Here is a 144,179-nt window from a genome sequence, read left to right on the forward strand (position 1 = left end):
TTATGTTTAGAAACACTATGTGCTTAGAAATGCATCGTGGAAAGCAGAATGTCCTCTTTCCATATTTACTAAAACTTTCTTAGTGCCCATCAGTGGAGCAATAGATAAAGAAAATGTGCTATATATGCACTACAGACAATAGAATATTATTTAGCCATAAAAAATGAAATCCTCTCATTTGCAACAACATGGATGAAACTAGACGTCATTATGTTAAGAGAAATAAGCCAAGCACAGAATGACAAATATTGCATGTTCTCACTCACATGTGGGAGTTTAAAAAGTTGATGTCATGATGACAGCAAAATGATAGTTATCCAAGGCTAGAAAGGATGTGTGGAGGTGGGATGAAGACAGGTTGATTAATGGGTACATAGTTAGATAGAAGGTGTAAGTTCTAACGTTCGACAGAAGAGTAGGGTGACAATGGCTACCTATGTACATTTCAAAATAGCTGGAAGAGAGGACTTGAAATATTCCCAACATGTAGAAATGATCACTGCTGTAGGTGATGGATGCCCTAAATACACTGACTTGGTCATTATGCCTTCTATGAATGTAACAAAATATCACATATATCCCATAGATATGTACAAAAATATGTATTAATATAAAATTAACAAGAGTGGTTATCTCAGAAAAAAAGAAACATTTTTCCTCTAATAATCTTAAGCCTGTATTGATGTGACACTTTATACTTCATAATAATAGTGCCTATTATTTTTACCAAGACTGGAGAATACAATGGAAGCTATGATCTGCTGACTTTCTCTGGATTAAAAACTGAGATGTCATACATAAATTAACTGACCAATAAGAGCCAGATTATAAACAATATGGAAAGATGGCTTACTGTTAACTACTGAAGAATATCTACATCTTTTATAAATCAGGGGTTTTAGATAAGTCCTTTCATATTTTGTGCTTTGAGTTATAATTTTTCTTCTTCACTGTTCACGAGGGAAAAATCAGCTCCTATATTAATATCTGTACATTTAGAAATGGGACCTAAGAGAAAGATTAATATACTTATACAGTGTTGAATTTATAATTTGATTATCTGACATTATTATAATATCCATTACTACCTACAATAAAAATATAGGTTGAACCATATAAAATTGTCATTGTTGTGAGTCAAATAATGGTTGGCTATATTAGTAACTGTTATCCACTAATTCCAAAGGAAGACTGCAGGAAAACATAGATCAGCTATGTGGTTGGTAAGTGAAACTGTCATTTTGCAATCTATTTAACTTTAAAACTTATGCTGATTCATTGTTATGCAAATTGGCCACAAAAAAAAAGACCTTAATGTAGCTCAGTTTCTACTGGTTTCCTTGGTGGGACATCAGGAGAAAACGACCTTGCTTACTCAACATCGAATTAAAACGTTAACAAAATACTTTGCATACTAACTGTCAATAAACAGAGCAGCATATCTCGTTAATCAGTGCCTTGCGTGCTGTTTTTTCAGCAGATCCTCGAATTCATTATCGCCCTTGAAGGATCCGTACTTAGGGGTTCTGGAGTCTGGGACAGACCTTGAAGAAGAAAAGAGGCACAACAGGGAAAGAATACTCACCAAAATCCCTCTAGGATTTTCCCAGTGAACCTTGGGAGTTATTACCCAAGGTTTTCTGAACACTAACAGATAGTACAACCTTGATTTTCTATAAATCTCAATAATTCCCCAAGGTACAGTGCTGTTCTGGCCTCTGCATATTTTTTATTGTTCTTTTGAACTCAGTAGCTGTCATTCCAACTTTCTAAATAAAATATTCTTCTCAAAACCTTTAATGGGCTTTAAACTGTAATCCATGCATGATAATCTTCCTCATTTATAAAAATTTTCACTTAAATACATTACTTTTATGCTCTTTGTCATTTATACTTATTTTTCACAACCATAATAATTCACTCTGGGAATTTTTTATGGTCTGATAATGATGAATCAGAGTTGTTAGGGCAGCTAACACTCATATTCTTAACAACCGCTAAGGTGTGTCCTTATTAGACTCTAATGTTCACACCGTTGTGTTTTATTACCTAAGTAGTGAAGTAAAAAATCAGTGCATAATGCAATTGGACAGCTTCATAGGTCTTAGGCAGTGAAGCTCTGAAGATGAACATTTCTAAGCTTAGGAAATTTTTATTCTATTTTCAGAAAAAAGAAATGTTCTCATAGGGACAAATACCAACTTAGTGACTAAATGAGAAGAAAATGTTCTAAAAACAGAGATACAATGAATGCATTCCAGGGCTCCTTATCATATCCTAAGTCTGTGGCTTTTAGCTAGCATTGAAGATGAAATAAAGGTGACAACTGGTAAAAAGAGAGGATAATTTTGAAAAACGGAGATTTAAAATTGGCTATTGCTTTCCCCCAATACATTAAAAATATGAATACATATTGGCAGCTCACTAGGTTTACAGTGGGTCAGATCAGCACTGAGGTCTGAGATGTAAAGAGTTATTTCCCATCCACAGGAAGTTAAGAGCCAAGTGGTTAGATTTGCTGAAGCAACCACAGTAAAATAGAACCACCTCTATGGGCAATTGGCACATTCTGATAAGGTTGCAAAGAAAGGATTACTGTGCCAGGTAAAATAAACACTGTGGGAAAGTAATTTAAGCCAAAATTGGAGAGCTATGTAGGCCTTTCCAGCAACACGAAGCATAAGAGTGTTTTCTGCACAGAAAGAGAGACATGTGTGGATGCACAGTGCTGGGTGGAGTGTGGTGAGAAGGGCAGGTGGTAGAAGATGAGGGATTTGCATAGGTACTTTGCTAAATATTTTGCATTTAATATGCCCTTTAATTCTAACAGTGATTCTGTAAAATAGAATCACATTGCCTCTATTTGCAGCAAGGGAAACAGGCTTAAATTCTTCACATCATCCCTAATACTAGAATAGTAGATTGAGTTCAAATTCCCAGATGCCAGAGTTTTAGTCCTTAAACACTAACTTGAATCAAGAACGCTCTCCTGTGACAATTAAACAAACTTTTTTTTTTTTTTCCTTGTTACAGGGCTGCAAACCTGTAAGGTTTTCTTGCTGCAGGTCAGAAGCTCTGTAAAGAGCTGACTAGTAAACATTTTAGGACTTGAAGCTACATATGGTCTTTCCATTTGTAAATTCAAGTTGTAAATTATCCTCCTTTTCCTCCTTCTCCTCTTTTTTCTTCTTTTAGTCTATAAAAACCATTTTTAGTTCATCAGATATACAAATACAGGCCATAGGCTACTTTCGGCTTGGGGGTTTTAGTTTGCTAACCAGAAGAATATCCTGGAAGAGCTTTGAGTGAAGGAGAGAAAGGATACAAATTCTATAATACTTTTATATAATCCAATACTTTTATATAATAACCAATCATGCTTTAAATATGAAATTCTTAATAAAATATGTCTATGCCAATTACACATTTTTGAGACCAGTTGCTTTTAATTTCCAAACCTGGTTAGTTAGATTTATTTTTCCATATTTTTGAGTTTGACACATAACGACTGATTTTCTGGATCCATGTAATAAGAATTGAGATCTTTTCCACTTCCAGGATCTATTCTCTTCTGGGGAGGTGGAGTGAGAGTTGAAGCAATAAATAGAATAGAAAGGAGCTCTAATGTCATGGACTCCACATGCCAGAGCCACTTTGTTCAGTAGCCACTTGTGGATATTTATATTTATATCAGCAACCCAAAAATGCCAAGAGGCACAAACAGAAACGAGGAGGAAGGAGGGAGATATGAGACAGCATCATTACCTCCCCGCCGCCAGGTCTGAAGGTCTCTACCCAGCCTTTCTTATTCTCTTTAACTTTCACAGTTTTCTGAGGCTCATTTTAGTTTTAAGTTTGCCCAGTAATTTATATAGAAATTCATTGTGTGATGATGGAGAAGTAAATGATCCTCTGAAATGCATATTCTTTTTTATTTTTAATTATATTTACTTTATTTCTTTAAAATAGTTTTAATATATATATTCAGACTAATGTATAGATTCAGGGTACATGTGCAGGGTTGTTATATGGATATATTGCATAATGGTGAGGTTTGGGTTCTGTTTTACCCATCATCTGAAGAGTGAACATTTTTCCCAATAGGTAAATTTTCAGCCCACATTACCTTCACGTGTATGTCCATTTGTACCTGTTGTTTAACTGCCACTTATAGGTGAGAACATGCAGTATTTGATTTTCTGTTTCTGAGTTAATTCACTTAGAAAATTGGCCTTCAGCTCCATCCAGGTCGCAGCAAAGGACATGATCTCCTTCTTTTGTGTGGCTGCGGAGTATTCCATGATGTATGTATTTCACATTTGATTTATCCAGTTATCCATTGATGAACATGAATCCATGACTTCACTATTGTGAATAGTGCCACTACAAGCATATGAGTATAGGTCATATATGTCTTTATTATATAATGATTTATTTTCCTTTGAGTAGATATTCAGAAGTGGGATTGCTGGGTCAAATTATCTATCAATTTTTTAAAATTAATATTATCTTAAAGACATTGCCATTATGAAATTCTATATTAAATATGAGATATATCTAAGAATAAGATACAACTGAAATTAATTGAGTAATCTATTTTACCATGATTTTGTTTTATTTTAGGTGCTGCATGTTAGACAACCTTTTTGATGGTATAGTTCACAATAATTTTATAGGAAGTAAAGTATGGTTTTCCTTATATATACCGTAGCTCTTTATTCTTAAAATGATATCTTTAAAAAGTACTTGATATTCTGATCTATATAAACTATATATTTTTCTCATGGTTAAACTTCAACCATACTACCTGCAACCTTGAAAACTGACCTAAATGTATTTTGTAGCAAATACACTCAATAAATTTTTACTAAATGAATACGCGTTGTTTTATTTAATTGATTTTTCCAATTAGTAAGGCAAAGGTAAGTGCACCAACATTTACCTTTACTGAGCCCACTACCTGTGAGCTTATATAAGTTGTCTCACTTAACAGTTTTTGTAACTGAATTTCATAATGGAGATGAAGTATGAGGTCTTGCAGCCAAGTTGCTATGAAATCTACATCAGTATGGCACATCAGTCAATTTCATATATCCTTACAAATGACTTCTGATCCCCTTCTTTGTGTCTGTTTTTATCTGTTCCTTAAAAGTATCACTTGAAACAATTAGTCGTCTGATGTCCTTAGGTTTCCAAACATTCACATTAAGCTCTTGTAAACCTTTACAGAGTACAAAATCAATGTCGAGACTTTGTCGGGATTATTTTGTCTGCTTCTTTTAAGTGTGCTGTTGAATGTGCCTCAAATAATTTCAATGCATGTGTGACGAGAAAAGACTAAATCACAGACCGAGTCTAGAGAGCTGAGGTGATTATTAGTAAACCCTAAACAGGAAGCTGGGATAAAAGGCTAAGTAATTTGAAAAGCAGACAAGTATGAAGATCTAAGACAAACATTCTGAGAATGTAAACAACTTGTTCAGGAAAAGAAAAAGAAAAAGAAAATAAAGAAAATGTATATGCAAAAAAAAAAAAAAAAATTAAAAGCCCAGAAGTGTAGACAGATTAATTGGCTTCACAAAGAAAAAGAAATCACACAGCTGTCACATTCACTCAAGACATAAAAAATGATGTGTGGATCTATGATAGAAAAAAAAGCATAAAAGCAATGGAAAGTGTCTGTGTATGTCAGTACCATTCTTTCAAATTGCATGGCGTAGACATAATCATACCAATTTAAAACAAGTGCCAGTTACAGCTCTGGAAAGTGACTATTTGGAGATCTCCATCACCCTTAGGTGACATATTCACAGCTTCTAGATAGGACATTATGCTGAGGGACTTATCATAAATAAGAACAGCACTCTAACATGAGTCAGATAATTCAATAGTATATGCCTACACATAAGGAAGAAATCATTCCTATTCGAGCAAGTATACCAAGTAATGAAGGCAAAGAGAATGAAAGTTACAGAGCAGTCATCTTATGAAAGTGAAAATGCAAAGTGAAGCATGCTGTAACTTGTAAAAAACAATGAAATCACAGGAGCAAATCAGATTAGCAGCAACAAAAAATGGTTTAACCTGCCGAATCAAGTGCTTTGTTAAGCTGGAACACAAGCTTGAATAAGATAACCCCAGAACTACAAAATAACTTCTCTCTTTTCCTAATGCTAGCCTTGCTCTATCTTCAGCATATCAAGTTCCTTTCATCTTTTTTTTTTCCTAAGCCCTTAAATCTTATTAATTACTTTGTGATATTGGTAATGTTTTTCACATTTTGAGAATATTGTGAAACATTTAATTCAATGGAGTGTAGAAAGTTATCTAGTTCCACCCACATAGTCTATCCAGGTTTCTTCTACCCATGTGATTCTGAATTTCAAATCATTTTCTCCTCTTCCCATGCAAATCCTTATTCTACAAATTATGAAAAACTACCATGATTGTTAAAAATCTATTCATACACCTTCATCACTTGAAAATAGTACTTTCACTGTAGTCTCTGTAATCAGCAGTTGCTCATCAGGTATTTATGTGCTAGTCAGAATACTGACCTCTCCAAAGTGTCACATCTTAATAGTCACAACTTGTGAGCACATCATAGTACCTGGGGAAAAGAGGGACTTTGCATTTAGATTTAATGTTAGGGGTCTTAAAATAGAGATTACCTTACATTATCTCACTGGGCCCAATCTAACCACATGAGCTCTTAAAAGCAAACAAAACAAAACAAAACCCTTTTTCCAGCTGGAGTTAGAGAGATGCAGCAGAAAGGGAAGAAGCCAAGAGGTTTGAAGCATGTATTTATGTCACCTGCTGTTTCTAGAGGGAGCCACATGGAAAGCATAAGAAGAAATATGAGCAGTTTTAGGAGCAAAGGCTGATCCCCTGACAACCAGCATAAAAGTGGAGACCTCAGGTCTGTGAGGACCTCAATTCTACAACCACAGAGCCACAAATTGGGTCAGCATCCTGAATCAGCATAGTTTCATGTTCATCCCCAAAGCCTCCAGCAGCACAGCCCTGGCAAAACCTTGGTTTCAGGAATGTGAGAATCACCACAGACGATCCTGTTGTTCTACGCTGTAGCCAGAATTCTGAGTCAGAAAACTTTGACTCAGAATAATAAACGGTAGAGATTTTCAAACTCCATGTTGGTGGTAATTTGTTATGGAAGAAATGGAAACTGAATGTACCCTGTTTACCTATGAATATAGAATGGGAGTGGATATGCTCATACTATGCTGATATTTGTTTGTTTGTTTGGTTTCTGTTGTTTTGTTTTGAGACAGAGTCTCGCTCTCGCCCAGGCTGGAGTGCAGTGGTGCAATCTCGGCTCACTGCAAGCTCCGCCGCCCGGGTTCACGCCATTCTCCTGCCTCAGCCTCCCGAGTAGCTCAGACTGCAGGCGCCCGCCACCACGCCTGGCTAATTTTTTTGTATTTTTAGTAGAGACGAGGTTTCACCATGTTAGCCAGGATGGTCTCGATCTCCTGACCTCGTGATCCACCCGCCTCGGCCTCCCGAAGTGCCTGGATTACAGGCGTGAGCCACCGGACCTCACCCTATATTGGTGTTTTAAGATCATTCCAGGAAGATCCAGGAATGCCAAACTTACTTTTTGTCTTGCTGTCATTTTCTCACTTCTCTACAATTACTCTTTGTTAGGTATGAGAAATCTCCACACTGTTAATATGTATACTCTTTTTTAATTAAATTTTTAAAAGTGAGTTTTATCTTAAAGATATTTCTATCATGAAATTCTTTATTAAATATGAGACACATCTAAGAATAACAAGATACAACTGAAACAAATTGAGTAATCTGTTTCACTATTATTTTGGTATCCATTCCCCCTCTACACTATCATTCTGCTCATAGCATGAAAGCTCTCAAAGGCCACGTGCATGACATATATAATATACTGGCCTTTCAAGTTATTTTTCTCTTTATATCCAGCTACTGTCACATCAACTCCACTTTAGCCACTCACTGCATTGTCGTGCCTTGTATTCAGCTTTACAGACAACTGCTTTACTTTTGAATTACAAAATATAACAATCCCCTCTCTAGCCATATTTTCATATATTTCTCTTAGGAAAACAGTTCTTCATGGGTCTCTCATGTTTCTGCCTGTGTTGTGACAATTTATATTCCATTTTATCTTTTCAAGCATGTTTATGTAACAACCTTGAGGAATAGAGATATTGCCTCTCCTGGGACAGACGGCAGATATTTTGTACATTAGGATAATAAAAATGATGTCTTTTTCTAGCTTTCTTTGTAGCCTTCTTTTACATTTTTTAATATAGAGACTGAAGTCTTCATATTGAAGCCCAAATTTGGGCTTCCTAGCTGTAATACGGGTCAACTGTGGGCACAGCATTCCCCTGGGATGTTCCACATTCCCCAGCACACGTAGGGGGAAGGAGAAACATGAAGCTCCTGCTGTCTTCTGTGCAGTAAGTATTAATAATGAGTCTTTTGTTTTTATCTTTGACTTGGGACTTGTATCTTCTGCCTACAGCCATGAGATTGAACAGACTAAATTTTAGCTTGTAAACAGACCAAAATCTCAGACCCTTTACAGTTTTTGGCATCTTCTTGCTCTCTCACAATCTTTAAATACTTAAACTTTCTCCGTTTTCAATAATCTCCTCCTGCTTTTAATTATTTCCTTATCTAGATATGTAAGGATGAGGCTAACTTACAGCTGGCCTGAGGTAGCAGCATGCTTACCTCCAGGGACCCCTGAAAGTATTGCCTTTGGTCAAGATAAAGATGAAATGTGCAAGCTAGTGATTCATACTGTGCTATTTAATGTTCAAAACTTCTCTGGACACACTTTGTGCTAGTATGTCTACGCTGTTTAGAGAAAATGTATACACTGATGGTTTGGACTTCATTTAATTTGTTAGACTGCCTAATTTTATCTATGTGACCAGTGGGGAATTAAAGACCCCCCAGTAAACCTCTGCCTTAGTGTCCCTGAAACCAAGATACCTTATGTATTAGTCCCTTTTCACGCTGCTGATAAAGACACACCCAAAACTGGGTAATTTACAAAAGAAAGAGATTTAATTGGACTTACAATTCCATGTGGCTGGGGAAGTTTCACAATCATGGCAGAAGGCAAGGAGGAGAAAGTCCTGTCTTAGATGGATGGCAGCAGGCGAAGAGAGAATGAGCTTGTTCAGGGGTACTCGTCTTTTTAAAACCATAAGATCTTATGAGACTTATTCACTATCACAAGAACAGCACGGGAAAGATCTGCCACCCTAATTCAATCACGTCCCACCAGGTTCCTCCCATGGCATGTGGGAATTCAAGATGAGATTTGGGTGGGGACACAGCCAAACCATATCACCTTACATATGTCTTGGCATCTCATAATCTGAATACGTGTGTCCTGTATGTTTGAGAATATATGAGAGGTGGAGTCTTGAGTCTCTTAATGGTTGTCCATGCTTTATTTCTCTGCTGCACTGATCATGAACTTTTATTAAAGCCGACATGACTGTAGAGTCTCATGAGTCTTTTCAATTATTGAACTCTTGGATTATGAGGTCAATTATCTTAATCACTTTATTGCTAGAATCATCAATTTTATATTTTATTCATTTTTTGTTTCATCTCACCAACATGGCAAATCTTTAGTTATTATTTATTTATTTTTTGAGACAGAGTCTCACTCTGTCACCCAGGCAGAAGTGCAGTGGCATGATATTGGCTCATCGCAACCTCTGTCTCCAGGGCTCAAGCAATTCTCCCACCTCAGCCTCCCCAGTAGCTGGAACTAGAGGTGTGTGCCACCACACCCAGCTAATTTTTTTATATTTAGTAGAGACGGAGTTTTGCCATGTGGCCCAGACTGGTCTCAAACTCCTGACCTGAAGTGATCTGCCTGCCTCGGCCTCCCAAGGTGCTGGGATTACAGGTATGAGCCACCCTGCCCAGCCTGCAATCATAGGTCAACTCAGCTATACGCATTCGACCTGCCTACATGGAACATGGTGTCAACATGGATAAATGCCCTCTGTTATGGACTACAGAGTTTGCGTCCCCCCAAAACTCATATTTAGAAATCTCAATCCTCAATGAGATGGAATTAGCAGTTGCGGCCGGGTTTAGATGAGGTTATGAAGGTGGAACCCCCGTTAGTGTCTTTATAAGAAAGAGACTAGAGCTTTTTTTTCTCAGCCACATGTGATACAAGGAGAAGATGGCAGTATGCATAACAGAAAACTTGACCTTGCCAGCCACCAGAGCTGCTAGTGTCTTGATCTTGGACAAACATGTGCTTGGAAAAATGGAAGCTTGTTGTTTAAGCCACCCAGACTGTGGCATTTTTGTTATAATAGATGGAACTGGCTAAGGCTGCCTGCAATTTGGATTCAGTTCTTAATACTACCCTTGACATTTTTGAAGTGAATTTTTCTCCTTTTCTATCACTTAGTATTTAAGATTAATGAATAAAAGTATATTTAATCAATAAATTTTGAAACTCATACCCAAAAGCAACAACTCTCATATTGACAAAGATGTTTATTGCTCACTAAAGGCATATCAAATACTTTTCACATAAAATTTCCACTGAGTCTTATTATGATAGAACATTTATCAAGTCAGCTCCTCCTGTGATTATGTATATTTCACACAGTGATAGTTATTGGTGCATGATATATGCTTTTGTTAATCTGTTAATTCTTCAGATAGGGCCCATACCTTTTACCTTCACATGCTACATTTTAGCATTTAGATATATTACATTATAACTTCTTTCCCCAAACATTTTTGAAAGGAAGTAGTTCATATGTCATTAAATTCAATTAAACATATATTGTTTGATTATACATTTATGTACTAGGCGTAATACTACTGCTATATACAAATTTACACAACAGTAAATTATCACAATTCTTAGGTAGTAGTAGATAATTTTTTGTAGAATCTATTAATCTACAAGAGATTAATAGATTGTATAAAAATAGCAATAATATAATGGGAAATGTAGTGTGCCAATGGTATAAACATTTTTTAGGATAACAAGGGTAACATATATTTCTCCTGGGTTCTTGAAGGGCTGGAGAAGAGTCAGTGTGACTAGAGACTCTAATGTGATTAAAATGCTGCACAGCAATGACACTTGAGATGAACATTAGAGGTCAGTTTCTGGAAACAGGCAGTTTATGAAGAGCCCAGTAAGTTAAGAAAGTGCATTTCACCATATATAGATAAATATATAGGAATAAAGTGCATTTCACCATACATAGATAAATATATAGGAAGAAAGTGCCTTTCACCATACATAGATAAATATATAGGAAGAAAGTGCCTTTCGCCATAGATAGACAAATATATAGGAAGAAAGTGCCTTTCACCATACATAGATAAACATATAGGAAGAAAGTGCCTTTCACCATATATAGATAAATATATAGGAAGAAAGTGCCTTTCACCATACATAGATAAACATATGGGAAGAGCCAGAAGTCTGTCCAAAGACTACATTGCACAATGGTATGAATAGTAGCAAATGAACCTGAAACCTCATACTCCGATATAGGAGGGGTCAAATTATGATGGACCTAGGTAACTTCCTGAAGTTTAGACATTGGATTGTTTAAAATGGGGAAAATTATAGAGCATTTTAGTAGAGAAAAATGACATTCTCCCCAGAATTGTGAAAAACTGAAAGATGAATAGACTCTAGTATATACAAGTAATTAAAAGATAAATTTTGAAATAGTTAATGTGAAGTTTTTAAAAAGTTAACCATTTGTAAAAATGTGTATATTACATAGTTTGTTAGTTTACAACTTGAAATTTATTCTAGAGGCATTAAAAAGTTATATAAAATTTAAATTAGCTTCATAAATGCAAACTTTTATTCAAATAATCACTGTACAGAGTATGGAGTTCTATACATAAAATAAATTAAGAAACTAGTATAAGAGAATAAGTAGCACACAAAGGATGATATTTTCATATCAATTTAATTCTCATGTTAATAGCACTAAAATGGACAGGTAGAACATAAATTCAATAGTCTTTGTAAATAATTCAAAAACCAAATTATTGTTTACAAGATTATAACAAATTTTGCTGAAAATGGAAATGAGCCATATTGTTTATTGCATGTAAAGTCAGATTGACTTCCCTGGAAGGCAAGTCATAAAGACAGTATAAGAACCTCAAATAAGACTGTCTTAGTTTATTCTCCAATGTTTATTCTAAGAAAATAATGGGAAATGCATACAAAGATTTATGGACACATATATTCAATGTATGATTAAGTAAAATATAGAGTAATTAGAAAAAGACCTAAGTTGCTAGCAATAGAAAAATACCTAAAAGTTGTGGGACATGAAAAAATAGGAAGAAATTTAAAAATTCTATACTTAAAGAATCTTTAAACACACGTATATTTGGCTTTATAACATGCGCTAATAATATCACAATCTTAAGCAATATTACAGAAAACTAATTCATCATAGAATGCTCTCAAGTGCCTCTTTATTTTGCTTTTTTATTTGTAATAAACAAATATCACATTTTATGATGAGAAAAAAACAGGTAAAAATTAAAAAAAAATAAGACGCTGGCACCATATACTACAATGAGATTTAGTTGAATAAAGGACAATCTTATCTCCTAATTCTTGAAGAAAAAGAAAATAATTAGATAACAAGTCTTTTTGACTACTGGAAACATACTCCAAAAATCCAACATTAATTTTAGTCTCCTTGAATCGTCAAACTTCCCACTTTGTCTTGTATGCCATTTCTTTATTCCTCTTCTTAACTTTCAAGCCATTAACTACTTCTTTTTTCCTCTATTTGTTAATTTTCTCACTTTCTACTCTTTATTAACACTCCACAATGAAATATAGTCATATTCATCCCACACCTCCCCAAACCTGTTGTTTAACAGTGATTCCCTCCGCTAATGCTGTTCTTTCTCATCTTCTGTACATTAAAATTCTTTACAGGGTTTGTGCACATTGTCATTACTTACTCACTTTCCTCCTGAACTCATCACAGTGCAATCTGACTTTGGCCCAACCTCTAAAACAATTCCTCCATCACAAGAGTTATCACCTTTATGGTGCTAATAGAGATAGTTGGTTTTCAGGGAGCCATTGCTGACCGATGACTTATATATACAGGGATTTTATTAAATGTTAAAAATAGCTGAATTATTTATTGGATCCCTGAAATTAATCATGAAACCTTTACAGACTGGAATTTTAGATAAATAAATATTGAACTAAATAAGTTTACAGGATTAGAACATTTAAAGACTACTGCAAAAGTTATATATAGACACAATTTATTGATTTAAGGAACCAGCATGTTTTCTAAGTTTATTATAATTTATCTCACTCCTAAAAACAATCTTGTGAGTTAGAGTTGATTATTATTCCTCATTTTACCAATGAGGGGGCAGAGACAGAGAGGTTAGTTAATTTGCACATGGTCACCAGATAGTAAAAGCTGAGCCAACCCCAGTAGTCTGACACTACAGTCCACAGACATGACCACTATGCTTTGCTGCTTCTGTAGAAATGACAGTAGGATATGAAAAGAATGAGGTTGAACATCATCATTTATTTAATATTTGAAATGCAAATATTCTAAAACATGATGCTTAGCATTATTATTCCATAAATAATACATAAAGAACATTAAATTTGAAATCATTTTGGCTGTTGACACATTACATTTTAGAAGATATTACAAGGACAGAAAGAAAAACAAACACAACAAGATACCACGACATGTGGTAGAAAACTTACCATAAAAATTTAGGGTGAAGACATCATTGATTTGAAGCTTTTTATTGAAAAACTAATGTAAATTTACTTAGAACAAAGTGCTGATATTTAGAAGGAAAATGTTAAATGACTTCAAATATATGTTAATTTATATAAAAGAATAAGCCACCTTACATATGTTTTCTATTATTTTACCGTCTAGGTAGCAATAGCAATTTTTTGTTGCACTTATGAATATTTTGTTGTACTTATGAATTTTCCTGGGAGTTAAACTGCAATTGTTCAGTGTATGTAATAAATTACCATAAATGGCAGTATCCGAGCAAGGAAACTTTATGTTAATGATGGCTATATTTATTATCTTCACTAATGATCAACCAGAGGAAGTCAAGGACGCAGTAATGATAAGAGCAGTTAATGATACAACTGAAGGCAGAAAAGAACATGAAGCTCCATATCGGAGAAGTCTTTTTTTAGTAAGATTTATTACATCGTCACATAATTTTTCAAAGAAAGGTGGAAGTTCAAAATATGTCCTATTTATCATTGAATACTGATGTTTACTGGAAAGTACAATGAAAAAAGATAAAGAAAAGTAAGACTCATACTTCTTATCCTGATGCTTTTTAAGGTAAGCACATTTCCCGTGCAGTGGTAGCCTGAGGTTGTTAGTCTCTGCTGCCAGCGCCCTTTCTCTGCTGTCCCTCCATTCCCTTATTCATCCTCTTGTCAAAATCAGAAAGTGCCCTCCAGTACTCATGCCAAGATCAAGCATTCGAAAGTTACTTTTCTGAGGTCATATTCTTGTCAATGCATCCTTTCTGCTATACCTCCCAATAGTTTTTTATCCTTCCTGAATCTCTGTCTTCCTCCCTCTCCTTTCTTTTTTATTTTCTCTCTCTCCTCTCCTCCTCCTTCATAAACTCACACCTTTTCCTATATAGGCATTTATTTCCTGAATATGAGTTTTTTTATCATCAACTACATGCCTGATCATCTTCTAAGAAAAGTCCTAATCTATTTTTTTTCATGGAGAAAATTGTTATCTGTACTGTGGTATAAATTGTCCTAATGGAACACCAAGAGATTACCCCTGCTAGTGTATGCATTTTAACAGTTTGATCCCGTTAAACTGGTATATATACACTTTTTAACACTGTAATTTGAGAATGTGACAATATGGCCTCCCTATTTCCATCCACCTTCATCATCCAGAAACTCTACGTGCTCCAGGCAAGATCTCCACCTCTGCTCTCCATCCACAAACACTGAGAGACTTGTCACTGCTACCTGCTTTAGGACAATTATAATTCATCGATTTAATGCCTCTACTAAAAATACAAAAATTGGCCACATGTGGTAAGGCATGCCTGTAGTCTCAGCTACTCGGGAGGCTGAGGTGGGAGAATCACTTGAACTCGGGAGGTGGAGGTTGCAGTGAGCCAAGATCGCGCCACTGCACTCCAGCCTGGGCGACAAAGCAAGACTCCGTCTCAAAAACAAAACAAAACAAAAACAAAAACAAAAATACCTTAATGCCTTTTATCTCTGGTTACTTCAACACCATAATTACCATAAATAATTCATTTCTGTCCGAATATTTGTGTCCCGTTAAAAATCATATGTTGAAATCTCTTCACTAATGTAATGATATGAAAATCAGCCTTTGGGGGAGTGATTTGGTCATGAAGGCAGGGCCCTCATGAATGGAATTACTGCTCTCGTAAAAAGACTAAGCACTTTGCAGGGGCATGGATGAAGCCGGAAATCATCATTCTCAGCAAACTAACACAGGAACAGAAAACCAAACACCGCATATTCTCACTGATAAATGGGAGCTGAACAATGAGAACATACGGGCACAGAGAGGGGGAACATCACACACCGGGGGCTGTCGGGGGGCGGGGGACTAGGGGAGGGATAGCATTAGGAGAAATACTTAATCTAGATGACTGGTTGATGGGTGCAGCCAACCACCAGGGCACACGTATACCTATGTAACAAACCTGCACGTTCTGCACATGTATCCCAGAATTTAAATATAATAAAAAAGAATATGCATATGTCAAGAAATGAAATAAAAACAATAAGTTTTGTGCAGCATTTGTACTGTCCTGGTAAGAACAAAACACATATGCATGTATGAGCTACTAAATACAAGTTCTGTATTTCCAGTAATTCTTTATCTGAGTTAAATGCTCCTATATTTGCAAAAAAAAAAAAAAAAGACAAAGGACAGATACCGATATCAATATAGATACATATATATATAGATATATAGATTAGAGAGAGAGAGAGAGAGAGAAAGAGCCCACTCTTATTAGACTTTGCAGTTGTGCTATATAAAGTAGACACTGAATTAGTGGGTTAGTGAGTAATTAACGAATACTGAATTAGTGAATACGGAGCCATTGCTCCTAGAATAACTATGGTAGGAAGTTTCCTCTAGACTTTTGTCACAATATTTTTCTCATCGAATTAGTACATAACCTTGTTTTATGTGGTTTCTGTTTAAAGATAATTTATATAACACATAATGTTGATCCATGAACATCAAACTCATGGCCCAAAGCACTGTAACTCATGCTTGAATGAAGCTTGTCTAACATGCATGTCTTCTATAAGGCACACCACAGGCTTCTCACACCTGGGAACACTAGTCAACACATGACCACTGCATTTAGGGTCGTTTTACACACAAAGTCACCAAAAGAAAGCACAAAAATGTTCAAAATATGATGCTAAGTAGACTACAAACAGGACACTTCTTTACTGCATGAGAACTGGAACAAGAAGGTAGTTCTCTATGGGAGGCCAAGGCGGGCAGATCATTTGAGGTCAAGAGTTCGAGACCAGCCTGGGCAACATGGTGAATCCACGTCTCTACTAAAAATACAAAAAGTAGCTGGGCGTGATGGTAGGCGCCTGTAATCCCAGCTACTTGGGAGGCTAAGGCAGGAGAATCGCTTGGGAGGAACCTGGGTGGCAGAGGTTGCAGTGAGCGGAGATTGCACTCCAGCTTGGGAGACAGAGTGAGACTCCGTCTCAAAAAAAAAAAAAAAAAAAAAAGGCAGCTCAGCATGGAATGCGTGCACTGGGAGGTGTAAATTCCTTGCTGTTCTGTACGCATGCCCAAATGAACACAGAAGCATAGCTAGTATTGATTTGAGGGGTTACAAATAAATTTTAATAGGTAGGCAGATTCACGAATATAAAATCTGGGAACAGTGAGGATTGACTATCTTATTCCTTTTTGTATCTTGCATTTTCATGTACTTACTGTGCTATTCAATGAGTAGGAATTCTTAATATAATTCAATTCAGCATTGGTTTTCATCATGGTTAGCGCATTTGTCTGCAGTTTTAGAAATCTTTGCCAAGATCAAATTATTTTAAAGAATTGACTATGTTTTTTCCTATATTTTTGTTTTATATTTTAAATTAGATTGACAGTCCATATGGATTTATCGTGTTTACAGTGTGGTATGGGTCTGATGTTTTTTTATTATTTTATCGTATTGAAAACATTTATATATGATATTTTATTGAAAAGACTACATTTTGCCCACTTTTTGATGAGCCCCTGTCTCTATTAAGTTAGACAACTGAATGTGGTTCTATTTTTGGATTCTGTTTGTTGCATCGGTCTATCTGTCAATATTTACTATGAGTCTTGCTACCTGGTAGTATGGGTAATCCAGGGTTTTTCCTCTTTCAAGATTGCTGTGACTATAATTGTTTCTTTTTATTTCCATATGAACTTTGGAATCAGCTGTCAATTTCTTTGGGGTTGTATGGAAACTATTAATCTACTAAAAGGGAATGGACATAGTTACATTATTGCATCTTCTAGTACATGCATATAGAACGTCTCTATTCATGTAGTTCTCTTTACTTTCTTTCATGCAATAATATGTTGTTATTCTTCAGTGTAGACTTCTTGAACATCTTTCGTTAAATTTATTTCTATTATTTGATGTTTGTTAATACTATTATAAATTTGAATTTTTAATGTAATTTTTGATTAATTCATTGCTAGCAATAAACATCGATCCTTTCTCCAGCTGCATCCTATCTTGTAACATTTGGTGTTTTTATTACGTTCAGTTATACATCTTTTTCTTTCCTAGCTTTTACAGTAGCCTCCTAATCTGCTTCTACTCTTCTCCTCCTTTGGTATTTTCATCCACTCAGAAAGGGAATTAATCATATTACTCCTCATTTCAAACCGCGGGACAGTTCCTTAGTTCACTCAGTGCAAATTCCTATCCTTACACTGGCCTATAAGATTTATTATGATCTATCTACACTCTAGCTACTTCCCTTACCTCCTCCATTTCTCTCTTGTTACTACATTTGGTGATGATGGCAGCTTTATTCTTCCTTAAAATAGTATTCAGCCCTGTGCTTAGAAATTTTGCTCCAATTTTTTAAATTGTTCCTCCTTTCTAGAAGGCAATTCCCCTGGTTTAATCACGTTCTCTTTGTTTTAATATACGTGTTCAAATCTCACCTCAATGACATCTATTTTGAGTATCATACTTAATACTAAAAATTTTCCATATTCTTAACTCTGGTACTTCAGATCCCTCATGTCTTTTCTACATTTTCTTTTTTTCTTGTTTTTTAATATTCCCCTAATGTACATATCATTCTAATATTGTATTCAGTTTATTATTTTGTGTATTGTTTTTTGACCAATTCTTCCAGTTAGAATATAATACCAAAAAGGTAAGGTTTTAGCCTGCGTTTGTCTCTAATACCATCCAAGCAGTTAAAACAGGGCTATATTTATCATATATATGTATATATTTTAATTTAATAAGCGAATGAATAAATGAATGACAGTCTTTGATTCCTGGATAGTGGGAAATAAGTCAATAAACTGATTATGAAAGAAAGTAAACCAAGCCACCGAGAAGGTAAGAAGAGAAATATATTTATCTTAAAAATTATGTCAAAATCTTATGTGTTTCAAATGAGATATTAGAAAATATAATTACAAGCTATAAATATATAACTTGTTTTTTTCTCTCTTACATATATTGCTACTTCCTTTGTTCCCACTCCTCCAAATATGTCAAATATTCAGGAACTCTTATAGTTCCTCACGGAGTGTATGTTTCATTCTTAGATTGGCATTTGCTATGAATGCAGAAAGGCTAACTAGACCTCAAACTCAAGTCTTCAATATTGACATTATGGTGCTAGATAAACTCATTTTTAATGTTAAACTTTAAATGATTTTCTAAGATAATAAACAAGAAACTTCTAGAATTGAGGACAGAGTTTGAGAATGAAGAACACATAATTGAAGAACTAAGAAATGCATTATAATCAGAAAGAATAAATAAGGCAGATGAAAATCACATGACCAAAAATCGAATATCTTGAAAGAAGTGAATGCAGGAGAAAATGACAAATACCACAACTGTTAGCTAACCTTATATATACAATATCTTAAATTTTGAAAATAAACATTTTATGGTTCATTTCTGAATAAAATTAAAGGTAAAAGAAATTCAAATATGTAATTCACATAAAAATTCCTAGAATGTAGAAATAACTGAATTTGAGATAATATGTGCACTTCCTATTCCATGAAAATTTGACATAAAACAGCAGATACATTGAAATATACTTAAAGTTATTTGCCCGCATAGATTTAAAAAGCAAAATAAAACAAATCTTCAGGAATTCAAACAGCAAAAGCAAGTCATCCACAAAAGAGAGAAATTCATCTACCCTCAAGTTATTTGCAGGAATTAGACTAGCCACAGTAATCCCAATGCAAGTTGAGAGAGGAGAGTGATGCTAAAGTTTAAGGGAGAGAATATGACCCAATAATGTTAAAGGCAGCCAGTTTTCCCCTTGAATGTAAAAGCAAGCAGTTGTTACTGCCACTTGCCTGAATACTTTGAAATATAGTAAAATGATCTTTTAAAAAAATGCTTTACTGACAATAAGTTGTACTCGTCAACAAATAAAAATAAATAATCGAATACAAAGAAGTGGTATAGATATAATGAGCACCGAATCTATTCTTAGGGAAATAAGAATAAAGAATTAAGGGAATTATTGTGACAGATTAGAAATATTCTAAAGCTTGATGAGGTATGAATAATGCTAACTCAAGTAGCAGATGAGTAGATGGGGAATGTTGAGTAGGAGTGCCTATTCATCATCACATATGGCTAGAGATCTACTTGTAGTACTTTTCAAATTGATGCAGGCATTTATAATATCCATAGTACTCTAACTTCCTAATATTTTTGCTTGCTCTTTCCTTTAATCAGAAGAAAAATTTACAAACAAAAATTTCTTGTATCATAAAACAGTTATCTGGAAGTTCAGAAACTCCTTTAGGTTTTAAGAAATATTTTAATTTATTTTAAATACAAATACAAATTGAATATCATGCTTTAAACTTTATATAAAAACATATATATGTTTTGTATATATAAATATAATAGTTTAATTTTGATATTATAATTTGATCATTTAATCTTGTATAAGATTAAGATATATTTTAAAAGTATACATTTATTATTATTAAAAAATTGATTTTGAAGTTTTGATTTATTTACTTTTAGCTTTTTATTTTTTATTGCTTGAGTTTTATGTAATGTACTATATTTCTAGAAACAATGCATTCTCTTTTTAAAAATCTGATGCTATATCCATAATTATATCTATGTTTGGGTATTAAGATTATGTACTCTAATTTGTGGTGATTTAATTTTATAGTAGCACCAGGAAGCAGGAACTGGGATAAGAGCAAACGGGAAATATCTCTTAGAAATTGCAAAGCTGCAAAAAAATGAGTTACTTAGGAGTTAGAGTAAAGTGACACATCAAAAAATAATGTCTAAAAGCCATTGTATATTAAACCAAGGCACACATGTATTTCCCTTTCATTTAATCAGTGTAATCAATGTTGTATTTCTTATATTATGCTCATACATTTCACAATATATTCTAGTACAAAAGGTAATCATAAGTGGCTATATTTTTATAGGTATTAAAATAATTTTCCTTTGTAAAAAGGTGGCTATATTTCTACATGACTCTGGATACTGATTTTCACTTTGTATCAGGCAACACTGATAAATGTTGTTTGAGAAGCTTGCCAGTGGGAGGTACATCAAGTGAAACCTATCAATGACAAAGTACCAGCAGCATCAGCAAAGATTAATGCTGAAGCTGTGGAATAAAGGAGAGATGAAGCCAAAACCCTGGAGACGCAGTGGGCAGGAAGCAGCATGTTGGACAGTAAAGTGAACAAAATAGCAGAGCAGGAAGAATAAATGCCTAAGTGTCAGGAAATAGCTACAAAGCAAGATCAGTCATCAAAGTTAAAGTGAAAGCAAACATTCTGATTTAAAGTATATCTCTATATTTCTAGGCAGGTAGAACAAAACTGAGTTGTAGAGAAAAAAAGTATAATTTTAGTATTTGAATGAGTCAATTAGTTTTCTATTAGTGCTGTAATAATAAAGCATCACAAAGTTGCTGGCCTCAAAAAACAAATATCTCTGATCTTGCCATTTTGGAGTCAAAAGTCTGAACTAGGTCTCCTAGGGTAAAAAGAAAGGAGACAGCCGAACTATGTTTATTCCTTGAGGCTCTAGAAGAGAATCTGTTTTTCTTGCCTTTTCTAGCTCTTAGAGGCTACCTGCATTCTTTGGCTGATGCCCTCTGATTACAACTTCAAAGTCAGAAGTTTAGTGTCTTCAAACTTCTGTCTGTCTCTGACTTTTTTTCCTGCCTATTTCTTTCACTTTAAATGTCCTTTGAGATTACACTTGGACTCACCCAGATAATCCAGAAAAATTTCCTTGTTTTAAGGTCAGTGGATTTGCATTCTAATTCCATCGGCAACCATAATTCTTCTTTACCATGTAACATAGCATATTTGCAGGTTCTAGGGATTAGAACACAGGCATCTTTAGGGGGTCATTATTCTGCCTACAACAGTGGGTTTGAGACTGAAAATTACAATTGCTGTCCATACTTAGTTAATCTTAAATTTTATGGTTATGAATTGTACAGGAATTTCTGATGATTCTCTCCCCAGTTCTACTAATTAAACTTTTGCATCTAAATTTTATAACAATATGAGACTAATAATGCCCATTTATTATTTAATAAATATAAGTATATATTCAATTTGTATGTATATGTGTATATATGTGAGTGGGTATATATGTGTGGGTATGTGTATATACACATATAAATATATATATATATATACATATATATAGGCTTTCAGAGGAACCAATTATGTCAGAAAAAAACCCAGATGTTGTCATTGTGTACATGAAAAAATATAGTATTCATACATGTCTAAATAATATCCTGACATTATAAACATTTTGAGTGTTGAGAGCTAATATGAGGTTGAACCAAGGTTATAGCAGTTCATGTGGATAGAAGAGATCAGATTCTTTATATAGTTATAGCCAACAGAATTTTATGGAAGTAACGTGTGTAGATCAGGAAATAAAAGTGTAAATCAATAATAACTCTAAGGATTTTAGTCTGAGGAAATGGAAAGATGTGCTGTGGAAGGTTCCACTGAGTTTTGAACACTTTGAGTTTTTAATGTCCATTACCCTTTTAAGGAGAGAGGATAATGTGCAGTTGGGTATGCAAGTCTGGAGTTTAAAAGGTAGAGTGGATATTTACAGGTATGAATCATGCACATGTCAGTGTGAAGCCATGAGGCTGAAGGAGAACATCAAATAGCTGGATAAAGACACCAATGAGAAAAAGATCAAGGATTGAATTCTGGCACAGGCTGGCAATAAAAAGATCATGTAGAAAGTGATACATCAGCAAATGGGATTAAAAACAAACAAACAAGAGGCACCGGAGTCGGGAGAGAACTTAGAACTCTAGACATCAGGAGAAGAAAGTATGCCAATGAAGACGGAGACATCAGTAATGATAAATTCTGCTGATAGGCCCAGTGAAATAGGGCCTGATCAATGAATGTTGAATTTACCATTGATCATTTAATCATCAATGAAATTGGCTCTGGGGCCTTGTGAAAATGCTTCTTTTATTGAACAGGACCCAATAGTAAGCTGCTTTAAGAAGTCATTTTCCCTGCTACTGTCCCAATCTTTTGTAGTTTAAACAGGTGAGGCCACTGGAGGCTATAATTAGTTACCATATTCCCCTTTGATATTAGTCAGATAGGGCATTTAGTAATAACTTAATTCATTTTAATTGGATTAACAAGTACTCAGTGTGAAAAGAAGAGGATCTGATGACTGATTAGTGACCAGCAGCCTCTAGCATCCTTATCCTGAATCATCCAATCCCTATGTAGCAGGTGTGAGGCTGGCACGTAGGTTTGGTCTCTGACATCCTTTCTAGGATTGACTCACTCTGCATCCTAGGCCTACCAACAAGATTCTCATTGCTGACCTACCATCCCATACTTTTCTGCTGAATATGCAATACGCAATAAGCTATTCATCTGGCATTTTAATACTACTTGACCTGGATTTTTTCACCATTTTGTTAGCCTCTATGTAGGGTACTTGATGTCAGGTAAACCTCATGTTCAGTTGACTGACCTAAATGAAGGTTGTTGTATCTTTTTAAAACTGTACCTGGATGATGATCCAGAGCCAGCCAACTCATGATACAGCCCTTCTAAATCAGAAAGTGTTATCTCCTGCAAGTTCCTAAGTATATGCCCCTACGCTTCCCATTTTCTCTAATTGGTTAATTTCTAGAGCCACAAAACACTTGAATGGATCATTTTAAAAATGTCCATGTATATAAATATAGCCATATTTATAAAATACATATTTTTTAAATTCTTCACAAATATTTGCTTATTTGTCTCCTTGTAAGACACTGGAAAGAAGAAAATAATGTTTCCCAATTTCCTGCTTGTCTTCTGTAATAGGAGAAACTGTGAGTGTATTACCCAGATTTGTTTTTTCTCACTTCAACTCACTGGTGTAGCCAGCAAGATATTTCACCACGCTGACTTCCTTTGCTTTCAAATAACTGTTTGATTGTGGGTAACAGCAACCAGAGATAAACTGATTCTGAAAAAAAACTAGCTGATATGTGAGCAGCACTAAAATGAATAAGGAAGACCACCTGAGACGACTGCCTCACTTGCAAAGACGTGACTGAGCCCCAGAGTGGTGTTTTTCTGTTAAGATTCTGATCATTCTATACTAAAATGTGACAGGAGGAAGTGTAGATTGTATTTTGCAGTGTTGTCACTTTAGGGAGTGTAGGCTACCTACAAAGCTCTGGGAAGTTTGATACTAGACAGATGCTTAAGGACTGCGTGCAGTCTACAGGATGAAGCATAAAATCTGCTAACAGGCTGCTTCCTTCTTGGCATTTATAGTATTGGTTGATGACTCCTGCCTTTAAAATAAATTATAGATGCATGAATATGTGTATCAGCAACATCTTACGTCGAATTCTTCTCTTCCTGTCGATTTACAATACAATGCTGGCACCTAGCAAAAATTAGGAAACAATGAGTAAATGACAAACGACTAGATTTATGAAATCCGCAACATAATATAGATCTACTTTTTAATAATATTCTCAATTTTAGTTGATATTTATAAATGGTGATTTGAATATAAAAGTCAAAACTTTAATACATATAAATAATAATTAAGAATAGTGACAATTATATTTTTATCAGTAATTTAAGTAATTCACAAGCTTTATACTGATAACGCAACTAGGAGTCTAATTGCATTTCCAAATAGTAATTCTTGAATGTTCATGTGTAGTAATGACATGTCAGTCTGTGTAATGTTTATCCACTGCCTTATAATAAGAGCCCTCCCCCCAACAAATCAGCTCTGTTAATGGAAAAAGAAACAAGCCACATAACAATACGAAAATAATTATTGGTTTACATCTCCTCTGTATTCACTTGGTTCCAGGCTTTACCCTCAGGTATTTGTCAAACACAAGGATGCACTTAGTGTATCTTCAGACTATGGGAAATAAATGAGACTACCTTGATTGATTAGCCAATTAACATTAAATACTAATACTTATTCATTTGCATAGAAACAGTCTGTTAATAGTCCACTTGGAATTAAGTACCTATAAATGAAGCAAAAAAAAAAGTGTCAAAAAGAAAATATATATTTTCAGAGGTAACCATGTTCCACAGGATAAAGTTGATAGTAGCGAACATGGCAAAAAGAGCCCTATATTTAGAAGTAGCTTGGCCTCCACTGGGAGTAGCAATTTAAACTCTCCTTGAACTGCAACTGCAGCTCCCTCATCAGTAAAACATGTTTTTGTTTTTTGTTTTTTGTTTTTTTCTTTTTCACTAAAACGACAAGATCTTACACTTGCATTTAGATTACTTGAGAATGGTAAGTAGTGGTAGCTTTGGTAGAATGATCTGATTCTCCCATGTACTCCCATTTCATCAGTTTCATTATCCGTTTCTGTCATCATTGTGTTCTTTTACTTATTCTGCAATACAAAATGCAACATAGGGCTGGGCATGGTGACTCATGCCTGTAATCACAGCACTTTGAAAGGCCGAGGTGGGTGAATCACCTGAGGTTATGAGTTTGAGATCAGCCTGGCCAACATAGTGAAACCCTGTCTCTACTAAAAATACAAAAAATAGCCGGACATGGTGGCGGGTGCCTGTAATTCCAGCTACTTGGGAGGCTGAGGCAGGAGAATCGCTTGAACCAGGGAGGCGAAGGTTGCAGTGAGCCAAGATCGCACCACTGTACTCCAGCCTGGGCAACAAGAGTGAAACTCCATCTCAATAAAAAAAAAATAAATAAATAAAATTTAAAAAAAAAGAAGCAGCAGCAGCTTACCCTCTAGAATTTTCATTGACTTATTTATTCAACGTACTACTTGATTGGCTTGAGAAGTTACTTAACTAATTCTTAATTTCTGCATATGAAAAATGTACGAGTTTACAACCTCTTTCCCAGAGGACTTACGGAATAATGAAGTTTAATCATTCATGTTAAGCAGTATGAAGTCAGCACTCTTTAAACAGAACTGTATTCTATATTCTTATTTTAAAAACTTGATTCCTATTTTTTATCTTACTCGTATCTTTTTTTTTTTTTTTTTGGTGGCTGCACATGAAAGGCTATGAACTTAGCACTCTGCTGGGTGTGGGAGATAAAACAGAGAGAAAAAAACCTGACTCCTACCTTCCAAGCACTCACATGTAAGCAATATACCATTATACCATTAAATAAAATACTTCTATAACTATTTTAAAATTTTAATATAGAGAGAAAAATTGAAAGCATAGTAAAATGAACATCTGCTTATCCACTACCTTGATTCTATAATTGCGAACACTTTACTAATTTTGCTTCCTATTTTATATGTATATGAATATTTGTTCACCACTAAACTATATAATTTTAAAAGATTACAAATATTTTATCATCTTTTAACAATAACAAACCTAATAAAATTGTATTGCACTGGGGACTTTTGCTAAACACGTAGATTTTAGCTGCTCGTCACACATACACAAAGTAGCTTTTTGAGATGATAGATATGATAATCTGCTTCACTATAGTAATGATTTTATTATCTATATGTATGTCATAAAACCATGTTGCAAGCCTCAAATATACACAACACAATTTATTTTAAAACATGAGAAACATGATACAACTATATTTGAGATCATCATATTTCTGAAATACAAACGAATTGCCTAAGACAAAGTGATAAAAAATGTAGTTAACAGTTCATGACTCCCTGTAAGCATCTTAAAACAGCAAAATTAAGAATAAAACATTACCGATCTAACAGACACTATAGCTTTCATTACTTTTAAATAAGTACTTTTTAGAATACTAAAATGTTTCATAGGTATTTATTTAAAAAAATAAAACGTATAAAAATAAGTTTTGCCACTTATTCTGGAAATATTTGGGATTTCTTGATATCTTGAGAATGTGTTCATAATATTGTCTACATTTTTTTGGATGAGGTTACTATATGAAAAGGTATTTACCTAATTAATCATTGTTTACATATGAGATTCTTATTTACTTTTTTATTTTTTAATCAGAAAGCAATTGACACATAATGCATTTTCCAAATAATTAGGTATAAATTTTATTTTATTACATGCATGTTTAGAGAATCTTTGAAGCAGCAAATCTATTGATGTAGCATCTAGAAATTGAGCTCATAGTAACAACATAAATGAGTGCAAAGATCAACAAAAAAGAATCAACAGTGCTTTATGTTCTAGATACTATTCATTCAATTAGATTCTTGTTCTTCTGGGGTACCCCAAAGGCCTGGGAGAGTGAGAAACTCGTGCTTCAACTAATCAGTTTTTGGAAGTAAGTTCAAAATTGTTACTCTGTTTGGACCCTAATTATGGCTATATTAAGTATTACTTTGAGAATTTTGTTGTTACTTTATCATTCCTTCAGTTTTTAATCCTTAAAATGGGAATCATTATATTGTATACCTCCGAAGTGTATGCTGATTGAATGCATTTAAGGCAGTTAGAGTGGTACTTGGGAGATAATAAGTGATCAAAATTGTCATTTATCACTATCATTATTTGTGTCCCTGTCTACCGTATTTTATTAATTATATAAATAACATTGCTATATTGTCTGTCAACCCACTTAAATAAATATACGAGCAAGAGGATTATTGTAGTCTTTGTTCACTGCTTTATTGCCTGTGTATCACATCCTGATTCTGGATCTGTCTTGCTGTCTATAGCCCCAAGTCCCACTCTCATCATTCACAGAATGAGAGTGAAACAGAAGCCATCAGTTGGATCCTGGGATGGGGAACATCAGTTTACACCACATTCAAAATTACAGGATTTATCTAATTCATCACTGTGTGATTTATAAAAATATACATTTTGCATATGTTTTTACATAAAACATACCACAGAGTAACAGCTAGGATTTCCACATCTGCCACTTCTCTAATACTTGCTATTCACGTTCCATGAAGATCTATATACTACTAAAAAATAATGTGTATACACAGATAACGAATAGGCACCAGAAAAAAACATTTGGAACTGCAAATAGTGTCCTGTTTTATTTTTTATTTTATTTTTTCTTTTTTGAGACAGAGTCTCGCTCTCTCGCCAGGTTGGAGTGCAGTGGCGTTATCTCGGCTCACTGCAACCACCACCTCCCAGGTTTAAGCGATTCTCCTGCCTCAGCCTCCTGAGTAGCTGAGATTATAGGCATGCGCCATCATGCCTGGCTAATTTTTATATTTTTAGTAGAAACGGGGTTTCACCATGTTGGTCAGGCTGGTCTCGAACTTCTGACCTCATGATCTGCCTGCCTCGGCCTCCCAAAGTGTTGGGATTACAGGGGTGAGCCACCATGCCTGGCCACCGCAAATAGTGTCTTAATCTCTTTCTAAAAATAACTACTCTACCACCATTGGAGGGTGGGAGAGGAATAGGGAACTTCTTAAGAACATGCAAAATTAAGGAGATAATCACCACTATGGATTTCGCCCCTGCATTTCCTTACGCATGTAGATTTGTTTTATCTCCATTTGCGCCATGCAATAACTGGCCAAAAATGACCCCTGATTATCAAGTTCTCTGTTCCTGTCTTGCTCCTCCTTATAAATGATAACCCATGCTAGTGTGGCAGCCATAGAAGTACCCCACTCAGATCTCTCTCCATGAGCACCTTGGCAAAGAGCACAGTTAGATGAGAGCCTCCATTCACTGGGCCTTGGCACTTGCTGTGGTATTTACTCCAAAGCCACATTCTACCTGGGCCTCTCCCGGCTATTGGCTAGGCATGGCAGTCCTATTAACTGAGACCATTTCTTCTTGATGAGGAACTCCTCTAAGGTGAACTTTGCTCGAGATCCTCATCAGTCTGGCTGAGTTTATCAGACAAAACTTCATGTTCTCTCCCTCCTTGTACACTTCTCAGGCCTGCATTGCAGAATGAAAACTCTTCCTCTCACTTCTGCTGTGGCCCACCTTTCTAACATCGCAAGTGTTTCCCCAATACATCTTTTATATGTCTAATTTTATTTTATTTCTTTTTATTCTTTAATTTTTTCTAATTTTTAATTTTTTGAGATGGAGTCTCACTCTTGTTGCCCAGGCTGGAGAGGAATGGTGCAATCTCAGCTCACTGCAACCTCTGCCTCCTGGGTTCAAGCAATTCTCCTGCCTCAGCCTCCTGAGTAGCTGGGATTACAGACACCCACCACCAAGCCTGGCTAATTTTTGTATTTTTAGTAGAGACGCGGTTTCAACATGTTGGCCAGGCTAGTTTCAAACTCCTGACCTCAGGTGATCCACCCCCCTTGACCTCCCAAGGTGTTGGGATTGCAGGTGTGAGCCACCGTTCCCAGTCCATGTCTAATTTTAATGACCTGAATTCACACAAATGATGAATCAGTATACAAAATAGAGATAAAAACAGAGTAGTGTATCATCTTGGCTAATTCACATGCCTGTATAATAATGAGAGACAATGGCCAAAAGACACATCTACCATGCAGTGCTACCATGCAATGCAAAAACACCCCAGGATATTTCATCAGATGTTTAAATGGGAAGGTCCATCCCATTGCTGCCTGGCAGGTGACTGTGAAAAGAAATATCAAACCGGTTCAATTCACACAACATTCAGTTCACCTGTCAGTGAAGACAACTGGAAAATACCAGTCACAGTTCAAGGTTAGCAAACCACATAGAATGTTGTGTTCTTCTTCCCGACTCATCATCGGAAGTGTAGAGAGGCTGAGTAATCATTCATCAAATTTCTGTAGGAGTAATTTTGGCACCCAAATTTGAGTATGGATTATGTGACCTTTACTGTGACTTCCAAATCTTGGAACATCTTTCATTGACTCTATTTTTAAATTGTAAGGTACTGTAATATTTGCTTCACAATATATCACGGGACTTTAAAAAATGTTTGCGTTAAGTTTACGTAATGTAATTTCGTTTCCATTCAAGTGAAGAAAACAGTCTTATTGAGGAAGTGTGTGTGTGTGAGGCTTTGTACTTTACAGGTCTGATTGATTTTGAACCTTACAACAATCTAACAGAATAGGTCAAATTATCTTGAAGAGTAATCCTATAAATTTTAATAACTAATAGTTCCATGTAGAAAAGAGAGTAATATCCAGAGTAAGAGATAATATATAATATCTTACTTTTAATTTCTTAAATGACAGAAATCTCAATACATAAATTTTATTTTAATATATTTACTAAAGTTAAGAATTTAGACAAAATTCTAAGCATTAGAAGCCTATCTGCTTGTCTTCTCATAAAACATTTGAGCTTCTTTAGTCTGTTAGTTATTAAATTGGGGTAAATAATTCTTTTAATGGTTATGTAGTAACATTTAAACCATTCTCCCTAACTAATAAATGTCAACTAAATACGTTTCTACAAACATATTTAGCTAATGTTGAAAAAATATATATATACATATTTTATACATATATATGCATATTTTTTTTTTTAGACAGAGTCTCGCTCTGTCAACCAGGCTCTGGAGTGCAGTGGAGAGCCGATCTCAGCTCACGGCAACCTTCGATTCCCAGGCTCAAGCAATTCTCCTGCCTCAGCTTCCCGAGTAGCTGGGATTACAGGTGTGTGCCACCACACCCGGCTAATTTTTGTATTTTTAGTAGAGATAGGGTTTCACCATGTTGGCCAGGCTGGTCTCGTACTCCTGACCTCAGGTAATCTGCCCGCCTCGGCCTCCCAAAGTGCTGGGATTATAGACGTGAGCCACCGCGCCTGGCTGCCTTGAAACTATATTAATTCAAAAATTCATACATTACAAAACAAATAATTTAAAATAAGGCAAAAATGATACTCTGATTCTGAAGCTACCTGAAAAATACAGATTACAGGGTTTGGAAGCGTATAAATTTGCCATGGGACAGCAAGCATTGAGGAAACAGTGCTTATTTTGGAATGTATTTAAATTGGGCAGCATAAATCTGACTATAAACTTCTCTTTGTGTGCAAAGCAAAATGCAAACATTTGTAAAATCTCAGTTGCCAGAGGGTGAAAATAAATATAGGTTACTTATTAAAACATTTTAAAGTTATAGAACAGTATAATATAATGAAGTATGTTTTTAACAGAATTGATAAATAGTAAATGTAAAAATCAGTACATTCTATTTTAGGGATTTAAAATAAATGTATTTTCCACACTATTGGAAATTACAAGACAAGGAAGACAACAGGATAGAATTTGCAGGCTAACAAACATAATATGTCAGGGCATAGAGGAACGGGCATTGGCTTTGTACTCTTGGATTTGAAGCTTACCCACTCACTTTTCAACCTTTATGACCTCCTTGTGCTGCAGACTAATTGGGAGTCTAAACACATGTGACAGGCTTCAGGTAACAGGACAATCAAAGCAATGAGAGGGATTTAAAAAATAACTCGGTGTTATAAAAATACGTATTCCTAATGGGACATCAAATGTAATTAGTGCTTCTTACACTTATTTTATGGGTTAGTTATTTTATTTTGTTTTTAAATTTTTTTAGGGATGAGGTCTAGGCTGATCTCAAACTCCTGGCTTAAAGTAACCCTCCCGCCTCAGCCTCTCAAATAGTTGGGATTACAGACAGGAGACACCACGACTGGCTTCTTTTTAATATTTTGATTCCACGTGGTATGTGGAAGTTTACACAATAAAAAAATTCTTCCATTGCTTAGAGATTCTAAACATCTTATTTTTTGTGATCTTCAGTGATCTAATTTTTAAAATTGAGAAAATAACATCTTCCTTGCCTGTTTGAAATAATAACTAGGTAACCTATTTGATTTGCGGTATTTGGCCTATAGAATATACATAACAATTTATACTTTCCCAAATCTCTTGGACTACAAAAAATTATGTAGAATATTTAATGAGAGTTGATAGACATTGACTATTCAATAAATCAAAGGTCTGGTTCAAATCATAGTTTCAGATAGTGTTGTTTTAGAGTTTAATAACAACATCCATCCTTCTCTCTGAAGTTCAGAATTCATTGAGCAACAGCTGGCAATTAGCCTTATGGTTATTAATTTTTAATTTATGACTACAAAAATCTGTTTGCAGGACATGGTTTAGCGGCATAGCAACTTTGGGTACTGCAGTATACTGCCACAAAATTGAAATGACCTGCCAAACTGCGCTTATCCTTTTGGAGGACTAGGACCTTCTTCTGGGAGCTCATCAGTGGGAAAGTAGAGAAAATTTTCCCCGTGCACATAGATCAGATGAGACAGGGAGGGGGAGAGAGACAGACAGACAGACAGAGATAGAGAGAGAAAGAGAGAGGGAGACAGAAAGAGTTACTAAATCAGAAGAAGCTCTTTATGTGAAAAGAAATCATCATCAGTACTGTTGGATTTCACAATGGTTTTAAAAATATGCTTGTTTTGGGAAGCAAATATTGCATAATTGTATGAATGCTTGCTTGGAGAATTAGCAATATGATATGACTTCTAATAATTTCCTTATGTAATTTTTTTGCCAATGGTTGGCATTATTATGTTATTTTTATGCCAATTTCAGTCACTATAATTCAACTCAATATAATGTGAACTGGAAAGTAAGGGATAATACTCAAAAGTAATAATCCTTTCCCCTTGAGTGAATCATAGTACTTTGTGACATTTGGATTGTGTACAGAATTCATCAGCTTTAATCTCTTCAAATTTATTCTAGAAAATTGTTCAAGAATTTTAATCTCAAAGACAGGACTTCGAGATTTTCTTCTTTAGAAGAGGAAATGCGCTTTATTATAAACGACTTATTGCAGCTTATAACTGTAGCAAGATATCTTGTTTGAATTTAATTTAAAGTCAAATAATGTCTTGGCATTATTTTTACACTGAAGAGTATCATTTATTGCTTGTTAAACCTGAAAGGAGGATTCAAAATTCTCTGAAATCCAACCAGTCTTTTTGTCTTACAAATGACTAAACAATTGAGAAATGTTGACTTGCAAATGATCAAATAACTGCAGCTGTATGGCAAGAGATCTGATTTCTGACTCAGGGCAGTGCAATTTCTCCCGTTGTCTTCCTTTCTCCTCCCTTCCTGTTATACAGAGACAGTTATGTGTATGTGCAACGCTGTGCTGCAATGCTTGGCTCATTTTCGTACATCAGATTTGCATGGAATAGAAGGACACAGTTCCTTTTCACTGCATTCAACCTTCAAAAGGAAAATGAAAATGCTAGATAATAAACAGAATTTTCTGGTAGCATAGACTTAACGGGAGCTATCAAATAAACCTATGGTGGAAATTATTCTCTTTTCTTATCATTAGCTTCTGCCTTCAACTTAGCACACTCCCTGTCATTAAAGTGGTCAGCCTGGAACACAGTAGTGAGCTTCTGGTAAAATAATTAAAGGAGTTATTTCACTCTTTGTGTGTAAGTCCCAGCTCACTACAAGTTAAGCTTCACGTCTATATGGTCTAATTGACCTTGTACATGAACTTATTTGTGGTTTGGGAGCAAATGCTCATGTGACGGCAATATATTATTTAGAGAATAATATTTACTGAGACTTTAATTTCTTTATTTAAAAGAGGAGGGGAAACATAATTTTGGGGACTTTAATTTCTCTATACATCAAGGAATTAAAGATGCATTGATGTTCATTTGCTAAGATTTATAGTGCAGTAGATTATGGCCATTTGAGAGGAACCATATCATTTCGGCTATGCTCTCACAAATTGCACATTCAATAAAAACAATTGATGAAGTAACTCAGCTCCATTTGATTAGAAAAAGGACAAAAACGATGTGGCTATTTATTTTCCTGGTGAACTGTTTGAAGAATAATTTTAAATAAACTGAAGTTTTGTCTAGATAGAAATCAGGAGCTTCATAGGCCAAGATCAGTATGATATTAAGAAAGATAGTAAGAGTGGGGCACAGTGGCTCATATGACATTAAGAAAGAATATTAAGGGTGGGGGGCAGTGGCTCACACCTGTAATCCCAACACTTTGGGAGGCCGAGGTGGGTGGATAACTTGAGGTCAGAAGTTCGAGGCCAGCCTGGCCACCATGGCGAAATCCCGTCTTTACCCCAAATATTACAATTTTTACAATTGTAAATTGTAATTAAATTTGTAATTTAATATTACAAATATTAGCCTGGTGTGGTGGGGTGTGCCTGTAGTCCCAGCACTCGAGAGGCTGACGCAGGAGAATCACTGGAACCCAGGAGGCAGAGACTGCAGTGAGCTGAGATCATGCCACTGCACTACAGCCTGGGCGACAGAGAGAGACTCCATCTCGGAAGGCAGGCAGGCAGGAAAGGAGGGAGGGAGGGAGGAAATACACCTCTTACATTTCTCCTTAGAGACATGAATATCTCTACTCTGTTAAAAAATGGCTTTTATACTCACTGAATTAAGAGAAAAAAAAATCAAAACAAAAATAAGCAAATTTATCAAATTGCCCTCCACTTTGTACACCCCTAAATGTCACTCTCAAGTAGGAAGACTTTTTGTACAACTTGGTGATAGTCAAGACATTAAGAAGGCCGCCTGTGTTAAGAAGGAAACCTTTGCACGAGTGGTACATATATTTAGAAAAACAATCTTTTGAGACTCTCTCTTTCATGAATGGAGTATAAGAGTACGTTTGATAATTTGCTTAGTTGTTGAGTGATGCACATTTCGAGTTTTTTGTTTTAAATAAATCCAGGAGTTAAAGCTAGGATAAAAGTCTAGCCAATTAATCTAGTGAAGAACAAAGAGTCTCTTATTTCCCCAGGTAGTCTGGCTCTGATCACCAGAAATAAACTTCTGTACTGAAATTGAGGAGCAATAAACCAACAAGTAAGGGGAGATTACTTTACATAGCCATCTCCTGAATGTAGATACTCTACTAGAAATTTCTGTGGATTAGTGGGTGACTGATATAAGACACATAATGTGTGTTGATGCATCAATCCCAAACACTGAACCTTTCTCACCTTTTGAAACTCAGCTCATAATTTCAATTAAGAACACTTAAGATTTGTGACACATAATTTGGTAAAGCAGTTCTCCAGTTGGTGGCACTCATAGATCTCTAGGCAATCACTGGAGAGTCTTTTGGGGGCAAACTGATCCGTCAAAATAAAATGTAAATTTTTTTTTTTCTGTGCATTTTCCTAGGAAAAAAATTAAGGCTGCATTAGAGCATCAACATAGTTTGTGATTCCCCACCTTGAAACAAGAACATTTATCTACAAACAACAAACATAAACAGAATCCCCTGTCAAATAGAATCCGCAAATGTGTTTGGTGAGTACCTCTTGAATCACTCCCAGGCTGTTAATGTTTAATGCTTGTGGTCTTCAGGCCTTCCATTCGACAAATGATCCCTCAATAAGCCAAATGCTTTCAAGGTAATGTACACTTTGGGGAGCATAGTGAGGAATTAGAATCACAATTGTCAATCAATCCACAGATTAGTAATAGTGGTAGTAGTTGCAGCAGTTTGTGTACTTGATAACTTAAAAAACTTTAATATGTAAAATCCCAAGGTCACTTAAATATACTTAAGGCATATATTGAAATAATATACACTCAGAGGTTATATCATTAAACCACATAATAGCTGCAACTAGTAGTGTGACCTCTGAAACTTGGCTTCTTCATCTTTAAGATAGAGAAAATAACACATTTCCAAAGGATTCACGGTAACTAAATTAGGAAATCAAGATAATTTGTCTGTAATGTTTTCAGCACAAAGTTTTAACAGAAATAAAACATTATAATGTTAATCTTAATATTTTGGAATATAATTTGTTCTATTATTGAAAGTAATCATCCTATTATGCACAGTTTTTGAATGATTCAATTTCAATAAATGGATAGGCTGAGTTTATAATATTTCCATATTAAGATTGCACCCGAAATGTATTATGAAATTTGAAATCTGAATTTCTAAGAGAGAAATTACATCAAGTCTTACTATAAATTACTTGGTTTAAGGGAAGCCCCAGTTATTTTTCTCTTTGATAATGTTCTTCATTGGTTGACAATAAAAGTGAGTATAGCTACAGAGATCCAAGAAGGTGAGGAAGCTATGAGAATGGTCTGCATTTACTTGAAAATAAGAAACAAAGATAATTAGAATGATTTAGAATTCTATTAATACTTTTGTTACTAGTAAAAGGTCAAGTATTTGTAGTAAGCTTCTCATACATAAATTTCAATGCAAACACATCACAAGACATACATTATGAGAGAGCTATTATTTTGTGACAAAAGATACGGTTCTCTTCTTCTCTAAGAACATAATCACTAATATCGCATGTATTTAAAAAGTAAAGTATTTTCTGACTCTTAATTATCTTAGTCAAAAAACTGAATCTTCTTCAGCATAAAGACATACACATGTGGACATCCAGACACACCTTTCTTGCACTGTAATTTTCACTAAAGATGCTTCATAAAACATATATGTTTTCAAGAATATACTTCAATAATGTGCCATATAGAAAAGCAAGATTAGAGAAAATTTTATTCATGAGAGCTTGTAAAACGAATGGTGTAATTTGAACTCATGGAAATAGACAGTGGAATGACAGTTATCAGGTATTGAGAGAAAGAGGATGGGGAGATATTGCTCAAGGGATACAAAATTTCCATTTCATAAGAGGGATAAATTTAAGAGCTCTACTGTACAACAGTGTATCTAGTTAAAAACAATGTGTTGCATTGCCAAAAATTGCTTAAAAATTAGATTTTAATGGGATGGCTGGGTCAAATGGTATTTCTAGTTCTAGATCCCTGAGGAATCGCCACACTGACTTCCACAATGGTTGAACTAGTTTACAGTCCTACCAACAGTGTAAAAGTGTTCCTATTTCTCCTCATAGGTGGGAATTGAACAATGAGAACTCATGGACACAGGAAGGGGAACATCACACTCCAGGGACTGTTGTGGGTGGGGGGAGGGGGGAGGGACAGCATTAGGAGATATACCTAATGCTAAATGACAAGTTAATGGGTGCAGGAAATCAACATGGCACATGGATACATATGTAACAAACCTGCACATTGCGCACATGTACCCTAAAACCTAAAGTATAATAATAATAAAAAATTAGATTTTAAGTATTATCACCACAAAAATAAGTATATGAGGTAATGCATCTGTTAGCTCAATTTAGTCATTCCACATTGTAAACATATTTCAAAACCTCATGTTGAGCACAATCAACGTATATATATGGGGGGAACCCACCCCCAATATTTCACCGTAGGTTCTATTTTCCCTAAGTGTCAGCTGGCTGAGAAATAGAAAGAGTACAAAGAGGAATTTTACAGCTGGGCCTCTGGGGGTGACATCACCTATCGGTAGGACTGTGACGACCACCTGAGCCGCAAAACCAGCAGGTTTTTATTAAAGACTTCAAAAGGGGAGGGGTTGTACGAACAGGGAGTAAGTCACAAAGATCACATGCTTTAAAGCGCAAAAAGGAGAACAAAGATCACATGCTTCTGAGGGCAATAAAGATCACAAGGCAAAGGGTGAAATCAAAAACTCCTGAAAAGGGTCTATGTTCAGCTGTGCACATATTGTCTTGATAAACATTTTAAACAACAGAAAACAGGGTTCGAGAGCAGAGAACTGGTCTGACCTCCAATTTACCAGGGTGGAGTTTCTTCCCCACCCTAATAAGCCTGAGGGTACTGCAGGAGACCAGGGCATATTTCAGTCCTTATCTCAACTGCATAAGACAGACACTCGCATAGCGGCCGTTTATAAACCTCAAACCTCGCCCCAGGAATGCATTCCTTTCCCAGGGTCTTAATTATTAATATTCCTTGCTAGGAAAAGAATTCAGCGATATCTTCCCTACTTGCACATCCATTTATAGGCTCTCTGCAAGAAGAAAAATATGGCTCTATTCTGCCCGACCCCACAGGCAGTCAGACCCTATGGTTGTCTTCCCTTGTTCCCTGAAAATCGCTGTTATTCTGCTATTTTTCAAGGTGCACTGACTTTATATTGTTCAAACACACGTTTTACAATCAATTTGTACAATAGTGGTCCTGAGGTGATGTACATTCTCAGCTTATGAAGATAACAGGATTAAGAGATTAAAGTAAAGACAGGCATAAGAAATTATAAGAGTATGATTTGGGAACTGACAAATGTCCATGAAATCTTCACAATTTATGTTCAGAGATTGCAGTAAAGACAGGCATAAGAAATTATAAAAGTATTAATTTTGGGGACTGATAAATGTCCATGAAATCTTCACAATTTATGTTCCTCTGCTGCGGCTCCAGCCGGTCCCTCCATTCAGGGTCCCTGACTTCCCGCAACATATATGATTTTTATTTGTCAATTAAAAATATTTTTAAAAAAAGAGAGAGGAGGCTGGGCACAGTGGCTCATGCCTGTCATCCCAGCACTTTGGGAGGCTGAGGTGGGTTGATCACCTGAGATCAGAAGTTCAAGACCAGCCTGGCCAACATGGTGAAACCTAGTCTCTACTAAAAATACAAAAAAAAAAAAAATTTGCTGGGTGTGGTGGCAGGTGCCTGTAATCCCAACTACTCAGTTGAGGCAGGAGAATCACTTGAACCTGGGAGGCAAAGGTTGCAGTGAGCCTAGATCATGCCACTGCACTCCAGCCTGGGTGACAGAGCAAGACTCTGTCTCAAAATAAAATTAAATTAAATTTAAAAAAAATCAAGTTACCTTCGCCATTGAAAATTTATCAGAGCTTCCAGAAACAACAGAATGTGAGGGAAAAGGGACATTGGACATAAGTGCAGCAAAACTTCTATAATCTGTGGATCTCCAGAACAACTCCAATAAAAGAATCCTAGTTTCCACCCTCAGAAACAGTAAAGGAAATATAGTAGTTTAGGTGGAATATATCTGAAAGAGATTTCCTACACATTTATAAGTTTCTATGTAAACTGCAACATTAGCTAGTAATAACAATGAGGTAACCTATAGAATTTATTAAAATTGTATCCAACATAAACTTGATAGAAGCAAATACACTAGGTTGATTCTGAGAAGGCTGAGAGGGTGTGTACTGGAAGTGTGTACAGTAGCAAAAAATGTGGAGCAAACAGTGTAGACACACACACACACACACACAGAGATGCCTCTCAACTTTCGATGGATTTATATGCTGATAAACCTACCCTCATAAGTTGAAAATATCCTAAGTTCAAAATGGGTTTAATAAACCTAACCTACTTAAAATAGCTTAGTGTAGCCTATCTTAAACATGCCTAGAACACTGACATTAGCCCATAGTTGGGCAAAAGCCTACTCTGTAATAACGTATTAAAAATCTCATGTAGTTTATTGACTACCGTACTGACAGTAAAAAAAAGAGTGGTTTAATGGGTATTTGAAGTACAGTTTGTACTGAATGTGAATCGCTTTTGTACTATCAAAAAGTTGAAAAATGAAACTGAATTATCCTAAGTTGAGACTGTGTGTATACGTGTGTAAATACACACACATTTTGCTTAACAGAAATACACTGTATGTGTGTGTGAAGGGGAGATTTAAATATGTTGAGTTATTTTAGTTCATCATGATCCAAAATGAGAATGAAATGGATAAATGAATACCCTGCACCTCAGAAGATTTCATTTTCTTTCCTTTCTGTCTCTGATAACGTGAGCGTTGCATGCTGTCTATATTTATTGTGCAAAATACAGGTACAATGTATCATCTAAACTCAAATCGACTATATCACTTGGGGGCTACTAAGGAAATAATAACTGATTCTGATGAAAAACTTGGTTGTACAGTATTTGGAATTATTGCTAGCTGATGTATTTTATGCTGTGCATTTTAGGTGATATAATAATCTTCCAAGAGTAATTTTGTCTAAAAGATATTTTAGTTTTATATATTAACTTTAAAAATACTAATAACACCACCCACTCCACATTAAGAGTCAAACACATCAGTAAAATAAAATGGTAAGGCCAGGTGCGGTGGCTCATGCTTGCCTGTAATCCCAGCAATCTGGGAGGCCGAGTTGGGTAGATCACCTGAGGTCAGGAGTTCGAGAGCAGCCTGACCAACATGTTGAAACCCCGTATCTACTAAAAATGCAATAAATTAGCTGGGTGTGGTGGCAGATGCCTGTAATCCCAGCTACTCAGGAGGCTGGGTCAGGAGAATCTCTCGAACCCGGGAGGCAGAGGTTGCAGTGAGCCGAGGTCATGCCATTGCACTCCGGCCTGGGTGACAAGAGGGAGACTCCATCTCAAAAAAAAAAAAAAACAAAAAAACAAAAAAACCAACAAAAAAAACCAACAAAAAACAAAAACAAAAACAAAAGTTAAGAAGAAAGTTTTAAAGGTTTTAAAGGCACACATGGATGTCAGGGACAGAAACAAGACAGAAAAAAAAGAGGTATTTGTCCCATGTTAAAGAGCAGAGGTCTACAGGTCACAAATCCAGATGTTTCCTCAAGTAGTGTCAAGGTTTCCAAATTCAATCTCCATTTAGGATAAGAGAGAGAAGCCAGAAAAAAACAGAAATAATAGGTAAAAAAGCTGCAGAATCATTTCATGAGTGGGGAACCTTTAGTCCTACTTAATTCTCCGTACAGAAGGTAGATACTTTATTTCTTGACTACTTGGCTTGTTGTGTAAGTTGCAAAGATAAAGAAAAATAAGGCCGGACTTGGTGGCTCATGCCTGTAATCCTAGCACTTTGGGAGGCTGAGCCGGGTGGATCACTTGAGGTTGGGAGTTTGAGACCAGCCTGGCCAACATGGTGAAAACCCGTCTCTACTAAAAAAAAGACCAAAAATTAGCCAGGCATGGTGGTGCACGCCTTTAATCTCAGCTACTCGGGAGGCTGAGGCAAGAGAATCGCTTGAACCTGGGAGGGGGAGGTTGCAGTGAGCCGAGATTGTGTCATTGCTCTCCAGCCTAGGTGGTAAGAGCTAGACTCCATCTCAGAAAAAAAAAGAAAAATAGAAAATAATAAAGGGAAAAATGTTTTCCTCATATTCTGACTACCCAGAACTTGTGAAAGGTCATATCCCCAAAATATAACAACCCTAACTAAAGAAAGTTTTCCTGATCTTAAACAAATAACAAAAGGAATTTAAGCAGCCAGGGGCTACTGATTAAAGCAATTTATAAGTATGTTAATTGGGAAATACTTGATTTAGACTGATTTATAATAATTTGAAATGACTTATTCTATCACTCGTATTGGTTCCTTGGACTTTGAAATACATAATTCTATTTAAATGGAAACCTTAGTTCATTAGCATGCACAAGCAGTAATAGTGGAAAACTGGGCCCCTTGACTGAGCAGAAAAAGAGTCCAACTGAATATTTTTTTAAAGTACATCCTCCATTTGTTAAGTATACAAAAGGACCCAACTTAAATGGCAAATTGCTTAGTTGTCAGATAACTCTAATGACTTACTTATTTTTATATCTTCTTTCCAAAACTAAACAAGCTTACATCTAAAATAGAGTGCTGAAGTTGTACTTTGAATGTTTATAGTAATTGATAAGAAAAGCAAAATTCGTAAAACAATCACTTACACAATGCTTTAAAAAAATTAACATGATCTAGGTTGTAAAGGGTTGTTTAGCAAAGGAAATGCTTATGACCCAGCAGTTACACTTGTTCTATGTTCTCAAAATATATGGGCACAAATAGTTAACTAACATTCCTAAAGCATTCTTGCATAATATTGAGACAATTGGCCACGGTGCTAATATAATCAAGAGATTTTTTTTTAGAGTAATCTTTAACTATAGAATATGTAAAGTGAGAATACACTATAATACTTTAAAACGTAGGTTCATGTAATGTAAAAAAAGAAAAGTGAGGACATACTCAATCTGAATCTTATCTTAAAATAATAAAATGATTCAAATGAGTTTAAAGACATAAAACAATAATGTCAAATTTTAATAAAATATATTTGTGATGAACTTCTAAAGAATTTGAGTATTAAAGAAATAAAACTTTAAACAACGTAGATAAATATCTTGGTGGAAAGGTATAAAAATTCACATATAGTATTTTAGTTTTCTTATGAGTGTTACTTTTAATTTATGTCTACGTGTTAGTTTTAAGATGACATTTCACTACATAAAAGCAATTGCAAATGACAACATTGCATTTTTTCAAGTAAAAAGATAAGTAGTTTTAAATTCAAATATTCTTCAAATAGTAAACTAATTCAACCATTATTTTCATGCAACAAAACAGCTTAATGGAACTAATTTTTAAAATGCCCTAAATAGTAATATCTACTTTTCAAGGAAATTAAATTAGTCTTATTTTATAAAACAAGTAAGAATTATTTTAGATTTTAATATTTAGCTAATTTTCTTAATTGCTATAAGCTTACTTTAGCTATCTGCACTCATTCTTACTTCAGACAGCCTTAAAGAGCAAAAGTCAAATTTTCAGAGTATATATTTCCAAGCTGTTCTCAATAGAGGGCCATCTTTCCTCAGATTATGTATAGCCTTCTGAGTTTTCACATTCAATCCTTAAATAGATATGAGGCATCTTTTTGTCTTTTACTTTAGTTTAGAAGGATGAGTTAAAACTTTCTAATTTTGATCATGTTGGGCAGGTCTTGACCTTCTGCTTGTCCAAGAGGTTGATTTTTATTGAAAGAAAATAAGAAATATAAGGCACTTTTTAACAGGACGTACTGTTTCTCCCTCTTGTCTTTAATTAAATAAAAAGTCTAGTAGATACTGATTCTGTGGTTTCCAACCTTAAACAACTGCACTCAGAACGGCCAAAGACAGCCATTGTTGCAGTTTCTACTAATATACTTGAATAGCTTCACAAAAGCAATTAGAGATATGCTGAGCAGTTTGCAGTTCACTTTATGTCTGTATTCTGTGATGTTTGGAAGCTAATAAGCAAGAAAAATAGTATCAGCTCTTTGTTTTGCTACTACTCTCACTAAGCTCATTTGTCAGACAAGATCTGAGAACATGTCACAATATGTCTTATTAGTAAAACAAACTGAAAACCTGCCTGGCTTCGGTCATGCTGCAATACAAATGATACCACTTATGACAACAAATATGAGGAAATAAATTACTTTTCGGTTAAGGACCATAGCAGAGAGAATAGTGACCCCATGTTAGCATGATAAAACTTCTACCACTGGAACTGAAATAGATTGTCAGGCTCAATGTACATTCAACTGATTATTTCAATGAAACTCTTTGCCAAAGGACATTTTAGTGCTTGAATCTTATTTTGTAAAACTATATTAAATATGGAGGTTTAATATTTTATTAGCCATCATTAAAAAGAACACATCTGAAAAGGAAGAGGAATTTGAAGTTATTTAGTATTTTAAAATAAGATTGAATAAATACATGCATATACTTTTTTTTTTTTTTTTGGAGACCGCGTCTCGCTCTCTTGCCTAGGCTGGAGTGCAGTGGCACAATCTCAGCTCCCTGCAGCCTCCACCTCCTGGGTTCAAGCAGTTCTCATGCCTCAGACTCCCAAGTAAGTGGGACTACAGACGTGTGCCACCATATCCAGCTAATTTTTTTTTTTTTTTTTTTGTATTTTTTGTAGTAGAATCGAGGTTTCACCATGTTGGCCAGGCTGATCTTGAACTCCTGCTCTTAGGTGATCGGCCTGCCTCGGCCTCCCAAAGTGCTGGAATTACAGGTGTAAGCCACTGCGCCCGGCCCATACATATAAATTATTCATGTAATCTCAATGTAAACATTCATATTTTCTCTGGAATTAAGAGAAATTATAAATTGGTCTATACATTGATGAATGAAAAAGATCTACCAGTCTATTGTAGCTTGTTACAGTAGCCTGAATGAATGAAAACCATTTCTCCCATTGGGAAATATATACTTGATGCTGTTGATAAATCCTATCTCCCTAAGTTTCTAACCACTTCACCAGTGTGTTTAGAAAAAGAGGATTAAAATACAATCTTTAATACCAAATGACATATCTTACCTAATTTGTGATTCAGTAACAAATTTACTCTAAATTAAATTTTTTTACAGGATTTAAAAATACTAAATAAGTTTGTGGAAATAGAGAATCATGTTAAATTTAGTTCTCATATATTGATGCATAAAAAATTAATATATAAATACACATATAGTTTGATACCATATATGCATTTAAAACTATTAGGCAATACCACATAAATTTAACATTTACATAGTATAAATATAGCTAATATTCATCAGACAATATGTGTCTTGTGTGTTTCTTTCGGGTTAAACATATATTAAGCCATTTAACTTAAGAGGTAGTCTTTATCTTCATTTTCAGATGGTACAATTGTGAATGTAGAAGTAATTTTCCCTAAATTGCATAGGTCTGGCTCTTGGGTTGATGTTCTTTATGTCTCATGTGTTTCTTTGGGGTTAAATAGCCATTTAACATGAGGTAGTCTTTAGCTTCATTTTCAGATGGTAAAATTTCCTCCAAATTACACAGAGTATGGTTCTTGGGTTGACGTTCTTTAGGCTGAAATATCCAGTCTTAATCATGAATACAGTGGGGACCAGGACAGAAGATATTCTGTATCAAAAACAAACAGTCATTGTGGGTCGGTGAAGGGTAGAAGGTTGTGTGATTTTGGGAGAGTGATTCGCCCATGGATAGATAAAGTTTAAAATTGTGTAAAAAATCGTCTGAATAATCCCTTTTTCCACCATAATAGAGCAAGCTTCAACTGGCAAATGTACACATATTTTTATAAATATACACAAACTTCTAGCACAGCATTTTGGCTAATCTAGATAGAATAACACCATAAATCTTTACAATAGATTCCAGAAAGCTTTTGTGTTATTCTCTGTTACATGATGTTATTGATGGTAGAAGCTTTAAAAAGGAAAGGTTTCTTTAAAGACACAGTTTACTACAGTGTTTCTCAAATATATATCTGAGAAATTCAGGGAACAAAAAGAGGTTGGATGTAAGGTAGGAAGGAGGAAAAATAATTTTGTCTGCTGAGCTCAAGAACTGGCTTAGATGAAAAACAGATCCACTTTTTATATATAAAAATATATTTTTATAGATATAGACAGTACAAGTGCCGTTTTGCTACCTGGATACATTGTGTAGTGTTGAAGCCTGAACTTTTAGTGTAACTATCACCTGAATAGTGTATATTGTGCTCACTAAGTAATTTCTCATCCCTGACCCCCATCCCACCATCTCACTCATCCGAGTCTCTGATGTCTGTGTTTCCACGCTCTAAGTCTGTGTGTGCACATTATATAGCTCCCAACTATACTTAAGATCATGCAGTATTTGACTTTCCATTTCTGAGTTATTTCACTAAGATAATGGCCTCTACTCCCATCCATGTTGCTGCAAAAGACAAGATTTCATTCTTTTTATGGCTGAGAAGCATTCCATTGCACATAAACAACAATGGGTACAGATCCACTTTTACATGGTGTGTTAGATTCCTAGGACTGCCATGAATAGAACCATACATCGGGTGTTTTAGGATAAACTAAATTGAATCTCTCACAGTTTTGAAGGCTAGGAGGCTGAAATGAAGATGCTGGCAGGGATCATTCCTTCGGAAGGCTGTGAAAGAGAACGTGTTCGTGTCTTCTCTTCGCTCCTGGCTGCTGGTTTCCCAACAATGTCGGGGTCCCTGCAGATGCATGGCTCAATCCCTCCATCCTCACATAGTGGGGTCAAGTCATTAATTAGACCCAGATACTCTCCCTATTTTAAAGTCAGTCAATTTTGGACTTCGTGTCTCCCAAATCCCTTCACATCAGTGGATAGATTCGTGTTAGACAGCGTGGCCGCTGGGAAGTGTGTGCACACAAGGCGCCATAAACCTGCAGTGTTCTTTTCGTTTTCTGGACCAGTAGTAACAAAGTGCCACAAATGTACTGGCTTTGAACAACACAAATATATTGTCTCACAGTTTTGGAGGCTCGAAGTCCTAAATCAAGGTGTTGATTTTGGCTGTTGGGTGGGCCATGCTCTCTGGGAAACCTGTAGGGGAATCTCTTCCAGCTTTTGGTGTGATGCCAGCATTTTCCGGTATTCCTTTCCTTCATCTCCATATGGAATTATCCTGTGTCACTTTACATCATCTTCCCTCTGGGAATGTTTATCTCTATGTCCAGATTTCCCTTTTTTTGAGGACACCAGTCATATGGGATTAGGGTTCATCCTAATGACCTACTTTTAAATTGATTACCTCTCTAAAGATCCTATTTCCAAATAAGCCCATATTCTGAGTTACTGGAGGTTAGGATTTAAACATATCCTTTTCAAGTGGCAGTATTCAACCAACAACACTATTTTACGTGTTGGACTTCTGACTGTATTTATTTGATTTGAAACAAGAAATTCATGACTACAAACAACTTTATGGACAAAATTTTAGAAGCTTTTGTTAGCCAAGAGATAGTAAGTTTAATAAAATTCCTGTGCCTTAGAAGTAAATTTGGAATATACATTAAAGTAGAAAATGCACTTATCCTTGTAATCAACAATTCTACTTCTATATATTTACTCAAGAAAACCCCCACAACACTCTTACATCTGTTCATAAGCAAATATTCACAACAGTATCAATTATCACATTTTTATAAAATAGGAATCAAGTCAAAAAACGTTAACAAGAATATCTACAGTGGTGTCATAGTTGTAAAAGGAAATTCTATAATTTCCTAAAATAAGGAAACAAAGGTATATGTATCAACTTGAAAAAAATCACAAACTATCTTGTGTAAATACACTTATGCCTGGTTAATAAATAGGGATACCTTCTTAGGAATGTTTTCTTGGGTGATTTCATCACTGTGTGTACATAATAGAGTGTACTTAGGCAAACCTAGGCTACAAACCTGCATAGCAAGATACTTTACTGAGTAATGTAGGCAAATGTAACATGATGGTATTTGTGTATCTACATATAAGTAACACCGAAAATGTAGAGTAAAAATGCAGCATAAAAGATTAAAAAAAGGATACACCTGCCTAGAGCACTCCTGAGTGGAGCTTGCAGGACTGGAAGTTGCTCTAGGTGACATAGTGTATAAGTCGTGAAGAATGTGAAGGTCTAGGACATCACTTTCCACATACTGTATAGGCTTTAGAAACAGTGTATACTAAGGTTACACCAAATTTATTTAAATGTTTTTCTTTCTTCAATAATACATTAACTTTAGCTTACTGTAACTTACTTTATAAACTTTTTAATTTTTTAAACTTTTGACTCTTTTGTAATAACACTTAAACACATTGTACAGCTACACAAAAATATTTTCTTTCTGAGCATGGTTATTCTACATGCTTTTTCCTCTTTTTAATTTTTTTATGTTTTTACTTTTTTAACATTTTTGCCTTTGAAAACTAGGACACAAATGTACTCATTGGCCTAGGCCTACACAGGGTCAGTATCATTGAGAGGTCCCTAAGGCATATGACTTTAAACGACCATCAATAATTAGTCATTGACTGAAACATTATGTGGCTCATGACTGGAAATGCATATTGCAGAGCCTCACAAATAGTAAAGCACTATGATACAATCCACATGATTAACTAAATGCTTAAATATGTTATCAACATTATAAAAGTTGCATGTGAAAACTAAGTACTCAGTTTAGAATGGTGATTACCTTCATAATATTACCTTTGGGATGGGAGGAAGGCCTGGTTTTAGAAGAAATAATTGGATTTCTTTCTATAATACTAATGTGAAAACTGAAGAAATACTGCAATTGTTATGATTTGATAAATTGTGATTTGGCATTTTGTTATGATTTCCCTTGATAAATCTAAGTACTGGTAATTATTACTTTTCTACATTTTGTTTTTTTAACTTATAAACATTTCATGAAAAAAAAATCTAAAATAACTGAAAGGAAGCACCATAGTTCTAAGATTGGGTACTCTAGATTCTAATTCTGAAATCAAATGTATTACTACAAGCAAGGGATTTAAACTCCCTTGGGTACTTTTTTATCTCAAACAATATTTACTTCCGAGAGAACATTATGAGGGACAAATGTAGGGGAAAGGGTTTTGAAATTCTGAAAGCCCTATTTAAAACTAAAGTATTATAAAGGCATTGAAACAATTGAGCCAGTTTTTGCTTGCTTGTTTGTGAGTTTGTTTTCTGTAAATTAAAATAGTGTAGATTGGTGATCTAAAATATGGAGAATTATGATGAGATTAAGGTAGTGTTTTGGAGAGATTTACTTTTCAATTGTTCTTATTTATTTATTTATTGCTAAAGTCAAGAGAAATTAAATACGAATTAGACAAAAAGCTATTTTTGCAAAACATCGAAGATATTTATAAATGATTTTACTTGTTTCAATATGTGATTAAATTAATAATATATTCCTCTAAAGATGACTGCTGTTCACACATTCTTACTAATCCACTGCAAATGTTTGGGTAGCTGTAACGGTGGACTGATTAATGGTAGAAGCCCGCCATCTGGTGGATACAATAAGAACTGTGACACATTCTTAAACTTAGAAAAACCAGAAAATTTGGATTTCCTGGTGCCTTTCTGGATTTCTGGGTGCATTTGCTTTCCACATACTTCTTTACATTTTATTGTTGAGTAATCCAAATTGCTGTTTAAATACATGCATATACCGATACACACTTTCACACACATGCACACTGAGCAGCCCTAATGGACTTTCAGACAACAGATAATATGAAGTGTTACGATAAGACTCATTGAGAATAATTTTTGCACAACACGGTGCTGTTTACCTTGAGATCTAATATCTTAACAAATCTGTTTATACTGCCTTTGAAATAAACAACTTTAATTCATAGTGATTTGCAAAAAAATAAAAAAAGTGTCATGTACATCTTATATTCCTTTTGGTGCACCCTTCCCCTCTTTTTACTCCTGAACAATTCAACTAAATGTGTCATTGAAATCTCCAGCTTCCAACCCCAGAAAACGTACACATACACAGCAATGAGAAAAATAAGATAGAATACACTCTGTTTTTCCCTCTAGGCGAAAGTGTTTCAATGGGGTTTCATTTCAACCCTTAGGGTTCCACATTCTCTAAGGGCTTCTTGAAGAAATTATGATTTTTTAAAATTCTCTTTGTTTTTACTTTGCTTGTTTCATGATGCTCAGGGTGATACACTGTTAGCTATTTTGTTACAGATCTCTGGGTGAGTACCCTGGCAGTGTGCATTCCAAACATGTTTGCTTGCTTAAATTCATTCTTAGTTTTTTTGGAAAGAAACAGAGTTGTCCATTGATTGGTGGTGAGTGGTGCTTTGTACAGAGGAAAGATTAAGAGGCAGATTAATAGGCTGACAACATTGGTCTCTTCCTGAATTATTCTCCCAAGCTCCCTTGACACACCTGTGGTTTACAAGACAAAGCCTTCTAGTGTAAAACAAAATAGCAAGGGAATTTACAAACCACAAAGGCCTTTTTCTGTGCTGTAATTCAGCTGCCCCTCCATGGCTGATTTGTTGTCACTGTGCAACTTGCAGACGTGGATCATACAGATCAGAGGTGAATCTCATTGCCCTTGTTTAACATTTTGTTGACGTCTCATTTACTTGTTATATTTCTGCTCATATTTTCATAGGAGCTGGGTTTTGCAAACTTGTGTTATTGTGGCAAGATGTGACACACAAGAGGAGGAATACAGGCCTCAGCCAATAGGCAATTCTAATGGGGTTATTGATGCAGAATTTAAACTCGTCTGCTGCATCTCCTTTCATGAGTGCGACGACGAAAGCCAGGTTTACAAACAGGGCCACTTACCTGTGGGGTTTATACGGGACAGAAACCCACGTTGCCCTGTCTCAATGTGAACCATCTGTGACAAAAGTGTACAAAGGCACCCAGGGATCCCGCAAAGCCAACAATTCACATGCACAACCCAGGGCTACTGAGGAATCAAGGCACTGATTATTTTGAGTGCCTGTTGGGATCTTAAAGATTTTTGTTGAGCCAAAAAAGTTACTTCCTATGAAAAAGGTTAGGGAACAAGTAATCTATTTATTAGCAGAACTTTTTGCCCAGCAGAGGAAACAGAACAAAACAAAACAAGACAAGACAAAACACAACTGGTAAAGAAATTCACATATAAATTAGACTGAATAAAATATTAGGACAAAATGCAGTGTGAGAACATGAAAAGATCCCACTCTCAAACAGTACTGAAAGGTGGCAACGTGCTAGCAGCCCTTGCTCGCTCTTGGTGGCTCCTCAGCCTCGACGTCTGTTCTGGCCGGGCTTGGTTTAATTGGCTTGTTAAAATACTGTTTATTTTATTAATATATATTGAATATATATTAATATTTTGCTCTTGTTACTTCACCAAATACTAAAAATAAAATATAATTGTTTAGGATAGTGAATGGCTGCGAAGCCCAAAGAGAAGACTACAGGCTTTCTCTAACACCTATCAGCTGGATGCAGCTTGGAATATCTCATGAGTCTATTTAGTATCTAGAGGCCTTTGGTTCATGAAGGAGACATGTCTAAGGCCCAAATCTGAGATTCAAGAACCAGTGCTTCCCTGAATCTTCTATGTAAAATACTGATCACCACAAAAGTAATAAAAGTCTCATAAAGGGACACTGGGTTCACCTGAAATGCAAGCTAATTATCTAAATTATTATATAATTTTCAACTCAGCAAATGAGAGCTGCATTGAGAAATACAATAATCAGGATCAGTATTAATACAACATTGTTAGCTATCATTCCCCTCCGTGTTTCCCCCTCCTATCTGGAAGGCAAACTAAAGTGAAGCCTATACATCAGCTATAGCACAGATGTAATCCTAATGCTCTCTGTGAAATTAAGGACATTTTAGGACCTTTCCTCTTTCCCCTCAATAGAGTTTAATAAATTTGTGAAAGTCTACAATAAAAATTTGGCGTGTTAATAATTTTTACTGATTTATTAAGTCATAATACTATTATGTAAAGTTGAAACTACCTTTTAAAACTTGAATATACACACACAATTTATTTGTGTTTGAATACATATGTGTTTATATTCCCTTTATAACTCACACACAATTTATTTGTGTTTGAATACATATGTGTTTATATTCCCTTTATAACTCACAAAACATTCTATCAATAAAATTTGATACTTGCTTTTGTATATTTTTGACTTCCTCTTGTGTTTAGAATAGTCCCTGGAATGTCAACAAGTATTAGTTTGAATCCCAGATTCCTCAATAACAGTTAGACAAGCCTAGGAGGTTTTAACAACCTCAAATTTCTTTGTCTGTCAAAAGTGGTTAATAATATCTATTTTGCAAGTTTGTTGTAAGTCTAAGTGAGATAATGCATAAGAAGGTCTAAGCCTAGACCTTCTATTTCTTAATATTTCTCTCCCTCCCTTGCCCCTCTCTTTTATACATATGAATGTATGTGTGTATACACACACACACACACATATATATAATATCTATTGATATATATATATATAGATAGACAAAATAAGAGAAAGGCAGGAGTGAAAGGAAAGTTCTAACATAATTTTGACCAGCATATCTAAAGGAAAGGAGAAAGAGATCAGAAGCAACACTTGAAAAGATATTGATGGATATTTTTTCCAATCTGATGACAAGAATCTCAGAGAATCCCACTTAGAAAAAGTACAGAGATAATTGAGGCACCTCATTGTGAAACTGTTAAAAACCAATGATAACCTTAAAAGCGTTAAAAAAAGACATATTAACTTCAAAGGCAGTCAAACAAGACTGATAGTAGAGTACTTAAAAGAAGACACAGTTACTAAAAGACAATGAAACAACTTCCTTAAAGTGCTAATAACAACAACAAACTTGCAACATTTTTTACCCACCGAAATTATTTTTCAAGTTAAAAAGTAAAATAAAGAGGCTTAGACTTCCATTCTTTTTCACCAAATAAAAAAAAACATAAAACAAACAGCCAAACAAGTAAGCCAAAGAGATTAAATAACAAAAACAAGCAAACAAAAAACAAATAATTTGAAAATTTTGAGAGAATATAAAGAAAAATATACAAAAATATATAAAAGTATAGATGCATCATAGCTCAAAAGAAAAATGTTACTATTTGCAGAGATATCATTATGTATGTACAGCATATTAAACCTCTAATTTTTAATAAATCATAAGCAATTTTTTCAAGTTCACTGGATAAAACGATTAAATAGTTGTTTCCTCTATTAGAGAAAATTAAAGCAATTTAAAATTATTTAAAATTTCATCAAAGCATCAAATCTCTAAGAAAACAAAAAATGCACAAGGGCTGTCTACTGACAATATAAACCTTTAAATATGAATTAAATTCATATAGGAATACATCATGGATTGCAAGATTCAAATGTTGTAAATTGGGATCGTTGTAAATGTATCAATTCTCTCCAAATTGATTTATCCCAAAATGCAATCCCACTTGAAATCCAAACCATTTTTTGGGGGAAAATGTAGAAGCTGGTTCTAAAATACTCATAATAATGCAAAAGCCAAGAAGAGCCAATGCAATCTTGATGAATAGGTATAAAGCAGGAGGGCCACTTCTGACTTGGTATCTTGTTCTTTTCCTGTTCTTTTTTCATTAAATAATAATTTTAATGCATTTGTTCCATTTTTTTCATCTAGTACTCTATGAAAGCCAGATGTCATATTTCAACAAACTCTTCTGTGCTCCAGATTTACTCTGCTTGATATACCCGGGTTAGTTTTCAATTGTGTCTGTTCTGCTCTTCCACTCTGTTTGTTTTTAGTTGTGGTTCCTATACTAGTAATCTTTGATTTTTATAAGAATTTGTTCTAGTTGGGTGGGTGCAATGTTCTATTAAGTTAAATTAAGGGCAACGACTATGAAGTTTTATCTTGCTCAGTTTGGTATACGTTGCTCAAGATTAAATGGCTAATGGATGTTTGATTCAAGATTTGAGCCCTAACCTTCTGACTCTAGAGCTTGTGCTTTTAAACACTCGGCCATAGAGAATTCCAAAGTCAGTACTATTTTCTACGGCCAGCACTGTGATTTCCAGCCTTCCGTTCACTTGCATGCTATACTTGTCAAATATGCCATCTTGTATTCAGAATATCTTTCTTGATCCTACCAAAAATTATCTCAGAACATAATTATGTATTTTTATTGCTAAGCTGTCAATAAACTACTTCACCCTCACATAAGACTATTGTCTAATTCTATCATTAAAGAATGTTAATTCTTAAAATTAGCCTTAAAAATGAAAACACATGGTGTCAATGAGATGCAATACAAAAATTCATCCAAGTTCATAGTCCTGATCTTGTGCTTATATGTCATATAGTCACAACATAACTATATAAACAAAAATAAGTCCAGGGAAAAATATTTATGTTAATAGGGATCCAGAGTGTCCATTTGTTAAAGTTAGAACTACAGCCAAACATCACAAAATGACAACTCAGCAAACTTTTAGTGGACATAAAATCCGAAATTGTAAAGAAATAACATTTCATTTTAACAAAGCATTTATATTTCTGATACCTCTATATGAAATATTCTAAATTGCCACACTCTGGACCTAATTATTTACTGTTCCACAGACAAATGACACTGGTTTGTTGTCACACTTTCCTCACATAAGGAAGTAGTTCACTATCTCACTGGAAAAGCAAAAATGTTTCTCAGAAATACAATTAATAACCTGTTATATAAAGAACAACATATTTCTGCTCGTAAATACAATTGTATTTGTCTTCATCTTCCTAAGTCAGAATTAAAATGAGTTAATAAAATAATTATCCAATTTACTCATTTTTTATCATTTATATGTGACATAACTTATTTATGATATTATTTTTCTTCTATTATACAACATAAAAATAAATTATTTTTCCCTTTTGGATTGTTGGATTAATTAAACATTTTGTTTTAGAAACTGTTCTATGTACTTAAAAATAAAATGAAGTGTTTTATGTGAAATTTGTTTAAATACTGAGCAAATTTGGTAAGATGGAATTATTGTCTTACATCCATTTAAGCAAATTTTCTACCTTCTTATTATATTTGACATCGTATTAAGTAGAGTCATCATGTTATGAATAATTTTCTATGACTGACAATAACAGATAACCTCAAACCATCTAGAAATGAAAAGAAATAGATTAATACTGCATCATTTGAAATATTTTAAAAGATAAAATGGAAGGATAAAATTCTACTGAAATATGAATTAGATTGAATATAATTTTGAGATCTATTTGAGCTTATTGGATTGAACGTTCATGGGAATTTATGGACAAATATATGACATAATTGTAAATGTTGAATTATATTTATCAGATTGATCCTAAGTAAAATGATGAATTTCAAATATAAAATTATAAGTTATAAAATGCATAATTATAAGTTTTGTTAACCACATTGGCTATAACACAATTATAAGACATACTAAGTTTTAAAGAAGCTATTAGGATTGAACTTCCTGAACAGTGGGTTTAGTATAAGGTCTGAGTACTTCCTCTGTCACATAGTAATTATGTAGATTTTGGAAAGTTCATAACTCACTGTACCTCAGAACCCCCACTTATAAGATGAAGACATCACTAAGGTCATTATGATGGTGAAATGTGATTATGCACACGATGAACTTAGTACTGCATGGTGAAGGGAAATGACTCCAATGCTAGCCATTAGTATTATTGCTGTTGTTATTTTCTAGAATGGCATTATTTGTTTCATGTATAACAATACACTAGAGGACATTAAACAGGTTGGAGTGATAGGATATTAATAAAAAGGGATGTAAAAAGCAAGAAAGAGGTAAAGGCTAGATATCAGTGAGTACGGAATTAGATATGGTCCCTGACAGACAAAGAGGGCTGGAAAAAACTCAGAGATGATTCTTTTGCTCTTTCATTTGTTCATTCATGCAGTTGTCAATCATCAATCAGTCAGTCAGTTTTTAACGAGTATCAACAGTGTGTCAGATTCCGATAGAGGCTGGAACACTCTGGAAGAATCTTTCTGCTAGAATCCAAACTCCAGGACACCAGGAGGCTTTTGTCTATTGTGTTCACTGCTATATCCCCAGTGCTGAGAATAGTGATTGGTATGTGGAAAAACTCAATAAATACTGGTGTAATGAATGTTGCTGAATGTATTTATTTCTTATTTAGAATCCATAAGTATATAGATACTTTGTACACTCAAACAAATAATTCTGGCTGTTTGAAAAATTATTGCTATCAAAAATTCTCTAAATAATTAATTGCAATTAAAATTTAATTTTACAGCCATTTGATATGATGTTCTTATGTACTCATTCTGATACCACATATATATCATCATGTATATCTAGTCCATTCCATCCAAACTCCTTTTAATATTGTGACTTTTATATTATGTATAATGTAAACTCTAAATAAACAATATTTTAGCATCAAATAATTGTATTCAATGTATTAAAATATGGAAATTAATGCAATTGTAATATGTGGTAATACTTAGTAAATCTAAAACTATTTCAAGTATTTGATAGCACTTACTCATTGAAAAATTCTTCTAAATGTTTTTAAGGCAGAAATATTTTCTATTTTTATTATTAATAGCAAGTCAGCCAAAATCTGGTTTCAAAAGAAATGGACTTTTGTAATTTAACACTTCTGTAACCATTACTTAATTTTTGACATATATCACACTGCATGTCCGAAATCTGACAGTCAAATCAGCGCTGTAAAGAGACACCTATTTTAAAATATACTCAGATGTGTTATGAATCCGTGCTTTATAACTGTTCAAACTTCAAATTCTTTTGCTATGTTTTGGATAAGATATCACTTATATTAATGTAAAACAAACTTCATTTGCTCCATTAGCATATATTAAATCATGAGGAATGTTGGTTGATTAATATACTAAACAGTTCACTTAAGATATAATGAAAGAAACTGTCAGCATTTGACCACTTAAAGGCACCAAGCTATGCCTCTGCACATATGGGCATCTGTCTGCATTCATAGATTTTTTTCCTTTAGCTAGAAATATTTTCTTCTATTATATATTTACTTAACTCTTCTGAGGAACAATCCAAGATAATTATTTAGATGTTAATTATTCCTTGTCTGACTTCCATATCTATCTTTTTTTACCTATAATTTTATGTAAAACTTCTCATTTAGTAAAGCTTACTTTTTAGCCCATGCATACAGCAAAGTGTATTTCTCACTCTTACTCAAGTACAGCTCGAGAAAACTGTAATATTCACTGCATTTCTACCACAGTTGTTATTTATGCTGCTACATAAAATGTTTTTCATAGAGATTCACTGCAAGCAGATTTTTCTCTTTCTCCTGCTTTTTGTTCCTTACCTTTTATGTTCTTCATCTGGGTAGATAACTGTAGTTAAAAAGATGGGCAGAGATATATTTTTCTGTGTGACTTACTATGCAGCTCCAGAGGGAGAGCAGGCATGACGTCCCAGTTCTCTACTTTTTCATACCCTCATCTATAATTTAGGGGATTGATGATGGAGAATGCACTTGACATCTTCTTTTTTTCCTGTTTTTATTTTATTAAAACTTAAGAATATAGTAGACTAAAAGTTATGTATATTTTTCTCAATCTGCCTCTTAGTTACATCAGCCTATTAGAGAGAAAAACATATATTGGGCAATCTTCATTTTTAATCATGTGAGTTTCAAATTTCTTGCATTTGCTTTAAAATTTACAAAATGAGCCACTGATAAATTGAAGATGCTAGCCAAAAATTAATTTCAAATAAAATGACAACATATAAATTATTACTATGCCAATAACTTTTACTTTAAAATATAAATTGCAGTTTTAATAATGATAGAATGTGTAATAAAATTAGTATGGCTAAGACTTGGCAATAATTAAAATTTAAGTTTTATTTCATAACTTACTGTGACTTTCAGTTAGTAATTTAACCTCACTGAGCTCTACTAAGCCTTGTGTAAAGTTGAAATCCACCTCATAGGGTTGCCATTTATTAATATATAATTAATTAATGTTACCTTTGCAATACTACTGAGTATTGATAGAAGTAGTATTGTAATAATAGTATATTTAAACATAATCTACTAATTAGTACATTATTATGAAATAGGTAGTTTTGCTTTTTTATTAATTACATTTGAAACTTGTATTTAGACTGTTTTTGGCACAATGTTTTTCTCAATAATTTGTAAAGTCACAATGGTAAAATGGCATATTAAATAATGATTTATATAACTGGAAAAAAATGTTATTTAATGCTTTTTCACGGAAGTTTAGATTTGCCTCCATTCCTTAAAACCTAGTATAGAAATTGCATTTAAATTTACCTTAGTATATTCTCCTATTTTGTGTGTGTGTGTGTGTCACAAAATATTCACTTGAAAGATTTAAAATATTCACTTCTGGTTACTATATAAATTCAATTTGCTATGAATTAATTCGCTCAAAATATTAAATGAATGGCTTAATGTTTATGGATGTATTAAGAACATGTATCAAGTTGCAATGGATACTTAAAAAGATATAGGAGAGCTAGGAAGGGAAGGGTGTGGTCCCTTTCAATGATATGGAAGCGGGGCAGGGAAGTGCTTGTAGAGAAAGGAGGGTCCCTGGCTAAAGCTCCACCCCCACAGACCTAACGTGAGGACAGACATTCCTGCCTTTGTGCCCAAATGTTGCATTTTCCAAGACCACCCTGACCCGCCAAGTCCCTATGCTGGGCCTATAAAAACCGAGACCCTAGAGGGCAGACACACAGGCAGCCATATGACAAGAGGAAGACATCGGCAGAAGAAGACGCAAGAAGCTGGAAGGCGAGAGGCCATTCAGGGAGCACACCGACAGACGCCGTCACACTGGCAGTCCACTGACTGACAGGCCACTGACTAGCAGGACGAGGCAGAGTTTGGCTGGGGTAGGCAAAGGAGATCCAAAGGCACCCTGTGGCCCAACTCCAGGCGAAAACCATCTCCCCTCTGGCTCCCCCATTGGCTGAGAGCTACTTCCACTCAATAAAACTTTGCACTCATTCTGCAAGACCACGTATGACCTGATTCTTTTGGTACAACAAGGCAAAAAACAAACAAACAAACAAAAAATACCCAGGATACAGAAATCTCTCTGTCCTTGTGCTAAGGAACGGGGTCTAATTGAGCTGGTTAACACAAGCTGCCTACAGACAGCTAAACTAAAAGAGCACCCTGTAACACACGCCCACTGGGACTTCAGCTGTAAACATTCACCCCTAGACACTGCCATGGGTTCCGAGCCCCACAGCCTGCCCGTCTGTATAATCCCCTAGAGGTTTGAGCAGGGGGACCCTGAAGCAGCCAGACACACCCTATCGCGTGCCCTGCGAGGGGGACAAGGGAAGCTTTCCCGTTTCGATAATAGCTGAAATTGCTATCTAATATTGAAGGCATTTTACACTCCTAGCATAGACATGTTCTAGGTCAGATAAGAAGACACTTAAACATTGATTTGGAAATTCGTAGAAATATAATAAAAAACTGTATTTCCAATAAGCAACTTTCAGTATATTTTATGTTTTCGTTATTGAAGCTCTTTTCTTTGACATTATGAACACAGTTTTTTATTCATTAAGTGAATAAAAGACTTGCTTTTCCGCTCTTAATATTGATAAACAATGGTATAGCACTTGTGAATTGAGACCAGTATGTACACAGTAAAGTTGCAACTTTCAGAAAGACCACTAGATGTCTCTACACGACACTTTTTAGAAAGAATGTACTTCAGAATTACTGTTGGATGAATAAATTGAAAGTGATAGTGGAAAAAATAAGTACAAACAAAATAAAATTGATTTTTTTCAGAAAATGCAATACATTTTATAATAGAATGCATTCATATGCATTTTTTAATCCAAAAGTATATTTATTATAGGAAGCATCTAAAGCCTCTGTCACTATTAATATTGTTCCTTAACAGCAATGACTGGAGGATATGCACTTCAAGAGAAGGAGTGCATAGCAGTATGGGTGTTTGTTGTAACAATCGAGAACGCCGCATGTAATCAGGGAGGTACAATTGAAGCCTAAATATAGAAGGGCAGCCTGATTTCAGGCTGGCATTGAGATCTCAGAGGAGGCTGTAAAGGGGTTTTGTAGGGCTTGACATGGAGGACACCTGGTATGATGCAGGTGGTGCCAATTTATAAGTGAATACAAGAACATACACACACACACACACACACACACACACACACACACACGCAGAAAACAAGACATGAAAGAAGAGAAACAAACCCAATAATTGGAGACAGATCTAAATAGAATCAGTAATGAAATACAGTCATTGCAAGGTGCCGGGTATGGGAGAAAGATCTCCAGCCACCCTCACATTTAAATCTCCAGTTGCCCAGATGGCAGATACCCTCAAAAACTGCAAACTACCTCAAGACCAGCACAGGGTGAGCTGATTAGTACAGTTCTTTGCATGGAAACAACACAGCTACTACCCTCAGATAGCTCCACCCATATACAATAGCAGTTGGTCTCGGAAGTGTGCACAAGGCTGAAGACATGAGAAAGGGCTTATAGGATATCTTAGAGTATAGAATAGAGGGAAGCTCCCTCACCCCATCCCATGTGTACCACTAGTAAAGTTAAGCTACATGGATAATCTGCCCTATTGGATTTCTCTGAATCTTCTGTGAGTCAGAGCTGGCACCTGATGGTTGCTTGTCCATTGTAAAAATAAGAAAAACGAGAAAGAATGGATCTACAGCTGTAAGCTGTGCCTGACAATCTCATCTGAAAGAACAAAAGTGTACTGGAAATGCTAACTATTGTTTAAAGCATATTATCATAGTATAAATGTGTTATATAATACATAAATTTATTTTAGGGCCATGTGATTTCCAAGAAGTTTGGTTAGCATTTTAATTATTATACAGGATGAATCCCAGGCTTTCCTAAACTTATGAAAGGCATGCGGTCACTTGTGTTTTAAACTGAAAACACTTTTCTATTAGATACCGCAGAATACAGACAGTTTTGAATGAGAAAGTCTACATAATATGTTTTTCAAAGTCTGAAGTCCGATTTTTCCAGTGCGTATGTAAAAATACATTTTACATTTGGATTTATAAAGCCTAAATTTATTTTTATATCAACTTATACATACTTAAAAATTTTACCAATATATAGAAGTCTTATTTGCTGAAGTAACCACTAAACATGAAACCTCATAGTAATAAAATTGAAGTTTTATTAGAAGAAGATTCTATAACGTATGATACTTTATTTTTTCCACATTAACTTGGAAAATAAATGGACCATAGATGTTATGAGCCATTTATGGAGATAATCTTTTCTTGTGTGAGTGAGATGAAAATATTCCTCAAGCCTCTTCCTTTTGGATTTTTCTGGATCTACTAATTCTCTTGTACACTGCTCGTTTTTTAACCAAAATGTTATTGTTTCTGTGTTTAAAATAGTAAGTACCGTTTTATTATGGTATCTGCAAATAATAAAAAGTGTATTATAAAGCTGTACTGGACTACTTATAAAGGTGATACAAGTTTCTGTTTATGGCCACAATCCCTATGCATCATTCCAAACACATAGCAAAGGTAAATGAATTGTAAAAGGAGAAAATTAAAAATATGAGAATTTCTTAAAAAGTGAAAGAAACAATGAGAGTCTTATGCTCATAGAAAAATGAAAAGCTGCAGTTTACAGCCTGTTAATACAGCATCTGTTTCCTACACAGGGGAAATAAATGTACCCTTGGAGTAGGGATTGAATCCACCCATCCATGAACTGCCTCTCTGACTACCTAGGATAGCTCCAATTTCTCAAGAAGAGAGAGCCCCAAGTTGAAAATGTTAAGACCTAACCCAAACTATGCATCTTGAAATCGTTATGGAAGAAGAAAAATCACCTCAGAAGAGATGTCTGAGCTTACAGAAGGATTGTTAAACAAAAACTGAGAAAGCAGCAGATAACTGCAAAGAAACAGTGCTTATAACTACAATACTACCAAGACTGTCTGATTAGGAGTTACTGACAACAATATAACCAAATGAGGGAAGAAACCAGGTAAGTCAGAAAAGGGTGATGTGAGCTAAGGCTCCCAAGTCTCTCTTAGCCTGGGGGGAGGGCCCAACGTGGGTTCAATTTTTACAAATTGGTAAGGTAAATATGCATGTAAAAATTGAAGAGTAGCCAACAGTGGGTAGAAATACATTACAGTGATTCAAAAGTTTGCAAGAAAAATAGAAGGAAGATCAAGAAAACAAATTCACGCCTTACAGTATAAGATATAACTCAAGAAAGAAAAAGTAAGTCCAGGAAAAACAGAAAAAATAGGATGCAAAAAGTAAGCTGGTAGAAAAATTAGTAACTAATAAATGTAAACATAAAATCACTAAGTAAATCAGATTGAATAAAAAACAAAATCCAGAGCTGGGCACAGTAGCATGCACCTGTAGTCCCAGCTACACAGAAGACTGAGGCGGGAGGATCACTTAAGCCCAGGAGATTGAAACTGTATTGTGCTATGATGGTACCTGTGAATGGCCACTGCACTCCAGTTTGGGCAACATGGCAAAACTCTGTTGAAAAAAAAAAGAAAGAAAAAGAAAAGAAGAAGCAGTAGCAGCCAAAATCCAATTTGTTCTGTTTACAAGAGACACACCTAAAACATAAAGAAACAAGGAAGAAAAACATTTTTAGAAAACAGATTTTATACATTTATATTAATATTAGAAATCATAAATTTTAAGAAACAAAAGCAGAATTTTGGGTAAAGAGGATAAGTGCATTTTAGTAAAGTTTTTTTTTTTTTTTTTTTTTTTTGAGACGGAGTCTCGCTCTGTCGCCCAGGCTGGAGTGCAGTGGCGCAATCTCGGCTCACTGCAAGCTCCGCCTCCCGGGTTCACGCCATTCTCCTGCCTCGGCCTCTCCGAGTAGCTGGGACTACAGGCGCCCGCCACCACGCCCGGCTAATTTTTTTTTTTTTTGTATTTTTAGTAGAGACGGGGTTTCACCGTGGTCTCGATCTCCTGACCTCGTGATCCGCCCGCCTTGGCCTCCCAAAGTGCTGGGATTACAAGCGTGAGCCACCGTGCCCGGCCAAAGTTTTAAATTCATAAAGAATATTTTTAAAATTTAGAACCTAAAATAGCTAAAGAAATTATTGAAAGTGTTGGAAAATTTCAGACTAGTGTAACTAAATCCACCAACACTATGAGATATTACAAGTGTTTTTCTTAATTTTGATATACAAAAATAATATTAGTATTTGAATTAACCTTGATTTATACCTGTGTAGACTTTTATATACATAATGTGAATCTGAACCTTCAAATCACATGTTCTCATATATGTAAAATATATTTACAAAGATGTATCATACAGCCTACAATTGCTAAACAGAATACTAATGCAAATGATCAATATGAACTAACACACAGTAAACCCCATGTACTTGATACATTTAAAACATTCTAAATCTATTATAAGTTGAACAGTTATGAAAATGTAAATTTTCATATTTTCATTCATTTATAAGTGAAACATAACAGAAAAGATTCTCTATATACAATGTGGAATGCAGATATGTTATAGCCTAAAATGTTTATAAAATATTTAAAGGCTAAAAGTTAAATTAGCTAAGCATGAATCTTAAAATTAATACACAATAACAAATCACAATGTAATAAAGAGGTTTAACATCGCCAAACCTTGGTACTCTGAAATTGTTGATTGAAAAAGATTTTAGATGAAAATACTAAAACTAAAATGGGAGTATCACAACATATGCCAAGTTTAAAAAGCTTGAAAAAACCACTGAATAACTTTGTTACTACATCAGGAAGTTGTGGTAAACACATAAATTAGAAAAATTAACCCATAACAACCGAGTGAGTGAGAGAAGAAGCCTGAATAAGTCCAGCACGAATAATTACAACTGAATCAATAGATTTTTAAAAATTCTGTAAAAAGCAGGCCCAGATGTTTATTCAGGTGAGTGCTACCAAAATCTTCCTGAAAATTGAAAGAGAAAAAATATGTTCGAATTCATTCTAATAGGATATTGATACATTGACATAAAAAACAAGCAAACAGACAAAAAAATACAGGCATTCTCATCTAAAACACCGATGTGAAAACCGTAATCACAACATTAGCAAAACAAATCTGGCACTATATAATTAAGAAAGTATATGTTATTGGCCGGGCGCGGTGGCTCACGCTTGTAATCCCAGCACTTTGGGAGGCCGAGGCGGGCGGATCACGAGGTCAGGAGATCGAGACCACGGTGAAACCCCGTCTCTACTAAAAATACAAAAAAAAAAAAAATAGCCGGGCGTGGTGGCGGGCGCCTGTAGTCCCAGCTACTTGGAGGCTGAGGCAGGAGAATGGCGTGAACCCGGGAGGCGGAGCTTGCAGTGAGCCGAGATTGCGCCACTGCACTCCAGCCTGGGTGACAGAGCGAGACTCCGTCTCAAAAAAAAAAAAAAAAAAAAAAAAGAAAGTATATGTTATCTAAGCTCTCTTTATCTTGCTAATGCAAAGTAGCTTCCTATTTGAAGAACTGCAAATATCATTTACCACATTAACATATTAAATTAACCAAGTTTGTAATCAATTCAACAGATTTAGTAAAGATCTAACTCTGGCCAAACTCTTAGCAAAAAAATAGAATAGAAATGTTTTCATTCTTCATAGAGAAATGCTAGAAGCATTCACTAAAAATAGGAAAAATAAAAGGATGCCCACCACCACTAACTGTATTCCACACTGCACTGAAGTTTCTGGTCAGTGCAATAATACAATAAAAGTAGTTTAAGAGATTTATTCATTGGGATGGAAAAACGAAAATTGTGTTTAGTTACAAATTGCAGCCCTTTTTCACCCAAAATGTAAAAAGAGTTTTAAAAATTACTGGATATGATTTCAATATACTGATATAAATTTCCATTCTATACAATAGGAAAAGACATTTAGAAAAACATTTGAACAGAGCCATAACAGCAACAGTGGGAAAAAGTGACAATAACAAATATAAGGTATCAAGAAATATTGTAGTGATCAGTTTGCCAGAACTTTTTAGAAAACAATAAGAACTTCTTATAATATATTAAATAAAACTTAATATTTAAGAAGGCTTACACAAATCTAAACAGAAATTCTATATCATAAATAAAATAAATCTTTCCTGATTTACCTACATATTTAATACAATTTTAGTAAAATTATGATGAATATTTTAAAGCTTATTTTAAAATTTATAGATAAACAAATAGTAAAGAATAGTCACAACATTTCTCAGGAATAAAAAAATAGTTAGAGGGTATTTCCCAAACACATTAAGGGTTTACGATAAATCTATAGTATTGTAAGCAAATTGACTGACCAAAATAACAGAGAACTACTGTCTATGAAGAGGTTATTCATAAAAACAGATACTTGAATTACTCAGAAAATAGTAAAAAGAATCTCAAACCCACTGTATTAGTCTGTTTTCACACTGCTATAAATAACTCTCTGAGAGTGGGTAATTTATAGAAAAAAAAAAAAAGAGGTTTAATCGACTGACAGTTCCACAGGCTTAACAGGAAACATGACTGGGAGGCCTTTGGAAACTTACCATAATGGCAGAAGGGAAGGGAAGTAAGCACCTTTCTATGGAGACAAGAAACAAAGAGCAAAGGGGAAAATGCCACACACTTTTAAACCATCAGATGGCAAGAGAACCCACTCACTATCACGAGAGAACAGCGTGGGGGAAGCCACCCCCATGATCCAATCACTGGGCCCCTCCTCCAGTTCGACACCAGATTTGGGCAGGAAGACAAATCCATACCATATCACCCACATTGATTTATGACTTCATGTCACCACCAGTTTACCACTAGTAAGAGTTATAATAAGTTGTTATTTTATTACAAAGATATATTCCTCTTTAAATACATAGAGAAAAATACGTACCTATGACTGCCTACATACATGTATAAATATGTATATGCATAAAATCTATTTGAGTTTTTTTGTTTAATATCAGGTATTATTTTCCTAGTTGGTTTTAAAAATTGCTTTATTTTTAATGTTAAATAATTACGCTTCATATTTACCTTTTTGAAAAGTATCTAGTTACATTTATGCCATATTTAAACATCAAATTTGGTAGATACCATTCATCAGTTTAGTTTGTTGAAGATTATGTTGATAAATATTTTAACAATTTTAGTTATGTAAGATTTATACATATCAAAGAATAATTGTAATATTGCAGTAACTTTAAACATATTAATAACAAAGTGCACACAGTTCATCCAGAAATTAATGTTCGTACCATAAGACTGCTGCCACGATCCTCGCTCCTGCGTTCCCCTTCCCAATTCCAATTCCTGCCTCCCAAACATTGACACATCCTACCTTGACTTCAGTTTTATAATACCTTCCACGTATGATGTCTTAACTAACATATGTATCCTAAATAATATGTTGTGTTGATTTCTTGCAGTAAAGTTTATTCATAATACATATGTAGTGTTTAGATAATTTTTTACTTGATTTTATTTTTTCTGAAATTCATTGATGATGCAGCATTAATAGTACACAGCATACTTTATTTTTAGTACTTCTGGTATCTTCTTGTGTGATGTACTCCAATTTTATTTTTTTTAATGTTTTGAGACAGGATCTGGCTCCATCACCCAGGCTGGAGTGCTATGGCGCTATTATTGCTTACTGCAACCTCTGCCTCCTGGGCTCAAGTCATCCTCCCACCTCAGCCTTCCAGGTAAATTGTGACTTTATGCTCGCACCACTAAGCCCAGGTAATTTTTGTATTTTTTTGTAGAGACAGGGTTTCACCATGTTACCCATGCTGGTGTCAAACTCCTGGGCTTAAGCAACCCACCTGCCTTGGCCTGCCAAAGTGCTAGGATTACATACTCCGATGTATTAATCTATTATTTTACTGCTTATATTTGGATAGTTAAGCGTTTTTCTCCTCATACTATTCTCAGTAACGCTACTATGAAAATTCTTATAGACTGTGTTATATATGCAATAGTATCTCTAACATATATACCAATTATATACCTTTTAACAAGACCTTAAGTTTATGTCCTCAAGGCCATTGTACACATTCATACATGTAGCACACAAGAAAACCGACTTTGTGCAAGACAACGTCTCTACGACAATTCAAAATACGTAGTTAACAGAAATTGAACAATTTCTGAGGAACAAGTATTCTCCAATTATAATGATTATTTTAACCTAGCACTATTAGAAAATTTGATTCTAGCCACTCAATGTTTTTAAAAATAGAATATTTGGAAAACAATAAATTTTCTCTAATAACAAATTTTTAAAAACTAAAGAATGATACTGAAATGTCTCGCTTCAAAAACTTGTAGAGGAAACTCAGTTGTCTTTTATTCTGAATCTATTATCTTGTATTATTATAAAAGAAAATAAGTAAAATTAAATAGTTTGATTTGAGAACATAGATAATAACAGAATGACCCCAAATTATTACTAGATAAGAAGTATCTAAGAGAAGTACAAGATTTAATGAAACAAGCCCACCAACAAGAGGTGAAAAACGAATGTACGTTTTTAAATAGACTGATTAATTGAAAAATATTTGGTAAGACTTAACAAGAAGAAAACCAAAATGGCTCCTGCCCTGGCTTCCAGGATCCACATTGTGCCTCCAGGCACATTGGAAGGAAATCCTAAAATCCCACTTCTTGAACTAAAGGATCTCTTCTTCCTCCGTATATTAACCCTCTTCTAAGAAATGTTCACAAACATAAATTGTCAAACCCGCATTAAAATAATTTCTGTTTTTATCACCTGAATAAACATTGAAGAAAAAATTAGTAGTCGTACACTGAAATTGTTCTTAGAACCGGGGTATATATATTTGTGCTGGGATGTTGGACCAATTTTTGACTGCTTTAGACAGAAGACAACTATCTGAGTGTCAGATCTGACTTAAATAGGTTAGTTGCAAAATCCAGAAAAGGGCAAGGTCCAGGAAAATGGGAAGGATATATGAGTTAAAGGAAGGTATTTGGTGGTTGTACCTCACTGTGGGTAAATGTCCAACAGGAAATTGTTGTTGAAGAAAGAGTTGTTTTAATGTATAATGTTCATCCACAAGAGGATTTAAAAAAGATGATTAATGACACTTCTGTTGGTTGTCACTGTATTTCTCTGCATATTTTATAAGCCACAATGACAGATACTAGTGACTACATGTCTCTCCCTTACTTGATATCATACTACAGTTCTCAGTATTCTTCTGCAATACCTATTCCTTTTTATTTTATTAAGATTCTATTATTTTAAATTTTGTATGACTTTGTATGGTCAATTCCCTCTACATATCGTAGGCTTGTGAGCTTTTCATTCCTTTCTTTTTTCTTTTCCTATTTTATTCCCAAAATATGGAGAAACAAAAAGAGATGAGTGTGGATTAAATTTCCACGGGACTGGGAGGATGAGATCATCAATACCATCAAATTTTAAGTCCGTGACGCTGAGACAGAGAGCAAAGAAGAGGCGGTGGAGAGTACCCAGAGGGCATGCTGCGTGAGGAGAGACTGATATCTTGGAAACTGACAAAACAAATTGGAATTCCGGCTCTCTTATTTTTGTTTAGCCTGGTATAAATCTCTTCTCTCACTTCATTATCGTCATCAAAAATATGAGAAAACAGTGTGTATTTTGCTAGGTTGTTGTTGAATTAGATAACATATTTGTAAAGCTTTTAGCATATAGTAGACCCTCTAAGCACTACAGAGCCAGTACCTTTTATTCTTGTGTCCCCTAACTCTCACCCTCTCCTTTCCTAATTTCCGTTCTTTTCTTTTGTCTCTCCCATCTTCTTGTCTTATGTTCCTCTTTCTGTTTTTCTTTCAATGAGCCTAATATACTTCAAAAATTTCTTCTATAAAAAGAGGTGAGTATAAGAATCCAGATAATTTGCATGAAGTTTGAAAACTCTGTTTGGGAGGTCTGAATTTTGTTAGTGTGTGAGGGGGAAAACAGTATGTGTGTGTTACATGTATATGTAGTACAGCTACAGCATGTAGAGTTCTTCAGAATCCCTTAAAAATGTTTTAGTGTCTATTGGCTAAAAGAAGTATCACATCACTAGCCGTTTTTAAAATGTAGTATCTTTGTTTGGCCCATTGCCTTTTTAAGAAAGTTCATCCAAATCTCAAAACTCCAGTCTCTTAATCTGTAAAAGACACATGTGAGACAATGGATATGCTAATTAGCTTGTTAGCTATTCCACAACGTATACATATTTGGAAACAATGTGCTGTAGATGATAAATATATGCAATTTTTATTTGTCAATTAAAAATAAATAACTAAATAAATAGAAGGAAAGTGAGACACACTAATACCTACCTCATAAGATTTTTTAGTTTGCTCAGACTTTGCTTTACTTAGCATGGTGGTTCACCACACAGGAACTCAATCTATCCACAGTTGAGCAGGTGATGAGAGGAACATAGTCATACATAGCAACATGCATCTCTTTTTTCACATAAAAATTTTCAGCAACTAATTCATGATCTATAAAAGCTTTTAGAAAGTATGCATGTTGTTTCTCAGCCTGAAAAAATGACTTTTAATCCTATTGCTTATATTTTAATATGTACCCTACAACTCAGTGTCTTGCCTGAAATAACTTGATAACTTCTTTTGCCTTTATTGTTTTATTAAAGAGTATATTAGGGGTGTGAGTGTATTTTTAATTCTCAGTAGCTTTGACATTTGCATCTTTTTCTATTGAATGCTTATCCCCTTATATTCAACAAGGACGGTGTTCTCAGGAAATGACGCTGAACTCAACACACACTAGCTGCTGTTAGCTAATGACAGGATTGCTGTTCTGTCAATCAGATTGAAGAGAAAACAAAAAATTTCAACCTCTTAATTTTAAACTCTGTAGAAAAATATTTCTATTTAGAATAATAGCTAAGGGAGTATGACGTAATAAGTCTGAGAACAATTATAGATGCCTTCCGTTTTTCTGTCTCCCTAGATAGATATATCTACTTCTCTTCTAAGCTAGAGTCAAAATATTTCTTTTTCTTTCATATGCACATTCTTGGACCAGCATCCTGAGAGATTTTCTGTTTGAGCACTCATCTAAGCTACCGAATTCAGTCTCTTCTTCTCTTATGTAGGAGTCTACCATTTTCCTAATAGGGTAAAATCAACATACTGCATGCAAATATTAGCATGGAGAAATACCAACCTATTTCTTAATTACAGCTGATATTGTCTTAGCTTTTTACTTTGGAAAGAGAAAATATTAGGCTATTACATTTTATACTATTCATAAATAATTGAATTTACAAATCTTACTCATAATTGAAATTTATGCTCTTAGAAATTAATAACTTAAATGGTTATGAGAGAATAATATAAAATCCATATTAAAAAAACGCTGAATTTCAATATAGTTTTATTTTATCTACGCTAGATTATCTATGGCAACTTGGCATCATCTCTGCCACCCTTCTAAGTTTTTTCTGTATTTCAGAGAATAAGCTAGAGACATAATTTCTCAGAATTTCCTTCCCTACATGTTCCAGGATACAATTTTCTAACACGAGGAACATATGTGAGATTGAGATATACCTAATGTTAAATGAAGAGTTAATGGGTGCAGCACACCAACATGGCACATGTATACATATGTAACAAACCTGCACATTGTGCACATGTACCCTAAAACTTACAGTACAATAAAAAAAAAAAAGAGTGGGGAAAACAAAAAAGAAAGATCACTGTTCTGTGAATGGAGTTACCACCAGACTTTCATGAAGGTGTGGGATTCACAGAGGCTTCTTGGTGTGTACTTGGGAAAACTCACACCAATGATGCAAAATGACAGAGATGATGGAAGCTGTTTAAGAGACATCTGAAAACTGAAGCCGTTTTTTTGGTGGCCTTCTTGGAATTATACATCAGATTTGGATGCAAAGTTTCCTTTCCTTTACTGATAGAGTTTATCTGGAGTCCAAAGCCCAAGAAGGCTCCACAGTGGCTCCTGCCCTCCATACAGGCTTATGTGCCAGCTGGGTCATGGCACCCATCAGATAAAACAGTGATTGAAAGAAGGAAGGATCTTCAGCACATGTAACTCCACGTGGAGGCTTTGGCTTGTTTTTTTAGATTAATCTTTTATGTTGACTTGCTAAGTCAAGAGTCCAAAGATCATCCACATGTTTAATGCTTCAGTAAAAGGACTCACAGTACTCACCATACGGTTGTACTCACAACTGAAACTTACTACAGAGACACAGAACATGTGGCAGGATCAGTAAGGAAAAAAGATGAGTCAGGCAGTCTAGAGAAATTCATGTATACAATTCTTGTTACTGTCTCTCCTGTTTGAAAGGGTCACACAATGTATGCTGTTTTTTCAAGTAGCAAAATGCATCCACACATGTCTGCAGTGTTTCTAGCCAGGGAGGTCCTGTGAAGATTCACTGCCCAAGGTTTTGCTGAAGACAGTGCACGTAGACATCTGCCGAGGACTGTGCATGTAGACATCTTCTGCCCACTAACATTTTAGAGTCTCTGAAGGAAATCAAATTCTCACATTGTTTATAGGAACACTCTGGATAGGCTGGCAAAGCCCTGCACACAAACCCTACCAGTCATGGTGTACCTTTTCCTGCACATAAACGTGCCAATATCTGCAAATGCACACAACCATGTGAAAATATATATTCTCCTATTGAAAAATGACTTCTAGCCTGACAGTGATCCCTGGTAGAGACTGAACACTTGGTCACAGGCTGTCGAGTACTATCCCCTCGCAAGCTGCCCATCATGAAAATGCTGTGAACACAAGTAATTGTAACACAAGGCAGGCTATTTTTCGATTAGTTCTGAAGAAGAGAAGCACAAGCAGGTAGCCTAGAGTGTTATAGTAATTATACCTATTTTATTGAATCCTATCTCTCAACTCACATCTATAGCACCGTAAGGCGGTCACTATGACAAGTGGACCCTGGAGGAAGGTATTATTTTTGTGGTTTTCTGATGATTTAGACATATAAGTGGTACACATGAAACCAGAGAGCTAGATAATTAGAATTTCACCTAGTTTTCACTGTCTGAAAGACAGTGATAAAATAAATTCTATGCACGTGCAAAACTTGAAACAGTGACGTTGGACTTTTCACTTTACCTGAAAGACAGTATGGAGGAGGTGAATATCGATGTGTATGTGTGTGTGTGTGTGTGTGTGTGTGTGTGTGTGTGTGTTTTCTTTTTTTGAGACAGGGTCTCGCTCTGTTGCCCAGGCTGGAGTGCAATGGCACGGTCTTGGCTCACTGCAACCTCCACCTCCTGGGTTCAAGTGACTCTCCTGCCTCAGTCTCCTCAGTAGCTGGGATTACAGGTGTGTGTCACCACGCCCAGCTAATTTTTGTATTTTTAGTAGAGACAGGGCTTGACCATGTTGGCCAGGCTGGTATTGAACCCCTGATCTCAGGTGGTCCACCCACTTCAGCCTCTCAAATTGCTGAGATTACAGGCGTGAGCCTCCGGATCTGGCCTCAATGTATGTTTTTAAACAGCTTGATTGAGGTATGATTAGCATACATACAGGTGTGTATGCATATTTATATATACATAAACATATATATGTATACATACAAACATGTTTAAATTCATAAGCAGGATTAAGAAACTGAACATATCCATCACATCCAAAGGTTTTCATGTGGTCTTTTGTAATCTTTTGTCTCCATCTCTCCCTAAATTTCCTTCCTAGACATCCACTGATCTGATATTTGTCACTATACAATAGTGACATTTTTGAAAATTTCCCTTTAATCACTGGAAACTAGAATCACACAGTATACCCATTTTTTCTGTGTTTTTATGTGATTCAATAATTCCTGTTTTATGAGTTGTAACCTAATATTTGTATATACCACAATTTGTTTATTATCTAAGTGATATATATTGAGTTATGTTTAGATTATAATATTACAAAACTGCTGTGAATATTTTTGTACATAACTTTGTATGGACATATGATTTATTTTCTCTTGGGTAAGTCTCTGGAAGTGGAAAGACTGGGTCATATAGTAGGTATTAATAATTGTTTAACTTTCTTGACAAACTTCCAAACTCTTTTCTAATGCAATTACACCATTTACATTTGCACAAACGGTGTATGAAATTTATACTTCCACCACATCCTGGCCAGTAATTGGTATGGTCAATCTTTTTAGTCACTCTAATTTTAGCAACTCGATTAGGCATATAGAGGAATCTCAGTGTGGTTTTAATTTGAATTTTTCCAGTGAGTAATGACATTGCACAATTTTTATGTGCTTATTTGCACCAAAACATTTTCTTTGATAAGAGATTTGCTCAAATCTGAGGAGTTCAGCTTAAGTCTTGACTAGAACTCTATATATGATTTTGCAAGCCTGACCACAGGCAATTACAAAGGCTTTGTCTGACAGGTCTCTGAGAGAAAGCTGACCTCCCAATATCAGTGTCAACGCACAGCCAATGCAGTGCACAATTTCAAGGGAGTTGTAGTCAAGGACTCAGGGTCTAATGGTCAGCCATGCTGTTATGCATCTCTGCGTTCCTAGCCCACATGCTTGCACACAGGATTAAGTTTTCATAACCTTGGCTTTGACAATGAATTCTTTGATATGAAAACTAAATCATTTTAGATAAAAGATACAATAGATAAATTGGATCTCATCAAAATTATGAGCATTGTACATCAAAGGACATTGTCAAGAGGGTAAAAAGGTAACCAACTAATTTGGAGACAATATTTGCAAGTCATCTGTCTGATAAGGTTGAACTCTGCAGAATATATAAAAAAACACTTTCAACTCAACAACAAGAAAGACAAGAAGTACATTTATAAAATGGTCAAAGGACTTAGATATTTCTTCAAAACATGAATGAATGGCCAACAAGTATATGTGAGGATGCTGAACATCATTAGACAATCAGGAACTGCAAAACAAACCCACTATCTGGTACGACTTGACACTCACCAGGATGGTTATGATAAAACATAGAGATCGAGGAGAAATGTAAACTTTTTGCGCATTGCTGTTGGAAATGGAAAATGGTGCAGCCACTGTGGAAGAGTTTGATGGTGCCTCAAATATGCTAAAAATAGCATTTCCAAGGGAAATGCAAGTTAAAACAATAAGAAACACCACATACCTATTAGCTAGACAAAAACTTAAACACTAATATTGTTAAATGCTGGTGAAAATGTGGAAGAATGCACCATTTGCTTTATTGCTAGTGGGAATAAAAAATGATACAGCCATTTTGGAGGACAACTTGGCAACATACTCTCACCATACAATTTAGTAATTGTGCTCCTTCCAACAAAAAGGGTTTGAAAACTTAAATGTATACAGTAACGTATACATGGAAGTTTATAGCAACTTTATTCATAATTGCCAAAAATTGGACGCTACCATGATGGTCTTTAGTAGGAGAACAGATAAATAAACTGTGGTATATGCAGATGATGAAAAAACATCATTATATATATAATTACATATATAATATTTATAAAATTTTATAGTATAAAAATAATATATTTAAGTATATATTATATACAACTATAATATATAATTTATACATTATAGTTATATTACATATTATATATGATAATTACATATACTTTTATATATACTAATACATATTATATTATTATAGCTAATATATGTAATATATAATTATATACTATATATTGCAATTATGGTATATAATGATATAAAGTTAATATAATTATTACATATTTTATTTGTAATTATATTATATAATATATAGTGAACATCACTATGTAATAATACATAGTTAATATTACATATTATATAATGTATTATTTATATTATATAATTATAATTATACATAGTATGATTTATTGACATGGTTGAAAATATATTTGTTTATGTAGTTTATATAAGTTGAGTGTTTGAAGTTTATATAAGTTGAATATTTGAATAGTTGAAAGTTTATATAAGTTGAATATATAGTTTATATAACTTGAATATTTTTCAACTATATAAACCAATCAAGTACTGATACATAATACAACCTGGATGAACTTTGATAATATTAAGCCAAGTGAAAGAAGCTTTGCACCAAAAGTCACATATTATATGATGCCATTTATAAAGAATATACAAAATAGAAAAATCTATGAAGACAAAATGCAGATTAGTTCTTACCAGTGGTTGGGGGAGGAGAAAATAAATGAGGATCAACTGCTTAATTGGTACGGTTTTACTATTCAGGTAATGAAAATACTTTGGAACTAGATAGAGGTAATGGTGTTCAATTATTTTTAAAGAAAAATACAATTTTCCCAAGACAAAAGCACACATTTTTTTAACCATTTTAAGAAATGTTATATTTTTAGGTTTTACATTAGGTCTATGGTCCATTTTAAGTTAGTTATTTTATGGAATACAAGATACGGATAAAATTTCATCCTTTTTTCATATAGATATTCTGATTGTTCTAGCACTATTATAAAAATACTATCCTCTCACCACTCAAGTGTCTTGGCTTCTAATCAGTTGTCCTTGTATGAGTAGGTCTATTCTATAGTTTTCAGTGAATAAGTCTTTTACATCTTATATCAGATTTAGGTATTCCACATTTTAAATGGTATATTTTAATTTCAATTTTCATGATTTTGTTACAAGCACACAGAAATACACTTGATCTTTTTATATTGATTTTCTATATTTTAACATTGCTAAACCCACTTAGTTCTCATAGTTCTTTTGGGTACATTCTCACAGCTTTTCCATGAGGACATGCTAACTTCAAATGCTTTACTTGTTTCTTTCCAGTCTGGATGCCTTTATTTTATTTGTCTTCTCTGGCTAGAATCCACTGCAAAATTGAATAGTAGTGATGAATGTACAATATCTTTGCCTTCTTTCAGATGTTAGGGATAAAGTATTTAGTATTTGACCATTAGGTAGAATGTTAGCTGTAGGTTTTTTTGTAAATGGTCTTCATCAGATTGAGGAAATTTCCTTTACTGAAAGTTTTTTTTTTTTTCTTTTAAATCTGAAATGGGTGTTAGGTTTTTCTGCATTTATAGAGATGATCTTACATTTTTCTTCTTAAAATTATTAAATTGCAACAACTTTGCATTTGTGGAATAAAATACACTTAGTCATAATATATGATTTTGTTCATACATTGTTTAATTCTGTTCACTCAGTTTTAGCTTCCTTCCTTGTTTGCTTTTAACATTTTTGCTTCAATATTAAAGAGAGATCTCATTCTCCAGTTTTCATTTATAATAACTTTTCTTTGACTTTATGGTCTCAAACTATGGGTTTTTTTTTCTCTGAATTTTTATATCTTCATAAATCTCCTTAGGTATGCTACATAATTCTCTGATATTTCCTAATTTCTGTTTTAACCATTTTCACAGGTAGGGTCCTTTTCTGAACCTCCAGATTAATGTTACATTTCCATTTTTCTGCTGTATTTATAAAATAGTTTCACTGTTCCTGTTTTGCTTTTTGCTTTTTTCATGCTGGAAAGGAAAAAAAAAAAGCCCCTATCTACAGTTTCTACTTACTAAATAGCAGAGCTCTTTGCTTATGATTGGTCCTTTTAGTGTATTTCTTAAATTGATAGATTCTTTTCTGAGATTAACAAATTTTATAATGTTTTATAATTGGGATTCCTAATGAAATATCCAGATTCTACATGGCTATTCAAATTTTGCTAATAATCTCCATTGATGAAATACAGAGAGGAGAAAAATCATGTATCTGATAGATGTATTTATCTGGGGCAGTTTTATTTTATTTTACTCTCTTTCTCCCTTTTCATAATAATTACTGTTTATTTGCAAAGGGCAGGGGTATACAATGACCAGTTGCAGGCAACATGGGAAATTATTTTCAGGCAATGGTGATTCCTAAGTACACTGCTAGCCTGCAGGGAGTCACAGAAGAGAAGGGCTCAGATCTCATTAAGTTGCTGGAATCACAGGGCTTAATGCATCAATTTAAAGCATTTAGTCAGAAGCAAAAGGAAAGGGATAGGATAAAAGAGGGTACAAGGTCGATGTAAGGGGCACGTTCCCTGAATTCCCCAATATTCACCATTCTCTCCCTCCCTTTCCCTCTCCTTTTGTCCCTTTGTTCCTCTCCATCAGTCTTCCTCTCTTGCAGTGTGATTATGAGGACCAGAGTGAAGTCTCAGCAGATAAAAGGTGTTGTGGCTAACTTGTGCTCTATCTGCATGGTAGAATATTCTTGACCCTACCCATATAACTAGCTCATAACCAGCTGAGAGGCCACAGAGTGTATCTTTGAGTCTCAGGCCCAGGTCATATAGAACCCTCAAAATGGGGGTCACCAATGGTTAGTCAATTGAAGACACATGAGTACCTGGTGGCTCACGAAACTCATGACTATGGGTTTCCATTTACTGTTCTTATTAACGCTTCTTGTGTTCCGCACACAGATGCTCTACATATTCTATCTGGATTTAATTTCCATCCCAAGCTACGTGCATCTCAACTTTGTTTCTTCTATCCTTACTTATTTGTGTCTCTCATCATCCAGGCCATATGTTAATTTCTCTTAATAATGCAATATATATGATAATAAGTAATAAATAAATAAATATAATACATATTTAGAGTGAGAGAGGGAAATTACAGTGATCATAAGTTACTTTCTTCCAGGTTTTTGAGAATTGTAATGTTTGAATGAAGATTAAAACAGAATAAATAATAGGTAAGATGTAGAAATTTTATTGTCTGGTTGCCTCAAAAATCAGAAACAATAGAGAAGCTATTGATCTAACCCAGAGTCCTGTTAAGAAACTGGGGTAAGAAGAAAGAAGGTTGTGTATATCAGCATTAACTCATTTTCTAAATAATTGTTGTCACGCCCATGTCAGCTGCATCAAAATAGTACATATTCACTTTCTCTAAGTTTCTGGGAATTTGACTCTTCGGTGTTTGCAAGTGTTCATTTTTTTCCCTCTATTTTCTATTTCTTCCGAGAGATTACTTTTAGATGCTGTCTTGTAGTACTTAAAATTAAGGTAGGCAACTAACACCAACAAAGGAAACAGAGAGAGGACTACCAATTTCTCTCATTTAAAAGTAAGGACATTGGAATTAGGGTTTCTAACATGAAAATTATTGCAATAATGGAAAACATTTAGTTATTTTCAAAATACCTCTTCCTCAAATATTTAAAATAAAAATTTATGTGTATTTTGGGGCATTTGTTAAAATAATTTCTTTTAATTCAGATCATGTGAAAGATACCAAGTTTCATATTTTTGGTTAGTATATATTAATTTATGATAATGGAATCATGAATTTGGAGAAAATATGAAGGATGAGAGTGAATCAATAGTTTATGAACTCCAGTTTTCTATTTCTTGCAAGATAGCATGCAAAGAAACTAATTGCTTAGAGTTTGAACCTGTGAGTACTAAATTTGAAGTCTACAGTTTTAAAGTACAACAAACATTAGAGAAACTACAGACAGTCCAAGGGTTCATGGAATAGAAATATTGTGTGCAGGTATTTAAAACAGCTTTAGAGTGAGTAGCAGTTCAAAAAGCAGTTAAAGAAGTTAAAATGACTTACTTTCACTCTGTGCTATAGTCTGGCTTGTTGTCTTTTTAAAACGTTGATATTATCTCACTCCATTCAGCTTAATGAATTGCCTTTAAAAGGTTGTGCTTTCCTAATAGATGAAACCTGAGTATAGGAATTGTCCCTTTCAATTTCAGTATCTCTGCTAATTATTTAATAGCAACAGCATATTGGGTCAATTCTCAAATATAAAGACAAGTCTCAAACAGCAAACACAGAAACATTTTCAAGAGGCACAAAGCTCATTTTATCAAAAGATTCAATACATTCCCTGGATCTGACCACAGCAGGGGTTTGCTATTGCAGTTCCACTTCTTTGTCTGGATCCAAATTATTTTTGTTATGTAAGAAACTTGCACAATGTTGTTTAAGACACATACTCAGCAATCTGATAATGAGAGGAGTTTTATTCAATGCTTATAGCAATTTGTAAACTTTGAAAACTTAAAACAAGCCAAATTCACAGAGCATTTATAATGTGTGTGTTGACAATACCTACCTCATACATCAATAAACATCACAGTATCTTATCAATGGGCAAAAATTTTTGTCGGTATCATACCTTAATAAAATTTTACGTGTTAGAAAAAAAGGACTTTCTTAGAGTGAACACTTTATTTGATTCATTTGTGAAACTATTTAGTAATGTTATATAGTTAAGCTTTTCAACAAGAAGAGTTCTTTATTCAATATATGCAAGACCGGACAGACTTTTTCTGGAGAGTTGATGGAATTTAAATTACTAGAGGTTATTTTAATTATTTATTTATTTAGAGACATGGTCTTGCTCTTTCTCCCAGGCTGAGGCGCAGTGGTAGGATCTCGGCTCACTGCAGCCTCAAACTTCTGGGCTCAAGCTATCCTCCCGCCTCAGCCCCCCAAGTAGCTGGGACTATAGGTGTGTGCCACCATGCCCAGCTCATTGTTTTGTTTGCTTTTTTTTTTATTTTGTTTTTGTAAAGATGGGGTTTGACATATTGCTCAGGCTGCTCTTGATCTCCTGAGCTCAAACAATCCTCCCACCTCAGCCTTCCAAAGTGCTGGGATTCCAGGTGTGAGACAGTGTGCCAGGCATAATCCAGGTTATATTTTATGGAGCCAATTGCATTGGAGATTATTTGCCTGAAGAAATGTGTTTCTAAGCATCCTTTTGGTGTTAGTTCTTAATCCTATGGTAAACTAATCATATTGTTTGGAATGTATTAGTAAACACACTGTTTAAATATCCATGAAAATAAGAAAATAGAAAGCAGTTTTTATTTACACATTGATAGGAAATTATTTATTTTGAAACATAAAGTACTTAGAGGGTTTTTCTTTCCCTATTTTTAAAAAACTAATGTGTTAGAATAATTGCTCTTTTGTGCTAAAGGAATTTCTTTGAATCAAATTAAACTATAATCATGAAGATTGCATTTTTAAATCAAACTATTTTACAGATGAGAAAACTAAGGTCAAGAAAACCAAGTTGATTAAAATTGTGATTTGTTCTTGGCAAAAGAGAGGTCAGAATCTTGGATATCAACCTAATGTCTTGCCCCTCCACTGTGCTAATGAAAGTGATATGAGATGAGTAGATTTTGATATCTGGCTGCTTAATTATTTAAAAACACCATAGAAATCCTTCCTCAACAACCTTATTAAGTAATATATATGTGCAAAATAGAAGTTAAAAGATGTTGAAATGCTTTTAAAGTTAAGGCGTTTATCATATGTCATAAATTATTCTATTTTAGATGGGATCCTTGATTAAACCAAAAATTTTGGGCAGGGCAGCTCCCTGTATGTCTTCATAATGAAAACCAACAGAGATTCCACCAAATGTATTCATTGTACCTGTCTGACTTTAATATATCACCTTCGTCTTTAAATAATCTTAGCTCACCAAACCTTCTCCTAAGTACTTAGAATAAAGTTTTCAAAACCGAATACTTTAAAGATTACTTAGAAGGGAAGTCTTGCTGTCACTTTTCACTTTGTGAATTATTAATTATACTTATACATCTTAGTGGTGACATCAGATTGATGATATATTACAGAAGCAAGTAATCAGCACAATATTTCCTTAATAATGTATTCCCTCAAGTCATCAACATCATAGCATTACAGAGATATTACATCCACAGTGGTTTCCACCAGCCCATCATCCATGCAATTGCACATCACTCCAGAGAAGAGGCATGCTAATAAATCATTTGCTGCCACTTTAATAGAGAGTATTAACTTAATGCTGCCATGAGGTAACTGAAGGAATAGATTTTCTTATTCTTCTATTACTCATCGTCATGGGAGGTTAAAGTCTTGGATGTCTGGATGCAACAGAAATACAGTGAGATTTCTGTCCAAATATGAGAAGCCCTTGAACTTTAGAAACAGTCTTTGTGTTGCACAACATTTGTACTTTGGGGGAAAGTAATTCCTGTTGAAGATAATATGGGCATGTATTCCTCATTAAAGGAAAATAACTGTTTAACACACTTTAAGGAAATATAACAATAGTTTATCTATTTTAAGAGTGCTATTTTTGTGTAGATGTGCAATCAACTTTTGAAAACAGCATAAAAGGAAAAACTGAAAATAATATATGTAATTTATTTTATTGCCCAACTGTGTCTTTTTTGCACATTTAATAGAAAAAATGGGTTTTTCTGCCAATGACTGTCACCCGGGCTGAGGTGGGAGGATCACTTGAGCCTGGGAGATTGAGGGAGGATCACTTGAGCCTGGGAGATCGAGTCTGCAGTGAGCTGTGATCATGCCACTGCACCCAGCCTGGGTGACAGAGCAAGACCTTGCCTCAAAAAATTAAAAAATAAAAATAAATAAACACACACATACATTCTCTCTGTGTATGTGTATAGAAAATTATATATAACATTTAATATGTGATATAATTATGTGTGTATATATCTATATAAGTCCATCTATTATCCACCTGTCTGTCTATATTTCTGCCTGGAACAAAGAAAGAGGCAGAGTTTCCCTTGGCTGATGTACTAGTAATCCTGTCTTCCATTCTCACTTAGTGCCTTCTAATACTCTGGCTTTATCAAATGTTTCTCTTTTCCATAACATGTGGAGCTAAGTAAAACCCTCTATCTGCTTGAGATGCCATTGATGTTACCGTGCGCTACTGTTCATTAATGAACTTCATTCATTGTTTTTCAACCATCACCACTTTCCATCTCCAACACATTTTCTTCATCCCAAACTGATAATCCATACTCAGTAAATAATAATTCCCCATACTTCCCAATCCCACAGGCTTAGGCCATTGGAATCACTATTCTACTTTCTGTCTCAATGGACTCTTCTATTCTGGGTGCCTCATATATTTGGAATCAAATAACATTTACTCTTTTGTGTATGGCTTATTTAACTTAGTATAATGTCTTCATTGTTCATCTATGTTGTACAATGTGTCAGAATTTCATTCTTTGTTAAGGTTGAATCATATTCCATTATGTGTATATATCACATTTTGTTTATCCATTCATCTGTCCATGGATATTTGGATTGCTTCCTCATTTTGAATATTGCAAATAATGCTGCTATGAATATTGGTGTACAAATATCTCTTTGAGCCTCTGTAAAATAGTGCAGCCTCTATGGAGAACAATATGGCAGTTCCTCAAAAATTAGGCATACAATTACCATATGATACAGAAATTCCACTTCCGCGTATACACTCCAAAAATATAAAATTAGGAACTGCATATGTTTTAAGAAAAATATTCAAAAAGTAAAAAATGCTAACACACAGGTAGGAAAGTCTTAGAAAATGAAAGCATTATTTCCAACAACTTATTTTCATCAATTTAACAGTGAGCATTTTACAAAGTATTTGATTTAGAGTCTGGTTTCCTGCTTTATGCTTTCAGAAAACAAATATTCCCAAATTGTATATGTAGCAGTATGAACAATACAAATGGTAAATATATATTTTAAATAACATACAATATGGCAAATAAAGCAGTGATTATAATCAGAAAATGAAAAGAATGTTTAATAGTAAGATTATTATTGATGAGATCCAGAAAAGGTCATTATTATCTAATTTAGGGAGACTAATGAGTAAGGTCATTATTATCTAATTTAGGGAGACTAATGAGTAACATATGCAGCATATACAGGTATTGTGTATTTTTTAATAAGTAAAAAAAACATAGCCATAGTTAGCTTCACCATAGATTAACGAATGAAACTGTTGCAATACAAACTTTCTCCCACTTCATAAAGGAGAAATAATGAAGAAAATGTCTATATAATTGGCATTGATGGATATTTTTCAAAATGTTGTAAAACAACTTAAAAAATGAGGGAAAAAATAAAGCTATTAGATATTTGTACATTTAAAAAACTTAGCCAAAACTCTTTTAAACTTTATATAAAAAGAAACAGGAAGTTTCCATTGTACTTTTAATTATAACAGGACAAATGTATTTTCAATTTTATTTAATAGTTTAAATGTGATATTTTGCTTTGTATTATCAAATTTAGACTATCCCGTTTAATACTACCATATAAATCATCCTGAAGCTTCTTCAAAGCTCAGAAAATGCATTGATTGTGCCATCGTTTCCATTTATTAGTGGTGTTTCTTCAGGTCTGGTTTATTACTAACAAGTGCATAGTCAATAAATGGTATCTGACATTGTTTATAACGTGACATAATGCAATATAATATGCTACATTCAAATATAATCTCATATAAATAATATATGACTTCATTATATTAGCAACATTTCTAATGGTCCACATTTTGCTTTTAATTGTCTCATCTATTGATATTAGAGGCTGCTTCAATCAACAAAATAATTTCTAATTTGAGTAAAAACAATTAAAATAATTTCCCAAACTAGAAAATGCAAATAAGTGTAGATCTATATTTACATATATATCCATAGGTAGATATTTCATAAATAGTAAGATTTTACTATAATCACATCATGTATTTAGTCTTATTTTTCTGAACTTTTACAGTGTGTTTTGAGCATTTTAATAATTTAAAAAGTAATATAATGGGGTCATAGGTTTTTAAAAATAAACCTCCTATGACCTAGTTTGTGTGTGTATGTGATCATTGTATAAAATGGCATGACTTTTAAATCTTTTGTGAGGAGATTACAAGAATATTATCACAATTAACATTCTGATTTAAAACATAGATTTTTTTTTTAATGGTCGTTCCTCTCTCATGATTACCCAAATATAATGAAAACAGATGATGAAAGTTGAAGGGCAGGGGGATGCCAGGGTGTAAGAAATCGTCCTGTCTCATTTTCATATTTGACTTCCCAATTCTTGTTAGACCTCATTCTCCTTTCTCTCTTGGTGGCACTTCCGGACAGGCTGATACAACTTATGAATTCACATTCCTGTTTGTTACACGTGAGAAATTTAATTTTCCCCTGCCTGGGAACTTCTTGCCATTCTCATTCGTTTGCCATGTTATAAAGGGCCAATCCCACTTCCTCTGCTTTGCTCAAGCAAACTCACACCTACTCATGCCCACCAGGAGCGCCCTGTGCGTCCTTGTCTAAATAATACATTTTCTCTCCTGCTTTGTTAATGCGGGGAGTGTCAGCCTCAACATCGGCACCGCTATTTTGGGCAGGGGTCTCTCCTGTTGCAAAGCGAACTGTACAAAGCAGAGAAGGGAACAGACCTTTAATAGCTTTAGAAAATAGAAAATTAGCATTAGATAATTAGCATTAGATAAATATTTTGAAAAAAATTGAAGATACTATGAGAGAAATATTATGTGCAGAGTGATGATGACAAATCCAACGTTTAATATAGATACAGGAGGAACACCCTGAGAGCTTAGTGAATGGATTTTCCCAACGAAGAAAAGAGAAGCCACAAAACTTGGAGTTACAGGAGCAAGGAACAAGGGTAAATGTAGGCAATGCCAACCTCATGTGCATGCGCTGTGGGAGGGGCACAGGGCCCCACGTTCAGAAGTGTCCCAGGGTTGGTGTAAGGCTCTGCTCTTGCTGGCTTGATATCCTTAATAATTTTTGAAGAAAGAGTCCTAGATTCTCATTTTTTTCAGTAGGCCTCACAAATTAGGTAGCTGGTCTTGATAGTAGATTAGTGAAATAATTTAAGTAGTTTGGTATCATAACCAAAGCTGAAATACTAAACGGCTGTCTAATGTTATCTGAGTACTTGGCATGATTAAAGCAAGGGTCTGCAAACCAAGGCTTGCTGGCCGTATCCCATAGCTTGGCCTGTTTCTGTACATGAAGTTTTATTGGAAAGAGATCATACTGATTCCTTTACATAGTGTCTATGGTTGCTTTCAACCTACAGTGGCAGAGGGGAGTAGCTGCCACAGGCACTGTCAGGATTGTGAAACTCAGTTGAGATTTTTGTGTGTGTTTGGGACTTTTATTTTATTTTATTTTATTTTTTATTTCTTATTTTTTTTTTGAGATGGAGTTCTCACTTTCTTGCCCAGGCTGGCCTCCCTTTCTTGGGCTTAAGTGATCCTCTAGCCTCAGCCTCCCAAGTAACTGAGATTACAGGCAGGCCTCAGGTCACTTTGTTTAAATCTTAAAATAGTTACTGTCTGGCCTTTACAAAAAATATTTCCCAATCTCTGGATTGAGTCCTGGACTTTGCTAAATGGTGTCAAAACATTGGCTGAAGGTTCATGTAGAGAAAAGAAATCTCATATCAGCTTTTTCCAGGACTTTTCAGAAATGCCTCCATCTCCTTATTGACATATAATGTTAAGTTTATGGTACTTTAAATCTCCTAGTAGCACCATCACTGGTCATTGTGAGTTATGCATATCTTACTGTCCCTTCTTGATCCAAATATTTATTGGAGGACTTATGAAGAGATTTAGATTTAGGTGCTCACCATAATTCCACAGGAATCCCTGTCTTTTCAATTTAAACTTTTCTTAACCTCATAATTTCACGTATTTATCTTTTTTACAACATATAATCATATTTGTCATTCTGAAAATAGTTATTAATGATTTCTTAACTCACAACACAAATAATATACCTTATAGAGTTAATTTATATTATTTCATAATATTTGTATTGTAAATTGACAAATTATAATTGTATATATTTATGTGGTACCAAGTGACATTATGATATGTGTAGACAACATGGAATAATTGAATCAATTAATATATTCATCATCTCAGATACAATTTTTGTAGTTAGATCACTTGAAATTTACTTTCTTAGCAATTCTGAAATATATAATACACTATTATTAACTACAATCATCACACTGTGCAATAGATCCCAAAAACTTGTCTTTCCTATCTAACTGAAACTTTCTATGCTGTGACCAACATCTCCCCATTAACCCATCTTGCAGCCCGTGGTGAAAACCACACTGCTCTCTGCTCCCATGAGATCAATCATTTACATTCCACATATATCGTGGTGTTTTCTATACACACACTCCACTTATAATATATGACATATATGCGTACATACACACATTCATATATTTATATATATGGTGTATATATTTGTGATGTAAAACATGATGTTTTGAAATAATTATTACAGTCATGTAGATTAACCTATCCACCACCTTCCATAGCTGCCCCTTTAATTTTTTGCTGGATGTGTGATCAGAGCAGCCACATTTTACTGTCCTACCTAATTTTCAGTATATAATATATTATTATTAACTATATTCCTCATACCGTATATTAGATCTCTGGACTTATTAATCCTTCCTCACTGCAAGATTGTACCTTTTCAGTAATTCTACCCATTTCTTCCCCATACCCACCCCTGCTAATGACTATTCTATTCTCCATTTCTATGTATTTGACTTTTTAAAAAATATTTTCCACCTGTAAGTGAGGTCAGATGGTATTTTATTTTCTGTGCCTGGCTTATTTTACTTGTTATTATGTCTTCCAGATTTATCCACGTTGTCATAAATGTCAGGAGCTCCGTCTTTTAAAATGTTGAATCATTCCATTATATATATACAGAGAGAGAGAGATAGAAATATATACAGCCTAATATATAAATTTTCTTTATCCATTTATCTGTCAATAGAAGTTTTAATTGTTTTATTATCAAAGTCTTCTAATAAAATGTCAAACACCTTACATCAACATGATGCAGACCATAGCCTACTTTTGTTTTTACTGCACAAAAGTGAATCTTGACTCTCCAGTAACAAAGGAAATACTTGCTTATCTACTTTGCATATGACATGGACTCACTGTGTGCATAAGCTAACTACTGGGGTAAGAGTAACACCAACTTTATTTATCTGAGTTCAAAAAATGAGTCTATTGTCAAATAGATTTGTCTTATTTTAAAAGAATATAAAAGTCTATATAAATTGTACTGCCCTTTTTTTATCAATGTGGATCCTAAAATAATAACTGTGGAAAATTTAAAATCAGGATAAGAGATAGCTTTCTTTAGCAAATGAACTCAAGTTAGACAGATAGCCTTGATGGATCCATATGTGAAAAATATTGTTACTGGAGGAAAAATATTCCCAAATATCTTATGAAAAAGGATACAATTCTACTTCAAAATATGTTGCTATTCGTTCACTGCCAAAGGCAGATTTATTTTAAATCATTGTTTTTTCGTTATTAAAGTCTATTAGCCATCAAAAGAGGTCAGTATATGTATAACCTTTCAAAATTAAACAAAAGCTACAAGAATTTACCCATAAGACTTCAGGGATTATCTATTTCAAAGGCCCCTTTCCACATGTAGCTATGAGAATGGTAATTTGTAATGTTAACAAAAAGACCATAAGTAGATCCATCATCTTGGTAATATTTAATAACATTTGACACATTCCTGCCACAATTAACATGCTAACTATGTATTTCCTTCATGGCTTTATTGTGGCAAGGATTAAAATTCTATGAATACCAGAAGTAGACTTAATAAAGCAAATCATACAGTGTTAACAATCCATGCCTATTAGAGACATATGCAGCTTTTCGATTTTGTTATGAAGCAGAACCAGGATAGTACAATTGCTTGGTTATTCAATCAGATTTCACCATGGCAAGAATTGCTTACGCACATACCATTTTCTAAAAGCTTTTTGTTATAAAGAGCTAGTAACCAGGTTGAATATTTTATAACCATTTATAACTCAGGTATGTGTATATGGCCTAGGGTAGTCATGAACGAATGGCCTAAAGTAGTCATGAATGTTTAGAGTTTCTCCATGTTTCATTTCTGAGGCAGGTAGAGTTCAGTCAATATTCAATTAAGGACATTGCGTTTGTATGGAATATGTTGATAATGTATGTCTAGTCTATTTATTATGCATTTTTATTTATTTTTCCTGTATTATACTTACTCAAAATCTAATGGGTGAAATGTAGAGTTATATTTTTATTATTGCTATTGTAATTATTTTTCTGGACAAATCTTTCTTCAGGATCTACATGAATTTAAAAAAATGATGGAACGATTTATTGATTTTTTTTTGTTACTGCCAGAATACTTCTTAATTAGACCTAATAGAATATGGATGATTCAGTTAAAATGAATAATGAATCCTTGATCCAATTTATGGAGTCACTTATATAAATAGCTATGACATGTGTATAAAGCATAATTTCGTTCTAAACACTTATTTTGTTTCAGTTTTCTCTCATATTCCATTTCCTTGGTGATGTTAAGATAAATTTCATAAAGTGTTTACATAAAGTGTAAAATGTGAAAAACAAGAAAAAAAATTGATGATGCTTTCCCAAAAGTGTTGATAAATACATCAGAGTCTTTCTTTAAAAATGAGATGTTAACAGTGGTGTCTCAATTCATCATTTACAGTGTAATGTTTCGGGTGCATTATTTCTGTGTGAGGTAGTTGGTGCTGGTATTGTTTTATCTGTACTCAATTAAATGGTGCTTAGTGTGTATGGGCGAAGGATAGATCCATCACACATTATTTTTCCTCCCAGGTGAACTGCTTATAATTTTATTTTTTTAATCAGCTTTGAGTGGATGACTTATAGCTGAACAAAGTAACACAATTTATAAAGTAAAGGGAATACTGCCATCAAGATAGCAATTTTTATGCTGTTATTTATTTTTGAGATATTTGAATTTCTATTTTTTTAGTCTTATCTTTAGGCTACATTGAATTTTTCTTTTCTTGGTTTCCAGTATTTGAGGCCCCTGATTATATTTATTGTTAGCCATAATCAGATTTAAGAAACATTTCTAATTTTAAAGCATTTATTACCATTCTTGTATACTTTTAGTTATAAGCAAAACATCAAGTTTTTATGTTTGTGTATATTTATATAACTTAGGTCTCTATATTCTGTATTCTTAATATCCAATCATTGTTTCCATAAACTTTATTTTTACTCATTTTATTGTTATCAAATTATTTGTATTTTACGTGTCTTCTCTACCTTTACTGAAAACTGTCTGTGTTAATGTCAATGACAGTTATTTATTTAAAAATACACAAATATAAACAATTATATAGATAGATATATATGACGGCAGTTTAAAATTGAATTTAGGAGTGGTCAACTAAGGTGCTATTAAGAATGTAAATCTTGTGCTTTGACAGTAAACCTATCAGTAAGGGCCATTCTCGGAAGACCACTAGGGTAAGCCTTTTTTCAAACCCTCTAATTCAGTAGCCAAAAGTTTTACTAATTAGCACATTGTATATTACCATTTCTTATATTATAATAAGCATAATTACTATTAGAAATAGGCTCTTATTAGTAAAATTGAAGGCACCAAGAAATGAGAATTTACTAAAAGCCGTTTAGAGTTTTTCTGCACACTAGTATGAACAGAAGCCACCAAGGACTTGAAGTGGGTTCTGGGCTGGGTGCGGTGGCTCAGGCCTGTAATCCCAGCACTTTGGGAGGCTGAAGTGGGTGGATCAGGATTTCGAGACCAGCCTGGTAAACATTGCAAAACCCCGTCTCTGCTAAAAACACAAAAATTAGCCAGGCGTGGTGGTGGGCGCCTGTAGTCCCAGCTACTGGGGAGGCTGAGGCAGGAGAATTGCTTGAACTCGGGAGGCAGAGGTTGCAGTGAGCCGAGATTGCGACACTGCACTCTAGCCTGGGCAACAGAACGAGACTCTATCTCCAGAAAAGGGGGGGTGGGTGGGGTGGGAAGGGTTGGGGTTGGGGTACTAGCTGGTTCTCTGATATCATAGTGTCTATTTCTTTGATACGGTCCCCCGTTTAGCCATTGTTGAAGTGTCTCTCTGCAAGTTGCTGAATGGTGAGCATGTGAAGCTCACCATTGACCTAGAAATTAGTCAAATTTAAAATAGATTTAAGACCTCACTTGTGTCAGCTTTAATAATGGTTTCTCTTTCTAATAAATTTGTATGTACGTGGCAGAAAGCTGGCTGAGATTGCCACAGCTACAACGTGGCAGCAAAGGTGCCTATCTTCACCACCTCAAATTTCTTCAATAAATTCTGTTGATTTTTGGAAAAAAAGACATAATGATTATAAATATGACTAATTGGCTTGGGAAAGTTTACAGTAAGACTAAGGTAGAATTGCTAATTATGGTTAATTACTAAAATTTTAATTTTATTTTTTATTTTTATCTTTCCTAAGATGGAGTCTTGCTCTGTGACCCAGGCTGGAGTGCAGTGGCGCGATCTCCGCTCACTGCAACCTCCGCCTCCTGGGTTCAAGTGATTCTCCTGCCTCAGCCTCCTGAGTAGCTGGGACTACAGGTGCCTGCCACCACGCCTGGGTTTCTAGTAATATATGCTCCTTGCTTTTTAGAAAAATTTGTTTTGCTTTTAGAAAGTTACCTCTAGAAAATGCTGTAATATTTTTTCAATGTATATGTTTATTAATAACACAATTTAAATTTTATATTTCATATATTTATGGACTACAGTGTGATGTTTTGATACATGCATACACTGTTTGTGGCAAGAATAAATCAAGCTAATTTCTATATCTATTGCCTCATATACTTATTATCCATCTATAATTTTAAGATGATGTGTTATTTAAGATCTGAAATACACTATGACTATTACAGTGAAGAGAGGAGAAACAGATAGTTATTACTCTGTTTCAATATCAACTTAGAATGTTTGGTTGCATTTGATACATAATTATAATATATAGGTATAAATTAATTTCATATATAAATAGGAGGCCAGATGTCCAATATTTTTTGACCAGCTGTGCCAAAGAAACCACCTACCTTTTGGCCATATAAAAATTATTTTATGTTTTAGTCATTGCACAGCAACTGACTCTCCCAGTTGTATTTTTTGCTGATTATTCTGTGTAATAAATTCTATCAGAGCAATGAAAGCACAGTGGTGAAAGGCACTCAAATAAAAAAACTTGTGTGCACGTTCTGGGGCTGCAGTTTGGTTGGTATGCCTTAAACAATTTTTTTTCATTTACTTTCATGTGTCTTTTTATACACAGCTTCACTGAGGTATAAGTCACATACAATTAACTGCATATATTTAAAATGAATATTTGATAAGCCATATCTATCTACCTATATCTCTGTCTGTATCTATTTAAAAATTCATCACAAGAAAAAGGGTGAAAACCCACATCCTCACATTTTTTTTCTGGTGCTGTTTAAAACTCTTCTTCGCACACTTTCCTGGCTTACATATCCCAATTTAAACCCAAGATCTCCTTTTCTGTCACTATGGGGACTCTGTCTCCAGGACAAAATTCTGTTTCTCCTCTTCCCTCTCCCTCTTCCCTCTTCCTCTCCCTCTTCCCTCTCCCTCTCCCTCTCCCTCTCTGTCTCCCTCTCCCCCTTCCTTCCTTCCTTCTTTCCTTCCTTCCTTCCTTCTCTTTCTTTCTTTCCTCTCTCTCTCTTTCGTTCCTTCCTTCCTTCTTCTCTCCCTCTTTCTTTTTTTATTTTTTGAAGGGGCTTCACTCTGTCACCCAGGCTGGAGTGCAGCAGTGTGATCTTGGCTCACTGCAACCTCTGCCTCCTGGTTTTAAGTGATTCTCCTGTCTCAGCCTCCTGAGTAGCTGGGAGTACAGGCGTGTTCCACCACGCCCGGCTAATTTTTGTCTTTTTAGTAGCGACGAGTTTCCACCATGTTGGCCAGGCTGGTCTCAGACTCCTGACCTCAGGTGATTCACCTGCCTCGGCCTCCCAAAGTGCTGTGGTTACAGGCATGAGCCACTGCGCCCAGCCAAAATCCTGTTCTTTCAAGGCCAATTACAAGGCTTTGTTGGTGAAAGCTGCCCTTCCCACACCAGATTTTCCATACAAATCTTATGACAACAGAAAACATTTAAGAAAACTTAAACACTTCAGAAAACAAATGTTAAAAGGCAAAGTTTTACCAGATACTATGAACAACTTATTTATTGATGAAATATTTCGAGTAATCCGCTGATAAAACATTAAATGAATTTAGTGAGAATTTGTTTTTAAATCATAGAAAAATGGAGTTTAAGCCCAAGGAAAGCAAGATTGATATATCATTTCAATGACTGATCAGTATATTTCATATATAAATAAAATGGAAGAAAAAAATCATAGAAACACTTTATGTGATGGAGAAAAAGTGATGAAATTCAACATCTATTCATAATTGTTTTAGGAAAAAATAGAGATAGAGTGCACTGTTTAATGTGATTAAATATCCAACAAAAACTAAAGAAAATATACTGCAAGTATTTTCCTTGAGGTAAAAATTTAATATATAAATGTCCATTAACATGTCTTCTATTTCACATTGTGTCAGGGGCTGTAAGCAGACCATAAGACAAGAAAAAGAAAAAAAACGTGTAGCTGTAAAAGGAAGAAATCAAAATGTCATTATATATAGTTGAAAAAGATATGAACTAGAGCAACATAATCTACAGAAAATTATATGAAAAAAATAAAATCAAGTTCTCTTGATGAAATTTTGAAATAAAACTTAAAATTAATTTAATATACTAATACAAATTAGAAAATATAATAAAGATATTTAAAATAACTTCAAAAAATATTTAAATATCTAGGCTTAAATGTAATATGTTTAAATATCTTGGCATATATGTAGTGGAAGATACAAACAAATATTTCTCAGAAAAGTCTACATAATATTGAAGGAATTACAAAAGATGTAAATGAATGGTTGTGTTAATTAATATATCAGTGTTCCTTTACTTGATCTCTCAATAAAAGTGTCAGTAGAAGGCTGAGCGCTGTGGCTCACACCTGTGATCCCAGCACTTTGGGAGGCCGAGGAGGGCGGATCACTCAAGAGTTCGAGACCAGCCTGGCCAGCCTGGCAAAATCCTGTCTCTACTAAAAATACAAAAAGTTAGCTGGGCCTGGTGGCGTGTGCCTGTAGTCCCAGCTACTTGGGAGGCTGAGGCAGGAGAACTGCTTGAACCCAGAAGGCTGAGCTTGCAGTGAGCCAAGATCATGCCACTGTACTCCAGCCTGGGTGACAGAGCAAGACTCTGTCTCAAAAAAAAAAAAAATCGAGTGTTTTTGTACAAATTGAGAATACTGTTCAAAAACATATATGGAAATTCAGCAAGTCAAGAATTGGAGAACACAGGTAATAACGTATCACAACATTATAAAGCTCAGTATTTTGAAGAATAGCAATGGGACAAGGATAAACCAATAGATATATTGAACATACATTTTTAGCCAGAATAAAAAATACATGGCTGAACTATTTGCAACAAAGAAGCCACTGAAGAACAGGGTGAAGGAATTCTGTTGTTAATAACTGGCATGTGATTAATTGAAAATATATATGGAAATAATGGAACATAGACCCACACCAAATACCATTCACAAAAATCAATTTCAGATGGACGGCAAACATATGTAAAAAAATACATCAATCCAAACTTCTGGAATGAAACATGACTAAATCTTCATAAACGTGAAATTTTTTTATTAAAATAAATTCAAATGCAATGATCATAAATAAAATGAATAATAAATTGATTCATTTATTTGCTTGTTTCATCTATCCCAAACCAAAATATTTACTATTAAGAGAGGGAAAAGATAGACTTCCAAATGGAAGAGGATACAACAAATATATTAAGTAAGTGATGCTGGATGCGTAACAACACTCTTATAAATTATGAGAACTTGATAATAATGGAAGAGGAAATTTTAAACAAGTACTTCACCAGTGAGAAATTTTCCAAATTGTCATTAAGTATGTAAAAATGTTCTGAGCATCATTATATGTTATAAAAATACAAATTAAAACCCCATTCAAATACTACTTCACACTCACTAGAGAAGCTATTATAAAAAATCAAACAATACCAAATATTAGCAAAGAGTGGCACAACCAGAGCTCTTCGATATTGTTGAGAGGAGAGCAAATTGGTCAAAAATGTGGGGAAACTATTTGACATTATGTCCTAAAGTTTGAACATCCTTATAACCTATGACCTAGAAATTCTACTTCTAGGTATATCCTACCGCTGAAAAATGAATACATGTGGCTTCCAAAAGGTGGCCATATTAAAGATGTACAAAGGTTACAAAGATGAAAGGTTACAGATGCTAATATCTGAAATTTGAAATAACTGAATAGCTATCAACAAAACAGTGAATATCAGTAAATGGTTACACAGTAGAATACTATACAGAAATGCCAGAGGGAACTACAATCATGCACAGCATTCTGCAAGAATCACTGGTTTTAATCACACCATGGAAGTAAGTCCCCACTATAAATTTGGTTCGTGGAGTGGTAATACTCCACATGCTAAGATAATCTGAGAGATTGTTGTTTATTCTCCCTGGGAGAGCTAGTAGAGTGTAAGCAGACTGGTGTTGCCTTGGCTAAAGCAGAGGGAGTAGGTTTGGACTTTAGAGCTATTAGGGGTTAGATTTTGGGCAAATTTATGTGCTTAGGATGTTTTAATTTTGCACTAGCTCCAATGGAGGAGGCATGGGTGGACTTTCTTATCAGCCTGTCTAGATGTGGGGAAAAGTAGTGTGAGGCTTAGAAAGAATTAAGTCAAACATAAAAAATGAATTCAAAATCTTTGTTATGATTGTAAATGTAATATTGAATCAAAATCTTTATTTACATGAAATTTAAAAGAGAAAAAATGAACCTATGTTGATAGAATTTACAAGTAAAAGTTATCTCCATAGCTCCAAAAAGAAAATGTAGGTGATAAAAACTAAATATAAATTTATGCTTTTAAACTATTAAAATTAGTATATAAGAATCCTCTCTTTACATGACATAGGATATATGTCTTAGCCAAACGCTTACATAATACTTAGTGATTTTTAACAGTTACTTTCTCTTTCCCATCACTTACAGCTTTATGTTTGGTTGTGCATGTGATGATGAACATCTGAATTTACACAAACCAGCTCAAGAAATGAAACATTTATTTGAATAATGCAACTTATCTCTACTTTTGACTTTTCTGCCTCCTCACTCCAAGATGTTAATACTAGTAATTCCCATGAATGTATTTTTAGGTTTGCTTCATAATATACATATCTACAAATCTCTAGCTCTGTTTTGAAGATGTTGAACTTTATGTAAATTGGTTACTGTCATATGTATAAAATTATTTTTTTACAATCAATAATATCTGTGGGAACGTTATTTGTGTTAATATATATAAAATTTAACTTTATTTATTGTAACTGATGTAGAATTCCATTTATAGCATACCATAATTTATTTGCCAATTCTTTTGTTAGTGATCAATTAGTGTTTCTATCTTTTCCCTGTTACAAACACACAACACACATGTGAATATTCCTGGTATGCTCTCCTTTCCTGTATGTTCTTAACTTAAAAACATATTTTCTTTGAACATAGTAGAACATTTGCATTGTTCTCTTCCCTCGTTATCTACTATTAACTATGGTGATTTGCTCTAGGGACTAATTTTGCTTGGTGCATTGAGAACAGGGAATACAGCTGACCCAACCTGAGGTCACTATATAAAACTTACTGCATGTTTTACTATGATGTTCTTTTCTAATTAGCAAATATTGTTTATCTTTCTACTTTGAGATTGAACATATTCATTATTTTTGATAAATAATCTGTAATATGCTGGTATGTATCCTAAAATTAATATTTCTAATATTATAGGTGAGCTCATTTTAAAGTTATTGTGATGGAGAGTATAATATAATTTTAGGTCTCATAATTGCTTCCTTTAAAAATATAAATACAATCTTTATTACATATAATTACTTACGTAAGGTACATTTTAATTCTTGTCTAAGCATTCTAATTTCCAAGATAAATATACTGTTTGTGTGTGTGTGTATTCTACTTTATTATGATTTCTAAATCTCTAATTCTCTTATTGCCCTAGTGCAATAACCCTTGAACTTATTAATTTATTTTGGACAGTAGATTATGATCCTGGTGTTTTTGCAATAAATGCTGATAATCCCTATGTAAAACAAGAATTCTTTACTTATTTAATACAAGCTATGTCTTACAGTTATGTTGATGTCTAATAAATTTAGTAGTATTCATGTAGTTATGGAAATGTTTCTCATTATGTTTTTGTTTGTTTGTTTTGTTTTTGGTTTGGCTTTTGATTAAAAAAAATCCAAACTATAAAGGGTCTTTAAAAATTTTATAAAAAATGTGAATTATAAAAAAGAATGCTTGAATTTCAAACTTTTTTTGCACCAAAATAAACTCATACTAACTTCTTATAACATATCTGTACAGGAAGTAGTTTTAGACACCAAGAAGCATAGACATTAGTTTGAAAAGAGCCCCTTTCAGGGCAATATGAGTTCTGCTAAAATTGAAGGAAGAACTAATATCAAACTTTGAAATCTTTACTGCTTTATGGAAAGTTTATGGGGAAATGCCTCCCCCAAATCAGCAGCTTACAAATGGATAGCTGCTTTTAAGAAGGGACAAGACGGCCAGGCACGGTGGTCCATGCCTGTAATCCCAGTACTTTGGGAGGCCTAGGCGGGTGGATCAAGGGTCAATAGATCAAGACCATCCTGGCCAACATGGTGAAACCCTGTCTCTACTACAAATACAAAAATTAGCTGGGTGTGCTGGTGGGCGCTTGCAGTCCCAGCTACTCGGGAGGCTGAGGCAGGAGAATCGCCTGGACCCGAGAGGTGGAGGTTGCAGTGAGCTGAGATCGTGCCATTGCACTCCAGCCTGGGCGACAAGTGCAAGATTCCATCTTAAAAAAAAAAAAAAAAAAAAAAAGAAGGAACGAGATGATGGTGAAGGCAAACCCTTCAGCAGCAGACCACCCAGATCAATGTTTGATGAAAAATTCCATCTTGTTTGTGCCCTAACTGAAAGGACTGACGATTAGCAGCAGAAACAATAAACACCATGGGCATCTCGATTGGTTCAGCTTACACAATTCTGACTGAAAAATTACATGGGAACAAACGTTTCTTCTTTTTTTTTTTTTTTTGGAGACGGAGTCTCGCTCTGTCGCCAGGCTGGAGTGCAGTGGTGCGATCTCCTCTCACTGCTACTTCCGCCTCCCGGGTCCAAGAGAGTCTCCTGCACAAACACAAAAAGTAGCTGGGACTACAGGCGCTCGCCACTAGGCCCTGTTAATTTTTGTATTTTTAGTAGAGACGGGGTTTCATCACGTTGGTCAGGTTGGTCTCGAACTCCTGACCTCAGGTGATCCACCTGCCTCAGCTCCCAAAATGCTGGGATTACAGGCATGAGCCACCGCGCCCGGCCTGTGAGCATACTTTTCACTTGATGGTTGCCAAAACTATTGCACTTAGATCAGCTGCAGAAAAGAGCAGAGTTTTCAACAGAAATTTTAAACAAGTGAGATCAAGATACTGAAACATTTATTTGAAGAATTGTAACAGGACATGGAACATAGCTTTCCCAGCACAATTGTGAAGACAGAACAAAATCAAAGCAATGGTTACCGAGAGGTAGAAAGGTGCAGTCACAGCACAGGTGGGCTGGTCTAGAACAGAGGTCATGGCAACCGTTTATTGGGATGCTCAAGGCATTTTGCTTGTTGATTTTCAGGGATGATAAACAATTGCTTATTATGAGAGTGTTTTGAGAAAGTTAGCCAAACTTTAAATAGAAAAACATCCATGAAGCCTTCGCCAGAGAATCCTTCTCTAGGAGGACAATGATTCTGTTCACTCCTCTCGTCAATCCAGGGGAATTTCGCAAGACTTTTAACGGGAAATCATTAGGCAACCATCTTACAGTCCTGATTTGGCTTCTTCTGACTTCTTTTTGTTTTGTAGTCTTAAATCTTTAAAAGGCACCATTTTTTTTTTCAGTTAATAATATGAAAAAGACTGCACTGACATGGTTAAATTTTCAGAACCCTCACTTTTTAGGGCTTGACTAAATGGCTGGTATCATTGCTTTCAAAAGTGTCTTGAACTTGATGGAGCTTATATTAAGAAATAGCTTTTTGTTGCTTTATTTACCTTTATTCTTGAATTCCATTTTCCAAGAATTTCTGAAGTCATCGCATATAATAGGTGTAGTGAGGATCCACAAAATTATTTAAGTTATGCCATGGCTCCATGCCTGGGATAATTAGATATTTTATTTATAGATTATGGTGCAACTTTGAGAATAAATCAAACCTGGCTTTGGGATTCCAGAAGGGAACTTTCATTCCTATGAATAAGGCCACCTTTCCCTTGAAATATGCCCTGATACATTTCTTGTTTGGTCAACAGCAGAATTTTGTTCAGCATACTTAGTGTAGAATGGGAATTGTTTAAAACATCTGGACATGTTAATAATAGCTATCATTTTATGAAGCTAACAATTTTTAATAAATATGTACTGAGTCAGAAACTAAGAATCATCTGTTTGTGAAATTGACCTAAGGTCCAAGACATAAAATATAAATCAGTAATTAAAATGGAATCCCAACTTCTATCAGCTAATGTTTAAAACTATGTCATTATTGAATTATTCTTCAAAGAGACATAATGGATATTTGCCATGGGATTTTTTTTTTAAATAACCATTTCGAGGGTTTAGATGATGTTTGGAATTATTGCTGTGTTTGTCCATAACTACTGTTTTTCACTGATGCACATTTGATATGTAGTAGGATGTTATTTTTTCTTATCTAGTTCACCTGGTTTTCCAATTGCTTTTCATATATCGTTCCCCGCAGGTTTTCATTTTTCCCCAATTGAACCCAAGAATGTCTCAGCATGGGAGACTGCTGCTTATTTGCAGGTTCAGTTATTTTCTCTGGTAAAAGTGGTTTTCATTTTGTTTGGTGTTTGGTTTCTCTGGCCTTCATCTACTGGACTAAGAAAACGCTGAATTGCAAAATATTAACTTGTGTTTTGGTTTTACATGATAGATCATTATATTTTAACTTATTTACCTTAATTTAAATATTGTTAATAGCTGGTTTTATTGAACAACCTGTATAATTGTTTAAATGCTCAGTATAACATATAATATGGGTTGGTTTAATATTATTGCATCTTCTGAGAATTCAGAATATTCTGTTTAGATTACCTGCTCTGCCTTTTCACATTGTATGTAGTTAGCTGGGTATATATGAACTTCTTTAACTCAATGCTAGCTCCTTGAGGATACAGTCTGATTATAGTTTTGTTCACCCACCATAAAGCATATTGCTTGGCACATTGAAGGTCTACAGTTGAAAACACACAGACACACTTACGATCACAGAAACGAGACCTAATTTTATGTAGCCTATAAGAAGCTTATTCGAATATAAAGATGCAAAACAACTGAAATATAAAGGATATAAAAATCTATGACATTCTAACACTAATGAAACTGGAAAAATTCGAGTGGCTATTATTACCAAAGTTGACTTCAGAGCAAAGAATGTTGCTACACATAAAGTTAGTATTTCATGATGATAACGGGGTTCATTCATCAATAGTACATTAAACCAGATAGACATTTATGTACCTAATGATGGAGTTACAAATTATATAAAATGAACACATAAAATTACGGGAAAAAAGACATACACGTATGTAATCAAAGATTTTAACATCTCTCTGAATAATTGGCAGGACGGGTCAATAGAAAAACAGTAACAGAATACTTTAGAAATGTTATTGTATTAGTTAGTGTTCTCCAAAGAAACAGAACCTATTTTATAGAGAGATACATAACAGGGGACTTATTATGTAAATTTTCTCATGCAATTATGGGGGCCAAGAAGTCCCACAATATGCTGTCTAAAAGCTGAAGAACTAGGCAAGCTAGTGGTGTAATTGAGTCTGAGTGCCAAATCCTGAGAACCAGGGAGGTTAATGGTGTAGCTCTCAGCTGGGGGCCAAAGGCCTGAGAATCCGGGAAGCTGCTGGCTAAGCCTTCATGGCTGTAAGTTTTAGAACTTGGAATTTTCATGTCCAAAGCAGGGAAAGAGGATGTCCCAGCTCCAGAAGAGAGAGAGGATGTGCCCCTCTTCTGCCTTTTATTTTTCTATCTGGGCCCTCAATAGATGAGATGACTCTTGTGCACAATGGTGAGGGCAGATCATTTTTACTCAGTCTACAGATCTAAATGCTAATCTATTCTGGAAAGCCCATTACAGATACACTAATAGGTAATGATTTTACATCTATCTGATTATTCCTTAACCACTCAAGTTGACATATAAAATTAACTATCACAGCTATTAAGCATCTTGACCAAAGTGACATTGACCAAATGCTCTAAACCAGGGGTCCCCAACACCTGAGCCATAGACTGGTGCTGGTCTGTGGCCTGTTAGGAATTGGGCTGCACAGCAGGAGATGAACAGTGGGCAAGCGAGCAAAGCTTCTTTTATATTTACAGCTGCTCCTCATTGCTGGCATTACTGCCTGAGTTCCTCCTTCTGTCAGGTCAGCGGCAGCATTAGATTCCCATAGGAGCATGAACCTTATTGTGAACTGCACATGTGAGGGATCTAGGTTGCACACTCCTTATGAGAATCTAATGCCTGATGATCTGTTACTGTCTCCATTACCCCCAGCACTTAGTTGCAAGAAAACGAGCTCAGGGCTCCCAGTGATTCTACATTATGGTGAGTTGCATAATTATTTCATTACATATTACAATGTAATAATGATGAAAACAAAGCACACAATAAATATACGGTGCTTGAATCATCCTGGAACCATGCCTCCTACCCCAGTCCGTGGAAAAACTGTGTTCCACAAAACCAGTCCCTGGTGCCAATAAGGTTGGGGATCACTGCTGTATGCAATACCAGTAGAATGCATGTTATTTCCTAGAGCATGCAGAATATTCATTGAGATGGACTACATTCTTGGTCATAAACTGAGTCTTAATAATTCTAATAGGAGTCAACGCATATGAAGTAGTTTCTCTGGCTACGATGAAATTAGCATGGCCTTTAAAAAACAAACATGTTGAAATAATAAAACACATTGATTGGAAACAAAAACTATGATGCCCCAGAGACAAAGCTCTTCTGTTTTAAAATAATATATTCATAACATATGTAATAACAAAAAAAGAAGTAATAAAAAATGCTGATTAATAAAAGACTAGTTAATTTAATTCACTGGGTGGTATGTCCACTAAAAGAACTACTATGTAGCCAAGAAACAAGCAAAAAGAAAAGAAGAGTGAAGGAAAAAAGAAAGAAAAAGATAATATTCATGAACTGTTATGGGGTTATTTCAATTACATATTTTCAAGTGAGATAAATGAGATTCAAATGTTTATGTTTAATATGTTACCTGTTGATTATTTTATTAATTAATTATTTTATTTTCAAAAAGAAACATTAAAAGGCTAAGCTAGGTTTTAAAGAAAATGGTTACCCTTTGAAACAGTAATAATGTCAGGAGCTCATTTAATGAGAACAGGAGTTCTTGATTATACGTTTTTACAGAATTTAATTTTAAACAATTTTTACATATTTAAAAAATGATTGATTAAAAATAATAGGCTTTGACATTTAAATGTAAATATAGACATAAATAAATGAAAGTATGCGTAATTATGAAAACCTCATCAAACACAAAGAAGTAAACTAAGTATATATAGTACTTTGAGTCTAAACTCCTAGTGCAATATGCTAAAGAAATCTTGGCCGGGTGCGGTGGCTCATGCCTGTAATCCCAACACTTGGGAGGCCAAGGCAGGCGAATCACAAGGTCAGGAGTTTGAAACCAGCCTGGCCAACATGGTGAAACCCTGCCTCTACTAAAAATACAAAATAATTAGCTGAGCGTAGTGGCGGGCACCTGTAATCCCAGCTACTCAGGAGGCTGAGGCAGGAGAATCGCTTGAACCTGGGAGGCAGAGGTTGCAGTGAGCCGACATTGCACCACTGCACTCCAGCCCGGGTGACAGAGTGAGACTTTGTCTCAAAAAAAAAAAAACAACAACAACAACAACAACAATAAAAAACTTGACCTGACCTGTACAAAAAAAAAGTTAAATTTATAAACAGATGATGGTGTAGTAATTTCAAAATTATTTTATTACATCATTGAAGAGAGGGAATGATATGACATCTTGACTGTATAAAAAGAACGAGACAAATATGGCATGGGGAATGAAAGGACACACATTTAAATTGTGAAATTTTAAAATATATTGGTAATTTGATATCAAAAATGGCTCGAAGCAGACATGCTGCAGTGACCATAAGCACACACAGCATCTGGGTCTGTGTTTCTAAGTGTAAGTTGCCACTAAAAGAAACCAGGACTCCTTGGCAAAACGAATGATTCCAAGTCAGGGAAGATAAAGTACATTGTGAATATTAATTGTATTTTTGTTTCTGTGTGTGTGTGTGTGTGTGTGAAAGAGAAAGACTGAAGATGCAAGAAGTGGGGATCAAATGAAAAAGTTCTGTAAGGAGAGCAATATGTGGAAGAATAACAAAATTTAAAAATTTCCATTTTTCAACTCCCAATGAGTAATTCAAGCAAGGTTCATCACTGGGAGAAAGGAAGCTTTGGAATTAGATATTCAGTCTCAAATTCACATGATGGATTACTGATTAAATAAAAACAACATATGAAGCAACACTAGTAAATGACTAGCCTGAATCTTATTATGAGGAAGCAAAAAATGAAAAACAAGAAAAAAGAAACAAAACCCAGATTTGGGCCTATAAAAAGAAAAGACTAACATATTTTTAAAAGTTAATGTCATGAAAAAGAAAGTATGTGGATAATTCTATAATGAAAGACAATAGCCTTGATTTAATCTTGATTTGAAAAAAGATGAAAATTTAGAGCCAATTGGATAAAATAAAATGTATACTATATAAAATTATATTATTGAAATAACTTTTTCTTGGAAATAATAATTATAGAAAGACATCTTTTATTCGTACTAATGGATGCTGAAAGACTAAGGAATGAAAGGTCATGACCTCATGATTTTGGGCCTTACTTTCAAAAGTTTTAGCATATAAGATGTACACTTATGTGTGTGTCTGTATAAACAGATATGATATATAATCGTTTATTATACGATTTTCTCAATTTTTAAAATTCTATAAAATGTTTTAAAAAACTTTCAAATATCTATTTATGAATTATTTTAACACATATATATGTGTGTGTGTATACATATACAGATTGCTTTACTACATTTCCTAAAATAAATCAACTCTGTTTTATTACCAAAGCAACTTTGAATAATTCAAAGTTTATATAGTCTTTCCAAACCCGGAAGCTTGCAAGTAGAAACCTAATATATAATAAAAATATTATTGAATAAATTATGGTATTGGACAGAAGATACAACTCTATGATTACCATAATTACAACTTAATGAAATTATTATTTAGAACATTTCTGTTAATTATCCACAAAGTGATTTAACATATAGATTATTATAGTTGAAGTATACATTTGAAAATTTTGCTAAATTTGTTTCAGTTGCAGTTTTACAGTAATTACTTGTTAGTCATAGTTCCAGTTATATAAAGGTATTTATTTATTTTGAACCTGTGTTTTTTTCTTTCAATTCAATACCATTTAAAGAACTTATAGCCATATTGAAAATAGCAGAATTCTCCTAAAAGGGTTAATAAATATTTTGAATACTTTAAAAAATGGCAAAAATTCAGCTTAAATTACAACCTATAACCCACCTAAAATCAAATAGGATTTTCAGTACAACGTGAAAGTATAAGATAATTTAATATACATTTAATATAATGAAAGAAATTTTTTTGTTTTACATTTCATTTTTAAAATTACTAAACATATTTATATTTGTGGTATGTAAAATTTCAACTCATAAACTGCAATGTGTTTAAAAAACCCAATCCAGAAAGGAATTGGAAGTTGTTTTGAGAATAACAGAATCTGAGAAAATAGAAATATATTTGCAAATAAGAAAAAGCATTTGAGTGGATAGAAATGGTGGTTGACATGTTTTGAAAATATTTACCAGTCATTATTATCCATTTATAATATTTTAATACATAAAATAAATTTGGTATCTAATTAGTTGATGTTAAATGCTAGCATAGAAATAAAAAGTTAAAATCATGTATCTGGACAAAATTCTACAAAAAGGTTTATAATTGAAATAATTTTTCTCTTGTTCTTTGCCTGAAGAGTACTTATCCAGAAGGTGTTCCTCATAAATGAAAATGGTAGAAAATTTTTTGATCTATCTTAAGTAGTGATTCTTTAATAGTCTGATGGATTATATCACATCTTCTCATTTCTAATATATTCATTAAGTTCATGCAATGGAAACTAGCATAGCAACATAGGAAGTCAGGAAACCAGATTTCCCTTTTTTTTAGCTGTTGTTGCATTCAAGAATCAGTGCGCCATTATTTTTACTTACTCTCAAGAATCCCATTTCTGACTGCGGCACTAATAAGCTTGTATGGCTTTGGGTCTATAGGTTTCCTAGAAAATGAGAAAACTAAATTCCATCATCTGTTATATTGCTATAAATCTGCTCTCGGCTATAATGGGTAGTTTTTAATCAAAGTCTTCTGATGACATAAGCTATAATAATCTGAGAGAAAAATAAAATAGCTCTTTGAATGAACTACAGACCAACCGAGTTAGCCAGGATGAAGTGGTCAAGATCCTTGGAAGAAGGCAAATGAATTCAGGCGATGCCATCATTTTCCATTAATTGCTCATTTGAGACAATTGATAATGTGCCTCCAGCCCTGGGCCCAGGGTCATGCTTTCAGCAGCCTTACAAAAATGGGTCAATGCTGTCCAGAGTCACTAAGGATGGCAAAAATTGAGTACCCAAGATCATGGATATCAGAGAACCACAGAGACTTCAGCCCGATATTTACCATCATATTTTGTCTCAAACATCTGCTGATCCCTATTTATGTGAAAAAAGAAATCAAGAAGAAAACTTCCTCTAAAAGGCCAAAACCCAGGCAAAACTTTCCAGAGTCTCACAGTGCTGAGAAAAGAAAAAAATAATAAAATAAAAGCCAGACTTACAAAGAAAGAAGTGTCCTGATTAGTAGCCCAGACTTTCAAATGAGATCACTGGAGGCTAAAATTTAATAGTAGGGGCAAACGTATAAGTACTGTAATAAGGATCAGATCCTCTTGAGCCTTGTTGGATAAAGGTGATTTAACCATAAATTTACAAATTTCCAGAAGCAAATTTTATGTTTACAGGAAGAAAATAACTGTAAACACTAAACCTCTATGATTTTTAATACTCTGTGAAATTTTCATATACCCTATTAAGCAACTTGCACATTGTCACACAACCAGAGAGCCCATTTTTAAACCCAAGCAAAAGAAGAGTAGAGAATATGAGAACAAAGGACTAGGATTAATGCTATTTACACCTAGCAAAGGGCATAGCTCTTCCTCTGCCAGACTGCAATAGGGTGGGGGTGGGGTGCTATGGTTTGAATCTGTTCACCAAAAGGCATGTGTCAGAAACCGTACTACCCAAGGTAACAGTGTTGAGAGGTGGGAATTTTAAGAGGCAGTTAGGTCATGAGGGCTGTACCATCATGAATGTGAATGAATTAATGTCCTTGTTATGAGAATGAGTTCCTTATCGCCAGTGTGAATTGTTATACAAGCAAGTTTGGGTCTCTTTCTCTCTCTTCCATGCACAAACACATGCACTCAGTCTCTCACCCTCCTTCCTTCTGCCATGTGATGATGTACCAAGAAGACCCTGCCAAGTATGGGCTCACCAACCTTGAACTTGCCAGCTGCCAGAACTGTCAAAAAACAAATTTCTTTACTTTATAAATTTCCCACTCTGTATTATTCTATTACAGCAACATATAATGGACTAAGACAGGAAGTTACTTACAGTCACTTAGCTTTTGGTCTACAATTTTTAAAACCTTATTTGCCTTTGAAGAAGGGCATATACTATAGTGCTTACTATATAATTACTAATTATTTTAGAACGTAATATTTTCAACCAAACATAGTTGGAGCAATAGAACTAATGTTTCATAGTTGGAGCAGTAGAGCTAAAGTTTAAAAATTCTTGAGAATATAGGGTTTATCTTCACAAACACACACACACACACACAGTAACTATGTATGGTGATGGATGTGTTAATTTGACAGTGGTCTTTATTGCACAAGGTATAGGCATATCAGATTATCACATTGTACACTTTGAGTATGTAAAATTTTCATTTGTCAATTATACCTCGATAAAGCTGGGAGAAAAGCAAACAAAATTACAAGAACTGCAGAAAAAAAAGAGTAATGGTTTAAATTATGGTAGGGAAAAGTCAAGGTATCTCCATTAGAATATGATTTACTGTTGGCCATTTCATGATTTGGAATGCTGTGTACCCTCTCTTTGATGAAAAACAGGACAGTTAAAAGGAGTGTTAAAAAAGTGAGACAGTAAAGAAGAAGGGAGAGAATAGTGCCATGAAAACGTAGTTTTTAACTTGAAACATCGATACGGTACCAGTAATCATCAAATGGAATTATTTTGTGTGACCTTGGCAATTAAGATGAGTGTTCTGATGTCCAACTAGAAAACTACTTCCTTATCCTCTATTGAACAGTGAAGTATAGAAAAAGTGTTGAAAAAAATGAGAGGGCAAAAGTAATCTGTCATAGGAAATAATATTTTACCATTCAGGATCCTATGTTAGGGAGACGAGACAGGCTGATGACCGATTAGGAGTTAATAATGCAGACACCTGTCCTAATATCAAAGATGGACGTTTGCTCAGTGAAAGATTTTTCTCCAGCTAATGCTACCTTAGTACATGCAGAAGTCCCCATGCAATTCATTTCACAATGTGGACAATTGCACTGACTTTTCAAATATCACTTATAAATAAAAATTTGACCTTAATATTTCTGTAGCCTTAATGAGGCTAAATCAAAGAAAATACCAATTCAAGAAAGGCTATGCAACAGGGAATGTCAAAATGTAGAAGTTTTCCTTGACACGTTCTGATTAGAAAGAAAAAGTCACAAGAAATTTAACAAAGTTACAAGTTATGCTGGGAATGGAGACAAAATAATAAAAGTATTTAAACAGAGAACATTTGTAATTTCTTCTTCACAGAATTTTAAAGGTAATTGAATGAAAATTTTGTCCCAAATTATTTTAATTATTTATGAGGGACTATTGATTAAATATACCCTGTCCATCTACACATAATCTTTTCTTATAGGAGATGATAGTATTTCTAGTTTTTCTCATTAAGTCAATCACATCCTGCATGTTAACTTGATGCCCAGATCAATATCTCAAAATAAAGCTTATTTTATTTGTTTTTCCCGAATATGAACAACTGAAAAAGATTTCATCTGAAAAAATATCTATAAGAACAGTCCCTCCAACTACACATTTTAATGTACTAGCCCATTTTTATTATCATTGGTTGGCATTATATGCTTCATCTTTGTCTTTGATTATTTAAAATAACATACTGAAGTTCAAACCCTTTTCTCTGCTTTTGTCATATTTTTTCACTTGTAGTAAAGTGGTGACTTTGGTAGTGAGTGCAAGATAAGTCAGGTTGAACAACATGGGGGGCCACCTTGATTTCCAGTCCATACAACCTTGTCTTCCCTGCACTTTGAGACACTTGATATGCATCTACTTACTCAGATTCAACGTAACATCCTAGCAACAAGCCCAAATAGTATTGATACACAATCTAATTCATAAGCTGTCCTTCTCCCATCTTTGCTTATAACTATATATACAAAATTATATTAATGTATGTGCACATATCACCACACTAGAGAAGACTGCACCTAACCATACTTGCTACATTTTACTTACATTTAATAACTCCAGCGTGAACACTAAGCACTGGCTTAATATTTTTTCCTCTCTTCCTTTCAGGGTAACCAAATATAAATAGTAAAATAATGAATTAATAAGTTAAATTCTAGGAAAATAAATTAATACTAGTCTTCAATTAATTAAAAGGAAAGAAGTAATAATACAGCTCTATGAAATGGAAAATAAATGGTATATATATGAACTCAAATAAATCAGTGATTATGTTAAATGTAAAGAAATTAATCATTCTGTTGAGAAGACTAAACTTGTCAGGGTAGATGTTTAAAAAGTGAAGGTCAAACTAAAAATATCTATACTCATGTGGGAGACCTATTTTCATAACTAATAAAACAAGCAAAAGCAATTAAGAAAACAAAATCTGAACAAATCTTAGCCTAACACACACACACACACACACACACACGCATACACACACACAGACACACACATGCACACACACTGGATGAGTGTTTCATCAAGCAAATGTTCATCTTTGATAATAAGTCATGTGTCTATTATTAACTAATTGGTCATCAGCCTGTCTTTTCCCCCTGACATAGGATCGTAAATGGTAAAATACAACATTCTAAGACAAATTATTTTTACCTTTTAATATTTGCCATACTTTTTCTACACTTCCCTGTTTAGTTAAGGGTAAGAAAGCAATTTTCTGGTTGGAAGTCTGGGCGTGTGTGCATGTGTGTATGTGTGTTTGGGTGTTTGTGTGTGTGTCTGTATAGGAATAAATTACAGAGAAACTCAATAAAGGCAATTAAGAAAATTTAAAAAATCAAACGTTTGATTCATTGAAAATACTAGTCAAATTATAAACCCCTAGAAAGACTAAAGCAAGAAGAAATACAAAATAAAAATATGAAGAATAAAATGAGGGGTCACCTGAGACCTTAATTATATTGAAAAGATAAGAGACTATTTCTTACTTTATGCCAACAAATGAAAATTTAGATGATGTGGAAAAATTTTGAATACAAAAGTTATCAAGACTCATGTAAGAAATTTCTTTGAAAGTCTGAATACTTTTAGATGGAGATAGATTTGATTTACAGCTGCCATGAACAAACTCGCTCTATCTCTGGGAATGTCCGATGTCTAGCTTTTGACTCTCATCCAGAAGTGGAATTTGTAATGTGCTGTTGAAAAGTACAAAACTCCCTTTGTGCCTCCCAATGTTAGTCTTTTCATTATGCTTGAAATGGCCTAACTAGTGTGACAAGACTGACTTTATATAAAGAGATCCCGAGAGCGCCTCTGGTGAGCTCTCCAAGCTAAGATTCCTCGCACGAATCGTGGAGGTTCAGGCTAGGACACAGCATGGTACTCAGAAACAGGGGGCCCATGGTAGCCAGTAAGTGTCTGTGTATCTCTTAGAATTGCAATGTGTGCCTGCATCTCTTTCTCTTGTTGTATCTCATTCTTTGCCTTTCAACTGCTGTGCAGTCTGTGAGTCTTTTCAAGTATCTACTATGGGGTAAAATGCACCTAGATATTCTAAAGATATTGAATATGTAATTGAATCTTTTCAAAAATACCCAAAATGACTAAAAAGGAAGAAACCACAAGACTCTACATGGATGTAAGTAGATTTCCTTTTGTATTCTTCCAAACAGTTAGGGAAGTTATACGCTCAATGTTACCTAAACCCTTCCAGAAAAGAGAAGGGAGGAAAAGCTTTGCAAGTCATTTTATGGATTCAGGATAACTATGATATTAAAACCTGACAAAGATACCAAATGGGGAGTGATGGCAAATTTACAGGTCAATTATTGTCATACAGATGTACAATTCTTAAATGAAAACGTCAATAAATTAAACCCCCACAATAAACAAGAGATAATGCATCATAACCGTGGACTGTTTGTCTTAGAAATTGCTTTTGCATTTAAATACCAACCAAGGTAAATTTTCATATTAGTAGGAAGAAGAAAAAGCATATGAACAACTCAATAAATCCTGAACAAAATCATTTGATATGAACCAGAAAAACTTTTTAAATGTAATAAAGTGTGTAAAATTAATACAAGTAATGTTATTCATAATGGTAAATAATTGAGAAATTTTCTTCTGAAGTCTTCAGTAACTATCACCATTTGTATCCAGCATTTTATAACCTTAGGGTAGTGCCTGACATAGTGTATGCTCAATAATTGCTAGCGCTGCCATCATTATTTTTAAGTGAATAAACTTATTTTTATCATCTTATTGAAGTTAAGATGTTCCATTTCATGTTGTTACTAGGCCCTTATTACTTCATTTCTGACTCCAATATGCAGATACAGTTTATTATCAAGCTACTCTTTTCAACCCTTCCTGTTTACCAGAAAAATCTTGGACAGAAACTCCCAATGGGACATGATTTCCTCCTTTTATACTCATTTTTAGAAGATTTGTCTTAAATTTGATGTTCTTACAAACTCTTCACATTTAAATCTTACAAATTCTCTTTTACTAATTTACTGCATAAACTTTTTGATCAAATTACATTATTGTTATATATCCCCTCCTTCCTCCTCGACTCCATAAATCACTGACTTTTAACAATGTCTAAAAACATTTCCCTGCAGTTCCTCGTCCTCATGGTCTCCTCTGAATCTTATAAATTCTTAAAGTTCCAAATTAAGCACCACCTATGGGATAACAATCTTTCTAACACCTCTGACACATTCAGCTCCTGGTATAGTCTGAGCTGTAAATCACACTATCTTTATTTTGCATCTATCATAAACTCTTCCATACTGTACATTTGCATATTAATAGTTTATGGACAAAACATCATTGAAAGCTTCTAAAGTCAAAGATCATAACTCTGCTTTTTATTATCTCTTAAAATGCCTATCATATTTTGGCTTCATAAAGATTGACTGGTTTATTTTTACATGGCTCTCTAATAACAAACACTTTTCTTATTGCTGCAGCACTGGGGCTAAGATGAGATGAATGAGGTATTTGCTTTGGGCACATAATTAAGGAAGGCATCAAACACAGTAATAAAAAAATTAGTGCAATGTATTTTAACAATTTATAATTAATAGCAAAAGTCATAATAAACAAAATATGACATTTTAAATAAATGCAAGATCAGTGTTACTAATTCTGTCTTTTGTTCCAGGCTCCCATGTTGCTTGGGACAGCTATGTTCATTCATAAGCCAAGCAAAAGTGTAAATATCCAGGATTTTTTAAATTAAGTTTTTTCTTGGTAACTGTAAGCTCAAAACTAAAATGACAGAATGACATCAAAAGCCCTATGGGACGTGTAGGTGTACTTAATTTTCAAATACTTTATACTGTTAGGGACTGAGTTGTAGTGGTCAAAGTTCAGACAGGACTGTCACACAGATTTCTTCAGAACTGTGGTCCTTTTGAAAATATTATTAACTAGAAACTCTTTAGAAAATTGCCTAACATTTAAGATATAGTTTCCTCATTTATAAAAAGAAAAGGATATGAATTTCCTTGTAGGGCTATTGTGAAGATTAAGGAAAAGAACTAATACATTTATTTAAAACAAGTGCTGGAAGCTCTGTAATAATCTCCAAATTACAGATAAAATGGTTACTACAAACTATTTGTAAGATATGTTAAAAGAATTATTTTCCAGTCTGTGATGAATCTAAAAACACAGGTGACTCTTGAGAAGTTGAAGAAGATTTTCTCTGTGCTTCCTGGAGTCTACGGACAGCTGGAGGTAAATAAGTACACTGGCTGAACCTGGAACCCTAGGGTTCTCTGAATGGATCAGGGGCATCGATAAGACCCCCAAATCCATTCCTGACAGAATCCCCTTCAACACCAACAAGGACAAGCTGCAGTTACCATAAAACAGGTAGACGGAGTGAGAAGGACTCCGCTCCCCTTGAAGCCAAATCTGGTGTAATAACATTGAATTTTACTCTCTATATACCTGGAAAAAATGACACGTTTTAGAATCCTTGAAGAATAACATAAGCTCTAGGGAAATAAACTTTATTTACAATCTCGCTCAACAAGGAATGAGTAAGTGTTTATTATGGACCAAAATAAAAATAAAGGAATTTTTAAGAATAAAATTAAAAAGTCATTAAAATGCTGATAAAATATAATCTCTGTGTCCAGCGATTCACAGTCTAATGGAAAGATAAACAGTAGTGACTATAATTTAAGAAAAACTGAAAATTTATTAAAATTATTATAGAAATACAAAAAAGGGGTTCTTAAAAGAGTTCCTTTTATTTTTTTTTCTGATAATGAGTGTTCAGAATAATGCACTTAATATATCAATATATTTACTTACAAATAAAGGATAAAAACAGATGCAGCAGAGGTTCTAGTCAAAATGAATTAATATTATTTTTTATTTGCACAGAAAATACAATTATCCTTAATCCACAAGCAAGAAACGAGTCCCATTGCTGACCTTTACTAGATAACAAGTTGCATGGTCACAAGGTCAAGGGTGAATGGAAGACAAAATTTCAACATCATTTTTGCTTCTGAATAAGTAAATCTCCTGATTTAAAAATAATAACAACAAAAATTTATAAAAAGCCCTGCAAATGCATACAGATGTAAACAAACCACCAAAGGCTCCTACCAATTTCACAATATTAACATAGGAAGAAATCATTTATGTCAGGTGATTTAAATGATAGGGTGTTGACTGTACTTCAACATTGTATTTTAAATTAAATGCATTTGAATGAGGAAAAAGTACAAGATAATACTGTATTATTTTCCACTATTATTATTATCCCATTTTATTTATTTATTTATTTATTTATTTATTTATTTATTTATTTATTTATTTTTTATTTATTTATTTATTTATTTATTTATTTATTTATTTATTTATTTTTGAGATGGAGTTTTGCTCTTGTTGTCCAAGCTGGAGTGCAATAGCACGATTTTGGAATATATTCTATATTAAAAAGAATTGGGATTCCTGAAGAATGGTTTCAAGAGTCAAGAGAGGAAGACACATGATGAACCTATGATATTATATAGTGCTTAAAAAGGGGGAACCTTTTAATAATTTGGAAGGACTTTATAAACAGGATATGGAGGTCTACTTCAAGGCAATTCCACCATTCAAACTTGCCAAAGAATAATTTGTTGGATAAATATTCATTCAATTATTAAAAGATCTATTTGCTCCTAATGTTGCTCACAAAAGAGAAAGCCAGATAAAACCCATATGTCATCATTAGACATATAGGTATTAAATCTGTATTTTTTCTTGAAAATATGGTAATTAAATACAGAAAACTCAATATTTATCAGTGTCTGTTATGTTAGGATAACATATAACAGAGTCTGTTATGTTAGGATAACTAAATGTTATCAGTCCATATGGAAAGGACATAACTTTATAGCTCATACGTATATATGTGTGTGTATATATATATATACATATATGTGTATAAATATGTATTTCTTTTAGGTATTGGCAATTGTTTTCATTACCATTAAGGGAATGGTTGATAAGGTATTAGTTATTTATATAATGCCAAATAAATATTACATGTATTACTTGTTACTCTGAAAGAGAGAAAATAAACTATTCAATATCAGTGCCTAAGCCATTGATAAACCCTAGGAACAGTATGATATGGTAGCTAGGATGATTAAGTATTATGTGATGTAGACACTGCAAAGTATGCAACCTATAAAATGCATTTTAGCCAAAAATCTGAATCTACTTTTTTTTAGAACTGATGTCCATTTTACAGAAAATACTGAATTTAGAGGATAAATGAATGATGGCTCACGTTTCTACTCACCGCTCTTGAATGTCTCCCATTGATATGAAGTGGACATGGTCACAGGAGGAGAGACACAGGGAGCAGTCTCCCTGATGAGCTTATGGTCCCAGGCATTACTGGGCATTACGTGAGGCATTACTTCAAATAAGTAGTTTGGAAAATTGAGAAGCTGGAATAATGTAGAGTACAATAAGCCTGATGCTTTCAGTAAGTCAATGACAGAAAAACTTAATAAACTGCCCTAGATTAAAGGAGATTTAAGGATCATGTTAACCGGATGCAATGAGAGGTCATAGACAGCATCTGGGCAGGCAAAAATCAGCTACCAGAGAAATCTCAGAAACAAAGGGGAATCTGAATATGAAATAAATATTAAAAGAATAACATTCATGGAAATGGAAAAGTGGAAATTGGTACCTCAAATATATAATTAAAAAAATGTAGAACAGAGAAATATTTGGAAGGATGTTCTACACCAACATGTTAACAGTGATACTCTTTGGGTGGTAAGGTTATGAGTTATTTTCTTTTTCTTTTTGCCTGCTTTTATATATGTATTGTGTGTATCTCCTTCTTTTGACATGTAAAAAATATTTTAGCTAGAACACAATATGTAGACTATTTATAAACCACTGAGGAAGATCTGTCCATGAATGCCTTCGGATTGGCTTCAAGCAAGATCTGGAAAGACAGAGAACAGAGAGCTAGGTTCAGAGAACTGACAGCTTAGAAAATCATAGCAAGAGCACACAAATCAGCAGGACTCTGAGGGGAGACCAGAGACTGGAAAGGCATAGTTGTACATGATCAGAGGAAGAATAGCAGGGTCAATAACAGCAGAGGCACAGTAAGGATGTTGGACAGAGGCTCATCTGGTGACCCAGTACATTTTTTAAGTCTGCTTATAGTAATAATTAACTTACTGGCTTCAGGCAAGTCACTAAGTTTGAATGGGCCTCAACTTTCTCACCTGTAATATCATAGAATTGGATTCATTAATTTCTGGGATTGTTTTGTCCTTATTACTGCAAATCAATATCCTCAACATGACTTGCTACTTCTTTCTAACTGGAAAGCCCTTCCGCCCACGTGAGCAACCTGGTCAACCCAGATTTATCTTCTAAACACTAACACACTTTATGGCTTTGAGATCATCCCTAACTCCTGCAAGCAGACAAAATCATTGCCAGTTTCAAGTCAGAGATCATTTTGTTAATATTTTCATTGAACATGCTGCATCTCAATATACGGTTCACCGCATGTTTGCAGCTGCGAACTGGAATACCCGACTTCCCTAGGAGCTAGCCTCTTCTGTGAGACCGAGTATTCCTTGTCCTTATATTGTTGATTCCTGTGTGCCTAACACAGTATTTGACCACTAGTAGAGTTTTTATAGACTACGTTGAGCCAATCTGTAAATAAAGCTCACAGCGAGAGAGTCTGTTGTTATCAAAATGATTGATACACAGAGCAGATTAAGGTGATGCCAGAATCACTGTCACATGTAATACATCATGTCACATTACTTTATCATGGCTATCTTGACTAGTCACATTGCCTGGAAGCTCATTTTAGTTGGTAATAGGACATCAAATCTTCATCTGACTTCGTTGCTCTAAGAATGCACATTTTGATTATCTTTGTTCTGTTAAAAATGACAAAATAATTCAAAATAAATAAATGTTAATTTGCAAGTTCTGAGTTAACTCAAATTAGTATTGCATCTGTAGATAAAGGAAGTGGGCAATGTTGAAGACAGAACAGAGAATGATAGGTTTTCTATTTGGCCTCTTTTAACTTTGTGCATTCATTGTTCATCCCCTATGATTTCCCGTGTCATAAGGATAGCTCCTTAAACAAATTTTCACTCGTTTTTCTCTTTTGGTGCCAAATTTAGTCCTAGGTTTTCAAATATGTGTCCATGTTTGAGTTCAATTTTAAAGGGAAATTGCTATTTTCGTTCTTATGCTATTTTTATGTATAAAACTGAGCTAACAGTGCTTATGCTCATTAACTGAAAAACAAAAGCATCCCCTGTACATTACAAATATTTTGATGAATTTCTTAACTGTGTAATTTTATCCATACATTTGGAGGCTTTAAAACCTTAATTGGAAAAGTAAATGAAAATATGTCAATTTGGAATGGTGATCAGTACAAACACTAATTTTCCTTCTAATTCTGCAAGTTGCATTTTCCCTTTTCATATGTTTATCAGTGAATAGGAATTGAGATAGACCAAACTGTATAACACAGAACAACAAAGCTGTAAAACTTCAGCGCATTTCTGAAGCAGCAATAGAGATGATTCTGCAAGTGCCGTTTGCATAGAAACAGGAAAGTCCTCAATATGTTCAGAGCCAGTACATCAAGCAAATACATTTACAAAGCACTGGAGCCAGCGGGTTGGCTGTTTCTGTATGAGATGTCTGAATTATGTTGACAGTCTAATAATGCGGCTGAGTAGCTAAAGGCTGATGCAGGCCTTCAGGAGTTAGTAATGTTGCTGCAACATTTTACATTAATGGCATCATGGAGATAAATGAGACTAATATACTTTGAAAACGATCATCTCTCTTGTTTTAAAGAAAGATTTAAAATGCATAAATATTATATATTTATATGCATATGCCACATCATTCACATATAATGTCTGAGTACACTGAGCATTGCATACAAAGTAGAAGAAACCAATAGTGGTATGAAATCTTTCCGAAATTCAACCGAACATTTTCTTTAAAAGGCTAATCAAAGTATAGTAAATAATAAACACTGAGTTTAAATTCTAAATGTGATTTGTAAGAGAGAAGAGAATGCACATTTCTTTTTTCCAAGCAATGGGTATACTTTTAAAAAAATTCATGAAAATAATATGTAAAAAATTTAAGTGTGGGTGAATACATCAACTTAGATAATATATATGATAAAATGCTTTATATGTTATGATAATTTAAATATAGTCCAAATACTGGTCAGTACAAATGGTTAATGAGCTTGTTTCATTCAATTTCAAACAGTAACTTATATTCAACTAAACTGGAATTGTATTACAGAAGTTAAGGACTATTTATTATGAATGCTTTGTATTCAATATGATTTTAATAACATTGAAATAGTTTCAATTCCTATTCAGAAAAAAATTAGAAAGTAACACGAAGAATACTATATTTCTTGTCACATAATATATTTTAACTAATTGCTCATGTATTCATTTGTAGAAACATAGACATTTGCTCTGAATAATTACTTTAACAATATGTAGGCTACAAGAAAAGAGTCTAAGAAAACAAGTATATATATGCAAACATTGTCTTGACATTAGTTAAAATAACATTTTTGTCTTTGATAATAAAGGGTTAACATGGCTATTCATTTTCGGCATCTCAGGTTTCTTTGTTTCAGAGGCATAAAAAAGTATATGTCCAAGGGAAAAAAAAACATGAAAATAATAAGCCTCAACAGATAGCAGCAAGGTGATTTGATCCTGATAAAAGATTTAAATTTTCAGATAAAAGGAGGAATTCATATGACTTTAGCTGTGTAAAACTGCCCATTGCACAAATCAGAAAACCTTTTGCAGCACCCAGCACTCCTTAGATATTATGGGAAAACTTGCCAAAGCAACGAGAGCATTAAAGTATATTCTGGGACAGAAGAGGGCCCTACAGTAATCTGGTTCAGTGAGCACCGTCTTATCATCCACACATTCACTCCGTCAACAGTCATTACTGTACCCCTTTTATTTGGAAAGCACTTTGGTCAGATCCTGAGGGAAATTAAAAAATGACTAAGATGAAGTTCATAGTCACGATAACCATGTATCATCTGCCAGTTTTTTTAAGTCAGGCCAATCCATCAGGCTTCCGTCACTTCATGAAAACAACTTTAAAATAAGTGAGTTTTTTTTTTCCCCACAATAATCCATCCCTCCCTTTACTTTTGACCCACATATCCTTGGCCTCACCTCCCTGGCACAGGACTTCTAACTTCTACGTTCTTTCTTTTCAATATACCTAGCAGGTGACTCTTTCTGTGGATTCTCCACTTCCTCCAGAAGACTCGACATTCTCACATGGTTTCTGACTTTGCTCAAACCTTTCACTGTGGTGTACTCTACCGTTTCCGCTGACAACACTCTATTTGCATCCTTCAGCACTTGCAGCTGGCCTACCAGTAGTTTAAAATACCACTCTACCAACTACGCATGTCATAATATAGGGGATTTTGATATTTTATTTATAATAGAATGAAAGTAGATTAAAATGTATTTTAATATGAGGACACAGAAGAAAGAAAACAGAAAATTCATTTGCACAGAAACTCAAATTTATCAAAGCATAAAATATTTTTTTCATTTAAATTGAAGATGCGAGTATTTTTTATACTGTGATTCTTTTTTATTTTTTACATTTTTTAATCTCTGCCCTACATTAATTTGGTAATGGGTGAAAATTTATATTTCACATGGAAGATGAAAGCTGCATGAGGACTTAGTGCTTATTAAACCAGCGTTGAATGTGTTTTGGAGAGACATAGTTGAAGACTGACATTAAATATTCCAGAATTTTTGCCAAGTACACAATAACCATAGGCAAAATGGTTATAGCATGCAACAATAAAAAATCAAATTTATGAAATACATATTTGGATATACTTTATCTTTGGAGGGATGAGTTGTTTTAGAAATCTAAAAACATATAAATAAAACCATAGTTATAGACTTTTTTTTTTACTATTTATTAATTCCTAAGATTTTGACTTTTCCTCCCTGAAGGTTACCCGTTGCCCATATTCTCTGATTCCTGGCATCCTTGTTAATGTCCATGTTTCTGCAGCAGATTTTGATGGTGTCAACTTGAGACCATCTACAAAGAACATTTCGTTTTATTATTTCCTGTTTTAAATCAGTATCTTGAATTTTATGCTAATATGAAGAAAAAACATGAGTTATATAATAACATTATATTAGTTATTAAATGATATGACATTTGGAGAAATATTATATTAATGTTTAAATACACGTTCCTTATATAAGAGGATACCTTGGCTGGTCTTATTTTTGTCTTAATAGAAAGAATGACTTATACAATATTTTATCTAGGTAAAAAGAACCACTCTTTCTATCTTTACATTATCCCTTTTGCTACATGTAATCAAGATGTGCTTTTAGCAAAATTGATTAAAGTAAAATAAATGAAAACAACAAAGGACACAAACTGTCCACTTCCTTTTTAGTCCCAGACTGCCTCCCAAGGCACAGAAATTGTCCCCCAGCGGCGCCTCTCCCAAAGCAGACAGCTTTCCTCCTTCCACATGAATATACTTGGAAGATTTTAGTGTTGCTGCCACAATTAAAAGTGTAATGGCCACAAGTTTTATTTACAATTTCCTGATGTCGTGGCTTCAGGCACAAAGTATCAGGAGGATAAGGAGAAAAATGCAAAATTAATCCAGGAAGGATGTAATCTGTCTAGAGTTTGGGAGTGTGTCTATGTTTTACTTCTGCCCTATGCTTCCTAGCTCACATTTGAATTCTCCAACTACCAGCGACTCTGTTGAAACAGTACACATAAAGTTCATTAAGATATATTTATGTAGAGATTTTTAGGAGAAATTCCTTCCTCAGCTTCACTGGTTGGCTTTGAAGAATATTATAAGATAGAGGAGCAAGGCCGGGCACAGTGGCTCACGCTTGTAATCCCAGCATTTGGGAGGCTGAGGCAGGCTGATCACTAAGGGTCAGGCGTTCAAGACCAGCCTGGTGAACATGGCGAAACCCCATCTCTACTAAAGATACAAAAATTAGCCTGGGGTGGAGGCGTGCGCCTGTAGTCCCAGCTGCTGGGGGTGCTGAGACAAGAGAATCACTTGAATCCAGGAGGCAGAGGTTGCATTGAGCTGAGATGGCATCACTGTACTCCAGCCTGTGCCACAGAGCGAAACTGTCTCAAAAAAAAAAAAAAAAAGATAAAGGAGCTAGAAGAATGTCGCTGTGCTATACATCAAACTTCTTTAATTTCATATGGTATGAAATGATCTATCCATTTGGAAAAGCGGGGGAGAACATACCCTGCAATTTGAGGGAGATGAGCAAAAAAAATGAGAACATTAAATAGTCAAGATAAATGCAAAGGGTAGGCCATAAATGCAACGTTCATAGTTACATAAGCCAGGGTGTACTTTCAATTAATAATCAAAGATGGTCACACGGGAACATTTGAATTTCGCAACACAGCCTAGACATATTATGTGTTGCATTAACTTCCTATTCTTTTAAAGCTTAATAAAATAAAAGAAGAAAAAGGGGGAGATTGAGATGGCAGGGAGGAGGTAGTTCCAGATAAAGGAATGAGGGAAGGAAAGAGGAAGGGAGGAAGAAAAACAGAAAAGCCTTTTTCATCATTTAAAAAAACCCTAACCATATTTATATTCATAATTCAATGGAATTCAGAATATCCAAAGGGAACATGAACTATTTCTTCAATAATGCTGTACATTAAGCAATGCCAAATGTCATTATCTGTCAATAACAAGCATTGTGCAAACTGATTGATTGATTGATTGATTGACTCCTGTGGGGACAAATAGGAAGACTCAACTTCAGGCTGCATACTTGGGTTTGATTAAGAGCTGCTCCATGTGTCTTTTGGATCTAAGGCCAGAGGTCCCCACATAATACTAGAGTTAGCAAAAGCTGGTTATGCTTCCTAAAACTTCTTTTGAGAATTGGCACCTTGAAATTTCTGCCCTCGTTCCCTTGGCATAAGACAGTCATCTGGCTGTCAATGGATGAGGAAAAACTTTCCATGTGTAGTGGAGGAAGATACAAAGTCAAATATCAAAGAGCACAAATAGACACAAGAAGGAGAGAGTGAAATGTTAAGAATAATAACTCAATTTGCCTGTTTTCTAGGCTTATCAGAAAAGTCATTACAGTGAGGTAAATCCATACCAAAATTTTATTTAAATGCTAGTCAATACATTTCTCTTAAACACTTAGTATGAGTTAAGAGCTTTGTAATATATTAGAGTTCTGAAGATTTATGCAGCTAAATTTAATTTTGAAGGGCTTATTCAGAGTTGCTTTGGAAACTAATTAAGTGTTTAGTTCCTCTCTAAGGTAACTCTGAATGGCTTATGGGCTCAGAATTAAACCAAATTACTAGACTGAAGACACAAGAAGTATATGTTTTTAAAGTCTGTTGAAGAGTTTCTTTGTTGTTGTTTTCTATCAATATGCATAAATGTCTCAAGTGGATTCTTTCAATTGAAAGAAGTATCATTTAGTTATTTTCTGTGGGTAACATTTCTAGTAACATAATCTATACTTATCAAGTGCTTGATAAGTGTTTATTAAATCTGTAATAATAATTTTCTTTCAGCAGAGTAATACATATTAATTTATAATGTAATGTGTATTATGCTAGATTTAAATTTAAATTTAAATATTTAATACATCATATTTTATCATGCAAGACAGGTCATGTATACTTTCTTTAAGAGTAAAAATTATCAGATTTGTGGGCCATTATTCAAAGCATATATATGTATAAGTCTCTATATATATATTTACTGTACTTACATATGTAAAAATAACTATTTACTGTGAAGGAAAAAACCTTGGCTTGATTTCTAACACTAATTATTTCAACTGAAAAATAATAAAAGACAGTAATCAAAGAAGAAAGGGAATCATCTGTGTTTTCTCATTTCTGAATATCATGAACCAAACTACTAAGCATACTAAAATGTTAATTGTACAGCATGGTGACTGTAGTTTATTATGATATATTGTATTCTTGAAGAATGTAAAGACAGTGGATGTTAAATGTTCCCACTACGACATGATAACTATGTGAGATAAAGCTGTTATTAATCAGTTATATTTAACCATTGCACAATGTTTATATACTTTAAACAGGTACATAATATATTAAATATTATCTGCCAATTAAAAATGAAACAAAATCAATTCAAACAAAATTTTCATTTCATCAATAGTAGTAATGTTTTACAATGACATGGGACATTTTAGAATTAACTTTCTTACTTTCAGTTTAGTTGTCTTCATATAGATGTGTGCATTCATGCAGTGTTGGTGATATCAATGACTGTTAGGGTGTGTTCATGCAGTGCTGGTAATAACAATGACTATTATAATTGAAACAGTGCCCTATGGATCAATGAAACTATTCCTAGACTATTTGTCCACAAACTGCCAAAGAATTTACAGTGGATAAAAAAGTGAAAGTTGTCTTTTTTTCTGTTGTATACAATGTTAGTTTAGTGGTAACAGGGCAAATATAAATAAAAATTTTAGATACGTCTGCTATGAAGATAGTAATATGCTACTGGTCAAGTAAGGTTATATGGCCAACCCAGATTTAAGGGTCATGAAATAGACCCATTTCTTGATAGGAGGGAAAGTGTTTAGGGTTAAGTTTGCAATCTATCTCAATATTTCCCCTGTTGTATAATTTTCACATTCCTCTTATGTGCAAAACATAATCACTTCCACTCAAAGACTCTCTAAATTGTCATTCGATTATAATGTTAAATTCTAGGATCATAATTTCATGGCATCATCTATATCAGGTCCATATGAAAATCAGAATCTTGTGGGAAAAGCCTTTCTGGTATAGCATCTATTCATCTGTAGGCCTCTGAACTAAGGAACAAATAATATCCTTTTCACACTTGGAATATGATGGTGAGACAATTTATAGATAACTGTAGTAAATGCTTACATTTGGATAACTGTAATAAATGCTCATTGGCCACTGGTCCATAAGATTTTAAAAATTCAATGTAATAAATGCTCACAGTATATGGATAATTCTAATAAATGCTCATCAGCCACTGGCCCATAAAATTTTAAAAATTCCATTGGGTTCATGGCGCCAGGATCCCCTAAATAAGCAGTCGTGCCCATTGCTTAAATTGTACCTAGTTGTCATCTCCCTACTCCATTGCTCTCTGTCTCCTGCCTACACCATAGGGAATCTTTACTCCACCTCCTGAGATGTCCCACATTTTTCTTATGAAATTGCCAACATTTGTAGCCAAATAACTTTCTCAACACATTTCCTGCTTGTAAAAAGTTGGCAACACCAAAGGCATGTCCCATACCGTATCCATGTGCAATTGTCCAGAAAATGTAATGAGGATAAAGATTCATCAAACCAGCTCTATACTTTTGTTACCTATGTACCTGTTACCATTTTCAAAAATCTAAAAACAGTCAGTGTGGCTGAGAGCTAATAGCTGCTTGTCAAATAAAGTTATAAAACCACCAAAAAAGGAGGCATTTTGAAATTTAAGCAATTTCATTTTCTTTTAGTTTAAAACACCATATTTTCCTTAAGAACTTTTGTGGGGATATTATGTATCAGTTTATATTCTATTCTACTAGGGGAAAAAAAATCTTACTTTTCTTTCTGAGACAACCCTCTGTCTACTTGGTGTGTTTTGAGTTTTGTGAAACCAATTCTTCTAGTTGAGAGGGTTTAGTAGGCATTGTATTAAATCTTTTCAAGTTATTAATATGAAGTGCTATAACCACATCTTTGATATTAACTATGGCTTTAGGTCTCCTTTTGATTCAAGAACATTTTCCTCACTCAGAGACTAGGGATCAGAGTTTACTTTCCAACCCAATAATTTATGGCTCCTCTATAACCCTTTAACTTACTCTTGCAATCATAAGTTTCATCTATAGCTCATCTCTCTCCTGGAGTTCTTTATCATATGCAGCTGGAAACATCCAGCTGACACTTTCAATATTCTGTCTGGCGGTGTCTTTGGACAACTCATGTTTATTAGGTACATTTTCTATCTGACAAGTGACACAGGTTACAGTTCTGCCAATTGTTTCACAGCCACATAAGTAAATTGTCAGTTTTTCCACCCTTCAATAATAATTTCTGCCAGGCACGGTGGCTCACACCTGTAATCCCAGCACTTTAGGAGGCCGAGGTGGGTGGATCATGATGTCAAGAGATGGAGACCATCCTGGCCAACATGGTGAAACCCCATCTGTACTAAAAATACAAAAGCAATAGCTGGGCATGGTGGCATGTGCCTGTGGTCCCAGCTATTTGGGAGGCTGAGGCAGGAGAATCGCTTGAACCCGCAAGGCGAAGGTTGCAGTGAGCCGAGATCATGCCACTGCACTCCAGCCTGGTGACAGAGCGAGACTCCGTCTCAAAAATAAATAAATACAAACATACATAAATACATACGTAAATAAATAATTTCTGCACTGCTTCTCCAGCCTTTTTCCAGCAGAGTCCTTGGTGGCTCTTCATTCTCTATCACCCAATTCCAAAGTCAATGCCATACGTTTTAAGTTTTGTTAAGACCCATTTCTAGGTATCAATTACTGTACCAGGTAGCTTTTTCCCCTTGTAACAAACCAGAAGTTAGTAGCTAACAAGAACAACACACATAAAGATTCATTTAGATAAATTCTGTGATTGCTCTGGCTTAATCAGCTTGATTGCTCGCGCCTCTAAGATGAGTGAGGGTTGGAAGCTGCTGTCTGTTGTTTAGCAAGGCTAGTGGTTCAGCTGGGCCAGTTTATTACTTCTTCCTTGTGGTCTCTCATTGTCTGGATGCCTAGTTTGGCCTTTTTCGTAAATTTGTCTGAGGCTAGACAGCAGCAGCTAACATTCAAACACTTTCAATGATCTGGGGATTGATTCAGTGCCTCAGGGGATTGGTAATGTTCGAATCATCACTGCAAGTAAAGTGTGCTAGTCATTGCATGGCCAGCTCATATCCAAGGGTGGAGATACACATTACATACTTTTATGAGAGGGTGGGGGGGGGGGTAATTTGTCAACATTTTTAACTCTATGATAGTATGTTTCTATTTGTTCTTTTCTGTTTCTTAAAACATAAGAAGAAAACCACCCACGGATAGTTGCTGGCCTCCCGAGCTAGCCCAGAAATGGATACACAAACAACAGACCTAAGTTCAACACAGAGAAAGGAGCCATGGCCAGCAAGAGCTTTAGCTTTAAGTAGAGCCACTCAGACAGCTCGCCACCGGTTACTTGATGTCCAGCAAACACATACACAAAAGAATATGTGAGCATTGCTTCACACCACTGCACTTTAAAATGGATTATTAGACAGTAATAACTAACTGATACAGAAATTAGCCCTTAAACACTGAGTGCTTCTATAACAAAGTATTTAAGTATGTGGTAACTGACTTGGAGGTAGGTGAAATATAGCAAGATAAACAATACAGAAAATGGGAATCATTTTCAAAAATTAGTATGGGAAGCTGCAAAAAGGGTAATACATGCTATGTTGTGGTGACGTATCTATTAAAACTGCCTCCTGAAATAATCTGGAAAGAAGAAAATAGAGAAAACTAACAGTAGGAGATCAAGCAGTATTTGTCCAGCGTGATCTCAGAGTTGTTATAAACCAGTGACTGCTATGCACCTGTTATTTTTTCCATTTTACTTATAGTAGCTTGTCTCTAATCTCTCATTACACGTTTGTTTTAGACAGGATATTACCTTTGCTGTTTAGGATCTCACTCTCCAGATTCAACGGAGGCTGATACATTGAAGTGTGCTGCAACTTTCTAAATTCGAAGCCTAGGGTTACGATAGTTTAGATATTTGGGAGTCTTGAAAGGGAGATTCGAGTATTTATTTTGCAAGAGAGCACATGGTGGTGGACTGAATTATTAGCCCCAGTTCATCATCTCTCCCTGTACCTTGGCCCTGTGCCACGTGACTTCGCAGTGATAGTCTCTGTCGCGTGGAAGCATGAACGTACCCCTTTAATATAGGGCCAGGCCAAGACTTTGCCTTGGAAAATGGAACATGGGGTAAGTGGCAGCATGCTGTTTCCCAGCCTCAGCCTTCAGAGGAATTGTGTGTTTCCAGTTGCCTTTTGAGCTTCTTCCAACACCACAGTAAAAGCTTTCTCTAGGTAATCTCTTCTCCATTAGCTTGTACCCCACAGTGGGATCACGCAGAACATATTTAACCTGGCAGGAGGCAACATGCAGTGGTCAGTGAGTCCAGTGCGACCTGCAGCTTGAACCATATCATCCAGCCTCACCCATTCTACATCAGCCACAACCAGACATGCATAAGTGTGAGTGAGAATAAATGATTGTTACTATATGCTGCCAAGTTTGGAGTGTTTTTAATGAACCAATATATGACTAATACATGTAAATTGATGACCAGATGACTGGGGTGGCGGGCAGATAAACTGAAGACCTTATCTGTACTATCTGGGTTGGTTTATGTCAGATAAACTACGAATGTTCACAATGTTTACATAATTATTTCTCTGTCTAAATCAATACATTTTCTTTCTTCATGCTTCAATGATAAGAGTTGCATGTAATGTTAAGAACAAATGGAATCAATCTGTTTTCCTTGCTGTAAATTTTCTTGATGAACAAGAAACCAGTAGCTAATTTTTTTTATTGATGCATAGGGTATTTTCAAGAAATTCTAAAAATCTCAGCTTTATATTTACACAATCAGATACCTGGCTAATGAAAGCAAGGTCACAAAATAGCAAATGGTACTGTTCAGCCCAATTTTGAAAAGCTTTTATTTTTAATTCAATTTGTGCGTGAACAATTTTACCTAAACCATTGCTTGACTCTCTCTGTTTGGATATTTGTTAAAGTAGTTAATAGCAATTCTAGAAATGAGAAATTTTTAATATAACAAAAGTTTAGTTGAGAATAATTTAATAGAGAAAATGGAATAAAAAGTGAGGACTTTAAGAATTACCTTCACTATAAATGAAACACCACCAAACACATACATACATGCTCCCAGGAACCAAGGTATTTTTCACTGGGGCAATGACTAACCCCAGGAATGAGTGAAGGGAGAGGCCCCTACCTTAGATCTTTACAAACTACCGATTTGTTTCTGTAGTACATGGTTTTTCCATCATATTCATCTGTGCCAAGACACACAGCACTGATTACTTCCATTATCGAGTTAGCATATTTACTTCTGCTTCTCATCTTTACATACACATTGTCTCAAAATACAGCCAAGAAAATAGACAATATGTCATTTAAAATAAATATCTTCTTATCTGTTACTCAAAAGACCTATATAATATAAAGGCACTGGAGTGCAACCTTTTTCCAGTTTAAATAAACTCTATTCCCAAATTCCACAGGTTTCTTGTACAAAGTAAATTTGATCAACTTTTGTGGTGCGGTGAGATACTGTTTATAAAAGTTGATGGTTTTAGGAGGAGAAAGGATTCCTAGGGGTTTAAATACTGCTTGAGCACTTCTCCACTTGTTTCAGAATCGAGCCCTTCAGCTGTTATTTTCAATGAAACATAATGATGATTTGTCTGCAGCAGCCAAATGGGTGGCAGCTTTTTAAGTATTTTGTGGTCATGTCATGTTTATGAGAATACCGAAAAATGATTCTTGGTTCTTACAAACATGCCACATATGAAGTTCTACCATTTGTTTTGGTAGGAGGTTTTCTTGTCTTTGGGTGTTTTATTTATATTGCTTATTTTATTCTGAAGATCTTGTTCATGTATTTATCTACAAAACGAGGGAATCAGACTTCAAAAAGGTAGGAGGGCAGACTAAAAGGGCAAGTCTTTGAAATTTTCTAGACACAGTCCAATATCCCTGCAGCAACTTGTTATTCCTGCCGGTGTGTAACCACAGGTGCAAGTTGTCTTTGATTAAGTAATTGGGTTCAGGAAACTCGCAGGCATGAAGACACAATTATTGCTTCTGTTTGCTTTTTGTTCCTCTGACCCACAAAAGGATATCTGGCTCAACTGTGCCATCAGGAATAAAGGGAAGAAAATTGAACAATTGATTCAAATTTTAGTTTTTAAAACTTCTTACAAATCTTCTTTTCAACAAAAAGGAAACAGGAATTTGTTCTCGACAGCCCTTAAGAGAAGTAACAGGGAATCAGAAATAAAACGTGTATCAGTTCAAAATAATAACTAATTTTTTAGGTAATGTTGTTATACACTTTCATAAGAAATAAATTGACACTTTCATCTTTGTGGTAATCATTGAACAGGGAGTAATATCCAAAATGAAATCAGACACTGAGGAAGAATCATGGGGATGTGGATTCAATATTATTTTTGAAACTTCCATATCGCCAGTTTTCAATTTTAAGAAGAAAAATAATAAATCATAAAGATGCATACTGTTCAGAGATTTGGTGAGTTGTGTATTCTGTACTCATACCAGTTTAAAATACAGCTAACTAAGGAGACAGATTATACTTTCTGATACTGTCAAATATTCCATTTTTATCACAACAATGACACTTTTTTATGCGATAACATAGGTAATAGCCTATGGAAAATCATATTTATTGTTCAACCGGTTACTATGATGAAGTGTATTCTCAGATATCACATCTGACAACTCAGTTATTAAGCGTAATATCTAGGCTTTAAAATATGATTCAATGTATGTTTCATGACTGGCTATAGAGTGGCAGGTCAAAGGTGAAGCTTATTGCTCACTACTGACACTACTGCAATCACCTCTCTGTTTTGAAATATTTTAAACATCTCAATACCCTTCCAAGATTACTCCACTCCTACTATGTAACATATACTTTTAAACAATGTTCTCTCCTTGGAATTCTAGAGGCCAGTTTAGAATATCAGCTTATAAGAAATAAGAAAATGAGAAAATAAGAAGCAATATTTTAATATTCTATATTCTATAGTTGATTAAAAAAATCTAACCTCAGGGAAAATATAATGGTTACCTCTAGAGGACTGTTTGGGTTCAGAAGCAAATTTCAAGTGATGTAAAAAGATGAGAAAACTTTTTCAAACACCAATATTATTACTATGAGGTTTTAGTGACAAATTTTAGCTTAAAAGGTAATTTTGTAAAAATATACATGCATAAACATACATAAAAGTATTCCTACATTTAAATGGAACTATTCATCATGGCAAGAAACTGTTAGGAAATTCAGTAGGCTTTCTGCCATTGTGGTAAGATTAATGATGAATGAGATGCAAGGCAGGGTTCCTTAATAATTTATTGGGTCATGAGTTATGGTTTTGTTCAATTGTAAATTATTAGATGGGTTTGCCTCAGGCAAAGAGCATAGTGTATGGAAAGGGAAAATAGATTAAGCAAACATACCATGAATTCAATCATCTCGAACAGTGTACTGGATAAAGGTCCTGATGCATTTATCATTAATTCCGGGGAAAATTTTGCCCCTCCACAACATAATCACAAGATGGTAGTTATCAGTACAGTTCTGTAAATGGGATGTTCATAATGAATAGCTAGTATAAGTCATTACTTTCACCCAATGTTCTTCCTTGTGAATGAGGATAAGGAAAAATGCAGAAGCCAGAGTTTGAGCTTTTTTTATGAAAAGGTAATATTTTTCTATCTATAATCGTTAATTTATATTTCTCACCCATTTAACATACTTTATTAAACACTAATTTTGTGATAGAGAAACTGTTCAGAGCTCATTGTGAAGAATCACTTTTACATAAATTTTTGGTGGTAGTCACTTTTGAAGAGAGAACAGTTTTACATGGGCTGTCTTAGGCTAAGACATTTGTAATGTCGTTCAGGTTTGGCCAAAATAATAAAATTAATGTATAAGTAAAATTAAAACCCCAATAACATCTCTTTATAATTTTTGAGAAGTTAACATATATTCATTCTTGTATAAAATAAAGCAATGATCTGTTAAACACTGTATAAGTAATAATTAGTTAAAGGGTATAAGCTAATATTAACCTCTAATAATTACATATTTAGTTTCATAATTTTGGAGTTTTGTTTCAGGAGGTTTTTCATGATATCTCAGATTGTTCTTTACCTAATGATTCCTCAGAAAATTGTATTGTCCTCGCCAAAAAACAACACACACACACACACACACACACACACACACACACACCCACACGTACACAAGTTATATTGGTTTTATTTCCCTCCATGATAAATATCCAATGTAAGTCTCAATATGCCGAGATGTATGACTCTCAATGGCAAAACAGTATGGTCATATTTAAATTATAATGTTTATTTAGCAGCAAGCTTTCACTGAAATGCTGCTCTTAAAAACTAAAGGGGAACATTCTACTGATTTTGGGTAGTAAAACATTTTAGCCACCTATCTCTAGGCTTCAGAGACAACCCAGTAACTGACTCATAATGGTCAACCTCAGGTGCCCTTTGACTGAGGCTATAGATGTAATCTAAATTCCTGTACTGCTCTGGCCGGAGGTGTCTATTCATTTCTACAGAATATTGCAGAGAAAACCACATATGTTCTTACATATTAAGTACATATTTTTATAAAAAAGTGAAGTGCTCATAATACTCAAATTAATCTCGAGTTTCAATGCAATCCCTGTCAAATTACCAATGACATTATTCACATAAATAGAAAAAAATCCTAAAATTGATATGGAACCACAACAGACTCTGAATTGCCAAAGTAATCCTGAGCAAAAAAGAACAGAACCAGATGCATCATGTTACTTGACTTCAGAAAATACTAGAAAGCTCTAGCAACCAAAAAAGCAAAATTATTGGAATAAAAATAGACATGGAACAAAATAGAAAACCCATAAATAATACCAAGCAATGACAGCCACCCGAGTTTCACCAAAGGTGCCAATAATCTCTAATGAGAAGAGAACAGTTTCTTTAAGAAATGGTGCTAAGAAAACTGGAAATTCACATGTATAGAAATAAAATTAGAACCTTATCTCACACCATATATAAAATCAACTCTAAATGGATTAAATACTTAAATGTAAGACCTGAAACAATGAAATCACCACACAGAACTGTAGGCAAGTTCTCCAGGACATTGACCTAGGCAATGGTTTTTTGGATACGATTCCAAAAGAAAATGCAGCAAACATAAAAATAGACAATGGATTGTATCAAACTCAAAAGCTTCTGCACAGCAAGGAAAACAATAAACAGGATGAAAAGACAACTTATAGATGGAGGAAAATATTTCCAAACTATACATCTGATAATGGGTTAATATCTAAAATATATAAGGAACTCAACTCAATAGCAAAAGAACAGCTATCCCAATTACAAATTGGTCAAAGGAACTGAATGGACAGTTCTTAAATGAAGATGTACAAGATGTACAAATGGCCAATGGGTATATGAAAAATGGCCAACCTCTCTAATCATCTGGGAAATGCAAATTAAAACCATGATGAGATCTCATCTTATACCTGTCAGAATGGCCATTATCAAAAAGACAAAAGATAAGAAATGTTGATGAGCATGTGGGGAAAACGGGACTCTTGTACACTATTGGTGGCAATGTATATTAGTGCAGCAATTATGAAAAACAGTAGGGAGGTTCTTCAAAACATTAAAAATAAAACTTCCATATAAGCTAACAATCCTGCTACTGGCTATGTGTTCAACAGAAATGAAATTAGTATGTCAAAAAGATGTCTGTACTTTCATGTTTATTTCACCTTTACTCGCAATTAACAGAATTATTTTAAAAATCACCCAATCACACTTTTTACTCCAGTATTTATCACATATTTTATGTAATAATCTGTGAGTTGCTGGTGCATCAGAACTGAACAAAACGGTCAAATATTTTCACCCTCATAGACATTACATTATAGTGCAGCAAAACAATAAGAAAAATAAAATCAAGTATAATAAACTGTATACGAAACATATGCTGTGGATAACACAAAGCAATAAAAAGGAATAGTGGGTCATGCATAGAAGGGTTGTAATTCTAAATGTGTGTTTCATAAATTATATGGATGCCTTAGTGAAAATATAACATTTGAACCAAGGCAAAAGTGAATAAGAGCATAAAACTGTTATCTTTGAAAAAAGTGTTCTGGACAGAGAGGATACATATTTAGTCTTCGAAAGTGGATATTGGAGTGGGAGCATAATTACCCCCCCAGCCCCACCCTACAATAATAAATATCTTTTAAGAGATCGAAAGTACTTTGGTTTTACTCTGAATACAGTGGGATGCTAGCATGGAGTTGGCATGATCTGAAATTGAAATTGACTGGATAGCTCTGACTGCTCTTAGATAATAAACTGAGGAACAAGAGTAGAAGCAGTGAGATTATTGGAAAACAAGACTATTTCAAAAAGTGCAAAGATAAATTGCAGTTATTTGCGCTACATTGATAGTGGTTAAAGTAATATAAAGTGTTCTGATTTTGGATATATTCTTAAAAGGTGGGTTTCTGATAGAGTAGATGTGTTGGGTAAGGGGGAAAAGTAAAGGGTGATTTTTAAATGTGTTTCTGCTGAGAAATTGGAAGAAATGGAAAAGACACTGATTGGGATGAAGAAACCTGAGGGAAGAGGAGAGAGGGGATTTTTTCTTTTTCTGTTTTTTGATTTCAAGTTAGATTTCTTTTTTCCCCTGGGAAGAGTTGCAGATGATCTTATTTTGGGTGTATTTAGTTTGAGATGCCTATATCCTAGTGAATAGATAATGCAGGCACTTGGATATAAGAGTGCGGAATTGGAGAACAGGTCTCGATAGGACATAAAAATTTTGAATAAGTTGGATTTTAGAAAGCATTTAGAAATATTAGACAAAAAAAGATTGCTTTAGGATTGAGCATGGATAGAAAAGAATTCTAAAGACAGTGCCCTATAGCCCTTCATATTTAAAAGCCTTTAGTATAAGGAGGAACAGACCAGAGTCTGAGAGTCCAGTGATGTTGGTGAAGAGCCAGAAGAAACTGGCATCCAACTGAGTGAAGCGACATTTTCTAGCAGCAGGACATGGTCAACTATACCAAATCCTGCTGGTGTGACTTAAAACCACTTATATTAATTTAAATGCTCAACCAATTCCAATCAATAAACAATCCATACTATCTTTTAAGTCCACTAAATTACAGTTAGTGAATTGTTTCCTAGAAATATTTTCCACAAATAATGTAATTGTTCTTCTAAAAGCCAGGATCTCATATTTGATATATATTTTTCCTTTAAATCACTAAATATTCTGTATAAACACCCACTTGAATTCATGTGTTTTTCTCAAATGTTCTTACACTTATTTTCTATATATACATTCTTTCTTAAAACTATTATCTGCCAAAAAATTAAGCTCACTAAATATTCATACAGTACTGCTTCTGGTTTCCTTTTCACTATTTACTTACACTTATTTTTTTCACATTCGTTTTCTATCATGTCTGCTTAGTTACTGTTGAGGAGATCATTGTCCATAATAAAAACTGTATAGCCACCACAAGAGTACTTAACAAAGAGAAAGAGGCCAATACATATTAAGAAAGATTTGTGGCATTTTTGCTACCCTTCTTACCATCCTTCATTACCCAATTCTGCAGTGGTCATGCTGCCAGGAGAGGGGGGAAATATGGACCTTACTCTCAAAAAATGACGGCTGTTCCTTTTTACATGCCTGATAGATCTCCTGAGGGACTTCAGGGCCACAGCTTGCCTTGGTGTTTCCCACCCCAGGATGGAGCAAGATCAAAGTCCAGGGTCTGTTGAAAGCATTTAAATGTATGTAATACCCATAGATACCAGGAAGAAAATATTTGTTTATTATATGTCTGATAAAGCTTTAATAACCATAATGTAGTTTTAAAATTCTAAAACTCAAGAACAAAAATACAAACAGCGGGACCTAATTAACCTAAAGAGCTTTTGCACAGCAAAAGAAACTTTCAACCCAGTAAACAGACAACTACAGAATGGGCAAAATACTCACTAACTACACATCCAATGAGGGTGTGTAGTTATCCAGATTCTACCATGAATTGAAGAAGTTGAACAAACAAAACCACAAATAACTCCATTAAAATATAGGCAAAAGACATGAACAACCACTCCTCCAAAGAAGACATACAAGTAACCAACAAGCATATGAAAAATGCTCCACATCCCTAATTATCAGAGAAATGCAAATCAAAACCACCATAAGATACCATCTCACACCTCAGAATAGCTATTATTAAAAATTCAAAAACCAGCAGATGTTGGTAAGGCTGAAGAGAAAAGGTTGTCGGTGGGAAAGTAAATTAGTTCAGCCACTGTGGAAAGCAATTTGTAGATTTCTGTAAAAACTTAAAACAGGACTACCATTTGACCCTGCAATCCCATTACTGGTTACATATCCAAAAGAAAACAAATTGTTCTACCAAAAAGATACATACACTCTTATGCTCATTGCAGTGCTATTCACAAGAGCAAAGATCAAAGGAATCAACCTATATGCGATATATATATATATCTCCTATATGTGATATATATATGCGATATATATATGCGATATATATGTGATATATATATGTGATATATATATGTGATATATAGTGATATATATATCATATATATATATATATGCATATATCCTTTGTAGCAACAGGGATGCAGCTGGAGACCATTATCCTAAGTGAATTCATACAATAGCAGAAAACCAAATACCACATATTCTTGCTTCTTAGTGGGAGCTAAATTTTGGATATTCATGGACATAAAGATGACAACAATAGAAAGCAGGGACTCCTAGAAGCAGGAATGATGAAGGGGGACAAGGGTTGAAAAACTAACTATTGGGTACCATGCTCAATGCCTGAGGGAAGGATCATTTTTACTCCAAACTTCAGCATCATGCAGTGTACCCAGGTAACAAACCTGAACAAATATTCCCGAATATAAAATAAAAGTTGGAAAAATTTTAAATGGGTAAATTACTTGAATAGATATTTCTACAAAAATAAATAAATACAAATAGCCAATAAGCACATGAAAGATGCCGAATACTGTTACTCATTAAGGAAATGCACATCAAAACCACAATTAGATACCTTTTTATACTTTCTAGGGTTGGTATAACCAAATAATTGGAAAACAACAAGTGTTGGCAAAGATGCCAAAAAATTAAAGTAATAAAAGAAATCCAGATTGGAAAAGAAGTCAAGTTATCCTTATTTGCAAATGATATAATCTTATATTTGGAAAACCTAAAGTCTCTACCAAAAACTATTAGAATTGACAAGAAAATTCAGTAAATTTGCAGAATAAAAAATCAATAGCATTTCTATTTACCAACAGTGCAAAATTTGAAAAAGGAATCAAGAAAGTAGCCACATTTACAATAGCCACAAATAAAATAAAAGCCTGGGAATAAACTTAACCAAGGAAGTGAATGATGTCTACAATGAAAAGCATAAAGTATTGATGCATGAAATTGAAGAGGACTCAAAGGATGGAAATATATTCTATGTTAATGACTGGAATAATCAATATTATTTCAATGTCCATTTTACCCAGTACTGCAAACTACAGAATCAATGCAAATGCAAATGTACCAATGAAATTCTCTACAAAAATAGAAAAAAAAATCCTAAATGTATATAAAACCACAAGAGACCCAGAAAACCAAAGCTGTCCTGAGCCAAATGAATGAAACTGGAGGAATCAATTTACCTCACTTTTAATTATACTACAGAGCTATAGTAATCAAGACAGCATGGTACTGGCATAAAAACAAACCCATTTACCAATGGAATAAAAAAAAGAAGAAGAAAACCCAAAAACAAATCCATATATCTACAGTTAACTCATTTTTGACAAAGGTGCCAAGAATGTACATTGGGGAAAAGACAGTCTCTTCAATAAATATTGCCGGGAAAACTGAATATCTATATGCAGAACAATGAAACTAGTCTCATTTTTCTCACCATATACAAAAATCAAATCAAAATGGATTCAGTACTTAAATCTAAGACCTCAAAACTACTTAAAAGACCTAAAAACTGCTTAAAAGACTTAAAACTAAAACCACAAAACTACTACAAGAAAACATTGGGGAAAATCTCCAAAATATTGGTCTGGGCAAAAATTTATTGAGCAATACCCTACAAGCACAGGCAACCAAAGCAATAATGGACAAATGTGATCACGTCCAGTCAGAAGCCTTCTGCACAGCACAGGAAACAATTGACAAAGTGAAAAGACAATTAACAGAATGGGCAAAAATATCTGCAAACTATCCATCTGACCAGGGATTAATAACCAGAATATATAAGATACTCAAACAACTCAATAGAAGAAAATCTAATAATCTGATTAAATATTGTCTAATGATCTGAATAGACTTTCCTCAAAAGAAGATATACAAATGGCAAACAAGTATATGAAAAGATGCTCAACACTACTGATCATCAGAGAAATAAAAATCAAAAGAACAATAAGATGTCGTCTTATCCCAGTTAAATGGCTTTTCTCCAAAAACCGGCAATATCAACTCCTGGCAAGGATGTGGAGAAAAGGTAACCCTGGTACACCATTGGTGGGAGTATAAATTAGTGCAATCACTATGGAGAACAGTTTGCAGGTTCCTCAAAAATCTATAAATAGAATTACCATGAGATTCAGCAATCCCACTGCTAGGTACATACTCCACAGAAGGGAAATTAGTATGCAGAAGAGATATCTGCACTCCCAAGTTTATTGCAGCTCTATTCACAATGTCCAAGACTGGAAGTAACCTAAATGTCCATCACCAGATGAATGGATAAAGAAAATGTGGTACATTTACACAATGGAGTACTATTCAGTCACAATAAAGAATGAGATCCTCTCATTTCCAACACAATGAATGGAACTTGATGTTATTATGTTAAGTGAAATAAACCAGGCACAGCAAAACAAACTTTGCATGTTCTCACTTATTTGTCGGATCTAACAAATAAAAACAATTGAGCTTGTGTAGATAGAGAGTAGAATGATGGCTACCAGAGCCTGGAAATGGTAGTGCTGCGGAGGGGGAGGGTGGGGTGGGAAGGGGAAGGGGGCAGTGGGTGGGGAAGTGGGGATATTTAATGGGCTTAAAAATATAGTTAGATAGACTAATAAGATCTAGTATATTATAATGCAACAGAGTGACTACATCGGACAATAATTAATTGTACATTTTAAAATAACCAAAAGAGTATTATTGGATTATTTTTGACACAAAGGATAAATGCTGGAGGTAACGTGTTTCCCATATACTTCGATGTGATTATTATGCATTGTGTCCCTGTGTCAAAATATCTTATGTACCCCATAAATACATACACCTATTATGTACCCACAAAAATTAAAAAATAACAATGATATTTTAAAAAACTACAAAAACCAAAAACTGATTCGTGGCTTTCAATTAATTAAAACATACTAGTTTTAATTTTAAGAAAGTTTAAGAAAGTAATATTTCTTTATTGAATCAGAAAACTTCCCTTTTGCATGCATTTTAGTTACTTCTTGATACTATCTCTGAATCTATTAAAAAGGTTTCTGAAGGTATGGGCTTGTATTTTATTACAGAGAACATAATAGCACACAGAGAATTAGTGTAGATCTCAAAAGACTTTGTGTAAAGAAGGACATAAACTTTACTGGCTAATTGTCATCCTTATTTTATTCTTTAAAGTGAAATATGGAGATACTGTATTCACTTAGCACTGTTCCTTTTACAATGACTGAGGCCTTTATTTTGATTGCTGTGAAGGTAGATTTACTTCCCAAGGGAAGGAAAGTATCATCGTGTTCAAAATTACACATTTTCATCTCAGACAAAACAAAACTATGTTTTTGTTTCTGTTTTTTTGTTTGTTTGTTTGTTTGTTTTTTTTGCCCTATAACTATTCCTAAAACAGTCGTTGAGACTTAGCTTTACTATACGTATAACTCTATGATCTTTACATGAAGGAAAAACTAGAGGGGAAAATGTGTCCATTCTAAGATGGGCATCACTGAGAGCATAATTGCTATTCTGAAATAAGACACGAAAATCTGTGAGAAAAAATGCACAAATATAGCACGTTATATTATCTTATATAATAAAAATCTTCTTAACAAGGTACCAAATGAAGTTGTCAATTCAAGCCTTCCATTTTTTTACCTTATTTTGAGTTGTGCCAAATGAAATTAGGCAAGAAAATGATAATTGTTTTTGCTATAAACTGATCTTAAAATCTTTTAAAAAATATTTTAGAGAGTATAAATTACTTGTATTAATTATGTAAAGAATGAATATCTAGATTATAACCAAAGCTAGAAGTATTTTATTTTCAAACATTATATTGGTATGCCACTTATGTATGCCTGATAAAGTCATTATGTTTTTTCAATATTTTTGACTATATAAAAAACTCTTATCATAGGATATATCATGCAAGCTCATTAAGAATCCAGTAAATTGTTGTTAAAATGTTAGACTAATCTCTCCAGGAACTGAGACTGTAGTATACTTGTAAGTGTGTGGTATGTTTGTAAGAGTCAGACATTATTTCCTATGAAATATTCATTTCTTTAAAATATTGAAATTCTTGTTTTGTTATATATCAGAAAGAAACAATTCAAAAATAAAAATTATAAGGGAAAAAGTCTTTTTATTTCTTCAAAAAAATTTTAAATTTCGTGGACTCTGGTATGAGGTAGAGGTGATACTAATGGTTATAAAACTTATTCCCGCCAGGCATGGTGGCTTCTGTAATCCCAGCACTTTCAGAGGCCCAGGCAGGTGGATCACCTGAGGTCGTGAGTTCGAGACCAGCCTGACCAACATAGAGAAAATCAGTCTCTACTAAAAATAGAAAATTAGCCGGGTGTGGAGTCACGTGTCTGTAATCCCTGCTACTCAGGAGGCTGAGGCAGGAGAATCGCTTGAACCCGGGAGGTGGGGGTTGCAGTGAGCTGAGATCTACCACTGCACTCCAGCCTGGGCAACAAGAGCGAAACTCCGTCTCAAAAAAAAAAGTTATTCCCTGCACAAATTCACAAGGTACTGGTCTCATAACTGTGCAACATATGTGTCCAAGTCTATACCCGGTTGTGATATCCTTAGCTGTGTCTTATAACTATGTAACTTTTGATCGTGCACTGCAATATTGAATCTTGAAAAACAAGATAAAATAGAGTGCATTTTGGAGAAAAATCAATGAAAATGTTAGGTAAACCTTTTAATTAACCACTGATCCTAATGGACACAATATAGAGAAATAATGTAGAAATTCAGATCAAGAAGGAAAACTAAGGGGGTGAGGATTCCATGTTGTTCCTAGAAGGTTTAGTGTGGAGAAGTAGTCTGTTCTGCACAGGTTGATTTTGTTTGTTTGTTTGATTTTAAATTTATCTGTATCCCTGGATATGCAGAAGAAAACAGCCAGTGAAATCACAAACTTCGAGTTGACATTTTCTTAAAAGGCAAATAGAACAATCAGGGCAGAATTTAAATTAACACTTGATGTAATATAGGTAATCAATACTAGATACAGCCAGTACTGATTTGGAGAAAATGTTCACTAAATGGCCAGATAAGGTGAAAACATTTTAACACAATAAAATCGTATATTGGAAAGTGACAGATTCCATATAGAGGTAACAGTGGGCAGGGCACGGTGGCTCTATCATGAAATATCATAGTGTGAATGAATCAATGAAATGTTTCCAGAAACCGAGTTTACTTTTGAACAGTTGTATCCCCAGAGTCTCCTAAGTCCCTAGACCACAGTGACTGTGAATGGCTGAATGAGTAAATATCCATTGGCTGACAGGTGGGAACAGTGCCTGTCAGGACAATGCCGTATGGATACAGAGCTAGGGTTTCAGGGGAGTTAGGCAGCTTGAGCTGGCTGCTCTGCTACAACAGTTTATCAGTGAAAAATAAATAGAAGCAGGGAAAGCTGAGCACAGTTGTAGGGTTATGACATCCTAGTTAGCTATGGTTTCACAGATTATAGCATGGCAGAGAAAATTAATTAAATGTTGTCTTTACATGGTGCAATTTTTTTTTTAAATAAAAGAGTTTGCAGCAAATCTATTAAGTCAGAGGTTAAACAAAAGCTTGGAAAATTTTGTTTGAAATAAATCTGCAGAAATAGAAAAATACATGTGTTTCTCTCATTGAAGTAGAAACGGGGGCTTCAAAGTCCACATGGGTCTCTTGCCCCTTCCTCACAAATAGTGAGAAGGCATCAGACTCTCATTTACAAAGTTCTCCAACCCTCTGAAGCACACATTTGTATGAACAAATGTAATGTTCCATCAAAGAGAATCCTCTTAACCTCCTGCCAAACAACAAAAGCCACAGATGTATAAAGCATGCTTGACATGTTTAGTTCTTTAGATCTCTTTTTATCTACACAGAGTTCTGAAATGCTCCAGTTTACCTCTATTTGTTTCACTGTCAACGCTCAGATCTAAGGGCCAAGATCTACTGCTGAACCACAGTCAGCAAGTTGAGTAATTAATCATAAGCCAGAGGACATTATCACAGGTCTAACAAGTTTAACAAAGGGGCACATTTTGTATAAATTAAACATTCCATAGAACCTTGCTTACTGAGATAATTCACTATTACTGTAAAATAATCCAGACAGAGCAAATTCTAGCCTAGTCTTCGGTGTGTTCATGACTGATGCAGAATAAACTACATACATGGATTTATAGACAATTCTTACAATTCTGAGATCATAATTTAAAGGCTTAATAGCATATTGCTATATATTACAATATGTAACATTAATATAACATTAGCTAAAAGGTCTGCTATATAGCCATGAAGTTAAGGGGGAAAAGTTCATTTACATTTTAATTTTAGCTTTAAACAGATAACTCTGGAATATGAATCAATCAATATTAACTGACTGATAATCAATGCCTTCATTTAATCTTAAATACTAATGCATAGAGAAAAATTAAAACCAATGACTTTGATTTTCTTTTCCTGGAGCTATTATGAAATAATTTGATCCATCTTTCTTAAACCTCAAATCAGGTCCAGTAGGACTTTGAAAAGGCAGTGGAATGCTGCATTAAAATTCAAAGCTCATATTCTGAGAAGCAGTTAGCTAAATCCTACAACATTAATGTCTACAAGTAATACTTTTTGTTGTATGTAATGAAAATTAGCTGATATTGCTGTTTGACCTTTAGAAGCTTTGAACAGATAAAGCTTGTGTTTTGTAGATAGTTCAAGAAACTCCCGTTTGTTGTTCAATAAACAAGGTTGTTTTTGGGTTTCAGTAGAAATAATTGTGGGAATACATGAAATATTAGGAAGGCCTAAACTTTGTACTCTACAACGATTCCGCCTTCTTCATTATTATTCTACCTTATTCACTTTAGGCAATTATTTATGCACATCTATCTCTGTCAACTAATATACTTCTGCCTGGTTTTATAACTGCAAGTATGCATGGCAAGTAGGAAACAAAATCCGTTTTAAATACTGGTCAATTATATTCTTCACTAAAATATAATTAATTTGATGTAGATATTTCCCTTACTCTTCTCAGGGTTTTTTGTCTTCTGTTTTAATGATTACCTTTAGATACTTTAACATATCATGTCTCTGGTGCTTCCAGAGGTGTCATTTCAAGTCCAGATTTGTGGGATACAATGATGCTTGACTGCATTTACTTATAATGAGCATCCAGAAATAGATTCCTATTCCAGTTCTATAGACCTTGCCAGGCAATTAGAAGAAAAGACAAAAAACCTGTTAGAATTAGTGTATCTATAACTTGGCTAAGACATTCCTACACACCTTTTATGAAATTAATGCTATTCTTATTTCTACCCTCTTCATGTTAGAAGGTTGGGTATGTCAAGTTACAACGCAGGAAGTTCAGTGAGCTTAATTAGTAACTGTAAGTCTGTCTTATAATACTTAAAGTCATCAAAATTTAATTCACTAATTTAATAAACAAAGACACCAGCCCACAAGGTTCGGTTTGAAAAGGTTTCTTTCCTAGAAGTTTTATGTGTATTATAGCAGTTTGAGGAAAATATACTGGTAGGATAATATTTCAAATGCAAGCCTAATTTATTTTATATTTTTTGAAGTCTTAATTGGTTTTGCCAGTACTCTGAAGATTCACAGCTGTCTTACGTATATTTAATAGCAAGTACATTTTAAGTTATTATTATGGATAGCATATATTATATATAAGGAATATCAAGCTATCTTAATAATTGATAGTTATTCTTGAAACACAGGCAAGAGTGAAAGGATACTATACACAGCAAATTGTACATACATATAATTTTAACCCTATACATAATTAAAAGAGAGAATACAACTGAACATAGTTTTAATTCTCAAGTCTTTCCAAGTAGGAATTTGTGTTTAATTTTTTAAAATGTTTCAAGAATTTAAAATCTATTATAATCAACAGTGGTGTTTTTATGAGGATAAACAGATACTCAGTTTTGCAAAGGTTCACCCATAAACCTATTTCAGGCCCAACAAGTTTGGATTGAACACAGTATCTTATCAAGGGTAAAACTGATTTCTTAGCATACGTACAGCTATAGTTCCAGTTGGAGTAGCCTGATGGTTTTTATTCTCCTACAGTTTATTCATCCTGAATATAATGCTGTAATTATGGGGTCTTTTGATATATTACATATAAAAAGGAATATTAAAAAATGGCCTCTGGAACCAAACTGCAAAAATTTTGACTTTGGACATTTAACTTCCCTGGTCTCCGCTTCTTCACGTTACAAATGAAATAATGCTCAAACCTATTTCATAGTACTGGTGTGAGTTCTAAATGAGATATGGTGGATAAAGCTCTTTGACCTCTATCTCATACACATAGATCTCTCATTAATATTACATAGATTCAGTAATATGTTTAGATAGGATTTCAATTTAAGCTATACCGGAGACAGTTTCCATTCCTCTTATGTGAAGTTAATATGGAATTAATGAACCAATCACTTACAGATTTTATATACAATTCACACACCATATGATCTATCGACACACATACATCAAAAGAGCTTTTAAGGCCATATTATTTTTAAGGTTTTTTCGAAAGTATTTTGTAGAAAATGCTATAGAAATCTCAGAAAATTTTTGTGAAAGCGACAATTGCCTTCTGTATTCATAACATCCTTATTTCTACTCATGTACCTCCAATAAAGGTTCAAACCTAACAATTTCTTATCACATATGGAATTCTGAAATATTTGATATATTTCTCGCCATATATATGTATATTTCTATATATCAAAAATATATTTGATATATTTATATATGCAGATATATGCAATATGACTCTATTCTTATGTATATTTTCTTATATATAATAAATTTTCCATATATAAATTTTCATATATATTTGTATATATATAAATTTTCCTATACATATATTTTATATCTATATAAATATAAATTTCTGTCTGGGTGTGGTGGCTTAAGCCAGTAATTCTAGCATATTGGGAGCCTGAGACGGGTGGATCACCTGAGGTCAAGAATTCAAGACCATCCTGGCAAATATGATGAAACCTATCTCTACTAAAACTACAAAAATTAGCCAGCTGTGGCCAGCACCTGTAATCTCAGCTACTCGAGAGGCTGGGGCAGGAGAACCACTTGAACTCTGGAGGTGGAGGTGGCAGTGAGCAAAGATCATGCCACTGAACTTCAGCCTGGGCAACAGAGTGAGACTCTGTTTCAAAAAAAAAAAAAGAAAGAAAAAGAAAATTTATTTTATATATATTTTCTATATATATATAAGAAAATAGAGTCTCATATATATGAAAATAGAGTCAATAAGCAGCACCTAATTCATCTCTCCACCAACATACATATATATGTATATATATACAGGTAAACACACAGAGAAACATATAAATATATATTTGATATCTATGTGTCTATATTTATATATACACATATATGTATATACATATACATATATATATACATAATACGTATGCACACATATATATGTATATATGTATAAATATATAATACATAATATGTGTATATATATCAAATATTTATTTATTAGGATATTTATTATATATTTCTCTGTGTCTATGTATATATGTATGTGTGTATATATATATATATGTATATGTTTATGGCTAAAACTTTAGAAAAACTGAGTATCTGTTCATCCTTCTTTTTCTGGAAATTTTGCTTTCTTATCACGAAGATGACACTCTCTTATTATCTTTCTCCCTAACTTCTCATGCTGACTACCAATTTGCAGTTGATAACTGTGCCTTATTCTTGGCTAAGAAAATAAAGTCAATTGGTGAGGTCTAATTCAACTTTCCACCGACAAATCTACCATCTGCATACATTTGAGCCCAGACATTCTGCCTTATCTTCTGTTACGATTAAGGGACTTCTGCTCTCATGTTTATTCCTTCCTCTGATTATGGATCCCATAATCTTTCAGCTTGTCAGCTGGAATATAATTTCAGAAATTATAATCAGTCTTTCCATATTATTAATTTCACATTCCCAAGTAATTCTTTGGAAATGCTGCTCAAAATACATTTGAATTCTTTTATAAACCCTCTTAAAATTTTTATTTGACAAGAGGATTGTGTTCCATTGCCACATACAATCACATGTCAGTATCTGCCATGCAATTACCTTCGCTGAGTGGTATGACAGGGGGAATCCCTGCGCCACCTCCTGGCAAGAGCTTTAAGAGACATTACATGATTCCCCCAATGCTGCATTTCTCTAACTTGAGAAGTGCGATGAAGAAGAAGGGATGCTATTTCAACCAGGGATATACACAACTAGGAACAGACAACCAGAACTAAATTACCTACATTCACACTAAAGAACAAATAAGCTAATGAGATTAATTAACTGTGGACAGTGTTAAATCTGGAGCCCATGTTCTTTTGTTCTGAAATATATTCACTACTTTCCTAAACGAAAGAGAATCAAAAGCCATTAACCTGACACATTCAGAAATGACGTCTTGAGATCACTTAAAAAACTGTTTTTCTTGCTGATAATCTCTATTTTCTTTCTGAGCTCTATATTCCGATCTCTATTTTCTTAACTGATAATCTCTGTTCTACTACTTCTTTTGTGATACTAACCAGACCTACGGCTTCTTCATCTTCTGCCATTGAAATCACCTTAAGAAAATATCCCCTATTCTGACACTGTCCACAACAGCTTAAAATCTCAATATGGAGAGATGAAAATCTTAGAATATTGCTTGAAAATGTATCCTAAACTTGCATGTAATAATATAGTGTTTTCAATCTCTGATACTTTCTGGAGATGGGTGAATAAAAATATGATGCCTTCCTTTCTTCCTCTCCCCTTTCCTCCCTCTCTTCCTTATTTTCTTCTTTGCTTCCTTCCTTACTTTAACACTTACTGTCTACCAAGTGATCTGCTCTGAGACATATGCTACCATACAAAGATAGAGAAGACACAGTTCTTCCATTGTGTGACTTTCAGGTAAATAGAGTTAAACAGAACTGAAACCAATAAAGTGTTACAGGTATCATTATAGACTCACATACAGGATAGGATATTAAAGAGTGTATAGTCACTTATACTAGAGGAAATCAAAAAATATTAGTGGAGTCATGCTTTTAGAGCTGACAGACCACAAAGGAGAAGAGTGGTCTAAGGGTTAAGAAAGAGTGGTAGGCGGGGCATAGTTGTACACAACTATAATCCCAGCTACTGGTAAGGTCGAGGTGGAAGGATCACTTGATCCCAAGGGTTCGAAACCAGCTTGTGCAAAATAGCAAAAACTTGTTGCAATAAAAATAAAATAATATAAAAGCTTTAAATAAAAAAGGAAAAAGTCGTAGTGTAAGCAAAGGCAAGGAAGCAAGTTAGAATGTTTTGGGTACCACAAGCATTTTAACACAGCTAGAGTTCAATGGATGTGAAAGGAGTGATGAGTAGGCGAGAATTTGTTTCAAACCTG

Source organism: Hylobates moloch, unplaced genomic scaffold (assembly GCF_009828535.3).
Source record: "Hylobates moloch isolate HMO894 unplaced genomic scaffold, HMol_V3 SCAFFOLD_5, whole genome shotgun sequence".
NCBI lineage: Eukaryota > Metazoa > Chordata > Mammalia > Primates > Hylobatidae > Hylobates > Hylobates moloch.